The sequence below is a fragment of the Lissotriton vulgaris genome, chromosome 11 (assembly GCF_964263255.1).
Source record: "Lissotriton vulgaris chromosome 11, aLisVul1.2, whole genome shotgun sequence".
Classification (NCBI taxonomy): domain Eukaryota; kingdom Metazoa; phylum Chordata; class Amphibia; order Caudata; family Salamandridae; genus Lissotriton; species Lissotriton vulgaris.
In genome coordinates, this window is record NC_141699.1 from 195,681,717 (window position 1) to 195,825,895 (window position 144,179).

At 46.5% G+C, this 144,179-nt stretch overlaps 1 protein-coding gene across 2 annotated transcripts; it reads right to left on the reverse strand.

Annotated features, from left to right (window-relative positions):
• Window positions 1-9,459: 9,459 nt before the first annotated feature.
• ALKBH2 (alkB homolog 2, alpha-ketoglutarate dependent dioxygenase) lies at window positions 9,460-114,056 on the reverse strand. Of its 2 annotated transcripts, none has more exons than XM_086943097.1 (4): window positions 114,036-114,056; window positions 88,935-89,264; window positions 35,155-35,353; window positions 9,460-10,319 (listed from the first exon to the last, which is right to left on the reverse strand). In XM_086943097.1, exons 2-4 carry the CDS (start codon window positions 89,194-89,196, stop codon window positions 10,016-10,018), a joined length of 765 nt encoding a protein of 254 aa, XP_086799223.1. In that variant the 5' UTR covers window positions 89,197-89,264; window positions 114,036-114,056; the 3' UTR covers window positions 9,460-10,015. The 2 variants fall into 2 exon arrangements, with proteins under 2 accessions (XP_086799223.1, XP_086799222.1); XM_086943096.1 differs by lacking the exon at window positions 114,036-114,056 and adding an exon at window positions 113,739-113,867.
• Window positions 114,057-144,179: the final 30,123 nt, after the last annotated feature.

A 144,179-nucleotide genomic window follows, 5' to 3' on the forward strand; every position in this document is an offset into this window, starting at 1 on the left:
GAAAATCAGTAAAACCTTAACCAACAAGCCCACCAAATCCATTGTTTACTCCAGTGAGGCGTGATCGCCCTTCCGCGCTACTATGGTGGGGGTTTGTGATATCAGCAAGCTCCTCCAGCCCTGCCCCTGGAACCGAAAATGAAGCCACCGGTGCAAGCACAGGCAGTTCCTTTTCAACCCTACCCAGCGTCGACCGCCAGTTAATGAAGAACCCCACTGCACCACAGTTCGAATTTTCCCTGTAGTCTGAGAAACTGGGAATAATTTTAATAACTAGGTTTTTTTTTATCCCTAATCTGTAAATTTGTTGAGTCTAACATGCCTGCTTGCAGTACACACAAGATAGCTTTATATGTTTCTGTCTGTCCAGTGTTCTTCAGAAAATGTGAGAGGGGGGGAAATCCTATACTGGCTTCACTCGATCAGTATAATGTATGAAGTAAGCTCTCCCGAAGTTAAGAAATCCCTTCCTACATGGAGGTTCTAAAGTGGCATATTCCTGTAGGAAGTCAGGTATCAAACCTGGATAACTCATATCCCAGAAAAATCTTATTTAAATTAGCAATTTTGGATTTGTAAAGTTAATTTTGTTCCTTGTGTGGCTAGCAACTTTTCTATCCTTTACTGCACCTGTGCAGACTACAGTTCTGCCAAGAAGAACCAAGATAAATGTAGGAAAACTACATTGACCGAGATCCTTCCATGCAGCTGTAAATACCCTCCAAGATCATGAGGGATGGGTACCTTCTTTGTTTGGGTGGTGGGTTTTGTGTCTGGTCTGAGGAAGAGACAAAGTCACAAAACACAGATTTCACTGCAGCCTCCTCGACTGATACTGCCTCTGGTTACCTGGTGCCAGTTGCATGAGGTGCTGATGGTGCACTAAACAGCAGTACATGGGCAGAGTCACTGCCACTAGCACTCCGATGGCCAAGCAAGGAATGCCACCTTGCGCTGCATAGCCAAGCTGATGATCCAACGCAAGGCCATCTTCAGAAAATAACTATTTCAGATGACAAAAACGGTACTGTTCAAAACGAGGAGAGCTGAGGAAAGTGGGCAGAAGCACAGCTTAGTGAGCCCCCACAGCTGCAGTCATCATATGGGGGAGGAGCACTCAGGAATTCTGCATTGGAAAAGAAGGACCGCTCTGTTAAGGACATGCTCACACGTGCCTCAGGGCCTCAGGGGTCCCAGCCAGGGATGGACTGCAGTCTCAGCTGTGATCAATGGCATCCAAGGCTGGAGACGGGGAGGCCGGACTAACAAGGTAATTTATGGAGGTCTACTTTGCTACCCTCCGTGAGGACATCCAATCAGTGAAAAGCAAACTCTCACAAGACCTCAAAGATATCAAGCACGATCGAGCGGAGATGGGCGATAGGGTGTCCACACTTGAGGACAATGAGACAGTGCAAGGAGAGGAGGCTGAACATCTATGACAAGAAGTCCTGCACCTACAGGAACAACAAGCAATGCTACAGGCCCCACATTTAAGACCTTGAAGATCGATCTTGCAGGAATAACATTTGCATTAGAGGAGTGCTGTAGGGGGTTGAGGGCTTGGACATAAAGGACTACGTAAAGGCCCTCTTTCTTCATATTATGGACATACAGTTGGACAGGGTTCATAAAGCTGGGCACCCTAATGCTGGAGGGGGCTGTCCCCCAGACATCCTTGTGTGTGTCCACAACTTCCAACTCAAGGAAATTATCCTACGCAAAGTAAGGGCTACCCACCCAGTGCAGTTCCCCGGCCACAAAATAGCACTGTAGCAAGACCTTCCCGCCCTGACCTTACAGCACCGGTCACTGAGGTTCTCAGAATTGAAGGGTCTCGTACAACTTGGGTCACCCAATCCACTGTGACGAAGCCCTACACTAGCTTAAAACCCTGTCAGAGGCCTGCCAACTGTTAGACATGCCGGAGGAAACTGATGGAGAATCTCTCCCAGGGTCTCATTCATCTTGGGGGAGGCGCCCACCGTAGTTGCTCTGGGTTGGGAGGTCGCCTGTGGGCCTTCGCCTGGCAAGTGATACAGAAAGCCCCAATACTAGCTAAATAGGGAAGCCTACTGAACACTGGCAATGAGATACCCGCTGCATAATTGCGGCATGCTCTTTGTGCCACCTACAGCAGTTGGTGAGGGGGGCCAGAGCTGCATCTTCGGCACATCAGATGCAGAGCATTATGACCCCAGTCTCTGGATCATCTATGAGACCACCTGGAAGGATGACAGCGTTTACTGCACCATATTTATGTTGTTATTGGGGGTTTACCTAAGGATAATACTCACTCAGGAAAGGAATCCCAACTGCATACACAGGCCACTCCATCCCACACTCCCTGCACCATAAAGCTGCGCCACGCCCCGCTTCCATCCCGCGCTTATCACCTGGCAACAAACATCAGCGCACAATCACTCTCCACCCAGTGCATGATAACTTGAAGGTGGTTTTCCTCAAAGATAGCCCATAAAGCGGCAAACTGTGCTATCCTACCTTAAGTAAAAAGGGGGTGACATCTGCCTCCTCCGGGACACACACCGTATGCCCCGAGATTGCCATAGGATGAAATCATCCCACTATACGTGCCTATACTTCTTCTCCAATCCCACGAAGACAGGGGGAGCGGCTATACTGTTCTGTTCTTTTAGGGGATTTGAAGGGCACAAAATTGCAGACATCTGGGGGAGACTTCTGCTATATCACATACTAGCATAGGGGCTCTTCTTCACCATCTATTCTATCGATGCCCTAACTGGCAACAAGGAACGATTCCTGAAACAAGCAATACTGGAGACATCAGATTAACCCAACCACTGGGTCTTGCTTGGAGGGAACCTTAACCTGGTATTTAACAATGAGTGGCTCAGATCTAGCCAACGCTATGGACAGACAGGTGCTCTCTCCGAGGGGGGCATGCAGTGGTTACAGGAGTTGGGGTTGAGGGATTTATGGAGATCAGCCCACACTTGGGACTACATCCACTACTATTACCTGGCCCACAAAACATATGCTAAGAGATTATTTTCTGGGAACACCGACACCTCAGACAGAGCTCAGCTAGATCACGCCAAGAACTCTGTCAGATCACTCTGCCATTGTTCTAAACCTACAGGTCAACATGCCCCAGCGGCTGGCCGTCCCTTGGAGAATGTAAGACCACTTATTCATTGGGCAGGACATGGTCCGGAAATTTACACATGTTGTGACCGACTTAGAGATTAATGACATTCCGGGTACTAATATTGCTACACTATGGGAGATGTTGAATAAGGTGGTGAGAGGCCTCCTCTGTTTCCGATAACAGGCTGCATAAGAATAAAAAGGAGAGACATAGAGGAACGGAAAATTGAGGCCTATCAAAAGATGAAGGGAGCCTAGGGGATCTGGCAGAAGCTGGAAGCCTTTCAGCCCCAGCTGTATAGCTTAGACATGGACAGAGCAGAATACAAACTGCTTTGCTTTGCTTCTATACAGGGGGGACAAGTGTGGCACACTGCTTGCTCATAAACTTCGAGCTAAGCACCAGGCAGAGAGGGTGGGTGCGATTTTGACCCAGGATGAACCCAAAGCCACTGACAAAGGAATAGAGTATACTTTCAGGGACTACTATGGTTGCGCTTTATGAAGCCCAGGACCTCCAGGAGGTCGATGTGAATGAGTATCTTCAGGACTCGACTACACCTCACCTGACCTCGCAGCAGGTGGAGTCACTGGAGGTGCCCATTCGAATAGAAGAGTTGGTCTCTGCTATAGGTCACTACTACTTAAGTCCCCTGGCCCAGATGGTTTCACAGCCCTAATCAATAACACTTTCTGCAGGCAATAGCACCAACTCCTACCACACTCTTAAATTCCTTTGTGGACATGCGGACCCTACCCCGCACCATGCTGGAGGCCTCAATCTCTGTGATTCTCAAACCTGAGAAGGACAGGAGGAGCTGTGGCTCTTACCACCTTAACTTGTTCATAAATATAGATGCCAAGCTCTTCACCGGCCTCCTGGATGTGCAATTAAACTCTCATGCCAGGCCTGGTGGATCCAGACCAGTCTGGGTTTATCTCCCACTGACAGTGTGGGAACAGCACCAAAAGGATCCTACACAAAGTCGCCAAGGCGAAGCGCTCACAGCAAAAGGTGATGCTCCTGGCTATAGATGCTGAGAAAGCATTTGACAGAGTTCATTGGCCCAATCTGGAGTCTACCCTAGCCTACTTTGGCTTCAGAACCAGGTTTGGAAACTGGGTGCTCAGTTGCTATAGCGATCCTAGAGTGGTAGTATGGGTTAATGGTGTACTCTTGGCCCCCTTCCTCATATGCAGAGGGACCAGCCAGATGTGCCCATTGTCCCCTCTTTCATTTGCTCAACACTTGGGGACCACGGCACACAAAATCAAAGATGATCTCCTGATTACGGGAGTGCGGTTCAGAGGGAAGGTACACACCATCAGCCTTCACACTGACGAGTTCTGATCACACTAGATTACCTCTTGGTCTCCCTGCCGGCATTTCTAGACGAGTTGGGATGGTGCAGGAGGACGTCCGGTTTCATCATTAACTTTCAGAAGTCACAGGAGGCCCTCAACATGTCACCAATACCCGCCCTGCAGGAGCAGCTGGCTGTCCTATATCCTTTAACATGGGCTGCATCCTCAATACTGTACTTCGGCATACAGATCACTTCTACAATTCAAGACACAATCCTTTATAATTACAATACTTTATCTTGCTGAGTCAAAACTGATACCACCCAGTAAAGGAACTACCATCTCTCCTGTTTGGGAAGAATATCAGCATTGAAAATGACAATTTTCCCCAGGGCTCTATTCTTATTACAGGTCCGTTCACTGACCCCACCGGCAGGCATTCTCAAATCAATGCTGGCGAATCTCAACCGCTTTGTACTGCAATCACTCTTGTCCCGTCACGGTCTCTAGCCTTCTGCACTACTCCCAAGCTTTGCAATTATGCTTCTTGGTGGAATGGAGCCGCCCGGAGACCAAACAGCACTGGTGCTTTATGGAGAACGCTGTGGCGAGCAAGCACCTCTGGAAAATTCTCTGGATGCTGGGGAAACATAGAGTCTGGGGCTTATGTTCCTCCCCAGTAACTAGAGCCACGCTGACGGTCTGGTATAGAGTGGCCACTCAGAATGGACTGATCTCCTTCCCCTCACAACTTATGCCAATATTGAGAAACCTAGACTTTGCTCCGGGCCTACACCCCACAGCATTTTCAGAATGACAGCAAATCGGAGACAGGTCCATAGAACACTTGTTTGATGCGGATGGACCTACCCCTATAGAGCAATTGAAAACAGACCATGGGGTACCTGAGAAGGAGCGCCTCCATTTTCTACAGATCAGAGACTGAGTCACTCACCTAGACTTGCACAGAGGGTCTCCCCTTTTGGGACGACCACTTACTCGCAAAGAATGGTGGGCATTAACCACAGTGTGCACCACATGGCCTGTAACACAGCAAGCACAGAAACTGCCACTAAGACAGCTACTTACTGGTATCTTGCCCCTGTCAGACTCTACAGAGGAAATCCCAATGGCAAGGAGGAGTTGTGGTGCACCTGGAACGCTCCTTCCTCTACTGTTGGATTGTCCGAAACTGACAATTCTGGGACATAGTCCTGTCGGAAATAGACACCCATCTAGATATGCAACTTCCGTGCTACCCAGCTACTGTTAATTTGGGTCATCCCGATTCTCTATCCCTTCCTTTGAAATATAGACAGGTACTTGCTGCTGCGCCCCAGTTGATACTTTCCCGATTGGGTTCAGCTAAAGTACCTAAGCCCACAGCTTGGCTTCAAAGGCTATGATACATCCTGGGTATGGAAAAGAGAAAAACATTCGACAAACCATTAACCAGAGGCATATTGGGAGTTGTAGGCCCCATGCATTACAATGCTCTCTGCAGAGTTTTGGGAAATGACATGCCCAAAATATCTGACTGCTGCGTTTGATGCCCTCCCCTCCACCCCTGGGATGCCCTACAGGCAGCTACCGCTGACACATTGGCAGGGACTAGTGGTTTACAAGAGTAGGAAATATCTGGGGTAAATTTTTAGAGTGAGTATGAGGGAGGAGTTTGGAGGGAGACTGTTGGTGTATTGTTTTTCTTTTTCACTGTCATAATTATTTCTTAAGTGCTTCTCAATTCACAGATAATCTCTGTGGGACATCACCTTTATCACAGGCATCCTATTGTATTAATGTATTCTGTAATCTCAATAAAACAGAATTGAACCATAAAAGCCAAAAATTCGGGGGAATTCAATTAATAATTACAAATGTTCTATTGTTCTATAGTGGTCAGCTCATGCCAGAGCACTATCTCACATAATTCCAAGCACTCTGCATCCAGGATTGTTAAGGCCTGCCATAGGAGTGACTTATAGGAGTATATGTGTCCATTTTATGTTTAGATATAGGTATACTATATCTAAAGCAAAGGGTGATTACACCACCTTGCCCCAGCTGATTGATCAGCCAGTTGTGTCAGATTTGGATGGCCAGCCAGGGGTGGCATAATACATGTTACAGCCCCTGGTAGGCCTTGGGTGCACCTATGCCCTGGGTACCTAAGGTACACTGTATAGGGGCTGATAAGGTGACTTAGTATCCAATTAGATATATACCTAGAGTACATGGAATCCATTTTACAGAGAGAGCAGTGTGCCTGGGGTCCTGAATAGCAGTCAACTAAGTCGAAAAACCAGCTAAACACCAGGCAAAAAGTTGGGGGCAACCATAGTTAGAAATCCACCTTCCTACACCGGTCACCCGCAGCAAGAAGGCCCCAAAACGTAACATTGAGACCTCTAATTTTCGCTTTGTAAATTGACCCATATTGGAGATGTGAGGTTCTGCAGTATTTAGACCAGGGCTGTTCCGGCACCGAGGGAAACCTTCTAAACCAAGACATTTCTGAAATCTTAACACCCAGGAAGTCCAGGGTGGTCTTACTTGCATGGCTCTCACTACGGTTTCTTACCCAGAATGCTTACCAACCTCAAACGTTGGTTAAAATCCCACATTTTACTCACAATTAATCCAGCATTCCCATTTTTCTCCTGATGAACATGGCACTCTACTTAAGTGGCAAGGCCTATTGCCCGTAACAGGAATCAATGAAAATGGTAACCAAATTAGGTCAAGATGGTCTTCGTACTGTCCCTTGTTTCGTCCGTCGTTATCTCAGATAATGGCACCTGCCACAAAAGCTGGGTGCCATTTTTATCAGGAGAAATTTGGGAATGGTGGTTGGTTGTAGCTATGTGGCTCCCCTGGAGATTTCAGAACTTTCTCTCACATAAATGTGAGGAAAATGCATGATTTTAATGGACCTTTGAGGCTTACATAGTATTGTGGTAAGAAAACAGTGAGATCCAGGCAAACCACACCACCCTGGATTCAGCTGGGTCTATAGGTTTCAGACCTACCTCAACCCCCAACTGCAACATCAAGGGAGGGCGGAAAGAATATATATATTTTGTTTAATTGGTGGAGCACTTACCCATGCCTGTGGGTGGCATATGCCACCCCCCTTCCTGGTGTCCAGTGGGTGGATCAGTCCCTGGGGATTGCCCTCCTGCAACGATCCCCAAGAAATAATACACTAGGGAAAGGGACGACCCAAACGGGGAGGCTGCAGTGTTTTGCTTCAGTGGTCCCCATAAAGCAGAAATTGTAAACTTACTACAAGGGGGACATGAACATATGGTGTGCACTTCAATAATCTTCAATGACAAATAAAGAAGAAGTTATTTGGATGGTAGGCATTATTTCACACCAGTGTAGTGATTTATCTGGCTCCTCCTGTTTTCCAAAACTGTCTCGCTGGCCAACAATCAGCAACCACACTGTTTGCATAAAAACTGGCCCCTAACACAACCTGAAATGAAGCATTTGGTTGGTGCTCGAGGAGGTGGGCGCCATTCCAAATATAGGATCACATCAGCTGCCGATACCTTTGCAATACGTAAATGATGCAAGCAGTCTTCTGGAGGAGAAAAGAAACTTGCAACGGAAGGATATGGCTTCTTACTACATGCTTTGAGTTTGAGTTTGAGTTGGGATTTATAAAGCGCGTAGCTACCCTAGGGCACCCCAGCGCTGGCTTGACCTTGGTTCCAGAGGGGAGGGTAGAGAGTTACAGGTTTATGGGAATAGCCAAGTTTTTAGTTGTCTCCGAAAGGCCAGGTGGTTGTGTTCTCTCTGCATGGCGAGTGGGAGGGCGTTCCATAGTTTTGGGGCGTTGTAAGAGAACAAGCGTCCCCCGGATCGGGACTTTTTTATTCTCGGAACGCTGGCAAGGGAGAGGGAGTCTGATCTTAGATGTTTGTTAGAGTGGTGGGGTTTAAAGAGGGGTCTCAGAATCGGGGGGCCCCTGCCTTGCATTATTTTGTGCGAGATGCATAAGGTCTTAAAGGTAATCCTTTCTTTTACCGGGAGCCAGTGTAGGCTTTTAAGAGCTGGTTTAGCCGAGCATCTCGATTTAGTTCCGGTTAGGAGTCTGGCAGCCGCGTTCTGGGCGCATTGTAGTCTGTGAGTGACTGATGCTGGTGCCCCCAGGTACAGGACGTTACCGTAGTCCAGTCGGGAGTTCACCAACCCCTGCATCAGCAGTTTCCTTGATTGGAAGGGGATCAGGTGGAGAATTTTTCGCGCCATTCGGATGAGGCCGAGACAGGTGCCCGATGTTTTTCTGGCTTGAGTCTTGAAGTTGAGGTCTTGATCCAGCCAGATGCCGAGACTCTTGACTTCGGGTTTGGGGGTGGGAGGTGTTCCCAAGCATGGGGGCCAGGAGAGGGCTGGATGGAGTTTGTGAGGGTTTCCCAGGAGAAGTATCTCAGATTTTTCTCCGTTCAATTTTAATCGGGATTCACATATCCAGTGGAAGACACTCTCGAGACAATTTGCCAGATTGTCTAGGCTGTTGCTCTGCTGATTGATAGAAACCACCAACTGGGTGTCATCGGCATACATGACTGTTTTAATGCCAAAAGGGACAATGATGTCCTCTAGAGGGGACATGTAGATGTTAAAAAGTGTGGGGCTCAGGGAGGAGCCCTGTGGGACCCCACACTGAAGTGGCAGGGTTTTGGACACAGCGGAGCTTTACGCTCCCTTTTCTTGATGCCCCACTAAAAGACTGCCTTCTAATGGCACCTTAGCCAAATTTGAAAAGGGAGTAAAGACATGAGTCTAAGGTGAGCAGATACATTACATCAAGAAAAACAGGACTGTTGAGAAGCAGAGTTTGGGAGCACACCAAGAGTCTGGCACTGGATCACAGAAGCGGTCAGAGACCAAATCATCAAGACTCACACAAAAGAGGGAGCCGAGGAGGATCCTGGCATCAGGACACCAAGAACCATGAAGGGAGCGGAGCCTTAAATATGACATATATAGTTTAACTTATTAATACCGAAGAACTAAAACACAGCAAGTGTCTTTTAATGAGCTACATTACTTTACTTTTCCATCAAATTTATAACTGTCATTGTACAATTTAGTCACATTGTTTTTACGTTTTACTCACACACTAGTTATTTCAGTTGTTGTGAATGCTCATATTTCCTGATTCGGACTGCCTTTCCTGATCGTTGTTTTTTGTTGAGTCATTAGAACAACAATCGTCTAGCTGTAATTAAGCATTACCAGTTAGAACATCTTTTCAGCCTTAGCAAATGTGCTATTTAAATAGTTACACGACTAATCATTATTTTAAAATGGGTTTTCAGCCTAGGGCTGCTACGTAGAAGAGGACTTCATTTGAACCCACTTGAATGGAGGAGCATAACATGGGATTCCACAACCTACATGGTCCACGTAGTCCCCTACCTCCCAGAAGACTCCAATGTCTTATCTCTGAGGGACCAGACAAAATTACATTTTAGGAGGCTTCAGCCACTTTTGCGAGGTTTCATAGAATTTTGCATTACGCCACAGCTTGTAACCTACCCACCAAAAGACAGGTTTCAACACACATTCACTTCACACAAATAATTTTGCGAAACGTCAGGTTAATTCTTGGTGCCAGTATCTTCTTTCGGGCGGGCAGGCTGTGGTACCAATGGACATTAGTGGGATAGTTCATCATCAGTAAGCTGCCATGTTCCAGCTGCAGTTTCACGGGCTCAATGTGCATGGAGGACTTTTTACGACGAGAAGCTCCATGCCGGAAGAAGAAGTCTCTGCATGCACCAAGGGATACAGATGCAATGGGGCTCCGTGGTACCAACTCCTTCTCGTCATCTCTATGTTCACCCATGTGATCGTTTCCGTCCTTGTACCTTTAGATGGAAGGAAATGAACGAAGAACACCCTGTTAAGATGCTGCACACTCAAATATACAGTAACTGCTGTGATTGTGACGAACATGTTTTGATTCTTCTGAAATGTGTCAATAATGTGTTGGAATAAGTAAAATATCTTAGAAATTACTACTTTTTTCATCGATGTACATATGTTCAGTGTCTTTTTCCAATTCTTTGAATGTGTGTTGTCTCTTCTTAAATAGTATATACATGGTTTTACCCAGAATTGACTAGTTGATCACACTGTTTTTATGTTCTCCGAAAAATCATGATTTATCTATGTTCACGAAACCTTGTTTTCAATAATCTGAGAAGAGTAAAAAGGCTACACTTCGAGGCACTTGCATACTTTCTCTCAGACAAATTTGTACCAGTTCCGAATGATATCAAAGTTATTAAAAGAGAAAGAAAGATATCTGTTCTCATTTGATACGAGTGAACGAAACTAATTAGCCAAGACAACCTACTGAGGCGCAGTAAGTTAAAAATGTAAAACTTTCACCGACTCAGAACAATGTGTTTTATCACAGGCTCTGCTTCAGCCATAGCTGGATTTTTAGTTTGACGGCTTGCTCCTAGTACAGCAGTAAGTGCTACCTTGAGAAGGTGTAAGATCTTCTTGGAACAATTTATTGGCGTCATGAGACTCCAGTATTGTGTGTGATGGAATGCACATAAATTGCCCTCAGAAAAACAAATTCTACTTTGAAAAGGATATCTACCACCAAATACGAGGAACTTGTATTTTTAGGTCCCTACTTTCAAATCTGATTGCATGAACAACATTATCCTAATCCTTTTGCCAGCAACAGAAGACAATGGCATCAATACTTTGGCGACATCCTGATGATAGGCAATGAAGAAAGAGTGACCCAACCAACATGATTCATATTTATACTTTAAGAACACTATGATTGGATAGTAATTAGCTTTCCTTGACCACTTAATAACAGTCACCAACAGGGCACTGACAAGACAGATGTTTAGAAAACCCACATACAGATATTCACACATAAGAATCCACAGTCAGCACTTAATGTCATTATATTAGAACCTACAATAATAATAATACGTCTTCTAAAGCGCAATTCAGACAGCACTTATGCACGGTGCTTTTAAACAGCCATAATCCAATTTGGTGAGGAAGCAGAGACTTTGACAAGTAAACTTCGATAATGATTGAGAACAAATCCTTTGAAGAGCAGAAGAAAACGGCACTTAATCACAGGTTATTAGGATGGATACCCTTCACGTTGTTTCCCCAATGATCATGTGTTTAAATAGGTAATATATCTTAGCTATTATTACTTTTTCATCGATTTACATATTTTCAGTGTCTTTCTCAAAATCCTTGAATGTGTTTTGTCTCTGCTTCAACAGTATTTAAGTTATTTTTCCCCAGAATTCACTTTTTGATCACACACCTGCTTATTTCTCAACTTAGTTTTGATTGCCTTGATTACAATCTCTTTATTCACCATTACAAGCTTCCCTTGGCATTACCCTAAATATTTACTCATTTTAAATGAATATCAAGCATTTCAATTTTATTAAAGGGTAAACACTCAGTAATTAATGTTGGGATTGAAGGGCTGTCTCACCCACAAAGCTTTTCATATGGATGAGTCAAATATACACACATACTAAGTGGAATCTCTACTTGCAAATTCCTAATTATGAACCACAAAATCAAGATCTTTGGGATTTCACCAATAGAGCCATTTGTTACAATTGGAGATTTTCTACCAAATACTCAAACACAATTTTAGTCAAGTAACACCTACATGTGTGTTTCGACTGGACTCTTCTTCATAATGTGGTAGACAACCACAGAGTTTCAACTGTGAGAGTTTTCATAAATATTTGCTATAATATCTTTTCCCTAATATTCTGCACTTCTGAACTGACTGGACGGTAATCTGTCAGAACAGCGTTGAAAAAACACCCAGTTAACAGCCATCATGACAGATAAACATGGGTAAAAACCCCTTTGCACTTAACACCAAGGCCAAAAATATGCTTTTAATGTGGAACCATTAACAATGCACAATGGCTCAATTATCTGTGTGAGGTGATGGAACCAATACATGGTTTTAAAAGAAGCATTTTAATGGTGCTTACTTCAGTAAATCAGTATAAATTTACAAAGCAGGAGGATGGTAAGAATGGGAAACGTGGTGTGTGGTCTTTTCCTGGAAAGAGATTTGGGGATGGGTTGCCCCCTTCTCGATAGTGTAGAAGTGGGATGCCACTAAGCAAATCTTGTTGCACTTAATTTTTTTAAATGTGTTCTTGTAATGTTTCCCCCTCCCCCATCAGTTATTCCTTCAATATTACAGTACCACCCTTTCTACTTATACCATATTTAATGTTCTCAAATGTCATTTTGCTAACCTTTTAACAATGGCTGTTTATGTGTTTCGGTTGGTTAAAGGTTTCTGATTCTTTTTTATCTTATTCAGCACAAGCTTTCTAGGTAGCTATTTTCAACCCTGTCGTTTATTGGTCTTTCAAAAGTACTTTTCACTGACATATTCAGGATAACTTCTAACATAGTTAGGAGCACATTTGTTCTTAATTGTGAGCACCACAAAAAAAAACTAAGAAGAAAGAATAACGTTAACATAAGTTCAGACGTTTATTACTACCAAGTAGAATACTTTTTAAAGTAATTTAGCTTATAACAGTGTTATTCAAACACTACTTATTACACTTTTGTTTTCCCATACATTGATAAGACATCGATTCCACTTCAATTAATCAGGTGTAAGTGCTGTAAAATGTCTTGAATAGTAAATCAACATTTTCCACAGAGAGGAAAGCATTTTCGTGCAAATTAGTTTTCAATGAAACCAAACTCAGATTTGGAAAAGATGGCGGCTCAATAGTAGACAGATGCCGTGAGGCGCTTCATGACTCGTTCTAGCCCCACGCCCGGCGCCCTGTGAAGAAGCTAAATGAAGAAGATTGCAAATATTCACATCAGGTCTGATGTCTGGTATTCTTTCAACTCTAATCGGATTTACATTCTACTCAGAGCTACATAACGTTCTAGAATATATGTATTTCTGCATCAAAGTGCTTCAACTCCTGAGCTATGTTACAGAAGCATCATCTGGCGGCCTCTGACTATAATCCATTATTGCCTTGCTTCACACTATACTACTTTTCTTGTTTTTCACACAGGTGCTCCCAAATAGTCATACTTGCTATCACACAATGGCCACAAAGTGATTTATACCATAATCTCAACATGTTCCCAAGGTTTTTTTGATCCCTCATATGTAAATTAACTTGATTTAAAACACTGGCAGTCTATTCGCATATATGGTGCTATCCTTCAAAAATACTACAGATTCCCACCCTTTATAAATACACTTCTTTATGACATAATCTATCTCTACCCTCTTTTTCTAATGGCTTGTTCATACAAATCTGATCACGCACCAGAGTGTGGTGTCTTATTTGATGGGTCCATTTTCCATCCCTTTAATACACTGGCGTATACATATTCAATGTGTTTTTTTTTTTACAAATCTGCAGATGCATGAGTATTCTAAATAATTTCTTAAGTTATATATACATTGACCCCAATTCTCTTAATAGACCTACTTACCTCCTCAAACCGCAAATCTATTATCGGTTGTGTTTATCAAGTTTTGCAGAAGAGGTAGGCTGATAACCTACAGCAACTAACTGACCAGTATCAGTAAGACTCTCAGGACTACTATCTTGAAAGGAGATTATGCCTAATATTGCCTATAGGTATAGAATTCCGAATATATCTTGTTTAAAAAGTTAGTATTATAAATTTACCCTGTATGTATATTTGACTCTAAAAAGATTATATGCCTAGGACAGTCTGAAAGATGTGCATTGTTTTTATTGTTTTAATTAATACATTCTATTAACTAATACAGGCCATACTTATCATAATTGTATTAAAATTCAAAATTAATGGGAACATGTTTTAATTAAATTACCAATCTCCACAGTAACACTATGCTCCATTTGCAAAACTGATTTTCCTACCTTATTCTCAAGATGTTCGAATTTATTTTAGCCTTATTTTGTATGTAGTTTCTAGCCCTAATGAACTTCAGGAGATGATAGCAGATGAAACATGTGCTGGCTAGTTTTTTTTTTGTTTAAATCATTTTATTGTATGGCTAGTTGTTTTGAAGAAGAAAATAAAAAACTGTAACTTAAGATAGATCAGACACTATTCTATGCATGTTCTTACAACTCTAGTGAAATAATATGAGACCTTTAGCAACTAAAAAGCTTTAGGATAAGGCACAGCCACATTTTCTATATCTGGCATGGTCCCCAATATTGGCATGCCTGGAGACTCTATACAATTTCGAATTTGCTTAAGATGAGAAACACGGTTGAAAACAGAGGACTACTCAAAAAAGAGATATTTCAGCAGAACTAACTCATAATTCCTGTATGGCAGATCACACTCCTTATTGCATGCCCTTTAGATTGTGTTAGGATATGGAAGTTATACATGGCATAAACTGAATGCATCCACTATAAGGATACTCATGTTTGTAAATTGAAGTTTGACAAAGAGGTGGTCCTACTAGCCACTAATGAGATTAGCTTACATCTTCAAATGTATACCTTTGTAGACAACTGAGGTTTTCTTGATATTATATTCAATACAGAGAAGTCTAAGACCATGGTCACATGGCATCCCTGGCTACCAACGTGTTCCTTTTCTCTTGTCTATTTTGGAAAATGGGGTGGTGATGGACAGAGTTTCTGAATGATGCAGAATACTCCTACCCAGTCAGGAGATCAGGGCTTGATCCATCACCGTTTTTTAGCTCACTGCACCATCCCAGCTCAGAACCTGGCTACATGCAAATTAGTCTGTTCCTGTCCCAGTGCATGATGGGAACAGGGCAAACCAAACTACCAAGCCAATTCTTATACGTGGGAAGGAGACAAGCTTCCGGGGACCGGTTTCTGGCATTTCAGCCGTCGTCGGCCCGGCTTGCTTGAATCCTGATGGTGCAATGAGCAAGGGACTCACGTCTGAGTATACCCTCCCACACTTAGTGTGGACAAAATCGATTTTGGAAAATGGGGTGGTGATGGACAGAGTTTCTGAATGATGCAGAATACTCCTACCCAGTCAAGAGATCAGGGCTTGATCCATCACCGTTTTTTAGCTCACTGCACCATCCCAGCTCAGAACCTGGCTACATGCAAATTAGTCTGTTCCTGTCCCAGTTCATGATGGGAACAGGGCAAACCAAACTACCAAGCCAATTCTTATACTGGGAAGGAGACAAGCTTCCGGGGACCGGTTTCTGGCATTTCAGCCGTCGTCGGCCCGGCTTGCTTGAATCCTGATGGTGTAATGAGCAAGGGACTCACATCTGAGTATACCCTCCCACACTTAGTGTGGACAAAATCGATTTTGGAAAATGGGGTGGTGATGGACAGAGTTTCTCGGACAGGAACAGACTAATTTGCATGTAGCCAGGTTCTGAGCTGGGATGGTGCAGTGAGCTGAAAAACGGTGATGGATCAAGCCCTGATCTCTTAACTGGGTAGGAGTATTCTGCATCATTCAGAAACTCTGTCCATCACCACCCCCTTTTCCAAAATCGATTTTGTCAACACCATGTGTGGGAGGGTATACTCAGACGCGAGTCCCTTGCTCATTGCACCATCAGGGTTCAAGCAAGCCGGGCTGACGACGGCTGAAATGCCAGAAACCGGTCCCCGGAAGCTTGTTTCCTTCCCAGTATAAGAATTGGCTTGGTAGTTTGGTTTGCCCTGTTCCCATCATGTACTGGGACAGGAACAGACTAATTTGCATGTAGCCAGGTTCTGAGCTGGGATGGTGCAGTGAGCTAAAAAACGGTGATGGATCAAGCCCTGATCTCTTGACTGGGTAAGAGTATTCTGCATCATTCAGAAACTCTGTCCATCACCACCCCCTTTTCCAAAATCCTTTTCTCTTGTCTTACAGAATTTGGAGTGAGTAACCTAACTTCTTGGCCTGCATTTTAGTCATGCTTTAGCAGGGGCAAGATGTATTAAAAAAAAAACTGTCTGCTCCAGTCAGCATCACATTCTTTATTTTAGCAGACAGTATGTAAAAGAATGATAATCCAACCCTTTCAGGGCTGGATATGGGGCATCTAATCACAAAGAGTACAGTGTATTGAGAGAGTGGGGAAGAACACTATATTCAGTATTAAATATCCCTAGATGAAAATATCAGATCCAGTTTTTCTACATGAAGAAGCCTCAACCATGTGATGTGACATGCTTCCTCATAGACTTCCTCACCCCATCCTGGTGAGATGGTATTACCAGGGTGGCCTCAACCTCATAAATATGAGTGAGTTCTTAATAACGAATTACTGGATAATTACAGGGTTCCAGATCAAAATACCTTAGGATAACCCTATAGGAATTCCCTATCTTCTTGGGTACCCTAGGTATGGGTAAAGGAAATGAAGAATAGGTTTCTGGGCACTAGGACCCTCACATCTATGATTTACTACTGAGAGGCATTGTGACCCTCACAACTATTATCCTACCAAGATGTTTCTGTCCATAAACTAGCTTATTACACGGTCTCAGGCATTCATCAGGGCTAACAAAGGTAGATATAGTAAATTTCTCCTAACTAACGTAACACCTCCACATGCAGGTGACAAAAGGAATTCACCCCTTGCCTGCGAAGAGATGACCACCTGGGGAATAATTTCATAATAAATATTGGTTGATACAATTGAAAAAGTGATATAAATCAGCACACATCCTTTTTTTTTTTAAACATATTTTATTGCCTTTTGTATTCAACATTGCTCATAGAATTTCAACAGTACATTCACATATTACAACTCATGTTCCTTTGCCTTGCAATATAAATCAGCACACATGATCCTTTATGTGACACTGCAAAGCAAAACGAGCTACATACGTAAAACTGTGGTCTTATGGAGACAAAAACACACATGCATTCAATCATGCATCCTAATTTACCCAGCTTGGGTGGCTGCTTTACAACATAGTCAGACACCAGAGATGTACTCAAGCTATTGAACGACCTGTAGTTTGATCATAATAAAGATTTGCTGATAAGTTTGGATGTTGAATCCCTCTACACCAGTATGCTTATAGAATATACCTTGTTTGTGGTCAAATACCATCTGAATAACACAAACTCGGATTAAATTACTCCACATGACTTTATATTAGACTGTGCGCACCTGGCCCTAAGCAGGAACTATTTCAAAATTGAGGGGAATACTTTTTTAGAGACACATTGTACTTCAATAGGAAATACTTTTATTTCAAGTCTGACTTGTATGTATGCGCACTCCTTCGAAGTCTAATTTATTTGCAATAATGAACCCTTCAAAGAACACATCGTGTTATGGAAAATATATATTGACATCTTGCTAATTTACAGAGGTACAGTTCAGGTAGTAAGAGTGCTTGGGGAATGGATAAATGCACTTGACACAGATTAAAAGTTCACCATGTTTGTGGGCCAACGAGATGTGGCCTTCCTGGATCTAATAATCTATCTGGACAATGGAATGTTGAAAACAGAGGGTTTTAATAAGGCCACTGACAGGAACAGCCTTTTAAGATTTGATAGTTTTCGTCCTCCCTCGTTCAGAGAAAACCTTCCAGTAGGACAGTTCTTGCGCTTACAACTGAATTGTACAGATAAGAGCACGTTTAAGATACATCCTGAGAAGTTTACCAAGATATTGATTGATAAGAAATATTCACACCCAGTCATCAAAAAAGCGAAGAGAAGGGCGCTTAGCAATAACATAGAAAGCTGCTTATCCCATGTCAAAAAGAACACAGAGCAATTCAAGTTCTCTTTAATTAAAATAGGCAGCAAATTAACACTGGAGAACACTAAATTCAGGTACCCTTGAGTTTGAGAAACCTATGTGTGCCTTTGGAGGTTTGTGCAGCACTTTGGTGCACACACGGCCAAACAAAAAAGATCGGATGATAACAGCTTTAACCCTTTGGAACAAGGCCTCGTTTCATGGTCATATCCTGTGTGGAAATTGCAGCGTTTGTCCTTTCACGAAAAAGACAGAAAATTTTGATTTAGGCCTTACAACATCTTGGAAACTGAAGGGGTTTACCAGTAGGAACTTCACCAATGCCATCCACAAAATTAAATGTCCCTATAATGTTCTATATATTGGGATGACGACCTGTAAAATAAGAACAAAGATCCAACTATCCGATAAGAAAGATAACACCAAGCTCACTAAACATTTTGTGGAGAAGAATCATTTCTGCTAGTTATAATGAATAGTATGTTATTTAAAAAAAGCTATCAAAACACCCAGCTAGGACTACTCCATTATTACGGTATGTACAAAGTTGGATTTATAGATTGTAAACTGACAGGAAGGGCCTGAATGTGGATATTCCATGGGGTCAAATGAATAGAGCGGTCTTGTAACCTCGCACACTCTTGGTCTTTTCCCATCTTTGCAAACCTTATATGGCCAGTGATACATGAAAGACTAAAATAATTAATATCTGCTCTAATTACACCAGGGAGGATTTGTGACTATGGTGTGGAATTGTACAATGATGTAATTCGGTCTGGGTGAGATTAAAAAATATAGTGTTTTGATACCAAATAACCAGGAATCATGTATCTTTATTTCTCCTTTGATCAAATAATTCCCTTGTGAAGGAGTTAATATCCGCTATGTGGAATTAAACTACGTGCCTTCTCCAGTGTACACTGGGGAGGTTACTCCATCTACCTTGGATTCCTCGGACTCTTTACTCTTGACTCTAAGTACTACTTTTTCCATGAGACCTTTGTATTAATAGATCCTTCATTTTTATATAGAAAGACTCATCTTCATCTTGGCCCCTTTCTTGATGCTGAATTTCATTTCGTTTATCACGAGTAACCTTATGAGAAAAAACATGTTGCATTTGAATTTAACTACTCACCCCATGATCCTTTCTTTGGCTGAATTGGCACGACATTCAGTAGTTTCCCAATTAGGCCGCGCCCCAAAGGAACTATATCTACCATTAATATCGTAATGTGCCATAATACGTTATACAATAGTGTGCCACCGGCTTTTGGTAGCGTCTTTCAAGGCCACTGTTGGACTTGGCCCTTTTGGCAGGTTCACCTCAAAACTTTTTGCATTCTCCTAGCCTTTTACTGTAACCTGGTGTTGGTGGTTCTAGGCCTCTGGGCACTTTAGCACTGTGGTCCAGTGTAGTGTGTGAGCTCTCTGTGTTACATTGGTGAGATTGGCCTGCCCTCCCATAGGAATGCATTGGGGATTCCCTGATCAGTGTGTGTCAGTGGTAATTCATGGTATGGGAGGTGCAGCGTGGTCAAATTTGGTATGTATGAAATTGTGAGAATAAATGCTGTGCAATGGTGTGCGCAGATTTATTATGACTATGGGGAAAATGCAACTTTTAGAAGTTGGCATTTCTGTGTGCAACGTGTATGCCTGCCTGATGTGAATTGCATGTCTGGCTTGTGAGTGACAGGGGCTGGAAGGTGTGTGTGGCTCCAGGAGAGGCTGGGTGAGTCAGCGTTGGGCTGAATAGGACATCTGTGCTGGGAGGAGTAATCCCCTGACTCTGAATAGGAGTGTGCCTGCCCTGTACATTGCTGGCTCTGCCCTGTGGTGTGTCTGATCACCTAGACCCCACCTGGCAAAGGGGAAGAGGAGCTTGCAAAACAAAGTGCTCCAAATCCCCCCTGAGCCAGTTGCATCTGGTTCCCCCAAGCCCTGTACTACAAAGAGAATCTGTGGTATAAATATAGGGGCTGTGACCCCATGAAAATGTTCTTATGCTTGTTCCTGAACCTGTGGGGCGTGCTGCTGCTGGGGCCCAGGAGGAACTGCCATGAGGGCTTGCCTCCCTGGGCCCAGCATGGCCCCCTTGATCCATGAGAACCTTCAGGACTTTGGCTGCATCTATTCATCTCATTCTCATGGACTAAAGGGTTCCTAGCGCCTGTGGAGCTCTGTGCTTCATTTCTTTATTGGCCCCAAGGAAAAGGAAGAGCGTGGGCTGCGCATTGCTGAACTGCCGCCGTGATGCTGCTGGAAGCGGGAGCCTACCCCGCATTGTGACTGCCTAGCGGGAGTCTACCCCGCTTTATATATTTTGAAAACGGCGGGTGCCCACCCCGCATTATGGTGCCTCTTGGCGGATGCCCACTCGCATGTGTCTTTTTAAACTGGAGCCTACCCCGTATTGCAGCTGCCGAGGAAATGTGCAGCCGAAGCGTGAGCCAGAAGTCAGGCGAGCTGACTGACTCTGGGCTGAGCGGCGACCGGAAAGAGGAAGGGCCAGCCAGAGACTCGCAGGCTCCACAGCGAAGTCCCGGGTCCCAGGAGGAGGCCCAGGTGAAGAGGAGAGGCGGCCGAGGTCGCCGATGGCAGCGTGGGGGCTCCCGTGAGTGAAGAGAAGCCCTGTGTGCAGGAGAAAGAAGTTCCGGGTCCCAGGATGAGGAGAGGAGAGCCTGCCCTGCAGTCCGGTCAGTGGAGCCTGGTGGGGAGGGGGTGTGTGTCGAGGCACGCTATCGGTGCCTGCCCCCAGAGCTATTTCTCCGAGGCACAGAGGTGCCAGTGCCTATTTTCCATGAGCAGACCCGCCGTTGCGGGCCGCTTCAAAGTTGGGGCACATTTGTTTAAAGCGCCCCAGTGGGGCCCGAGGGCAAAGAGGTGCCCGGGCCCCTTCCCTTTGGTTATCTCCACTACCCCGCTTGCAGAGGGCAGCTGCACTGAGGGGCTAATTTCATTTAGAGAGGCCCAGTGGGGCTGAAGAGGCACAGAGGTGCCAGGGCCCCTTTACCTGATTCCCAGCTGCGCCGCACCAGCACGGGCAGATGCAACGTTCTGGGCATACTTTTCAGAGGGCACAGCGAGTGTCAGGCCTTATTGGATTCACAGCTACACGGCAATTAGCGTCAGATGCTACGTTTAGGCCAACAGTTCTTTGGGGGCATTTTAAAGGAGACAGGAGTGAGATACACTCCCACGCCCCAACGCAATGGCGCACTTTGGATTCCGCTGCCTTTGCAGCAGCCCTGACATTTTGGACATAGGGCATTTGAGCCCCATTGAGAAGGCCAGTTTGCTAGGGGGACGGTTATGTTTGTAGGGCGCCAGGTCCTAATGTGATTTATGTGGTGCTAGGAAATGTGATTCATGTACTAGGATTTACGCACCCGGTTTTATGCCTCTAACTGTTGTTTATGGATGAGGTTATTTGCATGCTGTGGTTTATGCGGGTGAGATTATTCTCTACTGTGAGTTATACCCCTAATGTGAGTTATGCTTAGGAGGGGATTCCCTAATCTAAGAGTTCTGTTTATGTGCTACTGCATAATGTAGTTATGCTGGTGAGGGTATTGTCTAATGCGTTTAGACTTATGAGATGATTGCATAATGTGTTTATGCTGGTGAGGTTGGCGCAGAATGTATTTCACGCCTAAATGTGATACTGTGCATAATATGGTTCATGTTACAGGATGAAGCCGAGTACAGTGTTTGCCAGTGATTACGGGTTGTACGTTTATGATATGTCCTACATTTACTTTGTGATGGTTCTGACGGTGGTCCAGTTGGCCATGTCAGGTGTACATAATCCCTTCTAGAAATTACTTAGTGCCAGGTGGCACAATGTATATTATGTGACTACTATTCTAATGTGTTATGAGAATACAAAGGCTATTTTTGATATGACCTTGTGTGGAGTTCCTTTTGTGGTGTGCCTAGTATGTTGTTCCTGTGTGCGTGTTGCGCAAACGCTTTACACATTGCCTCCGGGATAAGCCTGACTGCTCGTGCCAAGCTACCAAGGGGGTGAGTAGGGTTTATATTTGGCATGTAACTCCCTTGTCCTGACTAGAGTGGTGGTCTCTGCCTGGCTTTGGCGCAAGCCTTAGCCAACCAGAGATCCCATTTCTAACAGCCACTAACCTGTGTTTGGCAGACCGGGGAGGAAATGTAAGCAATAGGACGGACACCGCCTCTTGACGGTATAAGTGTATTTATCAGCCCTCAGTTGGGAAAACCATTACACAACAATGGGGAAACCCAGTAGCCTGTAGAACCTGGGTGCAGTTTGATACAGAGCAAAATTGCCAGAACAGAAATTATTTATGTGAGACCGTAAGAGGTATCCAAGAGAAACACAACTCCTTAAATAACACACGTTCAGTCGAAATTAATCATTACAATCAGTAGGATAGCTTTAAAGTGGGCCAGACAGCTCCTATTTGGAGGAAATCACAAGGGCCCCTTCAGTGCTCTTGACAGAGCATTGTTGTGCCGAGGGACTTCTTAGATTGGAAAAACGATTCCCATTTATGTCTGTACTTGCTTGATAATTTTTAGTATGAACCTTAATTCAATCAAGGTCCAAATTCTGTGACAACTATGTGTCCCCAAAAGAGTCTCCAGGAGTTGGATCAGACAACTGAAGGGGCCCTTGTGGTTTCCTCTGAATAGGAGCCGGCTGGCCCACTTTGAAACTACCCCTCTGATTGTAATACAGAGGTACTCAGGTTTCTTTCTTTTGTCCTGATGAAGACCCTACCTTGAGGTTTAAATAGGCCTTTCCACTATCCTGGGGTCGAAACGTCAACAGTTCTATTTCTTTTGACGAGTACTGAAATTGTTTTCCACATCAAGATAACATGGAATCGTTACACTGTATCTTACAACTGTGGATTACAAATATGTAAGTCTTCAGTCTATTTGTTTGTAAATATTGCTATTTTGTTCCTTTACTCTCTCTTTACTAATTCACAAGTACTTTCTTAAGCACTAACTATCCACCAACCTTGGAGCAACTGTTTTATACAGAATAATAAATGTATAGCGTTGAAAGTCATTCCAAATTTAGAATTTATTTCAACTAAACATGTGCTTTTTAAGGTGTTGTGTTTCTCTTGGGGACTCCGTACTGTCTAACATAAATACTTTCTAGTCAGGCAGACAAGCACGACAAGCTATTTTCTGGTCCTTGAGACCTAAAATAAAATTTGACTACCGAAACAGAGAGGATTAACGTACCAATACTTCACATACCGGATGGCCCCACTTTCTAACGGTGGGACGCATTTTATTAACAGGCTCAGCCAGCCTTTTCATTTCATTGTTATGATATACGTTTAATAGAGATTTAGCCTTAGATTTGAGATGCTAACAACATCTAACAATTAGCAACATACTATTCTATTAATATTTGACTACAGGAGCCGGCCTTCCTGACATCTGGCCATGTAAAGCACCCACCCAAGTTGGGTAAGTTAGGTTGCATGATTGAGTACATGTGTTTTTTTGTCTCCCCAGGACGACAATTTCACATGTGTAGCGTGTTTTGCTTTGCAGTGTTACTTAAAGGATCACGTGTGCTAACTTTATATCACTATTTCTATTGTATCAACCAAGATTTATTATATTATTGCCTAGGTGGTGATCTCCTTGCAGACAAGGTAGGAATTCCTTGTGCCACCTGCATGTGACGGTGTTACGTTAGTTAGGAGGGATTTACTATCTCTACCTCTGTTAGCCCTGATGAGTGTATTAGGCTAGTTTATGGAAAGAAACATGTGGGTTGGATAATAGTTGTGAGTGACACAATGTCTCTCAGCAAAAAATTCTAGATGTGAGGGTCATAGTGCCCAGAAACATCTTTTTCAGTTCTACCTAGGGTACCTAGGAATAAAGGGAATTCCCATTGGGTTAACCTAAGGTATTTTTATCTGTAACCCTGTAATTATCCTGGAATTCTTTTATCAAGAACTCCCTCATGCTCATAAGGTTGAGTCTGCCCTGGTACTACCATCTTACCAGGTTGGGGGTGAGGAAGCCTATTATGAAGCAAGCCTCATAGTGGGGGAGGTTCCCTTCTCCCGAAAATCTGTATCTGGTCTTTCCACCTAGAGATATTTAATGAGGGATACAGAGTTCTTTTGCATTCTCTCTTGATATAACAAACTGTGATTAGATGCATTAACATTTTGGAAGACGTACAGTGTCTTTCGCCTCTTCATCTCCCCTTGTGTTTGCATAGTTCTGGATATGAGGAAAATTGGGGCCACAGACCTTCAAGGCCCATTTATGTTAAGTAGACTCTTTAATTTCCACATAACCATCTTCAATTGATTTCCATTGCCTCAAACTGTTACTGCCCCATTCCATCATTCTAATGCGGATTCTATGCTTGAAGCAAGAGACCAGAATGCAGTGGTTTAGGAATGTAAAAAGTAATTGCAGCAGATCAAACTAGGCACATATGGTAAACCACTAATTCTATGTCAGGACCGGAGGCTTTAGATTATGCTTTTCTTTCTCCGTTCTTTATTTCAGTACAACACTCACAGCAGCCTAAAAAAGCTCAAACAAATGCTTATATCCCAGAACAAAGGGGAAAGAGCATTAAACAAGGAAAAAATAGGAAGTTTTTGAATAATCCAATTACAAATTCCATCAGTCCATTAGGGTAGTGCACAACATTAGTACTTTGATAGTGTCCATGACAGCTAGATAGGACATCCATCTTGTGCCATCTTCCTCTTCTTCGCTGCTTCGCAGCCAATTAAGTTATTTGTCCCCTTTTCTATGCTATTGAGATATACATTGTATTTTGTTTAAATCGGTGGTATTGTGCTGTGGGGGCGTTATGGTGTTTGATGTGGCCAGTATTCTTGTGTTTTATTTCACAGAGCCCCATTCAATTCCGGGAACATTCTTCGTTCCTTACGCGATCGCCCACATTTTCATTGTGGTGCTTAGCTAACCGTTAGGGGGAGCTGTGGCGTCTCGTTGCTCCTCAGGGCAGATTCTCCTCACAGAGTGGAGCTGCGCTGAGGAGCTGGACACGCCGGAGCCTTGCCCATGCCACCTCACCTGAATGCCCAGGCTGAGTCTGTAAATGTCCCCACATTGTTTGAACGTCCCACGCGGGGTCAGTACAGCGTTTTAACCGCGTTAAACGCCTCCGGTCAGATTGTGCACTGGTAGAGCTTTGTGTGGCAGCGCACTGGGAGGCGGTCGAGACCCGGTCTTTTGAAGAGGGTCAGCGCGCTCTGAGGCTGGTGCTGCCTTAATCTCCAGTTTTTAACCATCCCTAAAAGCTTAGCTGGCCTGAGGCCTGCCCCCAATCAGTGCTGTTCTCCACAGCCTTCCCTGAACCGTCCCATACATATTTTGTTAGTGCCTGAGGCTACAGTTTTTTCACTGTTACTCCCTAGATATGGAGCTGGACCGCTATTATTGTATTGTAATTGCATTTATATAGCGCTTACTACCCCTGACGAGGCGTCAAAGCACTTTTTCGGCGAGTAGCATGCTACTCTGGGACCCGTAGAGGATTAGTGTTGAATTAGTATAGTGAAACATGCAAGTACATTTTAAGTGGTGGATAGGTTAGTCAGTTATTTGAATTTGGAATGATAGCAGAAGGATAGAGGAATGCATTTATATAGCGCTTGTTGATGCACGCTATTCAGGTAGCCTATAAAGGATTAGTGGTGAATTAATAAGGTGAAATCTGAAGTAATTTCAGTGGTGGATATTAGTCAGTTACTTGGAGTGAGAAGAATAGCAGAGGGATAAAAGAGGAAGAAAGATTTGCATTCATATAGCACTTGTTCCCCTGATGGGTGTTGAAGCGCTTTTCTGGCGAGTAGCACGCCACTCCGGAACCCATAAAGGATTAGTGTTGAAAATTAGTATAGTATAAATATGAAGTAATTTGAGTAGAGGATATGTTATTCAGTTATTTGGATAGTATATTAGTATAGTTGAATATGGAATTTGAGAAGTGAACATGTTCGTCTGTTAATTTGGATTGAAAAGGATAGTGGAGGGATTAAAGAGTGAAGAATTTTTTTGGGGGTTTTAGCAGCAGGAGGAGGCTATTTGATGAGTAAAAAGGAGTTATGAAGGGGAGGAGTCAGAGGGAAGAGTTTAGAAAGGTTTGTTTTAGGGGATCGGTATAGTAAAAAGAGGTGACAGATTATGCAAGGAGGGGTAGAGTAGGAGAGAGTTTAGAAAGGGTTATTTTGGCGATCATAGTAGTGGTATGGGATTTGGGATAAATGAGAGAGTGGATGTAGAGGATGTACTGATAGATGTATAGGATGAGAGAAAGGGTAGTGCATTGGAAGGAGTAGTAGAAAGAAGTTTGAGATGAGTCAGAAGGTTGGGCTAGAAGATATATTGATCAAAGTATAAGCTGAGTAATAGGGTAGTGCATTGGAAATGCTAAATTAGAAGAAAGTGATAAATATATAGATCCATAAGTACATTGAAAGTATATAGATACATAAAGGAGGTAAGTATATGTAGATTAAAGATATTGATAGAGGCACGGGATGAGAAATAGGGTAGTGCGTTGGATATGCTTTTTCAGGAGAAAAGTAACAGACACACAGATCCAAGTACATGGAAGGTACATAGATGCACAATGGAAGTATGTACATGTAGACCAAAGATGATTTTTATTTATTTATTATTATTTTTTCTCTTAACATAATATTATTTGACATGTTTATACAAAGTAATACACAAAGATAGGTACATATCTATAGTGAAAACAATTTCTTATATATTGTGGTGCATGCTGGTACATTTGGTGTGAGTGTGTTGCTCTGTTTGTGGATGTGGATGGTGTAGGCTGGGTATTGCTAAATGAGAAAAAGGGCATCATTTCTGGCCCTAGTCCCGACCAGTCTCGAGCAGGATCAAACAGGCAACTGCCATTGTCCTCTCCGCCGCTTAACAGGATCAAACAGGCAACTGCCCTTGTCCTCTCCGCCCTTAACAGGATCAAACAGGCAACTGCCCTTGTCCTCTCCACCCTTAGCCTTGACGCCCGGGCTGAGACGCCCTAAGCCTGGCCTCCTATAGCCCTAGTAATCAGGTAACCCCTTCAGCCATTGGGAACCCTAGCCCTAACACTATCCAATCACAACACTAGCCCTAAAATCTAGAACCAATAGGAGACCAGGACCGTACAGCCAATGTTAGCCCTAGTCCAAGCACCCAATCAGTTCAAAAACCCTGCTCTCTACGTCCAATAAAGGCCAGAGCCCTACCAGTAGTCGAAACCAAAGTTCAAACAACCAATGGCACAGGTAGCCCTAGTCCCTACTTCCAATAGAAAGCCTAACCCTGCTCTTAGTCCCAAAATTAGTAGAGCGACCAATCACACCAGAAGACCTAGTCGCTACTTCCAATTAAAGGTCTAACCCTAGCCCTAGTCCCACCGTACTCCCAACAACCAATAACATAGTTATGTTATGTTATGTTAACTTTATTTTTGTATAGCGCACGGCTACTCCAACGGAGCGTCCCGGCGCTTTATAGTGGCAGCTCATGAAAACATAACAAACACAAAGATCCAGAAAACAGCTAGACAGCACAACTAAAGAGTAAAAAGCCAAGTTTTTAGGCCTTTCCTAAAAGACAACAGATTGGAGGTGCATCGTAAGACCAATGGCAGAGTGTTCCAGAGCTGGGGCGCTCTCAAACCAAAGGAACGCCCCCCAATCCGAGCCTTCCTGACTCGAGGCACCACAGCAAGAGACAGAGAGTTAGAACGCAGTGCTCTGGTAGGAAGATAAAAAGCAAGCCTACGTTGGAGATATTTAGCTCCCAAACCGAAGAGCGCTTTATGGGCCAGGGTCAGTGCCTTAAAAATTATCCGCTTACGGATAGGCAGCCAGTGGAGTGACTGTAAAAGTCCGGCCGCTCTGGCTCGCCTGTGAAGGCCAAAAATGGCACGCGCCGCGGAATTCTGCACGACCTGTAATCGCTGCAGTAAATAATCAGGAAGACCCAAATAAAGCACATTGGCATAATCCAATCTGGAGCCAACCAGAGCTTGCACCGTTATCTTCCTGTGCTCTTCAGAGAGCAGAGGAAGAAACTTCTGATGCATCCTAAGGATGCCAAAACATGAGCCCGTGAGGCCGAGAATCTGAGATCTCATAGTCAGATTGTTGTCGATCTTAACTCCCAGGTTTTTGGCCACCTGGGAGGCCTGGGCTGGGGGAAACATGTCTGCCGACCAAAATGCCTGCCAATCAGGATCCGCGGCACAGCCAAAGAATAGCACCTCCGACTTGTCAGAGTTACATTTAAGGCCGCACCGCTGGAACCAGTTGAACACCGCCTGAGACAATCCCGAATGCTCTCCTCATCCAAATCCTTGCCTTTCCTACATGTGAAGAGAAGCTGGGTGTCATCGGCGTAAGAAACGATCTGGGCCCCGTAAGACTCTGCCAGTGCTGCCACGGGGGTCATAAAGATGTTAAAAAGAGTCGGGCTCAACACAGAACCCTGCGGAACTCCGACTCCCAGTGGCGGCATCTCCGCAGAACCCGGGGGGACCCAGACCGTTTGTCGACGTCCAGCTAAGAATGATGTAAACCAGCTGAGCACTGTCCCCCTCAGACCGATGTTATATAGTCTGGCGAGGAGCCCCTCATGGGGGACGGTGTCGAAAGCCGCTGACAGATCAAGCATGACAAGCATGGCTTTGCCTCCAGAATCAAGAGCCTCCCTAATAGCCTCAGACACTTCTAACAACGCCGTCTCTGTACTCAAATTGGGCCGGAAGCCAGATTGAGACGGGTGCAGCAAATTGTTGGACTCCAAAAAAACGGAGAGCACACTATGAACGTGCTTTTCCGTAATTTTTGCCAACGCTGGAAGCAGCGATATAGGCCTATAATTGGCCGGCGCCTCAGGGTCTAAACCCGGCTTTTTGAGAAGGGGGATCACCATAGCCCGCTTCCAGGCCTGCGGAACCATCCCTTCCCTCAAAGAGCGATTCAGAAGTGGGTTGATCAGTGGGTTAACCACATCGGCCATCCTCGCCAAAAATTTGGCCGGACAAGGGTCTAACGGTAACCCTGATTTAAGGTTCACTAAGAGTGCCAGAGATGTAGAGAGAGAAATGGACGGAAAGACTGACAAGACCGAGTCAGGAGTAGGTACAGAATCTAACCCAACCCCACTGCCGAGATGAGCTTCCACTGACTTCCCCAGGAAGGAGTCCTGGATCGATTTGATCTTATTAGTAAAAAACTGAGCAAGGTCATACGCCCAAGACTCAGAAGGAGAGGCTTGAGAGAGATTGGATCTAGGGGTTATGAACTCCCTTACCACAGTAAAGATCTCCTTGCAGGAGTTAGAGGCTGCCTCAATCCTCCTAGCAAAAAAGTCCTTTTTCTCGCGAAGGATATCACGGTGATAGGCTTTAATAGCAGTCCTATAGGCAAGTCTCGCCACCGGGTCATACTGGGAGCGCCAAACTCTCTCAGCCACCTTACACTGGTGGCGGGCAGACAATAGCGCTTCCGTGAACCACGGAGCAGAGACCCGTTTAGAAATGGCCCTAGGCGCCCGCACCGGGGCAATGTCGTTCAGCCTATCAGTCAGCCACAACTGCAGCCTATCAGTCAGCCACAACTGCAAAGAGTCCACATCCTGGTCTAAGTCACCTGTGAAGGGACACGGATGCTCAAGAAAAGCCTGGGCCAAGGTCTCGGGAGTCACAAGATGGAGAGCCCTAGAGGCAGACCCCTGAAGTCTGGATGAAGTACTAGACAACTTCTCTCTACCATGAATACAGAACCTGGCAAGCATGTGGTCGGACCAGAGCACCGGAACAAGCTCTATATCCTCCAGCGACACAGTGGAGAAGACCTGATCCAGAGTGTGACCCTTGTCATGTGTGGGGCCGGATAGAAAAGGCACCAGACCAAGGGGAGCCATGATGTCAAATAGCTTAGTCACATCTGGATCCTCGCCCTCATCCATATGGAAATTAAAATCTCCTGCCAACACACAATGCTCCACCCTCAAAGCTAACCCTGTCACGGCGGCTTGGAGATCGTCGAAAAAAGATCCCGCCAGGCCAGGGGGTCTGTAGACCAACAGCCCACTAACAGCCTGATGGGGGGCAAGAGTAATGGAAAATGCCAGGGACTCAGAACCTGTAATCGGTTCTATCGGAATGATGGAACAGGTAGCCCGCTTGTTTACAACAAGAGCCACCCCAGCTCCCCTCCCCTTCAGTCTATCTTGACGGAAGATGTTATACTGAGATGGAATGGCCGTCAGGATATCCGGATTAGATGATTCACTCAAACATGTTTCCGTTAGCATCATACATAATGGTTGTTCCGTCGCAAGGAGTTCATAGATATCCAAAGCGTGTCTGCACACAGATCTGGTGTTGAGAAGTAGGCAGAGATGTTGGATTCCAGATCCTCCCTCTGTGACGGCGCGGCCGGCGCACCAGCGGGTGTCCAGCCGCATCCAGGGCAGGACCTCTTACCCCTGTGACGTCCAGGAAAGACTGAACGACAGGTACCAGACATATTTTGCAGGGAGCGAAGGTCCTGCGAAGAGTAATGAACCATCCTTCCAACCCCTGCGGAGAACCCTGGGAGACCCAACCCGTCCGCCACTCCGCCGCCTCCGAGACGCTGACGGGCGCAGACGGGCAGGACTCTGACAAGGCTCAGGCAAAGCGAAGGCCGACTCGCTGCGCGATCTCGCTGCGCTCGGAGGACTGGTTTAAGTAGTGCCTCCAGATGAGGAGCAAAGCGCACCACCAGGACACTCAAAATGGCGCTGAAAGAGCGTCAATGCCCTTCCCAAGATGGCGCCCGATTGGCAAACTCAAGAGACCCTCAACCACCCCGGAACCGGGCCCGCTCAAGCAGCAGTGCTCAACCTATTATGGTGCAAGAAAGGAGAGAGCCCAGAAAACACTTCCAATTAAAATCAGGGGGAAAGTACACAAAACGAACAAAAATACAAAACAGGCTTTTAAAAGCGAAGCGCGCTCACCACGCTGCGCAAGAAGCTATAATGAGCTGCCAGCACCTGGCAGATGATTCCTATCAAGGTGCAAACACTAAGAGAACCGCCTTAAGTAGTGCCTCCAGATGAGGAGCAAAGCGCACCACCAGGACACTCAAAATGGCGCTAAAAGAGCGTCAATACCCTTCCCAAGATGGCGCCCGATTGGCAAACTCGAGAGACCCTCAACCACCCCGGAACCGGGCCCGCTCAAGCAGCGGTGCTCAACCTATGATGGTGCAAGTAAGGGGAGAGCCCAGAAAACACTTCCAATTAAAATCAGGGGAAAAGTACACAAAACGAACAAAAATACAAAACGGGCTTTTAAAAGCGAAGCGCGCTCACCACGCTGCGCAAGAAGCTATAATGAGCTGCCAGCACCTGGCAGATGATTCCTATCAAGGTGCAAACACTAAGAGAACCGCCTTAAGTAGTGCCTCCAGATGAGGAGCAAAGCGCACCACCAGGACACTCAAAATGGCGCTGAAAGATCGTCAATGCCCTTCCCAAGATGGCGCCCGATTGGCAAACTCGAGAGACCCTCAACCACCCCGGAACCGGGCCCGCTCAAGCAGAGGTGCTCAACCTATTATGGTGCAAGTAAGGGGAGAGCCCAGAAAGGAAGCCCTAGTCCCTACTTCCAATAGAAATCCTAACCCTAGCCCTAGTCCCAACCCTACAATGATTGAATCACAGACCCAGAAACCAATAAGAACCCTCAAATACCCAACCAATGAGGACATCAACCCTAATCCAATAGAAACACCAGAAACAACAACCAATCAGTGTACACATGTACCAACCACTAGCAGAGCGTATAATGTCCCAGACACCTCAGACAAGGTTTGCTAGCCAGGGAGTTGGAAGCTGCTTTTCCTGTTCAGAATCTCCTAGGAGACAGACAGGATCAATCCACACTTTGGACTACTGCAGGTAAATGCCTCACTAACTTGAAATCTAACAATGCTGTTTGAATAACACTTTACTCCCTCAGCTGGCCACAAATTGAAGTGCACAGGCCCTAGTAAACACAGTTTAAACAGCTCACAGAGGGAGGGGGCGGGAGGCAGGGGGGCTGGTTTCACTGGCTTGTGAACACAAAATGGTGGCTGGGGGTGCACTATTTTAACATACAGGTCTAAGCACAGAGCAAAGGATACATTTGGAGGGGAAACTGATTTGTCACCAAGGAATGAGAGGGATAAACTACAGAGGTTGGACTTCAAATCCCACAATTCAACACGTTAAATGGGAGCTATCATGGGCAGGGAAAAACCATAAGTTTAAAACACAAAAACAGGTGATAAAATAGGCAATCGCAGGCAGGTCAAAACTACAATTTTAAACTGTAACAACCACAGGCAAAGACAGTAATCACAGTAAGGGAAAATCGTTTTTTAAACAACTTTGTTTTGGGAAGAGACAGCACTAGTCTGTCTCCTTACCACTTCCTGGACTCTGCTCACTGCAGTCTGGGGCACAGGTAGGTGGACTGCTCGATCTACCACTGCGTCACGGAGATAGTAGGCCCCATGGAGCAGCGCCTGTCCACCCGTATTGTGGAGGAGTAGGCAAAGTTGGCACAAGCCCATTTAGGAGCACCGGTCAATGCCCCAACTCCCATAGAAGGGGACCTCCCTGCCCCTAAGAAGCCCTGAAGGAAGAGGGGGATTCCGTAGGAACACAGGGTGTGGACAGGGACGCCTCTGAGCGTCTGCGTGATGCCTTTTTGGCTAAGGCGACTGCCCCCACCCCTGCGCCACTGCCAGTCCCCGATCCCTCCGTGTCTATGGGTACGGCTCCCTCATCCCCTGGGGGTGTGTAACCGGCAGACACCGACGATGACAACGGGTCGGTGCGCTCTTGGCGCCCGTCCGGCACCACCGCCGAGTTACCGCAGGACAGTTCGGGCATGCGGAACCCGAAGAGATAATCCATTCGCGGTCCGCAGCTTGGACCCCTGGGGACAAGGTGGCGAAGTTTGTGGCGAGACATCTCCGCAAACCCTTGGAGAAGGAGGCGAGAAGTTGCCTGCGAGGGGAGTGACCACGGCTCACGTTGGAAGGGAAGGTGGCTTTGACACCAGAGTTGACCTCGAAAATGGCCATCTTCCTTGCGAAATTCGTGAAAGATCCTCGCAAGGGCATTGACCATTCCTGGCGCTCCCGTCAGGATAAATTGGTGGATGCGATAAGGCCTATCACAAAAATCCTTGACATGGCGGAAAAAGCGAAAGTGACAGGTTCCGCCATCTCCCCCGACGTTCTGTTGAATTGGGCGCAAAGGGTGGTCATCTTCCAAGGGAACGCCAATTGCGCCCTGTCGACCGAACGTCGACAATCACTCCTGATCAAGTTGGACCCGAAGTTGGGAGACTTGGTCTCCTCGGAGGCAGGTGCTGTGGCCCAAGGGGGTCTCTTCGGAGACCCCTTCATTAGAGCAGAGAAAGAAAAGCATAATCTAAAGCCTCCGGCATTGGGTTATTTAAGCGTGAAGATTTATCTTACAACGCTTCCGCTGTTGTGTTTCTTCCGAAAGGGAATGAAGGACGAGTAGGATGTTGGCATAACTCGCACGAAGAAAGAGGAAGATGGCACAAGATGGACGCCCTATCTAGCTGTCATGGACACTATCAAAGGACTAATGTTGTGCACTACCCTAATGGACTGATGGGATTTGTAGTTGGATTATTCGAAAACTGCATATTTTTTCCTTGTTGGATGCTCCTTTCCCTTTGTTCTGGGATATAAGCATTTGTTTGAGCTTTTCTAGGCTGCTGTGAGTTTTGTACTGAAATAAAGAGGGGGGGAAAGAAAAGCATACTCCTCGCCTCCGAGTCCTTAATAGAATTGAAACTTACCGTTACTAAGCTAGGCAAATTTCGATTCACTCTCAAAACAGTCCTCCCCTGAACCAGAGTGATTTAGGATTCAAAAAATGTCAGTTCACTATAGGAGAGCAGGAGGCATTAATACCTCCTCTGTAAACTAAGGACAGCCTAGCCATGGTGTCTTGCCTAAGTGTCATTATTTTCCCAGGGCTCTGCCCGCATCACTAATTTTTGCATTAACATACTCACATTTGTTAGACTAACTGGCTCTATAGGCTGACAACAAATGTGTATGCATGTACACTAAAATCTGTCATTTTCTGGCATTGAAAATTTCATTCAAATTTGCAAAGACTCCTTTTGCCCTTAAGCGTCATTACTCAGATAGACAGTGAACTCCAAGCTTTCTCTTAAAGTTATTATTATTGGGGGAAGGGATCTGTGCGGTGCAACATAAAGATTTTTTACCCTTGACCAGCTGATCGTATTTCGGTGTCAATTACACATTATTGTCCGAGGGCATGCTTGTTCTTAGCTACTCCACAATCAAGGACATGTACCTAGTCTGTAAGCACTTTACAGGTACACCGGCTATCCAGATATTCAACATATTGGCCTGTCCTTGTGACTTTTATTTTTATTTTTTATTAGCTGTGGTTGGCACATCAGCTTGTAGCACACAGATCCTTGTCTCCTTTATCCGAGTGTGAAGGTTTCTGTCATACTGAAGCCAAAAGGACATTTCCTTGTTTCTAGTGTAGGAAATATCGATGGAGGTGGGTGTTATTATGATGCATACATAGACTGTAAGTCGACTTCGTAATATAATCAAATACACACTCCATTGTACTCTTACTGAGGATCGACTTCTGTTATTTACCTGTACCTTCTGTTATTCTAGAGATGATCCACAGTGTGAATTTTTTTTCTATTTATTATGGACCCTCGGTGTTACATTGTTTATTGGTTTTATTGCATTGGTTTTAAATAAGAGATCTGGTACACATCTGAATATTACAACATATGTCTGTGATGTGTAGAACTGTAAACGGATTGTAAAACATATTTACCTATTTACCTGTTTATTAGAACAAAATTAAAGCGGTGGCCTGTAGCTTCGGTTATACGGTTCCTGATGCAATCCAGTATGGGTATCCATGGTTTAGGCGGCAATGTAACCCCCGAATACGTATAGGTTAATCCAGCATCCCCGTAGGTTACCTGTTTTCTTGGAATGTTATGCCATTTTCCAAAAACTTGTACCTTGGTAAGATCACCTGTTGGAAGAGAACATTTATGATATAGATCTGTTTGATATTTACATATGGAGTTTTGCTTCTCACTGTTACATTTAAACATCCTTTATTCCAATGAATTACACTTTTGCCAACTAAAAACCAGCAGATTCATCCATAAATGCGGTATTATGCACTCTTAAATAAACTATTCAACAAAGTTTCAATTAAATGAAGTGGATATTCACTTTATTTCCAAACACAGAAGTCATAAAACAAATGTTCTCCACTGATTTACCCTGGAAAGACTAATAAATGTATTCAAGACATTAAGTCATGGGTCATACGGTGAGAAAAAAGCAGTATCATGACAAGTTATATGATATTTCATTTTTTGCAACAAAGAAAAAGTTTTTGTCCTATAACCACATGCATTCCCCACATTCCAGAATTACATAATGGTCCTTTTCAAACAGAAATACGGGTGGTATACAGAATTTATAGTACTGTTCCAAAATTATATATATGTTTTAAGGCATATGCCATGCAATAACTAGTACAAAACTGTCCGTAATTTACTCCGGTATGTTGAGAGGGGTTCATATGCAAAATTTTCTTTGTACAGTACAATGCAACTCAGACGCTAGGTTAAGGCGCCACAGGATGATTAGATCACAAAAGGAAATTTCACATTACTTGGTTGGCATGGGCACGACTGGAACCAAACCTAGCAGGAGTAAACACGGTCATGGAAATGTTGACAATGAAATCTGAAAATATGGTGTGTAATAGAAAATATGTGGTGCCACGTATCACCATGCTGGACTGCGGCCACTGGGAAGAGAGAGGAGCATAGACCTGTCCAATTATTGGGTACACCTCTTCTGCTCCCTCCCTGAGATGGTTGAATAAGACTCTTGTCTTCCGGACTGCTATATTGAATTGCTTTCAGTCAGCCAAAATCAGCCATTCTGGTTCTCAAAACAGACCCATGTGCCTCTACCAGGGGATCTGCAAGAAATAAGTCCATTGACTGGAGCCAGAGGACCTCATGCTCCACAATACGTTTATCAACGTATCACTGACAATCCTGGGCTACATTGGACAACCCCTGCCCAGTGCAAACTCCACAACATGTCTGATATTGGGTAGTCATGCAACCGCAACAGCGCCTAGAGCGCAGGTGAGATAGTCTTCAGCCTGGGGGCTGAATAGCTAACACGGACAGGTAAGGATTAGACCAACCCTTAAGATATCTTATAAAGGTGCAGAGAATATTGGGATTTCACTAAATGCATATCCGGGTCTCCTCGAAAGGGCCATCTATTGCCACCTAGACTCAGTAGCCACTTAACTTTACTGACTCTTACTTATGGAAGTCCACCTTAGATAAGGCAAGGTGGTGAGGAATAAGATAGAGTCCAAAGCAGTGTTCTTAGCAATATGAACAGACATTATCGGATGCCTCCGTATAGAATATAGACTTATATAAAGGGTCTGACTCTTTACGGACTGCTGAAAGTGGGCCGTCAATAAACTGCTACAATAAACTTCCTACAGTTAGTAATCAATTACTTTTTTAAATGACCAAGCACCTTGACTTTTTTCTGTTGCTGCTTATGCTTTATTTACAGTAATTAATATTAGTTTCCCACAACACATCCCTAGTTATATTTTTTACTCTACATTTTCATCATTGCTCACAACCTTTATCCATGCGCCTTTATACATGTGACCATGACAAGTTTATGCACTTGTGTGATAGAAAAACATTATTAAAAGTAACTTGACTTCACAATCGCATTGTTTCTTTCCTTCCAATGAGATTTTAGATCATGGCATTTGTTTACTGCATTCTGATTCAACAATATAGCCAAGTGTGCCTTTGAGAACAGGGTAAAAGAAACAATTGATGGATGGAATGCTGGACAATGCAAACATTCACCCCCAGTCACAAGGATCTGGGTCTAATCCATCATTATTTTGCTCACCACACCACCCCAGTTTGAACCCAGCCATATGCAAATCAGTCTTGACCCTGTTCCTTGTGGGAACAGTCCAACCCGAACTGCCAAGCCAGGTCCTCCCTGGACCGGAAACAAGCATCCTGGGACCGGTTTCAGGGCGTCACCCTTCATCAGCCAGGCTAGCTTGAATCCAGTGGTGTAGAGATCATGTGATCCACATCTGGACATATAGGGCAACATATGCAAAAGAAAAAATTGATGGACGGAAAGCTGGACAATGCAAACATCCACCTCCAGTCACAAGGATCTGTCCATCAATTGCCCAGACGTGTCTCCCGTGCTCTCCATGCCACTGGAGACAAGCTATCCTGGCCGATGAGGGCTGAAAGCCTGATATCGGTTCTAGGATGCTTGTCTCCAGCCCAGGGAGGACCTGGCCTGGCAGTTCGGACTGGACTTTTCCCATTGGGCACAGGGTCAAGACTGATTTGCGTATGGCTGGGTCCAAACTGGAATGGCGAGCAAAAAAACTATGGATTTAGGCCCAGATCTCTGTCCTGGGGGGAATGTATGACATTGTTCTGCATTCTGTCTATCAATTGTTCTTTCTGCATTTTTGAGAACAGGGTAACAAACTCCCCTCATCGTAAACATCTGGAAAAGGTTAATTATGTGGTCCCTTTATATAGCAAAGTCCAAGTTTCTGTTTGCGTTCTCAGTAATTGATGTTGATGCTGAGCGTTTCTGCCTCCTTAGTGGGACAGGACTTCATGAAAAGAGGGCCCAGTTTCTTATAGTTGTCTGACTGTATATGCACGGTCCTTATCCACTGTCAGGATCCATACACCTCGCCAAAGGCTATTAGTGAGGAAGAATCCATGCTGGAAAACATCTTTGCGGTGTCTGCTAAGGTCCTGCAGCGTCCCGCCATGTTGCAAAGGTAGCTCCCAGGCCCATCGAGCAAAACATCCTTCAGCGGTCTAGTTTCTGGGAGCAGTGGCGAGCATAGTCGTTAATGCGCATGGGCGAGCCTCGCGCTGCGCACTTCAACCGACTTTCATCGCCTGACAGGAGCTTCCGTGGCTCGCTGTCTTCTCTCTGAGGAAAACTTTGGCGCACTTCTTCAAGAACATTTCCCCTTGCCCTTCACAGTGATTGCGTGTCTTTAAGGGACTTTTGACACGCTGTTCGAGTGTTTCGTTTTGCCCTTGTTTCTTCTTGAAGCGACCCGAGTTCTGACAGAGCAAAGACGCTACCTCATAGCGTTCCGAGAGTAGTGGAGCTGAGACTTCAGAGTGTCTTCTGTGAAGAGAAGACCTCGAATACCAAGTAAGAGTGTGGTTCTGGTGCTTCAGTCTCCAGGCAATGACTGAGGTGATGATATCTTCAAGCTAGCAGTGTTTGGAGCAAGAGGATCCTAGAGCCTGAGAGATTAGCACTTCAGAGTACAGAGAACATTATTTCTATTAAAGACTTCAGAGAGTGCTTGTTAATAGACTGTATTCTCCTGCAACCTTCTACATGAAAACTTCAAGACTGTATGTTTGCTAGCCGCCTTGGACTGTATTGGTGGCCATTCCTTATGCAGTTTCCCATTGGGTCGTCAGCCAGTTTCTTGCAGTGAATCAGATATACAGTACCAGACAAACATTAATAGGGAGGAGCTAGCTTCTGTTTAAACACTGGTAAGAATTAGCCTTGGTCAGGAAAGAATAGATAATAAGATGTAACATTTCCTTGTGAGTCAGAAATCTAATAAGTGTTTTACCTTACAGCGCAGACCAGACCAGACCAGGTTGGAAGCCAGTGTCCGAAGCGTGTCTCTCTTTGTTTGTCATCCACTTCCCCTTTCCCCCACGGGGTTAATTCTGTGGACAGCGAAATTCTCAGTAGTCCCTGAGTTACCCCTGGGGTGGATTTGGGGTAAGAGCTTCTGTTCCCGAGGGGGCCGAACCAGTGTATCCTTTGAACGTGACATCCACTCATGCCAATATCAGCAATGTTCAAATTCCACTCATGCCAATATCAGCAATATTCAAATTCTATTTATGCCAAATGTACCTTTTTTTGTGTTTGTCGATGTTCAGAATAATAAGACCAAGCCAACTTCTATGCTTCTGCCTCTTTGGTTCCAGTCTCTTCTAGAGCTATCTGCACATGGGCTTGCTGAGCAGTGTACTTGGATCCTTGCTATCTTTGTGTTTCTTCTGCAATATTGATCCAATCATTACCAATAGTTTGGTGTGATTAGGAATGATTTATATTTCCCCAGGCTTTTCCGCAGTTTTATTTATGCGTTCTAACCGTGGACTCATTCATGGTCTCAAGTTTATGAAGGGTGATGTAGAGGGTCATAGCGTGGAATTGTGTATATGAGGTTTGTGTTGGGCCTAAACCTTTGTAGACAATCCCTGTCAATAAACATATGGAATGTGTTCCCTTGGATGAGTTTTCTATTCCTTTAGGCTCTCCTCCAGATGTCTCACATGAGTATGTATGCCAGTTAGAACTGCATGTTCATGGAGGTAGATCTCTTCTTCCAAGACTTGTCAATGGCATGCCCTAGAACCTTCCTCTTTATAGGCACAATTGGGTCGGGTTAGGTGTTGCTGGTGTTTAAATTGGTTCTTTTTTGTTTTTTATATATACTTTCCTCATAATTGTTTTTAAAAAATCTTTTTATTGAACATAATACAAGCTCAGCTCAATATCAATTAAAAAATGACATATTAAGAAAGACATATGATACAGGTTTCGCAATGCTCGATATGCACTCCGTCATAAGCACCTACTATTAGATAACCTCATTCTCATGTCGTAAACCATAGCATCATGTCTCCCACGTCAATGCACAACCCTCCCGATGGCTTTTATCAAAGGCCTTTATACTTGGTCCAGAACTTTCCTCATAATTAAGTATTTTTCTTCCCACAGTTTTCTGAGCCTGTTCTCCTTTTCCTGAAGTGAACCATGGAATGAATCTTTGTTTCTTGGTAGATGAGTTCACAAAACATTTTTCCATGCCATTAACTTTTTTCAAGTGAGACAATCCAAGAATGGCTCTGCAAAGGGCTTTTTATATTGCTGGTTTCATACAGTGGACAACAATTATAACCCTGTCTGAGGATTAGGTTACTTTAAACATTCAAAACCAGCATAACTTGACTGTGCTAATCATATGTTTATGATACTAATATGACTTCTCCTTCCTGCGGTATACTCTTATTGTGTTTAAGCTTGCATGAGCACCAAGTTCTTCCTGAGCATGTATTGAACCTAGGCTATGGATGAAGGGAACTTAACCTGAGCCGGAAGGGTAGAGGTATTTCTAGGAAGGATACGCCCTCCCAAATCTAGATCATCAACCGAAAAAGTATCCCACCTGATATATGGGGACAGTCGGGCACTATTCTCAGCTAGTGGGGCACCATCCGCTCAAACCCAGGGAAGGAAGCAGGTGTTTTTTGTTAAATAATCCACACACTGTAGCAGTGTCATCCTTAATCATCGGGTATACCCTAACTCCTAAAGATCAGGGTGGGCTCAACATTCTTTTAGGGAGCACTTAGGAGAAATAGGCCAGGGAGTTTTAGAGATTAAAATTCCTACTCTGACTACCCCTTTTTATTCTCATTTTTAATATACCGACAACTCCGCTAATAAAGGGATAGCTGGAGTCAGAGGAGGACACCTGGATATAATAACAACAATAAAACAATCTCATACAATTCTCACAAAAGATTCCCACCTGCTCCTCTATCCTATGTATTGCTCTTAAATATAATTCTCCAGCATGCTCAGAGAGGCAATCAACTTTTATTCATTTCAGGTTGGCTTGGGTGGCATTTTACCAATCTAAAGCTGTAATTCTGTGCCTAGAGTGGTAAAGGCTTTAATCATTTTTCAGCTCTGTGTGGATGGTAGTAGCTAATCCTAAATTTAAAGATTTTGCAGTAAAAATGGCAAAAGACTTTGGCACTATTCTAGCTCGGCATGGAAGGCATTCTGCTGATTTGAAGCTTTAAAAAAAAAATGATAGATAAGCAGACATTTGAGGTGAGCAGTTTTGGAGTGCCCATAGTGTTTTGGGGTGCTCCATTTAAAGGATCTGCTCTCCACCTAAAACTTGGGAACGACTTAGATTTCCCTACTTCCTTTTTTTCCATAATGTAAGTGTCACTCTAAGCCTGAAAGGGTATTGCTTTGATATAGGTCAGCATGTCTCCTCCTGGTGCCGCAAATGTCACGTTACCGCTGCAGGAGTGGCGCATGATGCTGGGTGCGCCGCCCAGTAACAAAATACACCATACTCCAGTAAAGTCCAGTAAAGACAATCCACATGCAATTGAAGCTTTCAGAAATACATTATTGGACAAAATCCAGCTCCTACTATGCATTTCGGCCCTACGGCCTTGTTCACGTGTGAACAAGGCTGTGTGGCAAGCGACTTGGCATGTGTGTGCCACACGGCTTCATGCAACTGAAAAAAGAAAGGTTAAAGGAACATTATAGTTAAATAAAAAAAGGGTTTTAAACAAAACCATTGAAATTCACCAGTTATAGTTTTCTCAATTAACTCGAGTCACTGACATGCACAATCTTGTCATCAATTATATAATTTCAGATGTTACAGTCACATTATCAGTGATGTCATAGATTGGTTTATGAGTAAAGTAATCTGTATGGTAATTAGAAGTGCATGGCGAGGGCCTGAGACCAACCCCTCGCAGACCGTCAACCCCATGCCACACACAACCAAAGGTTGGCCGCAGGGCCTGGCCTGCAGCCAAGCCCTTGTGGACAGCCTCCGCCATGCTGCACACAGCCCACATTTCGATGCTGGGCCTGGCCTGTGCCCTGGCCCTTACATCCAACTCCCTGCAGGCAGCCAAACCTATGCCTCGAACGGCTACAGGTCAGGCCCTGAGCTATGCATGACTTGTGTGTAGAAGGGGGTCGGGTACAGGGCCTGGTGCATAAACTCCCACAGGCCTCAATATAACCGGTGTAATTTTTCGTAAAACATAGCTACTAATTTTGTCAAAGAGTCAGAACACCAAAATATAAAATGTGAAGGGGTCAGAATATCTCAAAAACAAAAAGAGAGAGTAAGGGTTTCTCCTCGATGTGGAGGGAGGTACTCCTGGTCCCCCAGACCAAATATGTATAAACAAAAAGGAGGAGTATCACCAAAGGACCAGGTAGTGGTCCTAATGGAGAAGGGGGAGGGATGAAGTCACAAGGAAGATGTTTCTTCTTTAGAAGACCACTCACTCACCAACCTGGTTGGTGACATGCTTCATCATCGGGGTCCCACCCGGATAGCCGAGTGCCATCCGCGTGTGCTGCGACACCTGAATTACAGTGGAGCGGGTAATTTTTGTGAGTGAAGTGCAAAAAGTGATTTAAAAATTGGCGCAGTATACCTTCAATAAAACTTTTATCTGAAGGTACTGGACAATAATAAAAACAAATGAAGATATAAGAGTGGGCTAGATTGACCGACTATATCTATGTGAGAAGTGCTTGGGTCTACATGTTTCATCCTGTGTTGGAGATATCCAGGTTTTCGTCAGGACCAAAAAAGGGATCAGAGAACCTGGGCGGTATGTACACGCTAAGGTGCATCCAACCCTCGGCCCTCAGGACCCAACTGTTAGTCACAGTCAGGCGGATAAACTTCCAGATTCTGAAGTCAGGAAAAAAATATAACCTGTGGAAGGAAACAACAAGAAACAAACATTCAAGTGCATGCCTTTAACGTGGTTTTCCTAGGTGTCTGGTGCTTCATGCTAGCCCCTGAAGTTGATATGGTTATGGTGAAATGGGAATTCAATCACTAATGTAGGTTGCTTGATCACAACGATCCGTGAGGTGCGCAATGGTGTGCAACTACAATATTATATGTGGTGCCCACTGCTGTCACCTTATCAAACAACTGGTTGTATGCAATTCATAAACACATTGTGCCACATATTAACATGTGCCAAATGCACACTATCAATAGCACCTGTGTGATTATATTAAACATGCCACTGACACACATTCACATGCAGTGGAATAACAATGCTCACAAATCAATGGTGAGCTTCATGTATGTGATTAATCTGATCAGAGCATAGGCTTTTCAATAAAAATAGCGATCACTATAGGAAAATCAAGGAAAAACGCTTACTCGAAACACGAGTAGATTGTGCCTCATAGGAAACGAGGACAGGCTGGGGATTCCAGGTCTGTCTGGATAAAGAAAGAGAGCGCAGGTCGTGAGCTAAAATGCAATGGCCCGCTTAGTGAAGCAATATTGTGGCAAATAACGGCAGGAATTCGAGGTTTGCCAGCATAACCTCAGCGCGTCTACTGACTGCGACCGGAATGCGGAAAAGACCGTTGTGCCTAACCGCTGTCCTCAGGATGCTCGAGGGTAGCCCGATCGGCAAGCTCCGGGGCATTAAGTGGAGACTTCCGGGTATGGGCGTGGCCGGGATGTCACAAGGGAACGTGACACGCGGGAGCACGCCACGTAGTTGCTATAGAGACAGGGGGCGGATGTATAAACTAGGCGTCCTGGGTTCCCAGAGTTTCAAAGGGAAGGGCAGTGAGTCTATAAAGTGAAAATACCGCAATAAATACACATGCTATGGTTAGGAAGGAAAAAAAATAGTAAGATGAAGAGCCCACATGTGTATGGGTTCGTGACACCAATAATTATCACACTAAGGTCTATTAACAAAAATAGCGATAAATTACATGGAAAAGTTACAATTAGAATTATACGTGCCATATAGAAAAGGGGGGGGGCAGTGCGTCGGTTAGATGCATTGGGTGCCGCCAGGAAAGAAAACTAGTTTAGGACCAGATAAGTCACAGTAAGTTCAGTGGGGGGATGCCAATCCAAGAATATTTCTGATGGAAGGATACTACAAAGAGATTAACATGCATCCCTTAGCGTTGGAGGACTGTGTTTCACGGGATGTTATCGTTAAGCCCAATTCTGTTGGTCGAAAGTCTATAAATCCAACGCTGTTCCTTTTCGAACAAGCTCTGTTGGATTTTAAGTCCAGACCTGATCTGCTCAATCACTGTCCATTTTAGATCATTGGTAGAGTGGTTTTTCTCTAGGAAGTGTTCTGTTAATTTTGTCATGGATTTTCTGCATCTCATGGCGCTGCGATGTTTGCAGATTCTCATTTTAATTTTCCTGCAGGTCATTCCCACATACGACAGGTTGCAGGGGCACTTTATGAAATACACCACGTTCTCACTATTGCAGTTTGTGTGCGTCCGTTGGTTCCATACTGTGCCAGGTTCTAGATCCAATATTTTAGTGTTGTTTGTGAGGTGGCACACGCTACAATTCCCACATTTGAAATGGCCCACCACACTGGGCATGCCCCAGGCCATAGTGATAGTTTGTATGGGCTCTTGGGTAGTGATCCGAGGGCGTGTTCTCACAAGGGAATCTTTTAAACTACGGGACCTTTTGAAGGAAAAAAGGGGTTTCTCCCAATGTAGGTTTCCTGTGTTCAGGATGGATCAATGTCTGTTGACTGACTTAGTCATTACGTTAGATGCGGTGTAAGTGGTAACACACATCAGAGGAATGTCATCTACTGTATGTGTGTTTTCTTCAAGTAGTGCTTCTCTGGGCTGATTACGTGCTCTTTTTTGACATTTTTTCAGGATCTGGTCTGGATAACCTCCAAAGGACAGTTTTTGAGTTAGACTGGCTGCCTGAGTGCGGTAGTTGCTGATTTTACTGCAATTACGACGTAGTCTTAGGTACTGCCCATAGGGTAAATTTTCCCGCAGTGGTCTAGGATGGAAGCTATCAAACCTCAATAGATTGTTTTTTTGCAGTGGGTTTATGATGTGTGTTGGTTTCCAGATGGCCATTTTCCTTTGTTATGGAGATGTCCAAGAAGATCATTTTGTCACGGTCGATTGTGTTCGTGAACCTGAGGTTTTGGTCACAAGTGTTGATTCAGTGGTAAAGTCTACCAGAGTTGCGAGTGGTCCCTGCCTAATGGCAGGGACGTCGTCTATGTACCTTCTCCAAAACACGATATTCGAGGAGGAAGGATTGTTGTCATTCAATATGAATTTTCTCTCAAAATCGTACACGTAGAGTCCTGCCACACTAGGGGCAAAAATACTGCCCATAGAGGTCCTTCCTGTCTGGAGGTACAAGGTATCTTTGAACTAAAAGTAGTTTTTCTTGAGTGCTAATCTAGCACATTCCAAGATGAAGTTCTTTGGTGTGTTATGTTCCCAGGTTGTTTCGTTCAGGGTTTTTTCAAGGACCTTCAGGGTGTCATCTTGTGGGATGCTGGTATACAGGCTCTCAATGTCAAAAATGACTAGGATGGTATTGTCGTCTGTAGTAAGATCTTTCAGCATTCTCAGTAGGCTCTTAGTATCCTGGAGATACGTGGAGGTTTTTTGGACCAGTGTTTTGAAAAAGAAATCGCAGAAGCTAGACAAGGGTTTCAGGAGGGAATTGATCCCGGATACGATAGGTCTCCCAGGTGGTAGAGTCTTTCCCTTGTGCATCTTTGGTAAGATGTAAAAGTAGGGGATCTTGCCTTCACTTTTACAGAGGTACTCTGCTTCTTGTTTTGAAATATACCCTCTTGATTCTGCTTGGTCGACTAGGCTTTTTATCTCAGATCTGAGGTCGTTGGTGGGGTCGGACGGAAGGGGCCTGTAGTTTCTATTGTCCGACAGCAATCGTAGGCATTCAGTTTGGTATGCTTCCTTGTCTAGGATTACCACACCACCTCCTTAGTCTGCTGGCTTTATAAAGATGGTTTCACAGGATTTTAAATTTGCCAGTGCAACATTTTCCTCCTTGCTCATATTTTGGAAGGTTGAGGTGGCAGGCAGGTTTTCAATGTCGTTATAGACAGCTTGTTCAAAAGTTTGAATTTCTACAGGGATTGTATGGGGTGGCGGTGTGAAAGTAGATTTTACACGTAAACCTGTTCCATTCTGATTTTCAGTAAGAGATGAATCCCCCTGTTTCTCAAAAAAAGCCTTGAGACGTAGTTTCCTGAAAAAGGAAGCCAATTCGCAATGAAGTTGGAATTTATCCAGTCGGGCAGTAGGTACGAAACCAAGGCCTTTGTTTAGAACTCTCTCTTCAACTTGGGAGAGTGGTCTTTTTGACAAATTCGTCACTAAGTTCTGCTGTTGCTTGTCTCGCCTGGGCTTTGCTCCGGGTGTAACTGCCCACTCGATCTTCTTCTTCCCAATGGACTTGGTTGATCGTTTTTTTTCTTCCCCTACCTTTCCTGCCCCGTCCTAAAAAAGGAGGCCTGAAACCCGGTGGTTGAAAAAGAGGCGGAGGTGCAAATGGCGGTTGCCATCCATACATAGGGTAATGTTGATGCTGGTTGAAGGGAGGTTGTAATCCAGGGGGCTGATGTGGATTATACGTGGACCAGTTGTTCTGTGGCCTATTTCTTCCTCTCGGTTACTCCCTGTGCTTGAACTGCTACTCGCTGGTGAGGAGTTGCTTGATGCGTCTGCGTCGTCATCAGGTTTAGTTTGAGGGGTATAATCTGGATCAGAGTAAGGATATGCTTTCACAAAGGTAAATCTTTTTAGGTCCTTATGAAATTTTTGTACTTTTTGTTGTGTAAGGTTGTCCCTATATTCGTTTATTTCCTTGTGCAGTTCGTCCAACTTCTTTTTGTAACCAGTCAGTGTGGTTTTTATATGGTTTTCAGTCACTTGAATATCTACCATGATCGCCTCAGATAGGCGCAGTGCTGTTTTTAGAATCAGTAGTATCCAGTCATGGGTGCAATGCCAAGCGATGAGCGCCCAGTCTTTTCTAAAGACTGGGTCATCTAGGAAAATCCGTGGAGCATTAGTCCTTTAGGTGCCATATTGTTGGTAATGTATTCCTTCATGATGGTTCCATGAAGGATGGTCCTGATCCGGTTCCTTTTCATTTCTGATAGTTTCTCCCAGTCAGATGTCTGTGAGATGGGTTGAGCGATGTTTGCATCCGCAAATAGAGACAGGTTTCCCATGATGGCGTCTACCTCCTCGCTAGAGTAGGATAATCCTTGGTGTTCTCCCACGTTTGTGAAAATAGCCTGTTTAATGATGATCAGAAAAGCTTTTGTGCTCTCGCAGCTGTGCGCTGCCAAATATGTCAAAAACAAAAAGAGAGAGTAAGGGTTTCTCCTCGATGTGGAGGGAGGTACTCCTGGTCCCCCAGACCAAATATGTATAAACAAAAAGGAGGAGTATCACCAAAGGACCAGGTAGTGGTCCTAATGGAGAAGGGGGAGGGATGAAGTCACAAGGAAGATCTTCCTTTTTTAGAAGACCCCTCACTCACCAACCTGGTTGGTGACATGCTTCATCATCGGGGTCCCACCTAGATAGCCGAGTGCCATACGGGTGTGCTGCGACTCCTGAATTACAGTGAAGCGGGTAATTTTTGTGAGTGTAGTGCAAAAAGTGATTTAAAAATTGGTGCAGTATACCTTCAATAAAACTTTAATCTGAAGGTACTGGACAATAATAAAAACAAATGAAGATATCAGAGTGGGTTAGATTCGCCGACTATATCTATGTGAGAAGTGCTTGGGTCTACATGTTTCAACCTGTGTTGGAGATTTCCAGGTGTTTGTCAGGACCAAAAAAGTGATAAGAGAACCTGGGCGGTATGCACACGCTAAGGTGCATCCAACCCTCGGCCCTCAGGACCTAACTGTTAGTCACAGTCAGGCAGATAAACTTCCAGATTCTGAAGTCAGGAAAAAAATATAACCTGTGGAAGGAAACAACAAGAAACAAACATTCAAGTACATGCCTGTAACGTGGTTTTTCTAGGTGTCTGGTGCTTCATGCTAGCCCCCGAAGTTGATATGGTTATGGTGAAATGGGAATTCAATCACTAATGTAGGTTGCTTGATTCGTGAGGTGTGCAATGGTGTGCAACTACGATAATATACGTGGTGCCCACTGCTGTCACCTTATCAAACAACCGGTTGTATGGAATTCATCAACACATTGTGCCATATATAAACACGTGCCAAATGTACACTATTAATAGCACCTGTGTGATTATATTAAACATGGCACTAACACGCATTCACATGCAGTGGAATAACAATGCTCACAAATCAATGGTGAGCTTCATGTATGTGATTAATCTGATCAGAGCATAGGCTTTTCAATAAAAATAGCGATCACTATAGGGAAATCAAGGAAAAACGCTTACTCGAAACACGAGTAGATTGTGCCTCATAGGAAACTAGGACAGGCAGGGGATTCCATGTTTGTCTGGATAAAGAAAGAGCGCAGGTCGTGAGCTAAAATGCAATGGCGCGCTTAGTGAAGCGATATTGTGGCATATAACGGCAGGAATTCGAGGTTTGCCAGCATAACCTCAGCACGTCTACTCACTGCGAACGGAATGCGGAAAAGACCCTTGTGCCTAACCGCTGTCCTCAGGATCCTGGAGTGTAGCCCAATCGGTCAGAATATCAACATATAAATCACGTGTATTGTCTTTGACAGAAAATGACAAATAATTATAATGAAATGTATCTTTAATGAATTCACGGTTTATTAAAAGTGATATTCATTAAAAAAATTTAGTAAAGCTTTATTAAAAAGAAAAATATTAACATGTCTTTGATTCTTTTTAGGTCTCGCATAGGCAGCACATGCGCTGCCTCTAAGAGGCATCAAGTAATCAGTATGTTGGGGTGAAGCTCCGCCTATTGGCTGTCATTTCTGTTGCTGCGTCCCATTCGTTTAACTTAGTCATTGCTCTTGCTAGCTGTTTTTTAATTGGCTGTTGATGCGATACTTACTTCCGTTTAGACCGGGAGCAGCAGCGCCTAACTACTGTGTTCGTCCGCGCTCTAAGCGCAATTAAACATCGTCTGCTTTTCGGTGTGCACTATATTCTTCTAGGCGGTCACGCGCGCTTTCACTTTCGATGCTGGCAGGATACTTGCGACTTCTCGCAGAGCACAGTGCCAGGCTCTCTCGCAGCTGCCGTTTCCCACACAACCCCCTAATTTTGTGGAGTTTCCCTCTGCTCGTGCACCCAGTGACAGAACTTAGCACTCAAATCGAGTATGTTTACACGCGCTTGCAAGCTCGCACTGAAAACAGTCCACACCCCACCCCCCCCTTCTGGAGAATTCGCTTTCCAAGGTTTCCCTGAGCCCGGATGGACGTTGCAACCCCTCATTTCTCACAACAACCTAAAAGAGGCACATAAGTTACGCCTTTCTTGAGAAACCCCTTCTGTGGAGTTCTGCTTGTGCCTATTTTCGAGAAGTGTGGGAAAGTAACATTTGGCAAGTACATATGATGGAAAGTTCACAGGTAATCATTACCTGTTAATTTTCCGCCATATTGACCAAATTGGGCTTTTTTGTCGGAACGTCCCACATTACTGGTATTGCGGGACTTTCTGACAAAAAAAGCTGAGTTTGGTGATTGCTGGTGCCACGTCCTTTTTACTTTTACTTTTCACTGATAGGAACGTACAAAAATAGACTTTAAAGGAAGGGGTGCTTTAAGAAGGAAGGGACACTTTATAAATTCCATTCCAGCACCATCTCAATGTAAGCACAGCTGGCGCAGAGCGCACCGTGGTCTCTTGGGTACCCCAGCACCAGTGTAAAGCAGCACTCACCAGTACACGTTGCAGGAAGCCGAACATGGTCTCAAGTATCCACCGGCCGCCCTCCAGCTGGGCACGCGGTGGGTCGAGGGACGCCCCCTTCACCCCGAGCGAGGCTCCGCAGCCTGCTCCCGGCAGCTTGCCTCCCACATGGATCCAGACGCATGTGCCTGCTGCACCTGCTGTTAATGTTTCTCTAAGGTGAGACATTGCTGAAGCCACGCAGTCACCGCAGGAGTTAAAAGGGCTGGGTCAGCCGGCAAGAAACAGATTGTGCAGGATCTAAGTTTTAGGATTACAGAGCAGGCAAAAAAAAAAAAAAAAAGAAAACGGAACACACTGCCATTGAGCCGGCACCTGGATCAAAGTCAAGGCCTGTCTGTGAAGTCATCACGGGTGCTTTGATTTAACCAGATACCTCAAAACTTCTCAGACTTGTGGCCCTGTGTCCTCTCAGCAGGACTAAGCTAGGCCCAAATCATGGGACCCAGATGTAAGCAGCATGAAACCTTACATCGAGGACCACACCATTAGTTAGTTGGGCACGCTGCGAATGCACAAAAAAATTGTACATCTGCAGTAGCGCCCTCAGTGTTCTTTGGAATTTAATATTGATGAGATAAGTGCAATAATAAATGCTTGTTTTTTATAGGAAATTATGACGCGGTTTCAAAGCGATATAATTACCCAAATTAATGGTACTCAATATACTGATTTCAGAAGGAAGGGAGGCAAAGGTGGGATTGGCTAGCATTCTAACTTGATATCTTCACTGACGCTAATGATTAGCAGTTAACTTGCCGAGGCACCTCCCTTCTTAGGCCTGGGTCACCTGTGGGGGTGAGGCATTTATTGCACCTGGGAAATTACGACACTTCGGTTTTCAGCGTTTAACAGGTGTAGAGAATTCTGAGGTGTACTCGTGAAAATGAAGTATTATGTGTGGAATTCAGTGAGCCCCAGGACACCCTTTCTTGGGCATTTTCACGCTCCATAAATGTCACTTCTTCCATCACATTGGAACTTACTGTAATTTTTGACCTGAAACATTTGACAGGTTTCACTTGGCAAAAGTCACCAGATGGAAATGACTGCAGTGTTCACCGCCACACACATTATAACTGCAATCCCTGTGCAAAAATAGGTAGGAGGAGGGATCAGAGTTTAGCAGCTCACTCCGAATGTGGCCCTTACTCGCGTGCAAATATTGAAACATGGTGAATGTTGGGTTACATAAAAGATGTCCTAGAGGTTCTGGTCTCGTCACACCTAGGAATATTTTACTTTGTGACATTGCTGGGTGGGCCCTGTCAAGGAACTAGTTGGAATTCCTCAGTCATGGTCAGAGTAGGAGACACTGATCCCAACCCAGCACTGACAACCCCTAGAAAAGTGCACCTGATGCCGCCCATTTCCAGCTGTAGGGTGACTTCCTTCTCCTACATCCTTCATAAAGTGTGGGACAACAGCCCCTGCACATCAGAGCCTCCTCGTCACTCCTGGAATTCTACAAGAAGCTAAATGACTGGCTGTCGAGTGGTCCCACTAGGCACCTGGTGTGACTACACTCTGACCGGCTTAGCGCTAGGATACCTCCCTTGGTGATAGTGTTATGTTATAACATTTGTGGAGTGCTTGGCTACCTCAGCAACAGGGCATCCCAGCGCTACCACGACAGAGAGCCAACTGTAGGGAGAGATAGGATGACTGAGCCAGCAGAGCACCAGATAAACTGAATGTTACCGTTGTATATAGTGTGACCAATTCAGATCAATGCCTCTTGCCTTTGTGGAACAGAAATCATAGCATCTAGTACAGAGCTGTGCATAAAAGAAATCATTCAGGCATGCTTTTGTTACCATGGTGGTTGTTCTGACAAAGCCTGGCACAACCAGTATTATCTTTTGAAATGTAACACTTTCCCTTTACTCAATTACTTGTGGAAAACTCCAGCATGGACAGAAACCAGCAGCCAAGTACTCATGACCAGTATTCAGGTGAGGCCAAGCATTTGCAATGCAATAGGTCTTGCATTTGCGATAGTTTAAGCTACTGGCCTCATAAATGACAATACCCTTTATTTATATGTTTTCAAAACCAATACATAAATAAAAGTGCCGAAAACTCTAAAAAAACTGGATCCGCGAACAAACACCGGAAAGCTACACAGCCCACAAGACCGCCACCCGCAGACACCACCACCTCATCAGATCCGCCAAAAAGACCTTCAAAGACCGCCTAGACAACAACGCACACAACAGCAAAGAGCTCTTCAACATCGTGAAGAAACTCTCCAACCCCAGCTCCAACACCAACACCAACGACATCCCCCCTTCACAAGACCTGTGCGACTCGCTGGCCATCTTCTTTCATCGCAAGATCGCAGACATCCACGACAGCTTCAATGCATTCACCATCCCAGCAACCACTGAGACTCCCGCCCCCACGACTACCACCCGCACCAACCGCCTGATCACCTGGCCCAACATCAACGACGACGATACCATCAAGATCATGAACACCCTCCACTCCGGAAGACCCTGCCCATACCACATCTTCAACAAAGCCAGCAGCATCTTCGCACCCCATCTCCGGAAAACCATCAACATCTCCTTTGAGACAGCGACCTTCCCGGAGAGCTGGAAGCACGCAGAGATCAACGCCTTACTCAAGAAACCCAAGGCGGACCCCAAGGACCTCAAGAACTTCCGACCCATCACTCGGCTCCAGTTCCCGGCAAAGATCATCAAAAAGGCGTCAAACAACTGACCTGCTTCCTAGAGGATAACAGTATCCTGGACCCGTCCCAGTCCAGGTTCCGCAGCAACCACAGCACCGAAACTGCCCTCATCGCCGCCACAGATGATATCAGGACCCTGCTAGACACGGAGAAACCGCGGCCCTCATCCTCCTGGACCTGTCAGCAGCCTTCTACACGGTCTTCCACCACACACTACGAACACGCCTCTACAACGCCGGAATCCAAGAGAGGACCCTGAACTGGACCTCCTCCTTCCTCTCCGGCAGAACACGGAGCGTCCTCCTCCCCCCCTTCCGCTATGAAGCCACCGAGATCATCTGCGGCGTACCCCAAGGCTCATCCCTCAGCCCAACGTTGTTCAGCGTCTCCATGGCACCACTCACTCACATCGCACGACGGCACGACCTCAACATCATCTCCTACGCCGACGACACCCAGCTGATCCTCTCCATCATCAAGGATCCCCACACAGCCAAAACCAACCTCCACTAAGGAATGAAGGCCGTCGCCGACTGGTTGAGGAGCAGCCGACTGAAGCTGAACTCGGACAAGACAGAGGTCCTCATCCTCGGATCCACCCCCTTGGTCTGGGACGACTCCTGGTGGCCGACTGCACTAGGAACACCCCCAACACCCACTGACCACGCACGCAACCTATGGGTCATCCTCTACTCTACCCACTCCATGACAAAACAGGTCAACGCAGTCTCCTCCTCCAACACCCTCTGCATGCTTCGCAGGATCTTCAAGTGGATCTCCACCGAAACAAGAAGGACAGTCGCCTGGGCCCTTGTCAGCAGTAGACTGGACTACGGAAAAGCACTCTACGCAGGAGCCCCGGCCAAACTCCTGAAACAGCTTCAACGCATCTAGAACTCCTCCGCATGCCTAATCCTCAACATCCCTCGCTGCAGCCACATCACACCCCACCTGAGAAACCTACACTGGCTCCCTGTCAACAAGAGGATAACCTTCAAACTCCTCACCCACGCACACAAGGCACTCCACAACACTGGACCAATGTACCTCAACAGCCGACTCAGCCTCTACACCCCCACCTGCCAGCTCCGCTCCGCAGACCGCGCCCTCGCCACCGTCCCCCGCATCCAAAGAATGACCGCCGGCGGCAGATCATTCTCCCACCTCGCTGCCAAGACATGGAACTTCCTCCCCATTCGCCTGCGGTGGACCGAAGACGTGCAGATCTTCAGAAGACTCCTCAAGACCTTCGAACAGTAGCAGCTCCTTCCCCCAGCGCCTTGAGACCCTCGCGGGTATGTAGTGTGCTTTAAAAATGCCATGATTGACTGATTGATTGATTGCAAATGCTTGTTTAAACAGATTTAAATCTACAAAGTGCAGCAACAGAACTGACCACAAGGGGGCTCTGCACTCCAGTTGAACAAAATAGAGTTCCATCTAGGACTTTGTTAAAGACATATGATAAGCTCTCTTGGAGTCATGGATTCAATAACCCAGGAGAATTACTGGTTTTTTTTTAGGTCTCGCCTAGCGTTGCAGCGTTGCACGCTCTGCAAGGCATATTGTAGTACGGTATGTTTTAGAAGTGGAGTGGAAGCCCCGCCCATCTTTTTCATTTGGCTGGTGTCATCATCCATGGTAAATGCTGGCTTCCAATTGAAAATTAGGCTTCTTAGTCCCTCCTTGTTACCGCCCAGTCTCCTTTTGGGACCGCCCATCAGGACTGGATCGTTTGCTTGGGGCATTATACTGTCTCCTGCAATTAGTCGGTAAGCACTATATTTTATTGTTATTTGTAGCGCCGTCCGCTTTCACTTTGGGGACCGCGCTTGTTTATTTAATTAGTTGCCACACGATTTGCTTTCACTTTTGCTGCCATTCTTGTTATAAGTGTTTTAATAAAGTATACTTTGAACTAAGTTTTACTGCGGCAGCTCTCTTTATTGTGTTATTTGTGTTGCAAGGGAGGGTGCATGTTCGGGAGCGAGGCAAGAGTCCCAAGAGGCTATAAATAAATTACATTTATTTATAGTGCCTTTGCTGAGGCTCAAACCCGGGTCCCCAGGAGCAAAGTCGACAGCTCTGTTAATTGAGCCACATCCTTACTCAAGTTACTATTGTTGCTATGTAGGGCGATGTTCCATGAGCCCCCCTCCCGCTTCCCGTTGTTTGGCAATATTAGGCACTACAAAGACCGGCGTCATTGCCTATTTATACACACAATGGTGCTCCAAGGTGACACAGCCTCTCCTCTGTTTCTTTTTAACTATTGTGACGGTTTCTCCTATGGTGATCTCTACATTGGAACCGGATGCAAGCTGTGTTTAAGTGAGACACAGAAATCAGGGTTTTCAGACTTTTCACCAGTGGGCCGAGAAGACTTTCAGTACAGCACCCATTGAGGAAGTGACGTGGAGCATTTATTGTTAAGCGCCGTAAACTGACCACTTTGCAGCACTGTAAGTGTTTGCTCAATTACTACACTTAATAGCACCCATTTGAAATCCAGCAATAAACACCAGTGAAAGGACTGTGTGTAGTGTGCGCACCGTCAAACTGGGCTGTGTTTAACGGTGTATGCATATTCCATTCATGTTGGAAGGATAAAAGGTCGAGCCTTCCCTGCAGAGATAAAAACCTTTGATCTGCTGGTTACCCGCAGAGGCACCGTGTGCTCACCCAGCAGAGTTATTTTCAACGTAGAATATAAATTATCTGAAGTATGTCCCATCTGCAGTTTATTGCAGTAAAAATCCCATTTTGCCGGTCCCTGCTCCACTCAGTGGTTCCTTTGTGTTCTGCCCTAATGAGCGCAGTTTTGGTCTGGGGTCCTTAAAAGTTCTTGCTGACTTGATCACCTAGTCCAGACTCTGACCTGCTTGCAGACAGGCAGCGGGAGACGAATGAGGCCCAAACACACCACACATGGGCCTGCAATGAAGAGACAGAAAACACAAGAGAGCCCGTTAGGGGCTCGCAGAAAGAGCATTCATCAACGAAAGGTCTAGAGTGCTGTTGTGAGGGCTTCCTTGTTGTGACAATATTAAAGGACAGACCGCACTGGAGATGACTGCCCCAACTCCGCCCCAGAACACTCTCATTCCCTTCTTTGTCTACTCTGTATCAGAGGTGTCCGTGAGGGGTGAGCACCCCCCTTCAAAGGACCCCTGCTGGGTGATGTGCATGATGTGGGTGTATATGCACGAACATGTGAAACGCAGAAGAGCCCCCCACGCCCCCAAACACTGAAACCTGTCCAAGTGTCTTATTGGGCTTGCGGGAGGGGCAAACAGTGGGCCAGGCTCAGGGCTGGATTGGCCGTATCGGTTAGCGGGCACCGGGCGTTTCCCCGGTGGGCGGCCAGGGTGGAGGCCGGTTCTGGGCCCCTGAGCGTCCGTTTTTGTTACTGGGGGCCGGCAATTTTGGCCACCTGTAACAAAATCAGCCGAAACTGGCCCTGGGGGGTGGGGGCAGGCGACAGAGCAGTTTACCAGGGCCGATTTCGGTTCCCCGTCCGGCCCTAACCAGGCTGGAAGAATGAGCAGAAAAAGTTGCCACATGGACTCAGTGATTCATTTCTAGAGCTCACGCTGAGACTGTGTGTGTGGGGAAGGGGGTGAGGGAGGGAGTGTCAACGGGGAGAGGAGTCCTTTGTTACAGATAGTGCATGGAAGACCCGGAGAGGCTGATGTGCAAAGGGGTTTCTTCCACCACAATAGAAGTCATTGGTTTGACCCACATCCGCGCATTGCATCCAGTGCTGACGCCACATATTCCTGCCCTTAGAGTTTGATGGCCTAGACGGAATATTGTGCCACTCTGGAGCTGAAACCTCTAGTTGTGTCCAGTTTTAGAGGCATTTTCCGAGTGTACTGTACTCTGATTAGTGGGTTACTTCTGGGGCATTGCAACCTGCCCATGAGGCCACGGCTGAGGTATTATAGCCTGTCCAGGAGACTACGCCTGAGGTATTGCAGCCTACCCAGGAGGCCACATCGGAGGTATTAGCTCAAGTATTGCAGCCTGTCCAGACGGCCACATCTGAGGTATTTCAGCCTGTCTAGGCGGCCACATCTGAGGTATTGCAGCCTGTCCGGGAGGCCACGTCTGAAGTATTGTGGCCTGTCCAGTATGCTCTATCTGGAGTTGTGTATCCTTTCCCTGGAGACGTTGTCTGGTATTACTTTGTCAGGGTGCCATGCCTGGGTTGATGTCCTGTCCCACGAGTCTTTATTTGGTATATCGTGTCCTGTCCCAGGACACCATGTGGACCACATTGTGTCCAGTGCAGGCTGACTCCTCCCATGAAAGGTGTATCCTGGTCAAACCCAGTGCAATTACTTAATTATGTATAAATGATCAACAAGACATTGGGGTTGTAGAAGAGAGATGCCTCAGTGGGTAATGCCCATGATGCCATCTGCCTACAAGTCACAGGTTCGAATCTGGGCTTGGCAAGCTCAGCCTTTCATCATTTGATATTGGTATGACGAAAGCTCATCGCTCTCGAATAAGTGGCTGTATTACAGTAATATGAAATTCTCAAGCCCAGATCTGTGTTAAAAAGAATGCATTTGTAAATATCATGGCCTTATTGGCCCAGACTTCAGTCGTAAGAGATACAAGCTTGGTCTCGCAGTCCGAAAAGAACAAACATAACGATCAGCCCTCCTTTGCTGGCTGTATGAGCCCAAGGTATCCCCAAGAACGCTGAATTTATGGCAACGCCCGCTCCCCCTTTCCATAACTTTGACAGCTCACTGCTAGTCTGACAGTTTGAAGTACATTATTTACTGTATTTTAATCCTTCTAGCCTAGGTTTCGCTGCTTGACATTTTATAATTCTAGTTTACAGCTCAGCTCAGCTCAGCTGCTGCATAGGTATAGGTATATATTTATGTAGCCACCATTTAGGGATTTCATCCATTTTGCCAGCCAGCCAACTTACTACTCTGCAGAGCAATGGGTGGACTTGAGGCCCACAAAGTGTAATATTTGTTTTTGTTAACAGCGAGTGGGTATTCTGTAATATACAGTTTCATATCCGTTTTACCAGTAATATAAATATTTGTGTGTCTTTTTCCGTGTTTTTAAACTTAACATCCAAAACGTGCAAAAGGCCTGCAAATATTCTGCAGTACAAGCAAACAACGGAAAGCTTGGGAAGTAGCGTTGTTGCCTCGGTGTGAAGCTCAGCATCTGTACATTTCAGCCACATCACTCAGTGTCTCTGAGAAAAAACACATTCACAGATGCTGTTCACAACAACGATACAAATCTTTAGGATTTTGTAAATGCTCTCTTTGTTCAAGAATAGGTGTCTCCTAGCGAAACACATTTACAGACTTTTTAACTCTTTCACAGACACCACTCCAGACTTCCTAGTGTTGTTCCGTGGTCCGTTTCAATCCTAAAACAGAGTGAGCCACAAATAAATATATTATAAACAAGGCTACACAACCTTTTCAATGCCAATGAAACACGTTTTACAACTTATAAACATATCAAAAACTAAAGACTGTCCATTATCCTGCAAGTAATCTTTTAATGTTTTCAAAAAGAAAACAATTAGAAACATAAACGTGACGTTGCCATTTACAAAGCGAATGCTTTATTTGGGGGGGAATAAGAAATCAAAATCCCTTTATTTTGCAGCGGGTCAAAATAGCGTTTTTCTCACCCATGGCTTATTTTTAGCTTCACTCTTGCCTGTTTTTAGCGGAAAAAGAGACCTATTTGTTTTGAAGTTTTGTTACCTGCTTCATTAGGCTTTGAAGTCACCAAATGGCCCATCATAAAGCAAAATAATCCTCGCTAAATTTGCGATTCGTTAAAATAGGCACTTAGCGAGTGCAAAACAACATATTCCAATGTACGAACCCCAATAGCGAAAAAACTACACAATCGCAAAAAAAGCTCCCGGTATGTTACCGAATCGCAGGTTAGCGATTCGTAAATAGCGAAATCACCAATTGCGCGTGCCAATAGCGATTAGCAAATAAAGAATCGCAAAGGAATGCATCAAAATTCGCAAATACCGAATTTCATCTAAATCGCTATTTAGCATGAGCAGAATAAGGGGAATCTCAACCAGGAGGTAAAATTGATGAAACACAAATACCGTCTGAATCGTGCCATGATAATGCGCCTAATTGCTGACCTGGAACCACTTCTGCAGCAACAGACCCGTAGGACCAATGCCATTCCTGCGCACGTCCAGGTCCTATGCAGCCTGCACCTGCTGGCGTCCAGAAGTTTCCAGGGGGTCGTAGAGGTAGCTGGAGGAGTCTCACAAAGCACACGTTCACGCTTCTTCAGTAAATTCATTGATGCCATGCTGACAATGATACATACCCACATCACCTTCCCCACAACCCCACAGCAGTTGAACCAGACTGGGGTTCTACCAGGTGGCCCAATACCTCCATGTCATGTCCCCCCTCAGCCAATGAGTACATATTCCGTAACTGGAAGTCCTATCACTCGATCAACGTCCAGGTTGTGTGCAATGCCAAGCACATAATTACGGACATAGTGGCACAATTTGCAGGAAGCGCACACAACTCGTATATATTCCGGCACAGTGGCATCCACAGGCGTCTGCTCAATCGGTGAATTTGGAGAGGGACACCTACTTGGTACCTACATATACCTATTTGTTACATCATTATCCCATATGTAATGGCATTACTGCGGCTAACCCTTTGCATCCCACCCTGTAGGTGACAGCGCATATGCCTTGCGGGAATATAGCCTGACCCCCTACCTCAACCCAGCAACACCACAGGAACAGCGCTACATCCAAGCACATATTAGCTCAAGAAATGTGGTCGAGAGAACATTCGGGATCCTGAAAAGTCGCTTCCGGGTCCTACATAAGACTGGTGGTGCATCGCAATACAACCCCGAGACCTGCTGCAGGATTGTAGCAGCATGTGTCATGCTGCACAACATTGCAACCAGAAGGGGATACCCATTGAGATGGAAGGAAATGACAGCGATCAGGATGACCAACCACCCGCACAACACCGACAGTCACACGTGCCAAACACAGCTGAAGGTCAGAGGAGGTGGACATACATCACACAACATCACTTCTGAGCCTGGTAAGAATGAGCCATCACAAAATATCTATGAATGCAAATGTTTTATTCACATTAGCACAGGTCAAAGTAAATATTCATGATTAGGAAACATGGTGGTGATTGCATTGGTTGATTAAATTAAATAGAATTGTTAACACCATCATGGACAAAGAGGCAGAAATGCATGTCTATCGCCTCTTGCCACGTACCCCCAGCCTCCTGTTGCATGGCTCCTCGACATCACCCTGATGTGCAAACTGCACTTCTGCTAGTGGTCTCCGGCACAGACACGCTACTCATGCTCGATGTCTCCTCACTACCCTCCTCCCTTTCCAAAGTTGCTGGCACTCACTGTCCCAGACTGTAGATGTTCCACAGCAGTGGTCATTTGGCCTAAGGCCTTAGCAACAACCCACCAGAAATGTCCTAGGTCAATTTGCAGTGACACGGAGTGGCGTGACAAGACAGCAGTCTGGTGGTGGCCCTAGTATTCGCAGAAAAACGAAGCAAGCCCTGTCGATGCCTCCTGCGCTTAGTGAGTTGTCCTGCTCTTACGGCACGGGTGAGCTCCTGTAGGCTCTTGTTTATTTCCTGATTCCGGAGGATGGGTGCCCCAGGACCCTTTGAAGTTCAGATAGGGAGGGCCACGTGCTCCCTTCCCTTTTTTACGCAAGCTGGCCCCCAAGGGCTGGGGCCCTCAGGGCCCTACGAAACTGGGGAAGGGAACGATGCATCCGCCACCCCTTTGCAACATTTGGTGTGCCCCAGGGCATTGGGTCCCCCAGGCCGAAAATTGGCTCAGGGTGAAGGGTTCCACACATGCCCCTCTCCCTGAATTAAATATATTTTGGCCGAAGTTATTTTTTTGGCTGCAAGGACTACGGCAGGATCGGGCAAGGAAAATATATTTTGGCCCCTGTGGGGCACCCCCTCTCAATGGCTAGAGGGGAAGTGTAATATATATATATATATATATATATATATATATAGGGAATCAATACTGATTGAGAAGAAAGACGAGAAAGAGGGAGAAGGAGTAGACAAACCAGATTTATAACCACATATAGTAACCAGGCCTTTTTGATTAAAAAGAGCTTAGGTAAATTTTGGCCGATATTAGAAACGAATCCAGACATTGCGGAATATTTTGAAACTTTCCCCCAAATAACCTTCAAGAGGGCAAGATCCTTGAAAGATCAGCTTTGCAAAGCAGTTGAGCCGAAAAAAAAGTAAGATCGTAGGGATACAAGGCTTTTACACCTGCAGAAATTGCAAAGCATGCAATAACAGCCGCAACTGCAAGGAAGTTACATTGTCAGCAGACACACAACCCTTTAAGATAAAAGAACACACATCATGTAACACAGACTTTGCAGTCTATGCATTGTTCTGTCCATGTAAGAAAAGTTACATAGGCAGCACAATTCACAAAGCAAAAATCAGAATTCTGGAGCACCTCCGTTCAATAAAAAACGGAGATAAAGCTTATGCAAATGCCAGACATTTATATGTCTGGCCTTATATATAACTATATAAGGCCTGAAACCTATGGCGTGCAAGTCCTGGCGCGCATTGGAGAGACCCGTCTCAGCGAATGGAAAAGAGCCAACCGGACAGCTTCGGCAATTTTTCTTTCTTCACGGTAGTGAATAGCTCTGTCCCACCACACCCGTCCTCGTACCTGGCCACTGCAGATAGCGGACTGTGACTTCACAGAGGATTCTCACTCATTGTAATGAGTTTTCCAGGCCACCGGCAGGAGTGGACAAGTGTTGGTTTGAGGCGTTTTGGGGACTTGAGAGGGAATCTCTGTTTCAATTACCCTGCCAGCTGCAGCCCCGATCAGCGCTCCTGCAAAAACCTGATTACAACGGACTACACCGTGGTTGGAAGGATCACATACCTCGCATGCAGTGGCAGTGCATGCTGGGATCTGTGGTTTACCACTAAAACTACAGGTCTGTACGTGACTCCGGCTGACCAATCAGGATGACCATTGAAGGCGGAGCGAATGGGGGTACTTCTGTGGACTGCTGCTAGTGTCGGGGTGAGAGCTGGCATTTGAAACGCGTCATGCCCTTGCTCGAGAAATAAAGCTCCCTTTGATAGTACCCCATGGTGTCTCTCCGTTCTTTTCGTAACAAAAGGACCTTCCCTTATATATATAGAAGCTCACTGCCCGTCTGCTGCCCTTCCCTTCCCTTCACTCGCGGCCAGGTGCTGTGATGGCGGGTGACGGAACCACGCGTGTCACATTAAGACCTATGCTCCTCTTGCACAGAAAGAACAAAGCACTCACGGGGACAGGTCCAATACGTTTATTGGCAAAATACTCTCTTACAGACGCGTTTCGGCAACCGCCTTTCTCAATTAGGAGATATATATATATATATATATATATATATATATATATATAAAATTGCTCCAAGTCCCACTGAAAGTCGAGGCACTCACGGGTGGGTGCGGTATGCGGTGCCCGCAAAAACACAGCGCTCAGCTTCCAAGAATCCCCCTCAGAAGAACTGCACTCGTAGATCCAAATTTCGTGCTCACACCATCATTATTTTATTTACAGAGCCAACAGACGCGTTTCAGCATCAAGCCTTCGTCAGTGTTAGTCACGCTTCGCAGGTTAGCCTGGGTATTAGTTCAATCATACATTGACTAAACATAGTGGATGGACAGAATACATTGCAACTGAGTGTCGCGCCATCTTTAAACATGCAAAAACATAATAGAATCTGCATTTCGGGTACATATTTCCCTCTTTACCCCGCGTTTACTCAGTGTAGCATGAACGGAAATACAATAAAATAAATGTCGCCGTGTATCGGCATCGCTCACCACATTGTAACCTTACGGGGAGATTAAAGGAGCGCAAAACCTCGCAACTCCCTTTTCGAATTTCCGACAGTCCATTAAGCCATGAATTGGCAAATTTCTCTATCTTAACATACAGGTAAGGCATCTTGTGCATTATACCACATAGATCTACTGTACAGCTAACTTAATCAGTACAACACATTTTTCTTGTTTTTGTCGGAAGTGTTTGTTCTTTTCATTTATGAATTACAATCTAAATTCTCAACCCTCAAACTCTCCTCATGCCTGTATCATCGCATTTCTTCTAGTTCTGTAAGACTATACCGATTAGTCAAAATCACTAAAAGTTCAATTATGTAGATAAGGGAGAGGGGGGGGGGAGAGCAGAAAAAGAAGGGTCTGGAGGAAAGAAACAGATAAACATTACAGAGGGAATGGTTATTTGAGGTCCAAATAATATTCCTATTTATATTCATATTTACAAGGGTCTTTGGAAGAACATCATGCAAGTCAGGGTTCTATACAGTTCAGTTGACACCACTGTCCCATCATCTACTCATTTTCCTAGATGGACAGCAAGTTCTTCTCATCTGTTCAGTCCTAATGGTGCCTTTGTCATCAGGTCTATAATATACCTGGATTCCAGGCGTCTCAGCTTTTTCAGCCTATCTCCTCCTCTCACACTTTCCGGCACATAGTCAAGGCCGAAATATTGCAATTTATTCCGGTCTCTTTTGTGTATCTGATCAAAATGTCTTGCGACAGGATAAGATGGGTCTGCTTTGTCAATCGCCCTAAGGTGTTCCAGGACTCTGACCTTCAATTGATGGATCGTGCTCCCTATATATCTTAGGCCGCACGGGCAGACAAGGCAATATACAGCGTAGTTAGTGCTGCATGTCATGAATTTTTCAATAGATTTGGAGATGCTTGCACCTGGAATCTCATACACTCGAACCCTTTTACTACCTGAGCAGGCTTTGCATTTACCGCAGGGGTAAAACCCCCCCATCTATGCTATTTTGCCTGTCTTAAGAGTAGCTTTTTTGAAATGGCTCCTCACTAGTGAGTCTTTCAGCGATCTTGCCTTTCGATATGTAACTAAAGGTTTAGGTGGGATATCATCCTTTAGTACTGAATCAGTTTTTAGAATATGCCAGTTTTTATGCAATATTCTTTTTAAGTTATTGGATTTGCTGGTGTATGGTGTGATCATCCGAAATTTCCCATCATTGCTGAGTTGTTTATTTACAGGACTCTGCATGAGTAGGTCAGCCCTTTTGATCTTCCTCACCTTTTTCAGTGTTTTGGATAGAGAGATAGGTTCATATCCTCTTTTACAAAATCTCTCTACACAGCCCTCGGCTGCCAGTTCAAAATCCTCCTCCCTGCTACTGTTCCTTTTCAGCCTCAGTAGTTCCCCATAGGGGATACTTTGTATCAATCTAGTGGGGTGGTTGCTATCTACCTGCCGTAGGTTTGCGGTATAGTGAGGTGTGTAGCCTGTCTTGTTCCACAAACACCCCCAGGTCCAGATAGTCAGCTGTTACCGGACTAACTGTCCCAGAGAAGTGCAGGTTACAATTGTTGTCATTCAGGACCTCGATGTACTGATGAGCTGTCTTCATCGTCCCCTGCCACACTATGAAGAGGTCATGAATGTATCGGTACCACCTCACCACCCTTCCTGCCTCTTGCTCTCCGACCTGGAGCGCCATGGGTACCCGCTCCTCCCACCAGCCTACGAACAAGTTCGCGTAGCTGGGGGCAAAGCAGGTGCCCATTGCGGTCCCAGATACCGGTGTAGAGTTGATCATCGAACAGGAAAATGTTGCTTGTTAAACCAAATTCGATGAATTCAAGCAGCATGCAATTATGTAGTGCAAATCTAGCAGGCCTTTTGTTCAAGAAGTGTTCTACTGCAACTAGTCCCAGTTCGTGCCTTATGTTAGTGTAAAGGCTCGTTATGTCCAATACCATTATGAGGTAAGTGGGGTCCCATACAATGTCTGCAATTTTCTCCAGGAAATCTTTGGTGTCTTTAACATGGGATTTTAGCTGGGTTACCAGGGGAAATAGAAAGCTGTCTATGAACCTAGACATATTCTCCGTCAACCCATTGATCGATGAAACAATTGGCCGGCCCGGTGGTTCGGTGGCGTTCTTATGTAGCTTGGGCAAGTGGTAGAAAGTGGGTATTGTTGGATTGTTACTGCGCAGATAAAGATTCTCTTCACTTCCCAGCATTAACTTTTTATACCATTTGTTGACCAAGTCATCGTATCTGTGTATGCCGTCTTTATACTTTCTCTCATCTGTTTTTTCATAGTATTGGGTGTCAGAGAGTTGTCTTAAGGCTTCTTTGTGGTAATATTCCCTGGTAAGTAACAACACATTTCCTCCCTTATCTGAGGGCTTAATTATGATGCATTCATCTTTTTGTAGATTTTGCAGAGCACATCTTTCTTGTGTATTGATATTGTCTCTCCCCTTCGTTGTTCTCCGTTTACCTCTCAGGGCTACTAGATCTTTAAGGACAGTCTCAGAAAATGCATCTATAGCATCCCATGGCATCATGGGACAGAACGTGGAGATCGGTTTTAATCCACTTTCTTCTCTATCTTGTTCGATTTCATTGATTGTTGCTCTGTCAATCATTGTGTTACCCTGTGATATTTGTGTGTTCCGTTCAGTCCTGAGAGTTTCTAGGTTTTCTACTCCCCTTAGATCTTCACAGGATAGCATATCAGTAGCAGTTAGTCTTTTGTTTATGAGTTTCATTCCTTTAGTTGACGCTCTTAGTTTGTGATATTTATGTAATTTGAGTTTCCTTACAAAAGCGTGTAGGTCAATTCTAGTTTGCGTGAACTCAATTTTATTATTTGGGCAGAAACTTAAGCCCCGACTGAGTAGATTTTCTTCTGCCTTCGTCAAAGTCCTCTCAGACAGGTTAACCACCGTGAGATCGTCTGTCGTCCTTGTGGTTATTGTTTGTTGGTTTTTTTCCTGTTCCTCCAGGTTTGGGCCCTTCCTCTTCCTACCGCCACCTGCCCTCCGAGTCCTCCTCCTGGGTGGCTTTCGGGTGGTTTGTTCTTGCCGCCTCGTAGCCATGCCTGGCGAATTACTGTACACTCGTTGTGAAAAGGATGAGGGATCTGGGCTTGTCCTCCCTTTGATCTTCCAGCTATGGTTTTCTTCCTCTGTTCTTCCACAGTCTCACTGTCGGTAACTTCGGATTCCCATGTGATTACTGGCGACTGCAGGCCCTGAGCCCTTTTGCATTCTACCTCTTTTCTGGGAGCGTCGTACTTTTTGGCAAAGGTCAGTGCTCGTCCACACAGGTAGTAGTTCTCGTCCCTTGTGTATTTCTCCTGTTTCCGTGTCTTAATCTTTTCTTCGTATTTTGCCAATCTGATCTCCATTTGATCTTTCAATGCTGCTAGCTTGCCGGTATATATATATATATATATATATATATATATATATATATATATATACACATTTTTTTTAAATGCTAATTCCTAACTATATAAGGCCTGAAACCTATGTATTTTTCAGTGAATATACATATATATATTAAAAAGGCTGTCACTGCAGTAACCGGATTCAAACAGAGCGGCACACCTTTGAAAAAGTCGAGTGATTCGACGAAACGCGCCAGGACTGCCAAACCTGCAAAATCAATAAAACAAATTACCTCAGCCCAGTGAAGTGCGACTCCATTTTCCTTAAGCAGAGGAGGAAGTGGTATGCAATTTAATACGGCGTGGTTCAGCCGTGGGAGCGCCGCACAGTCAGCCAGAGCGCCAACCATTTCCCTGACAAGGACCAAAGCTGAACTTCCGTGGTAGCGGAACAAAAGGGAAATTGGCTGCCGCTGGAGACCGGCTCCAGCATGACTCCTGTTTCGCCTGAAGAGGGGCAGAAGCGGGGCACTAGGCGATTTGACCACCGGAGGAACTGAGTAATCACGGAAGAACTACAGTGACTAGCATGCCCACCTGAGGGATGAAAAAAATGCAGCGAAGCATCACCAATTAAAAAGGCTGTCACTGCAGTAACCGGATTCAAACAGAGCGGCACACCTTTGAAAAAGTCGAGTGATTCGACGAAACGCGTCAGGACTGCCAAACCTGCAAAATCAATAAAACAAATTACCTCAGCCCAGTGAAGTGCGACTCCATTTTCCTTAAGCAGAGGAGGAAGTGGTATGCAATATATATATATATATATATATATATATATATATATATATATATATATATATATATGTGTATGTATATATATTCACTGAAAAAAACATAGGTTTCAGGCCTTATATAGTTAGGAATTAGCATTTAAAAAAAATGTGTATATATATATATATATATATATATATATATATATATATCAAGCGTTCAAAGTACTGCAAGTGTTTATAAAGTCTCAGTTCCGCCCCCTTGGGCTGGTAAGTTCGCAATGTATCCTGGAATCAGTAGTTCAGGACAGTATTGTTTCCTTAATGGGTGCTGCTTAGCCTCCTTCCCTCCTTCGCAACACTTCCATCGGGGCACCTCATCGGCGTAGCACGATCCCAGCTTTCCTCACGCCTCACAAACAGGTACACTGCTCCATTTTCCGCGCCCCTCTGGTGGAGCGCATGGAACCGCAAAAGCAGTGGGGTGGTCCCCGTGACCAGTGTGCGGCCACTTAATATCTAAAACAAACTGCTCGCAGTTAGGGACACCCACGCAGCAATCACTTTCACCTTCTTTTATTTGTGCTGCAGCCAGGTTCGGGAAACGCTTCAGGATGGTGCAAACGTGTGCCACATACGCCATACGCGTTTCGGAGAGTCCTTCATTAGTGGCATGGCATTCTGGGGGAATAGTTGAGGGAAAGCGTTCAAAGTACTGCAAGTGTTTATAAAGTCTAAGTTCCGCCTCCTTGGGCTGGTAAGTTTGCAATGTATCCTGGAATCAGTAGTTCAGGACAGTATTGTTTCCCTAATGGGTGCCGCTTAGCCACCTTCCCTCCTTCGTAACACTTCCATCGGGGCACCTCATCGGCGTAGCACGATCCCAGCTTTCCTCACGCCTCATAAACAGGTACACATATATATATATATATATATATCTCAAGATGGCCGGAGACATCTGAAAGAGCTCTCGGTTTGGGGATTACCTCTGGGTAGTTTATCCCTGCCATCCGAAAGAGCTCTCGGTTTGGGGATTACCTCTGGGTAGTTTATCCCTGCTAAACCCGCTCCAACTGACCTCCAACCACCCTACCGGAGGAACTGACTGTTCACCTCTCTGGGAATTGACTCTGAAATACTTTGCATCGATCGACTCACCCGACAGATCGACCGAAGCTGCTGCCTTGATCCAACCCTCGATGCACGGAGGCCAACTGGACTGAATTCCTGGCCCCAGGACTGCTCAGCTGTTGAGAGGTCCACATCCACGGAAGCAAGGTCTTCCACGGGGTTACCTGCTGCGTCTGAATCCTCTTGCGCCTGCCCTGGGACACGGTCGGAGTCCTGCTGCTGGCGCTGTTGCAGGGATGGCGATGAGTCCCGCCTGACTGCCGACGCTCCCGGTCCAACCCCTATTGCCCGAGGTTGGGCACTGCAGGGTCAATCCTTGCCCCAGGACTGTTCTGCTGCGGAGAGTCTGTCAGCTCGTTTCACCCACAGTCGCTGGCTCGTCAAATCGCGCCTGGGCCTGCCTGATGACCGAGTCGGGCTATCGCTGTGCTGGCTCCATCTGCCCCTGACTGTCTGCGAACCTGAGGCATTGCCTGGAGGCCGGCAATTGGCAGCTCCTTCCTTTCCGCCCAGAGGTCAGGCCACCAGCTGTTGATTGAGCAGAGTGGCGCTGCAGGAATCGGGTCCGCCGTCATCTGCTTTTAGTTCTCGCCTGAGTTTGCACTGCTGTGCCGGCCGTTGGAGCTCTGTGCCATTTAAAATTCGTTATTGCTATTAGAGTTTGCTCAGCTATGCCGGTCGTTGAAGCTCGGCGGCCATTTTAAAATTCATTCCTGCTAATAACGCCTGCCTCTGCCCGCAGTCAGTCAGCTGAAACTTTTCCTGCCTGAGTGTCCTGAGGCATTACCTAGCCTCAAAGCCTTAACGGGACCTGCGAATGGCTCCCTGCTGTGGGCCCCACTGATTTGATGCCTAATGACCGGCTCCCAAAGAATCAAGGCTCCCTATCTCAGCGGAGGTACGATCGTGCCACCATATGCTGCCTCACCTCAGTGCTGGACCCGCTGATCTGCCCTCAGGGAATTCGTGGCACCTGTTTTTAGGGGCCATTGCCCTGCCTGAAGTGCCTGAAGAGCAGCAGCTGGGGTGAAACAATCCTCCTTACACCCGGTGAGTCTTGTTCCCCCCCCCTGCACTATGACAGACAGCCCCTGAGTCGGCTAGACTGGTGGCCTTCGGATGGGCTCCATGGATACATATACGGCGTGCTCTAGGATGGGCTAAATTCTACTGGTACCCCTGTGCCTCAGCTGAAACCCCTAAGCTCTTCCTTGTCTCCCTCCATCTTAAGACTCTGATGATATCGCTAGACCTTATGGCATCACTCTTCTGCAGTTGAATCACGAGTTTCACCCGAGTTGCTGCTCCACTTTGACTGAGGAGAGCACAAAAAGCCTGTTTCTGCTAACCTAAAAATTGGTTGTTATCACTGGGCTCCATAGAGACACCTTTACTGCTGGCGTGGCATGGTAGATGGCCGGGCTTCCTAGTCTTCCTAGTCTCTGCGACAGCCTATCCCTGTAGACACCCACGTCGACAATCGCCAGTACACTTAAGCCCCTGCCCTAATGCTCTGACAAGCCTGCTCCCTCAAGAAATCTCACCATTGGATACACCTGGATCAACCCCTGCTTCTCCACATCGCTTCTGGGAACTAGTAGTGCCCCACCCGAGCCAGCATGGCCTGCCCTGGTCTAACCGCTACTGGGGAAAACTCGTATACTCTCGTTTACCCCCTAATCTCTCTAACTCCGCTGCAAAATCCTTCAAGCACGACAGCCTAAAAAGGCACCCCGAGTCATTGATATCTGACCTGCGATACAGTACAGACATTGGCACAATCATTAATGACCTGATCGTCTATTCCAGAAGAACCTCCTCTTGGCACAAAACACTTGCGCACCTCCTCTATGTACGTGCAACCAGGAACATTCCATACGGCACTAAGCTCACTATAGCACCCTCCACAATCCTGCAAGCTGACCTCACATCACCCTCTATAAAAAGCGGCATAGTCTTGATCCAAGCAACTACTAAAAACCTTAACATATAAATAATAAACACAGAGCATCTATAACTCCATTCTTGACCTAAAGAACCTCCTTCACCTCGCTGCACTCTCCTTCGCTAAGTTCAAGCCCCGCGGGACTCCGCCCCCACCTATACCACCAAGCACTCTCAACTGCTACCCCCGAGACACCTTCACCCCCGCAAGCAACTATGCCCCCTCTCGGAGGCGGAAATCCTAGCTCTCGTCCTCTTCTACAACACTACTACCCTGGCCACCCCATGTCCACCAGACCTCACTAAAGAAGACAGTTTAGCCATCCCCCTTGATTACAACCCTGCCAACCCATGCCCACCAGACCTCACTGAAGAAGACAATCTAGCCATCCCCCTTGATTACAACCCTGCCCCAGTTTCCTCCTGTCCACCGGACGTGAAGGCCGACCTTGCCATCTGCACGGTCGCCTCCAACCCCAACAGATCAGGTACCCTCAGTAACAGAAGCGTAGTCAATAGCAATCTAGCGCCCGTACTCCTGTCCGCCCGACTCCCATCTCTTCCTCTGACTCCCCTCTCTCTGGCCTTTTAATCAACTGCCGTCCGGCTGTCAGGCATGCTGCTGATATCGCTGATCTCATCCTGAACAAAAACCTTGACTTAGCGATCCTAACCGAATCGTGGCTTAACAAATCCTCATCTCCATGCCTGGACCTCCTAGTCCCTCCCCACTATACCGCTGCTAGGCTGGATAGGCAATCCAGCAAAAAAGGAGGAGGCATCGCCTGCATGTACTGCTCTACCCTCATTATCACTGAACTTCTAGTGGACACCCCCTCGTATATCACAACGGCCAGTGATCTTAATGACCACTACTCTGCAACTATAACTAACATTCTAGATGACCTAGCCTCGCTAAAACTAACAAGCATTGGAAATGCAATAGGGCTCGCATTAGGAAAGTTTGAGCTATTGGTCTTATAAATTACATTTTTTTTATTTATGTGTTATTTTTTAAAATAGCTAAATTAATAGCTTTGTCATTTACAATGCCAATAGTTATAACTTTCGCAAATGTGACACCTATAGCATTTGTAATGCAACATGTTTTGCATTTACGTGACTTAGATGTATTGATATTACAAATAACTATGGCTTTTAATTTTTTTAAATAATTAATACTTAAATCATGTATTTAATTTGTAATGGCAATAGCTTAAACTTTTGTAAATAACTTTTGTGAAGATTATGTTCAGTGTTTTTTATTGTGAAGAAAATCCAAGAACAGAAGTGAAATATTAACATCTTTTTGTGATTTGTAATAAAGCGTGAAAACTTGAAACAGCTTGAAACATTGAAAGAACATATTTGAACCAGTGATGCTGTGGTTGCGCTGAGTGATGCTGTGGTTACGCTGAGTGATGCTGTGATGTTGCTGGGTGGTGCTGTGGTGGTGCTGAGTGGTGCTGCTGAGTGATGCTGTGGTGATGCTGTGGTGGTGCTGAGTGATGCTGTGGTGGTGCTGTGGTGGCGCTGAGTGATGCTGTGGTTGCGCTGAGTGATGCTGTGGTTGCGCTGAGTGATGCTGTGGTTGCGCTGAGTGATGCTGTGGTTGCGCTGAGTGATGCTGTGGTTGCGCTGAGTGATGCTGTGGTTGCGCTGAGTGATGCTGTGGTTGCGCTGAGTGATGCTGTGGTTGCGCTGAGTGATGCTGTGGTTGCGCTGAGTGATGCTGTGGTGGTGCTGAGTGGTGCTGTAGTGGTGCTGAGTGGTGCTGTGGTGGTGCTGAGTGGTGCTGTGGTGGTGCTGAGTGATACTAGGGTGGTGCTGAGTGATACTGGGGTGGTGCTGAGTGATACTGGGGTGGTGCGGAGTGGTGCTGTGGTGGAGAGGTGGAAGAGAGCAGCATAACAGCACATCAGAACAGAACAGGGAGTTAAAGAAGGAGGCGGGTGGAAGAGAGCAGCAGATCAGCACAGGAGAAGAGAACAGGGAGTTAGAGAAAGAGGAGGTGGAAGAGAACAGCAGATTTGCACAGGAGAAGAAAACAGTGAGTTAAAGAAGGAGGCGGGGTGGAAGAGCAGCAGATCAGCACAGGAGAAGAGAAGATAACGGAGTTAGAGAAGGAGGCAGGGTGGAGGAGAGCAGCAGCTCAGCACGGGAGAAGAGAAGAGAACAGGGAGTTAGAGAATGAGGTGGGTGGAATAGAGGGAGGGCGATAGATAGAGGGAGGGAGGGTGATAGAGGGACGGAGGGCATTAGATAGAGGGAGGGCGATAGATAGAGGGAGGGCGATAGATAGAGGGAGGGCGATAAATAGAGTGAGGGCAATAGATAGAGTGAGTGAGGGCGATAGAGTGAGTGAGGGCAATAGATAGAGTGAGTGAGGGCGATAGAGTGAGTGAGTGAGGGCGATAGAGTGAGTGAATGAGGGCGATAGAGTGAGTGAGGGCGATAGAGTGAGTGAGGGCGATAGAGTGAGTGAGGGCGATAGAGTGAGTGAGGGCGATAGAGTGAGTGAGGGCGATAGAGTGAGTGAGGGCGATAGAGTGAGTGAGGGCGATAGAGTGAGTGAGGGCGATAGAGTGAGTGAGGGCGATAGAGTGAGTGAGGGCGATAGAGTGAGTGAGGGCGGTAGAGTGAGTGAGGGCGGTAGAGTGTGTGACGGCGGTAGAGTGAGTGAGGGCGATAGAGTGAGTGAGGGCGATAGAGTGAGTGAGGGCGATAGAGTGAGTGAGGACGGTAGAGTGAGTGAGGGCGGTAGAGTGAGTGAGGGCGGTAGAGTGAGTGAGGGCGGTAGAGTGAGTGAGGGCGATAGAGTGAGTGAGGGCGATAGATAGAGTGAGTGAGGGCGATAGATAGAGTGAGTGAGGGCGATAGAGTGAGTGAGTGAGGGCGATAGAGTGAGTGAGGGCGGTAGAGTGAGTGAGGGCGGTAGAGTGAGTGAGGGCGGTAGAGTGAGTGAGGGCGATAGATAGAGTGAGTGAGGGCGATAGAGTGAGTGAGTGAGGGCGATAGAGTGAGTGAGGGCAATAGATAGAGTGAGTGAGGGCGATAGAGTGAGTGAGGGCGGTAGAGTGAGTGAGGGCGGTAGAGTGAGTGAGGGCGATAGAGTGAGTGAGGGCGATAGATAGAGTGAGTGAGGGCGATAGAGTGAGTGAGTGAGGGCGATAGAGTGAGTGAGTGAGGGCGATAGAGTGAGTGAGTGAGGGCGGTAGAGTGAGTGAGGGCAATAGATAGAGTGAGTGAGGGCGATAGAGTGAGTGAGTGAGGGCGATAGAGTGAGTGAGTGAGGGCGATAGAGTGAGTGAGTGAGGGCGATAGAGTGAGTGAGTGAGGGCGATAGAGTGAGTGAGTGAGGGCGATAGAGTGAGTGAGGGCGATAGAGTGAGTGAGGGCGATAGAGTGAGTGAGGGCGATAGAGTGAGTGAGGGCGATAGAGTGAGTGAGGGCGATAGAGTGAGTGAGGGCGGTAGAGTGAGTGAGGGCGGTAGAGTGAGTGAGGGCGGTAGAGTGAGTGAGGGCGGTAGAGTGAATGAGGGCGGTAGAGTGAGTGAGGGCGGTAGAGTGAGTGAGGGCGGTAGAGTGAGTGAGGGCGGTAGAGTGAGTGAGGGCGGTAGAGTGAGTGAGGGCAATAGATAGAGTGAGTGAGGGCGATAGAGTGAGTGAGGGCGATAGAGTGAGTGAGGTAGAGTGAGTGAGGGCGGTAGAGTGAGTGAGGGCGGTAGAGTGAATGAGGGCGGTAGAGTGAGTGAGGGCGGTAGAGTGAGTGAGGGCGGTAGAGTGAGTGAGGGCGGTAGAGTGAGTGAGGGCGATAGATAGAGTGAGTGAGGGCGATAGAGTGAGTGAGTGAGGGCGATAGAGTGAGTGAGGGCGATAGAGTGAGTGAGGGCGATAGAGTGAGTGAGGGCGATAGAGTGAGTGAGGGCGATAGAGTGAGTGAGGGCGATAGAGTGAGTGAGGGCGATAGAGTGAGTGAGGGCGATAGAGTGAGTGAGGGCGATAGAGTGAGTGAGGGCGGTAGAGTGAGTGAGGGCGGTAGAGTGAGTGAGGGCGGTAGAGTGAGTGAGGGCGGTAGAGTGAGTGAGGGCGGTAGAGTGAGTGAGGGCAATAGATAGAGTGAGTGAGGGCAATAGATAGAGTGAGTGAGGGCGATAGAGTGAGTGAGGGCGATAGAGTGAGTGAGGGCGATAGAGTGAGTGAGGGCGGTAGAGTGAGTGAGGGCGGTAGAGTGAGTGAGGGCGGTAGAGTGAATGAGGGCGGTAGAGTGAGTGAGGGCGGTAGAGTGAGTGAGGGCGGTAGAGTGAGTGAGGGCGGTAGAGTGAGTGAGGGCGGTAGAGTGAGGGCGTGAGGGCGGTAGAGTGAGGGCGTGAGGGCGGTAGAGTGAGGGCGGTAGAGTGAAGGCAGTAGAGTGAGGGCATGTGGGTGGTAGAGTGAGGGCAGTAGAGGCGGTAGAGGGAGGGCGGTAGAGTGAGGGCGGTAGAGTGGTAGTGTGAGGGTGGTAGAGTGAGGGCGTGATGGCAGTAGAGTGGTATATTGAGGGTGGTAGAGTGAGGATGTGAGGGCGGTAGAGTGAGGGCCTGAGGTCAGTAGAGTGGTATATTGAGGGCGGTAGAGTGAGGGTGGTAGAGTGGTAGAGTGAGGACGGTAGAGTGAGGGCATGAGGGCGGGAGAGCGGTAGAGTGAGGGCGGTAGAGTGGTAGAGTGAGGGCGGTAGAGTGGTAGAGTGACGCAGGTAGAGTGGTAGAGTGAGGGCGGTAGAGTGAGGGCGGTAGAGTGGTAGAGTGCGGGCGGTAGAGTGGTAGAGTGACGCAGGTAGACTGGTAGAGTGAGGGCGGTAGAGTGAAAGCGTGAGGGCGGTAGAGTGGTAGAGTGAAGGTGGTAGAGTGAGGGCAGTAGAGTGAGGCCGGTAGAGTGATAGTGTGAGGGCGGTAGAGTGAGAGCAGTAGAGTGGTAGAGTGAGGGTGGTAGACTGATGGTGGTAGAGTGGTAGTGTGAGGGCGGTAGAGTGAGGGCCTGAGGGCAGTAGAGTGGTATATTGAGGGTGGTAGAGTGAGGGTGTGAGGGCGGTAGAGTGAGGACGGTAGAGTGAGGGCATGAGGGCGGTAGAGTGGTAGAGTGAGGGCGGTAGAGTGGTAGAGTGAGGGCGGCAGAGTGGTAGAGTGAGGGCGGCAGAGTGGTAGAGTGAGGGCGGTAGGGTGAGGGCGGTAGAGTGAAGGCGGTAGAGTGGTAAAGTGAGGGCGGTAGGGTGAGGGCGGTAGAGTGGTAGGGTGCGGGCGGTAGAGCGGTAGAGTGAGGGCGGTAGAGTGTTAGAGTGAGAGTGGTAGAGTGAGGGCTGTAGAGTGAGGGTGGTAGAGTGGTAGTGTGAGGGCGGTAGAGTTAGGGCCTGAGGGCAGCAGAGGAGTATATTGAGGGTGGTAGAGTGAGGGTGTGAGGGCGGTAGAGTGGTAGAGTGAAGATGGTAGAGTGGTAGAGTGAGGGTGGTAGAGTGAGGGCATGAGGGTAGTAGAGTGAGGGCATTAGAGTGGTAGAATGGGGCGGTAGAGTGAGGGTGGTAGTGTGTGGGCATGAGGGCAGTAGAGTGGTAGAGTGAGGGTGGTAGAGTGGTAGAGTGAGGGCAGTAGAGTGAGGGCGGTAGAGTGGTAGTGTGAGGGCGGTAGAGTGAGGGCGGTAGAGTGGTAGAGTGAGGGTGGTAGAGTGAGGGCTGTAGAGTGAGGGCTGTAGAGTGGTAGTGTGAGGGCGGTAGAGTGAGGGCCTGAGGGCAGTAGAGTGGTATATTGAGGGCGGTAGAGTTAGGGTGTGAGGGCGGTAGAGTGAGGACGGTAGAGTGAGGGCATGAGGGCAGTAGAGTGGTAGAGTGAGGGCGGTAGAGTGATGGAAGTTATACAGCACTGAAAAATAACATGCACTATATATAGATATTATACATATACATACATATATATATTTATTTACAAATACAATCATTTATATTCATAACTGAATCTAGCTCATCTTATGTACAGTATAATGTTAATATTGTACAGCATTTCTTCTCTAAATGTCTTATTTTCTCAAATAACCAGCTGGCTGTGTGTCACCCTATAATCATGCTATAAAGGAAGTGGCAAACTAAAGTCAGTCTGAAGTGTAGTCCAAACAAACCTTAGCAAAGTCAGAAGGTGTGACAGGCTTTTGGCTCTTCCAGTGTATGTTTTTATGGTTTTTGCAAAACTTTACTGCTGGGTAAGCTTCCTGTCCGTCATGAATCTAAAACATTAAACAATGGTCAAAAGCAAAGTATTTTTGGAGCTTGGCACACAAGGGAGCTACTTTCTATGCAGATGTGCTGATTACGAAAAGGTGAAATGAAGTTGTTCACAATGAAGTTAGCCAGTAACATAAGTGGGCAGACCGAAGCCCCATGCTTTATACAATATAATGTACAGGGTAGGAGGTATGAGACAATAACGAACCAATTGAAGAGTGCATGCTGAAATGCGTATAAGTAAGCACATTAAAATATCAGTGCAATCAAAAGATTTTGACTTAAGCCAGACCTAAAAACTACCCATCACACGCTGCCATTGCACTGCATTGCACAATTCCTGTACTCACAGTTTGTATTAACACAGATCACCTTTGGCCTTCTTCTGACATTTACTCCAGCTTATGCATTTCTGCTATGACGTCACCCTCACTTGCATGTATTGCATGATGTTCCTACACAAACAGCACCAGCAATAGAGCCCGTGAACTCTCACCTTGACATCGAGGAAAACAACTGATCTTTCCCTGCAAAATTGTCCTGGTTTATCGATCAGTCACCTAATAAAACAACAGCAGCTCTCATCCAGCAAATGAGCAAGTCTCCCACCCATAAAGATCTCCAGTCCTGTCATTAAAAGTCACGCCCGCATTGAGCCCGGCAGTGTTCGGTGCAAATAGTCTCCCAGTGGACCCTGCACTTCTCCTCTCCCCATTATGGACCAGCTCAGTATTAATCTTGATGACTCCCGAAGCTCGTCAACACGACAAAAAGAGGGGTCAAGGGACACTTGGGATGTTTTGCTACACTCGTTCCAAGCAGAAGACAATGCACAAACATACCGGTGTAACAAACTTGATCCACGAGTGGACCTTGTTAACATCATAGCAATCTATGTCACGGCTCAAAATCAACTCCAAACGAGGTGCCCTAAACTTGATCACAATCTGAAACAGTCCAACTCGCCTCCGTTTGCACATGTGGCCCGGTGATGGACAACTTGTGTGCCTCCCTGCCACCTTAGCATCAGTGCTGACAGAAATAAAGCTCCAATTAAATCAATACTTTCAGCAACACATGAATCAATTGCTCAAAACGCTATGGACAGAGCTTCTAAGTCTAACAGAAGCAACAAACCGATGCATCAAATAACGCTTGCCACCAGAGCAACGCACGTGTTCAGTCTCCTCTCAGGATGGGCACACATAGCGCTGGGCCAGTTACCTCTCATCTCACTGGAAAAATGCTACCATAAAGAAACAGCGCAAAAGGCTCTGAAAAGCTCAGAATCAACAGCTCATTGAATGAGTTTCAACTACACAGCATGAGCAAATATTCTAAATATACCAGCCACTAAGTTTACAGCCAACAAACCGTAAGAGGAACCCCATCTAGTGGAAAAAAACGTTAATGCAGATACCGGCAACATGGAGATCCCTAAAACACCTCTGGCACTTACAAAATCATCCACTATACAAAACACTCAACTAGCAAAGTAGGCATTCAGGAGGCCTCGATCAACCCTGCTAGATTTAAAACCCGGCTACAGGCAAGGGATCACGCCCCTTGCCACATGTAGATAAACATCTAGGCATCCAATCTGCACAAGTAGCCCTACGGTTTTCCCAAATCGAAGACATTTGTGCCAAATAAACAAAAGCGAATGTCAGCAGACCAATTTGTTGCCATTGAACATCCCCTCTGCTCCAAAGGGGTCGATAGAGCTGATCAACACCACACGAACTGATCCTTCGATGACTGTAATTATTACAAGGGAGGAAGGGTGAAGAGACGGGGAGCAGCAGGCCGTGTAGTGAATAATATGGGGAGGGGAAATGCCGGCCTGAGGCAGAGCACACGCTGATAAGCTTGTGGGAGGGGGGCTGGGCTGCCTTTGATGTGGTAATGCGAGGCAGGCAGGCAGGCGGCTGGTGGCATAGTGCACGCGCTTTTTAGGGCTTGCGCTTGCGCAATGACCTAAAAAGCACATGCACTCAAAGGAATCGCCAGTAGTTAAATTCTAGATAAGCCATAATAGAGCTTCGCCAGCTGTGCACATGCGCACAGCAGGCGAGCCCTAAAAAGAACCCAAATCATAGACAGGAATCCCTGGTTCTCTGGCTCCCTCAGTAACGAGAGGAGATCCTTCCGATAATCCGAAAGGACATGGAGACAGCACCCCTCAGCAGCACATTTAAAACTTCTCCGCCAGGCCAGAAACGCCTACAACAGGCACGTTCTCAATGCAAAAAAATTATTTTTCAGCTCAGAGCTGAAGAACACCAAGAACAGACCACGCAAGCTCTTCAAACTGGTCAAACACCAATCTAATAAACTGGCCAAAACATCGGAAAAAAAAACCTTAAGTCGCTAATATCATCTGAGGATTTCTCCTTTTTCTCCGACAAAATCACAGCCTTAGGAAACAAACTCAGCGTCACCACAAACTCTCAACCCTTTCTGGATCTGCCCCCTCCTTCGGCGTTGCCCCCACAGGCTTCACCCAAAAACCAAGCACGCTGGTCAAATTTCAAGCTCTATGATGAAGACTGTCTCAAAAATCCTATCTACCTTAAACCCGAACAACCACTTCAATGACCCGCTCCCCTCAAACTGCCTAGCTGCCACCGCCCAATCCATCATTCCTAGCTGGACTGCAATAATCAACGCCTCTCTCAGGCAGGGATCGATACTCGACTCTCTGAAAGCCGGCCAAGTTCTCCCCATCTTGAAAAAGCAGTCTCTGGATCCAGCCTCCCTTGACAACTTCAGACCTATCTCCAATATCCCTCTCTTAGCCAAAGTGTTGGAGAAGTGTGTGCAACAGCAGCGAAGCCATCACATCAACAACTTTCATCTACTTGATGACTTCCAATCAAGTTTCAGACCCGGGCACAGTACTGAAACCACCATGCTACACATCGTAGACGACGCCCTCCAAGCCCTCGACCAAGGCAAAACTTGTCTCCTAATCCTCCTGGACCTATCCTCAGCGTTCAACACAGTCAAACATGGAAAATTTCTCGAACGCCTCAAATTTAGGATGGGATTGGATGGGTCTGTTCTAGACTGGTTTAGCTCATTCCTCCAAAATCGATCACAAAGATTCCTAATTAACAGTAACCTGTCTGCCCCTCCCCAGTCACGTTCAAACCTGTCCCCCACCCTCTTCAACCTTTACCTGGAACCGCTTGCCGAAGTACTACGCTCCGCGAACATCTCTTACCACATGTATGCTGACGACACCCAGATCTACATCAAAACCTCATCCCTCGAGGAGATTTTAACCCTGAATGAGGCCTTGAAAATGACCAATGGCTCGCCTCCAATCAACGCAAACTCAACGCAAAGAATACTGAATTTCTCCTAATTTCCCCATCAAAAACTAACCCTGAGATTCAGACATGGAGTAAGGCTATCACAGCTCTAAACTGCCCACCAACCATTGTTGACTCGGGCAAATCTTTGGGCATAACCCTGACTGCAACTTGAACATGCGAGAGCACATCAACTCAATGGCCAAAGCAGCCAGATTCCACCTGAGCTACCTCTGGAAACTAAAACCCTTCCTCGATGCTCCTGACCTAAAAATGGCAGTCCAGGCACTAGTCATCTCTAGACTGGAATATGGCTGTTCTACCCTCTCGGGGCTACCTAGGATCTCCATGGCAACGTTAAAAGCCTGCCTCAACACCGCCGCCAGACTGCTTACTGGTACAAGGAAATTCGATCACATTTCACCTCATCTGAAAGCTCTGAATTGGCTTCCTCTCAAGGTCAGAATTCAACTCAAATTGGCATGCATCACGCACAAGGCACTATACTCAAACTCCCCTGCATATCTTGCACAGAAACTCTTGTTATCTGCAGGAACCAGAAACTCCAGGTTCGCCAGAGACCTCTTGCTCCAACCTGCACGCTGGCGGGGAAAAAAAACCCTACAATCGTGCCTTTTCTGGGGCGCACCAAGAGTATTGAACTCTCAAACGCCCGCCATCAGAAGAATCCCCTCACTGGCACGATTCAAAAAGGATGCCAAAACCTTCCTTATGAGCAAATTCCTCGCCTCAACCCCCCAGACATCTGAGATGATCGCCATGAGTAAATGTATAATGCAAGATGTACCTACGTACCCTCTCTCCCTTATGTACCCAGCACCCTGCCACCTCCTACCCTATTGTACACCTTTGAGACTATTGCCTTGAGTAATATGTATAATGTACATACGTACCCTCTATCCCTTAAGTACCCAGCACCCCGCCCCTTCCTATATTATTGGGTACTTTTGTGACTTCAAAACTATTGTATACTATTTTGTTCCTGTAGGGCGCTCTGATACCCTAACGGGTCAAGTTCGTGCTCTATAAAACACTAAAATAAATGAATAAATAAAATAAATATATCTATATATTTTTTTTAAAAACATTTTCAGGGCAGGAGACTAATTTGCAGAGTCCTGTAATAGACGACGCAACATCTGTTGTGGCCAGTCAATCAGAGAGGTTGCTCCTGCGGGACCCGAACTCCTGTGGCAGTGAGGTAGAAGAAGGGGAAAAAGAGCCCCTTCTCCCAATCGGAATGCTCTACGTTTTGAGGCTGTGCTCACCTGACTCACATCCAGATATTCAAATATTTTTATTTATTAGACTACTGAATGAATTCACAGTAAATCACAAAAAGCATGTTTTCTGGACCAAGGTCTAGCTTCAAGCCAAACTTGGTGTTTTTCCGTCCAGTAGTTTTGGCTGGAAATGTATGTAAGCTGCATGGGATGTTGCGTTTTGGGACAATCTCTTTTTATCAGCCTCCACGGGACGGATCACCCCGAAACGTTCAAGGAAGGAGCTGAAGGTTTCCTGAAGATTCTTCAAAATGGCACTAGAGTTATTAGCTAACTAAAACTGCCACATATGCCAAAAGGATATTTGGCTTTCTGACGTACCTGATTTTTTACCTGAACCTCCATTTCTCACCTGTCTGAGACACAAGACATGATCTTACCTACAATTACCTTTCCTGGAATGAGCAAGCACTGTCCAAAAATAGGGGTGGAAGGGGGCAGTAGGGCACCAGTCATGAGTTCACACTTCTTTTGAAAGAGGTGGTACAAAATAATTTCTATTGTCTCTCCTGCTATGTGAGATTTTTCTATAGGCATTAACCCTGTGAGGTTTAAATTTCTTCTTGAAGTTACCAAAAATGTTGTACCAATGTCCTGTCTCTTTGAGGGGGCAAATCTCTGACTTTTAACAGATAGTTTATTTTTGATGATGTCCAACACCAACTTGACTGGTGCTTTGAGAGTGAGGCTAAAGATGAACATTTTCCTCTTGATGGCTTGGACTACTGTCATAATACTCTGTCATAAATGCCACTGAAACATGGAACGGGCAAATATAGATGGCTGAATAGAAGTGAAATATTTGTTAAACATGTACTGTAACGTACTAACTGTGATGTGACATATTGTGACTGATATGTTTTCAAACTAATAAAAACATCTTTAAAAAAAATGCCACTGAAACAAACTTTAGAGTCTTTATTGTCGTCAAAACATCTTGATGGCATCCCTTTCCACTGTTCCACTGTCTTCATCAACATGGACTCTAAAGAGTGTTTCCTGTGAACGGAAAATCAACACTTCTCTGTTGAACATAAGTATAACTGACTTTCCTCCTGAAACAGTTATTGGGTCTTGTAATATGCTGCCCAGAGAGCCACATGAGCGAGTATGTGCCAAAGTGATCTGTTGAAACAACTCAAAAGAACAGATTATTGTAAAGTTAATCTAAAAATGACCTCTTACAAAATGCTGCTACTGTTCGAAGAGCCAGGTCTTGAGGAGTCTCTTGAAGGTTAGGAGGTCTTCGGCCTGCCATAGTTGGATGGGGAGGGTGTTCCACGTCTTGGCATCGAGGTGGGAGAATGATCTGCAGCCGCCAGTCACTCTTCGGATGCGGGGGACGGTGGGGAGGGCGCAGTCTGCGGAGCGGAGCTGGCGTGTGGGGGTGTAGAGGCTGAGTCAGCTGCTGAGGTACGCTGGTCCGGTGTCGTGGAGTGCCTGGTGTGCGTGGGTGGGGGAGCCAATGTAGGTCTCTCAGGTGGGGTGTGATGTGGCTGCGGCGGGGGATGTCGAGGATCAGGCGTGCAGAGGCGTTCTGGATGCGTTAAAGCGTTTCAGGAGTTTGGCCGGGGCTCCTGCGTACAGTGCGTTGCCGTAGTCCAGTCTACTGCTGATGAGGGCCTGGGTGACCGTCCTTCTGGTTTCGGTGGGGATCCACTTGAAGATCTTGCGAAGCATGCGGAGGGTGTTGAAGCAGGAGTAGGAGACGGTGTTGACCTGCTTCGTCATAGAGAGGGTGGAGTCGAGGATGACCCCTAGGTTTTATGCGTGGTCGATGGGTGTGGGGGATGCTCCTAGTGTCGTCGGCCACCAGGAGTCGTCCCAGGCAGAGGGGGTGGGGCTGAGGATGAGGACCTCCGTCTTGTCCGAGTTCAGCTTCAGTCTGCTGTTTCTCATCCAATCGGTGACGGCCTTCATTCCTTGGTGGAGGTTGGTTTTGGCGGTGTGGGGGTCATTGGTGAGGGAGAGGATCAGCTGGGTGTCGTCGGCGTAGGAGAGGATGTTGAGGTCGTGCCGTTGGGGAACGTGGGTGAGCTGTGCCATGTAGTCGTTGAACAGGGTTGGGCTGAGGGATGAGCCTTGATGATTTTGGTGGCTTCGGAGCGGAAGGGGGGGGGGGGGGGGGGGAGGCGGATGCTCCGAGTTCTACCGGAAAGAAAGGAGGTGGTCCAGTCCAGGGCCTCCTCTTGGATTCCGGCGTCGTGGAGGCGTCTGGCAGGTCGAGGAGGATGAGGAATGTGGTTTCTCCGTTGTCAAGCAGGGTCCTGATGTCGTCGGAGGCGGTGATGAGGGCAGTTTAGGTGCTGTGGTTGCTGCGGAACCCGACTGGGATGGGTCCAGGATGTTGTTCTCTTCGAGGAAGCTGGTCAGTTGTTTGTTAACGGCCTTTTCGATGACCTTCCCCGGGAACGGGAGCAGGGAGATGGGGTAGAAGTTCTTGAGGTACTGGGTCCGCCTTGGGTTTCATGAGTAAGGCGTTGATCTCTGTGTGCTTCCAGCTCTCCGGGAAGATCGCTGTCTCAAAGGAGATGTTGATGGTTTTCCAGAGGTGTGGTGTGATGGTGCTGCTGGCTTTGTTGAAGATGTGGTGTGAGCAGGGGTCTTCTGGGGATCCGGAGTGGACGGTGTTCACGATCCTGATGGTGTCGTTGTCTTTGGTCCAATGCAAGCAGGCGGTTGGTGCGGGTGGTGGTCGTGGGAGGGGGGGTATCAGCGGTTGCTGGGGTGGTGGCGGCGTCAAAGCTGCTGTGGATGCCTGCGATCTTGCGATAGAAGAAGGTGGCCAGCGAGTCGCATATGTCTTGTGACGGTGAAATGTCGTTGGTGTTGGAGAGTTCCTTCACGATGCTGAAGAGCTCTTTGCTGTTGTGTGGGTTGTTGTCTAGGCGGGCTCTGAAGGCGGTCCTTTTGGCGGATCTGATGAGGTGGGTGTGTCGGCGGGTGGCGTTCCTGTGGGCTGTGTAGCTGTCTGGTGTTCTTTCGAGGGCCCAGTTTTTTTCTAGTTTTCGGCAGGTCCGCTTGGAGGCCTAGAGGTCTTCGGTGAGCCATCTGGCTCTTTTGCTGGTGTGGGTGTTGGGGGGCTTCTTGAGCGGGGCGAGGGTGTTGGCGCAGTCATCGATCCATTGTCTGAGTCTGCCGGCGTCAGTCGGGTCTGCGGGTGAGCTCTGGGCGAGGGCGGTGGTTAGCTGGTCCTACGTGATCTTGCTCCAGCTGCGGCGGGCATCTGCTGGGTGCGGTGGGTTTCCAGAAGGTAAAGTGGATGCAGCGGTGGTCAGTCCAGTGGAATGCGGTGATGCGTTCGAAGAAGACGTGGGTGCTTGCTGAGAAGAAGGGGTCAAGCGTGTGGCCGGCAGAGTGGGTGTGTGTTGCAACGAGTTGCTTGAGTCCGAGGTTGTCGATCAGGGTGGAGGAGTTGGGGTCGTTGTTGTTCTCAAGGTGGAAATTCAGGTCCCCGAGGAGGATGTAGTCCGTGGAGGCGAGGGCGTGTGTGCTGATGAAGTTGGCGATGGAGTCGCTGAACTGCTGTCGGGGGGTGGGTAGATGAGGGTGCCTCTGAGGGTGATGTTGGGGTCGGTGTGGATCTGGGAGCATAGGTGTTCGGCGGTACTGAGGGGGTCGTTGGTGTCTGTTGAGATTTTGAGAGTGTTTCTGTGGACGATGGCAATTCCCCCTCCTACTCCATTGGTGCGGTCCTTGCGGGTGATCTTGTAGCCTTCCGGGATGGCTATGGCGATGACAGGTGCTGAGGAGGAGGTCAGCCAGGTCTCCGTCAGGAAGGAGACGTCTGGGGCGTTGGTGTCGAGTAGGTTCCAGAGTTCGACGGCGGGTTTGTGGGTGGAGCGGGTGTTGAGCAGGATACATCTGAGAAAGTTGGGTCCTTGGGTGGGTGGGTTGGTTGGCCGGATGCTGTTGAAGCTGCAATTGTGGCAGGAGAAGGGTCCTTGGGTGCGCTTCGGGGTGGCCAGGCAGTAGGTGCGTGATCGTCCGGTGTTGAGTGCGTGGAGGTTGCTGGAGTCGTAGCAGAGGCGGGCGTTGTGGTGTGTGTTGGGGCCAGGGGTCCTGGCGCTGGGCGAAGTTCAGGCACGGACGGGCGCAGCCGGGCTTGCCTTAGGCGTGCCAGTGGCGCAGCCACTGCGCGGCCTCCATAAAAGGGCATGTGGGAGGGAGGAGCAGCTGGGAGGCGGGAGCGGGGTGGTGAATGAGAATGCATGGGGCGGGCCGCAGGGGACACAGCAGCGTGAAACACGGAGGGGGAAGCAGGCGGGGGTCACAGAAGCAAATGGGGACACAGGCAAAACGGGGGCACAAGGGAGACACAGGCAAAATGGGGCACAAGGGAGACAGAAGGCAAAATGTGGGCAAGACAGCAGAAAAGCAGACAATAAACAGTAATAGCAGTGGATCAGAAAAGCAAAAAAGCGGGTACAGGCCAATTCCAAGCTGCAGCAGCAGCGAGTACAGGGCACACAGGGGGGCCGTGTGGCGGTGAGGGGAGCGACCTGCCTGGCAACAGGGTCATGGGTTGCTCTCTCTACCGCTGCGCGGCCTCCATAAGAGGGGATGTGGGAGGGAGGAACAGCTGGGATGCAGGAGCGGGGTGGCGAATGGGAATGCAGGGGGGCGGGCTGCAGGGAACGCATCGGCGGGAAACACGGAGGGGGGAGCGGGCGGGGGTCACAGAAGGCAAATGGGGACACAGGCAAAACGGGAGCACAAGGGAGACGCAGGCAAAATGGGGCACAAGGGAGACAGAAGGCAAAATGTGGGCAAGACAGCAGAAAAGCAGACAATACACAGTAATAGCAGTGGATCAGAAAAGCAAAAAAGCGGGTACAGGCCAATTCTGAGCTACAGCAGCAGCGAGTACAGGTCACACAGGGGGGCTGTGTGGCGGTGAGGGGAGCGACCTGCCTGGCAACAGGGTCATGGGTCGCTGTCTCTACCGCTGCGCGGCCTCCATAAGAGGGGATGTGGGAGGGAGGAACAGCTGGGATGCAGGAGCGGGGTGGCGAATTGGAATGCAGGGGGGCGGGCCGCAGGGAACGCATCGGCGGGAAACACGGAGGGGGGAGCGGGCGGGGGTCACAGAAGGCAAATGGGGACACAGGCAAAACGGGAGCACAAGGGAGACACAGGCAAAATGGGGCACAAGGGAGACAGAAGGCAAAATGTGGGCAAGACAGCAGAAAAGCAGACAATACACAGTAATAGCAGTGGATCAGAAAAGCAAAAAAGCAGGTACAGACCAATTCCGAGCTACAGCAGCAGCGGGTACAGGGCACACATGGGGGCTGTGTGGCAGTGAGGGGAGCGACCTGCCTGGTGACAGGAAAGGTTGTGATGCTTACATCTCTCGACAAAACATTAAAAAAGGTTAATGTCTTGTTGAGATGTTTTAGCCATGGACTTGAGACTACTTAGGACACACTGGAAATGGGTCTGAAGTCATTTACCAAATCATCTCAGTGCATGAGGTTATTCTTCCTCCAAAATTCTGAATAGCTCAATTTGAGCATGAGCAACAGACATAGAAGTGGATTGACAACAAGCGTGCCTTCAATTTCAAGGGTGGTGCCGACATCAAAATACCATTTTCCATATTGTTTACCTAGTCCTCAACTTGACCTTGAGACCAACCTGGAGAACCAGGCTAATGTTAAAAAACTGAAGAACCTGGCGTAGCGGAAGCCACGTGATGAGCTTAGTAAACTATTAGATCCTCAAGATGAGATGGTTTAAGTTTTGCTACTCCAAATTATGAGATCTCTGCGAAAAACCTTTTGCAGAGTTCCAAGCATGAGTCATTGTCTCAAGACTCTCTATTGCTAACACACAGGAAGCCCTAAACTGGCACCAAATGTGTGGACACGAAGACAGGGCTTTGATATTTGGCAGCATTGTCCAACAAGACATCTTCTGTGCTCTCTGTGCACATCTAAGCTGGCGGTGAGAGGACGCTTCTGGAGTACGCCGGCGACCTGCCTGGGGATCACACCTGGCAGAGACCCTGCATCACGCCTCTTAGGGTGACGAATCCACACTGAAGCAGAGCGGATACGAGGGGCCTGCACCACACCACACTGGGGCGATCGATTCTGGGACCTGTTGGACCCTCCGAATGGCGGTGAGTGCCCCCTCGGGGTGTGAGCGGGCCTCCGGGTAATTGGGGAGGGGGGGGCGGACCCAAGAGACTGTGCCCAGCGAGTGTGGCCCTAAGAGACTAGACCCGCTAGGCCTCCTCGGGCCTGCGACATGCAGAGACATTGTACAGCGGCATGGGAGTGGACACTTCATCCCTGGGGTGCTGCGTTTCTCCTTCCGCCGTTCTCACGTCCAGGTCTTGCTGCGAGAACCTTCCCAGCAACGAACCCGGGGATGGCCTTAATTGAATCCACTGTGGCCCTTCTCTGGGCGGCGGGAGCTGGGGACCCCTGACTCGTGTCTCCCGCAACACTTCCACGGCCTTGGCCTCCTCCCACTGGGGTGCCCGAGACTAGAGTCCTTGGGCACCCGCTGGAGGGCCAATAGGATGAGGATGGCTATTATGGTGGCCAATCGTGATATTGTCATGGCCTGGACGCAACCCGATTCCCCTACAATAGCTAAATGGTGCAGAGGTGTGGACTGCTGTGCCACTCAAGAGAAACCCTTGTTTGAAATCAAGGGCTGCCCAGCCAAACCAAAAGGACGGACTAATTGGGGTAATGGGGTCCATGGGGTTAGCCCCTTACTTTCGACAGACTGCTTGTTTTACCATGTGATGTGCTTGATTGCTGTGCATATTGTATAACATTATTATCAATCTACTTGCAATGCCATATATGTGGACTTGTGTACTGTGCTGTTGCTGCTAACCTTTTCTTTGTTCTCTCAAAATCAATAAAGTGGATTATCAAAACAAATGTGCCAAGAGCAGAGCTACTATGAACCCCTAAAATGATCATACCCACACCAGGTTGACAATACCAATAGGTTGCCTGTGGTGTAAACAGACAGGTGAGACTCCAGGCTATTAGCTCTATTGCTCAACCCGAGTTGATCAGCAAGGGCCTCACAGAGAAGCTAATGGAGTGGGGGCATGGTTGCATTTTCAATCTATCACCTTGCCTAGTAGAGTGGGTGACCAAGCAAGTAGGCAGCCCCCAACCAGACTGCAGGCAGAGTTGAGCCTTCTGCCGATTGATGAGGGGGGATTGCTGTCCCTGAACTGGAGGTCAGCTCACTGACCCAAGGACAGCATGAAGTAAAAGTCCCTACAAAGTAGAACTTGTTTACACTAAGGCCAAACGTGCAATCAGTTTTCTGCTAGGCAAGGATAATACCCAAACCAATTAGGTATCAGATACAGTATGCCTGCAAAAACATTCAGATGGAAACCACAATCTAGGAGCCGCTGTAGCTGCCTGTGGTGGTACTTGTGGAGTAGTGCTGTCAGGCTCATTACAGACTGAAAGCATATTTAAGGGTCGTGAAAAGAGAAAGACTAGTAGAGTGTACCTATAAACATTAGATTAGTAGAGACACACCGGACCAGGAAAACCAGTCATATTGGGTATAACTATCCTCAGAAACAAAACCGAGAAAGGAACAAAAACAGTTAAAGGAAAAATAAACTGTTGAAGCCTTATTACCTTATTCACAGAGACACAAATAAAAAGAGGGAAATATAATGCAATGTGATATATGCAAAACTCATATGTGGTATATATAAATCCACCTACAAGGAATTACTTGAAGGAAACTAGAAGCAGCGCCTATGCTCATCAGATACATGATGAAGAAGCTGACCTGAGGGAAGAGGACTTAACTTTTTGTCAAGTAAAGCTAAAACACACCAGGAATGAGATTTACAATTGCACCGCTGATCACGAGAAACACTCTTCAGGAAATATTGTCAAGTATCATCTTACTAGCCCCAAGCAGATGTAATTTTTTTATATATCTTGAAGATAAACAACCAAGAGAGAACAAAGCATAGATTTGAGGACATGACTATCTCCTTTGGACTCCAGCAGCTCCCGCTCTCGGCTGATTTTCTTCTTCACACTAGCTTGTTCATCAAGATACTCTGATCTGAAGATGTTAACACTTCTTCAGCTACTGCCTGCGACTTCCTCCTGCTCTACGATAACCTTCAAATAACTTTATCAGAACAAAACTAACTTTTAAAGTAGACTGAACCTTTGCTGCGTTCAATGGAGCCTTGAGACACTGGTTTTACCTGAAAAGTATGTTATATTATTTTCCAGCTCCTTGAAAATCTCATCCGCATCAGCCTTAGCAAAGAGCAAAGTATAATCACAATCGAGGCCCTCTGATTGAAGTTTTCTCCAAGTGTGGGCTTTTTCACTCAGGACCAGCCCTCTGACAGTTTCATCTTCAAGTTTTGAATTTCCAATTTCTTCTGTCTTTCTGGCCAACTCTTCTCGTTTCCTTTTTCCTGGAGCACTACCATTAGGCATTTTTATTACAAATGTATCCATTTCTATCTTTGCGTTTTTGAATGTCCAAAGAAGCCATCGAACTTAGCAATTCCCCTCAGCAACGCCACCTGCAGAGAAAAGATACAATTTAAGTTTGTGGCCTAGCATACTTATTTTTTTTTTTTTTAACTTCAATATGCAACGGACCATTTTTTCTAACTGTAGAGGCATCTCATTTTCTATACGTTAAATCTTCAATCAAGAGCAAGTGGTACCCTTCTGCACTCCAAAGACAGGACGAAGTCCTATACTCTATTCTGTACTTCACTTCACAGTCAAGGCCGGAGTCCACGGGGTGCACAACAAATTAAAACATCAATAGTTTCCACTTCCTATGAGAAGAATATGTTTCCGTATAAACAGAAATCTGCCCTTTAAAACAGCAAACATTCCACTCCCATTGCTGGCTGTACAATGGTTCCTTCACCTTTGCAGTAAGAACTTTTGAGTGTTAGCCTGAAAAATGCAGATTTTACTAATGAGGTGGTGTCGAAAAATACTTATTTTGTCAACAAAACTGTGGTAAGAATTACGTTCTGTCATTTGCTTTAATAAAGATAGCAGCGCAGTTAAACAAACAAGCATTGGCAAAGCCAACTAGTCTCACCTAAGCATACTATCGGTTTTTGTCAATGTTTTTAGCCATGTTGCACAGCAACACGGCTACTGTTCTGCATGCCTATAAGATTTTTTTAAAGCGTTGCAAAGTTTTCTGTGTAACTGTCTTTTTTTCTTTTAATTTTCACTCATGCTGCACAGCAGACTCGCTACTGTGCAACATGGCGAAGAACATTGACAAAGTCGGTTGGTCACATAGGCAAGACCTAAGTACTTTATCAACGCTTGCTTTTTACTGGTGAGATGGGATGGCTGGATGGGGAGGGAGGAGCAAGCAACAATGCAGAATGGGGTGGGAGAGTAGGAAGGCCCAAGCAACAGTGCACTATGGGACGGGAGGGGGACAAGCTACAATACGTGATGGGGAGGGTGGTGCGGGGCAGGGCTGGAAGGGGCAAGCACCAACACGGGACAGGGTGGAGAGAGGAATCAACAACATGGAACATTGTGGGACGGGGTAAGGAGAGGGATGGGAGGTGGCAAACAAATGGATGGAGCAGGTTAGGAGGGGGCAAGCAACAACACAGAGAGAGGCAGGGGGATGGTTGGTGACGAGCAACAACACGGAAAGGGTGGGAGGCGGCAAGCGACTACATGACGAGTGATGCAAGCAATAACACAGTGAGGGGGAAAGCAACAACATAAAGAGGGACTGGTGAATAGGAGGAGGCAAGCAACAACACTGGGAGGGAAAGCAAGAACAAGGAGAGGAATGGGTTAGAAACAAATGAGAGACAGCTTGCAAACACATGCACTCTTATGAAGTGCTTCGACTAAAAGAGAAAAAGTAGCTTGAAACGCATACCCAGTGCAAGGACATAAGTACTTGGGCCAAGCCTCAGGGAGGGACAACCACATGAAGAGGAAGTGTAGCTGGCACTCGTTGACCCAAGACAAAGACATGAGTGTGACGGTAAGCAATGGGTGGCCTCTAAGCACACTGTAATCTAACAAAATACTTTGCATGCAGCACAGCATGAGCTGTCTCAGACAAGACCTAAAACCAAGAGTTCCCAAAAACACCAGTGACATGAAGAATCAGTTAACAGAATCAAGACAGTCACTCACTCCTCCAAGTAGCACTTCTTACCTTGAATGTCTGCAGTCGAGGTAAACAACTGGTAACAAAAACATTATACAAAATACCCCAAGAAAACCAGTTGAGGAATACTACGTCTAATTGACTCACCTCTCAGACTGTAGTATTCACTCACTAGATAGGAGCTAGAAAAAAACGAGAAAAGCCAAAAGGAACAACATTATTGGGCACAACCAACAAAAAACGTTAGCATAGGCCTAATATGTTTTCTCTGTACCCTTAGGGTACTCCGGCCACTACCACGTGACTACCACGTGACTCAACAACAAGCATTGGCAAAGCCAACTAGTCTCAATCTAATCTAGGGATTAGATTTGACAGTGCCCTATCTTTCAAACAGCAAGCAGGGGCAGTGGCAGGGTCTTGTTTCAACATCATCAGAGGGCTTAGAAAGTTTTTTGATTTCCTTCCTCTGACAGCCAGGAAGACGGTGACAGTAGCACTTGTAACATCTCGTTTGGACTACTGCAACAGCTTATATGCAGGATTAAATCGATCTGTCCTGCATAGGTTGCAGGTTGTCCAAAATGCTGCTGCCCGTCTGGTCCTGAAATGGCCGAGGAGGTCATCTGCCTCAGCCGCCCTCAAGGCCCTACACTGGTTAACTATTCACAAACGCATACTTTTCAAAATCCTACTGATTACCTTTAGGGCATATCACCAAAAAGGTCCCAAATACTTCTTCCCCTGGTTCAAACAGTATGCACCAACACGCTCCCTAAGATCAGCCAACATGAATTTACTACAGACCCCTAAATTCAGACTCAACTAGAGGAGGGAAATCTCTCGCAACACTAGGCGCAAAAGCGTGGAATAAACTTCCTCCCAATTTGCGCTTGATCTCTGCTGAGAAGAATTTCCGTAAGGCCCTGAAAACTTGGATTTTCAACCTTCCAGACTCGATCTGTATGACTCTGGTTTAGACATAGTGTTTCTGTTTAGAGGAGATAGATGTGTGAGCTGACTTTTCCGGCCTTCCATCTAGGCTACGGGCTACAAGCGCCAGGATGCTCCTTGGAGCGACAGTCGCGCGATAGAAGTGCATATTTACATTACATTACATATGAATGCCACTGTAATCCTGAAATGGCCAGTGGCTGAAGCTACCAGCTCCATCAGGACTGCAAGATATTTGGAAACGTGTGGTTTTGAAAACAAGCAAAATCTCAGAGTGAATCGTCACACAAAAATAGCAAAAAACATGCAGGATTTAGGTCATTAGTGCACACGTAATCAGGAGTATTTCGGTAGCTCTACCCTTAAATCACTGATGCCCACTGTATCGAAAACTTGAGAGGGCATGCATTGAAACCGATTGACTTGCTAGTAACTACCTGGACCCCAAGGCATATGCACAACTGCCAAATGGGCATCAGCCTCCATGCTGATAGAATTACCAATTCATACTTTATTCGACAGTTGTGTCATCAAAGCACATTTTAAAAAACACATTAAATCAGTTATTCAATCAAAATAACACCATCTGATATGGTACAAAAATAGTTAAGAAGAGCTTAAACATCACTTCAACTCTCGAATACAAAAAGGTTAAAAAAGTTATAAAACATACATAGTATTCTTCAAAATTACGATGCCATAATTATACATTTACTCTTTCATATATTAGTCAGTTATACGCGAGATGAAGACAGCAACAGTTTATGACGAATTATCCAGGCCCACTGCAAGAACTTCGCCACAGCTATCGCTATGGGTGGGTTAGGATCGGCGCATAAAATTCTCAGGCCCTCAGCATACCTTCGAGTACCCATTAGTCGACAAATGGGTTTAATCCACTTGCGATGAGGCAGAATATATTCCGGGCACACAAACAAGATATGACTTATGGTTTCTTGTTGATCTTGACACCTAGGGCATCTATTGGTAACTGACCCCTCCCATTTCTCAGTAAACAACTTAGTAGGGAGGGTACCAACCCTGAATTGAAAATATATTTTGCGATCTTGTGGCTTTTCAATTTGATCCCAATAATTCTCATATGCTGGCCAAGTCTTAAATTCTAAAAAACGACTGGAGAGATTTGAAGATAAGGTTTTCGACAATGTTAGATCATTAACCATTGCCCAATATCTTCCTTTAAGGTATTTTTCGTTGGGAAAATGGCATTTTGCGGATTGTCCCATCGAGAGTTGACACTGCCATTGACTATGGGGTCTGTAAAGTATTGCCATTTTTAAGTTGCCACAGAATCGATTCTGATTTTGTAATTAATGTAGTCAAGCACTACCTGTGTGCGTCTCCCTCCACCCCTACCCTTTTATGTGCATGATCAATTGTGTATTTATATCTTACAGGTACACTGTGACCATTTTGAAAAGAAACAGGTTGAAAATTTCCCTTTTTCTCACTCTGTTTACAATAGGACAAAGTTTGTTGTAAACTTTCACTGTTTTCACTATTCACTGTTGGTCCTGAAGAAAGCCCACAAGTCCTAACCTGGCATATTGGGCTGAAACATGTCGGCCATTTTATTCACCAACTTCTAGTGCGTTAGAACTCCTAACTTCTTCGCAGAACGCACATTTATTAGCATTCCCTGATGGGATACCCGAATCCAGAGCTAATAAAGTAAAACATCTGGCTGTCCGGGTATTTTAATCTAGCACTGTTCACATCACTAGATCACTACTGTTTTAACCATGGGTAAGAACCTCCTGGTGGAGGCTGTATAACCAAACAGACCCTATGATTATGCACACACGTGTATGAAGAGCGGAGAATCAACATATACCGCTACTACGACTTCCCAAACACGTGCATGAGGGTTTTTTTATCTGAGACACCCCACATTCCTTCTGCATACCCTAGGTTATGCAGGACAAGTGATCCTTCCCCTATGATAAATTGTGTCCCATAATTCAGACATGCCCATCCTCCCCAGAAGACTCCTAATCTCTCCAAGCCATTTAATTCTTTGAAAGGAGTCATTCTTAATGATGTCCCTAAGACCCTGGGCATAATGAGACAATTCATCAGTACACCATATCCTACGCCAATACAGTAACGGCCGCAGGCTTGCCAAATCTTTAACAGTTTTTGTTGCCCAAATCCCAAAATAATGGGATTAGCGGGGTGCTTTGTGGGGCACTTGTCATTTTGCGCACAAACTCATTCTCCACCTTGGTTAATTGTGTAATCTTTTCAAAGCCCCACAGTTCGGCTCCATAAAAGGGCCGAACTCAATACCTTTGTCCCGTAAATCTCAAGAACTGGGCTAATTGGCTTAGTCATGGAGGATTTGAATTTTTGCAGAAGAACAACTGCTTGTTGTTTGAGTTTTAGGACAGCCAAATCAATTTGGCTGTTCCAGCGCATGTCCCTCTGCAAGGTAACGTCTAAATAAGTAAATGTGTCTACCTGCTCTAGAGGAGATTCACTCAAATATATGACCTCTAAAGGATCTGTGCTCATTAAATGACATGAACTTTGTTTTAGCAGCATTTATTTCCAGACCGTTCTGTAGGCAGAAATCCCCAAACCGTTGAAGGGCTTTCTGAAGGCCACTAGGTGTTTTAGACACTATTAAAGTGTTGTCCGCAAACATGAGGACCGGAATGCGGGTGCCTGCCAAAGCTGGTGCGTCCGTGGGGTCAGGGAGAGGTAATCCGCCACCCCATTGACGAAGAGAGAGAACAGGGTTGGTGCCATAAAGCACCCCTGCCGCACTCCCCGCTCAACAGGGAAGCTTTCAGTAACCTCCCCTGCACCCCCCAACGGACACAAGCAAAATTGTGTTCATGCATGCGTATGATCAATGTAAGCAATTCAGGGGCCATCCCTAGCCCCTCCAAAACCTGCCATAACTTGCCACCCGGAACTAAATCAAAAGCCGCTCTCAAGTCGACGAACACAGCATACAAAGCCCATTTGCCCAAAACCACAGTTCGCCAATATAACATAATAAAACGAAAAACGTGATCTATTGTGCTCGTTTTCGGACGAAACCCAGCTTGCAGTGAGCTCAAAATATTATTTTCCTCCATCCAAGCCTGTGTTTTAAATAACACTAGCCTACCTATAATTTTTTGAACTGAATCAATCAGGCTAATAGGCCTGTAGTTGCCTGCAGTCGACTTGTCGCCTTTCTTATATACCGGAAGGATTTCTGCCCCTTCCAAGAAAGGGGGATAGTCGCTCCTTGGGGCGATAGCATTTGCCAGATGTACAATATATACCCAACAGGTTTAAAATATTCTACCCACAAATGTTGAGCAACGTTATTTTGTGGGCGGTCAGGACGCCCACCTCTATCCCATTTAAACGTGTCCCAAAAAAAATGTGGGTTCCTTGCCATACATGCATCCTTAAGCTCCTGCCATTTGCCCTCATCCCATAGCCTTTTCGCTTCCTTCTGCACTTTTCTATACCAGGCCGGAGCCTCTCTTACACGGTTTGGATCTCGCGTTTTTAATGCTATGCCCAGTTCCAATCTGGCTTGAATACAAGCTTCATTGTACCAACTCTCAGGTTTCATAGAGGACAGTCCTCTACCAGACCCCATCCTACAAAAACAAGCATTTGCAATGCAATAGGTCTCGCATTAGGAAAATTTGAGCTATTGGTATTGTAAATTACACATTTTTTATTTATGTGTTGGTTTTGAAAATAGTCAAATTAATAGCTGTCATTTACAATGCCAATACTGTTAACTTTTGCAAATGTGACACCTATAGCATTTGTAATGCAACATGTTTTGTATTTGTGACTTACATGTATTGATATTACAAATAACAATGACTTTGAATTTTTTTAAATTAATACTTAAATAAAATGTATTGTAATTTATAATGGCAATAGCTTAAACTTTTGTTAATACCTTTTGTGAAGATTATGTTCAGTGTATTTTATTGTGACGAAAATCCAAGAACAGAAGTGAAATATTAACATCTTTTTATGACATTTGTAATAAAGCTTGAAACATTGAGAGAACATATTTGAACCAGTGGTTGTTGAATGGTTGCACGGATTGATGCTGTGGTAGCGCATAGTGATGTTGTGGTGCCCCTGAGTGATGCTGTGGTGGTGCTGAGTGATAGATAGTGAGTGCGATAGATAGTGTGAGGGCGGATGTCGCGGTGGACGTGGTGGTGGGTGTGGTGGTGGTGGACATGGTGGTGGTGGACATGGTGGTGGTGGACGTGGTGGTTGTGGACATGGTGAAGGACGTGGTGGTGGAGGAGGTGGTGGAGGTGGACATGGTGGTGGATGTGGTGGTGGGTGTGGTGGTGGTGGACGTGGTGGTGAACATGATGGTGGTGGATGTGGTGGTGGTAATGGAGGTGGACGTGGTGGTGGATGTGGTTGTGGATGTGGTTGTGATGGACGTGGTGGTAGTGGATGTGGTTGTGATGGACGTGGTGGTAGTGGACGTGGTGGTGGAGGAGGTGTTGGTGGTGGACATGATGGTGGTGGACGTGGTGGTGGTGGACGTGGTGGATGTGGTGGTGGTGGACGTGGTGGTGGTGGACGTGGTGGTGGTGGACGTGGTGGACATGGTGGTGGATGTGGTGTTGGTGGATGTGGTGGTGGTGGACGTGGTGGACATGGTGGTGGTGGTGGACGTGGTGGACATGGTGGTGGTTGGTGTGGGAGGGTTAAAATCTGAAGCACTCCAGAGGCGATGAGAATCGCTTTTACAGAAATTCAATGAGACAGGTATAATCTTTCAAAGATATCCGTAGTTTAGTCGTGGATTTATTTTTCCGTATTACTTCATATGAAACGTAAATGTTCAATCCTTGTAAATACAGTCCGATTAAATCATAGGACAGTTCATCGCATGTGTTGTTGCTAATTACACTTTGAAACGAGCAAAAGCTCTTCATCAGGGGGGATTTTCTGGGAAATAAAACAAATGAAATACGTGTCTGAATCCAAGAAGACAGATTGCGAGCAAGACAAAAACATTCAACTGTAGCAAAATGCTAAATCTGGGGTGAAGGAAACAAAACTACAGCAGTAAAAGACTCTAGGAGAAGGTGCAGAGTATGGCGCCCCGTTTTGCGCGAAGCGTGTGGGTGAAAATACTGGATCTAAAAATACCCGAGTGAATTCACATGTTCCGAGGCATTTATGTGCAGAAAACAGGAGAAAAAGAAATGTGCTTAGGACACACAAACGTGAGGGTTAAGAACTTGAATGAATCTGTGACATTAATCAGTGAGTGAGCTCTCAAAACAAAGAGAAGGAATCTTTCTGAAAAAAGCAAATGTGTCTTTAGATGTGTGACACAGACAAAAAAAATGACCTATGGACGTGGAAACAAGCATTAGTAAAATGTAACCTAGTCTAACAAGAAACAGCGCGGCAACCAGTGCAAGTGATGCCGCACATTAAACCTGCTGGTTACCGAGTTAAATATGGGTGAACGAAAGTGATTGGTGAAAACACAGTGCTCTGAACAAGTGAATATGTAAGAGTTAGCGCGGTTAACAAGTTTTGAAAAGGGCCTTCCACCACGCAGCTGCATTTTTAGTATTGTTGGAACCGTTTGAGCTAGAAACAAAAAATATTGTTGTTAAAATATGCAGACGATGTTGTAAATGCTGAAAATCTATAATTATGAGAAAATCACGCGACCGCACAGTGGTATAATTCCCGTAGCCTTGCTTTTAGCCTACATGTATCATTCGGGCAAGTTCAGCAGACTTTGGGACACATACTTCCCCAGAAAGATACTACGACTCGTGCTAGAAACAAAAACTTAACAGAAATATTGAAAGTATACTCAGTATATTATACTACAGTATACTAATTATAATGGTATACCACATGAACAGGAGAACAGTAATGTAATTAGTAATACGAATAATGACCATAATAAAACAGTACGCAGCACAGCTCTGCGATGCACACTCATGACGGCACGGCGCTGTAAACATCTCAACATAGAACTCAATTGTAACTTTGAAAGTAACTCGCATCACGGTGACAGTGACAACAGGAATAACGTCGACACTCACAATAATCACATTAATAGGTATCATACAGTGTGTAGTGATGCAGTGCTTATATTCAATAACCAGTTTAGGCCGAGCCGTGGTGATATGTTATGTGCAAGGGAGTTATTGGGAGGGGGAGGGGGAGGGGGGGGGCGGGAGTGTGTGCAGGAGGAAAGGGACAACCTGAGAGGAGAGAGGCAAGATAACGGACAGAGCCCGACTGTTGTGCTCAATAATAACACGGAACATCATCGGAGGAACATGGCGGCGGCAGGCTAACGGCTGCTGCGAGGCTCTGATCCTGAAACGCCCTAGGATGAGCTCCAACACGGTCTCTACGCCTCTCGAATATGGATTGCTGCAGCTTATTAACTGGTGAGATGGAAAGTTATGTTGAATAGCTGTTTCAAGCAATTTTCATTGATTTTCCCCCGTTTTCTTCTCCTTTCTGGATCGCGAGCTTGCAGAACGCGGAGCGCGGAACCCGGAGGCACTAGGACCCACGCGGTGTACTGAGTGTGATGCGAGAGCAAGAGCGAGAGCGGTGGTATGCCGAGGAGCCGAACACCGGGCAGCTGCATCGGATTACGAGTGAGGTGGTCAGTGAGGTTTCGAAGCTGGGGAGAATAGGTAACGGCAGAAATACCATATGAACTGTGAAAGATACCGGGCTGCGGGTAAGCTGTTATAATATATGGCTGCGCTCGAGAGCAGCCTTCTGGTATCGAGCAGCTGCATTCACGTACCGAGTTTCTCTCTCAGTGACCTCCACCAGCGGCGATTTGGTTGATTGTATGGAGGCAGATAAGGATTTGACTGAGACACAGAATGTTATCCCCGGTTTAGGAGGTACTAGTAGAGGTGAAATAATAGTCGAGGCGCCCTCACTTGCCTGCTCTCCAGAACTTGTCTCTAAAGAGGCTGTTGTTGATAGCGATTTTTTACTACACTTCTTTTTTCACTATCAGTTACGTTCCAAACAGGAGCTTAAGAAGAAAGGTGCTCTTAACCCTATTGACCTGGTTGAAGGAGGAAGCAGTGGGCCGGTGCCTAGTTCACCCCACAAGCAAAGTAGGAAGGGGGGGGCAAAAAGAGGAAAATCTAAAGGGTCAAAACAAACGCAACTACTTAGAGGGACCCCTTCACTAAAAAGCTACTTTAAAATTATGGAGCAAGCAGTGTCCTCTAAAGTGAATAATACAGAAATAAACGCAGAGGATGGAGAAATAAATAAAGATTTACATGGAAAAGAGAATCCCACAAGAAACATAACTGATAAGTTAAACATGATAATGGACTCCCTTCCCCTAGTCACTTTCCCTCTGAGCAATAAGTATGCAGTTTTGGATTCAGCCACTTTCGCAGAGACATCTGGGGTAGTTGTACAATCTCCCTCTAATTAGAACAGTAAACAAACTGGTGAAAGTTTTACCGAACAGTGAACAAGTGACTCAAGCTGCGGAATCTCAATCTAATAGTTCTTTCACTTTGCCTATACCAAGTCTGGAAAGTAATGGTTCACCTTCTCACTTGAATGGGGTAGCTGGGGCAAGTGGAGGAGGTGAAACTGCCGAGGAAAGGTTGGGCTCCCTATTACATACTTTGAGAGAAGACTTGTTGGGCAGATTTGAAATCTCTGAAAAAAATCAGAGGGGGCTACACGACAGATTCGACCTTTTGGAGGCCAAAATTGAGGGCATTAATGCTAGGACTAGTGTCTTAGAAGGAAAAGTGACATCTCTTACGGAGTCTTCTAAAATGAATTCTAAAGATATAGTAGCCTTAAAAGCTCAGAATTGTACCCTAACAATGGACCTGGAAAGGTTGGAAACCCAGACTCGACGTAACAACTTGAGGATTTTAAAAATTCCGGAAGGGGTCGAAGTAGAGGACATAAAGGGATTTGTATGTAGACTGTTACATGAAGACATCCTAAAGGACCGCCCAGATATTAATTTGGAAGCGGAGATCCAGCGGGTTCATAGAGATCCATTTAGGTTGCACCCTGACCGAAAGGCACCCAGGAAGATTTTGGTATATTTTCAAACCTACAGTGTAAAAGAACTGATTCTCACTAGATGTCTGTCTTGCACCTCTCTACATTTTCGAGCTAATCCCTATTATATCAGATCAGATATAGGCAGTAAGACAGCCCAAAGACAATGGGAGCTTGGCTCCAGAATGCCAGAACTGCGCTCCATGAGGGCACAAGTGCAAATGAAATTTCCAGCGCTCCTCAATATAATGTGGAATTATAAAATGTATACGTGCCATTTCCCTGAGGAAGCTGATGCAGTGTTAGCTAGGATGAAGGATCAGACGGATTAATATGTATTAGGACTGTATCATTATTTAGCCTAATTCTAACTAAGAAATGTGAAGGGGAGAGGGGAAAGAAAAAAAGAAAAAAAAAGTGTGCCGTGGTGTGCTTAAATGAGAAAAATGGGGAATAAATTAAAAGAAAAAGGGAGAAAAAAGAATATATATATATATATATATATATATATAAACAAACAAATAAATATGCATAAGGGGAATAAGGGGAATAAGAGACCTGCAGTTTCATATAGGCGGGGCACCAGGGGTCTAGGGCCTCCTAGGGCGTAATTTCGCCAATCAGGAGGGTAGGGTTCCTCGGGGGGAGGGAGGGGTGGGTTCTCAGGGGTGGGGGAAAAAAATCAGATAAAAAAGTCCTCATGTGCCATAAAATTGTATTTTTCTTTTGAATTTAAATGTTTTCATAGATTATTTTGCTCTTTGTTGGCCACAAATGGAAGGAGAGTAAGATTATACGATGCCTCAATCTAGATATACTAAAATCCTTTCCTGGAACTTGAATGGTTAAGGGAGCCGTAAGAAACAATTAAATGTTTCTCATTTTCTGAAAAATACCGGAGCTACTATAATCCTCTTACAAGAAACCCACCTGGAAGCAGAGGAATGTAGGAAGGTTTTTATTAGGAACAAGTGGGTTCAGGATATTTTTTGTTCAAAACAAACTGGCACCACGAGAGGGGTTGCAATGGTAATTAGTGCTAATAAAGGAATTGATGTTCACGATTGGGCTACAGATCAGTCAGGAAGGTGGTTGGCTGCAATAGTCTCAATAAGCACAGTTACGTTTTTATGTGGGGTTTATTATGGTCCGAACTAGAAAAGTACATGCTTCAATATACAATCCCTATCGTGTTAGGAGGTGATTTTAATTTACTATTAGATACTGAAGCAGATCGCACCTCAAAGCTAAATATAACTGTCCAAAAAGATCCCTCTCAACTTTGAAGAACATTATGAAAGAATATATGTTGTGTGATGTGTGGAGAGTTAAACATGGCACCCAAAGAGAATATTCTTTTTATAGTAAGAAATACCATCAGTTCTCTAGAATAGATTTTTTCCTGCTTGATCGATCGTTATTAGTGAATACTCATTCTATTTCTTACATTCCGATTGGGTTGTCAGATCATTCAGTGGTTGAGTTAAATATCAATATCCAAAAGAATTTTTCAGAATATAGGTGGACATTGGACAGGACTATCTTGCTAAATGAAGAGTTTAATATTAAAATCAAGGAAAATTTATTAGAATTTTTTGAGTTCAATTATGAATCAGCTCCGGATCATATCATATGGGATGCACTTAAATTTTGTTTAAGAGGAATATATGGCTCTCAAATGACCCTAATCAGGAAGCTAAACAAAGAAAAGGATAACAAGGATCTCAGTTTGATTAAAATAAAAGAACAGCAGCTCCTTTCTGCCATTTCTGATGATCGAATCAATGTATTAAGACTGGAAAAGGAATTATTAGACTTACAAACAAATTTCAGACTAAGAACTGAAAAATACTTAAAGATAAATGGGAAGTAAGTAAACTACGTAACTTTGAATATGGTGAGAAATGTGGATCTCTTTTAGCATGGAAAGCTAGGACGGAGAGAACTAGAAATAATATCAAATCCCTGATACAACGTGGGACTGGTGTAGTCTTGTCAGAAGACGGAGAGATTAAGAAGGAAGCTTGATCTTTCTACGAAGAACTTTACCTAGAAAAAATTAATCGGCCAGCTGAGGAACTAGAAAACTTGTCGATTTTGAGAGACCTACCAGGAAGGGGCTGTAACTTTTTGCATTTCATGAACATCACCCGCTTAGCAAAATACAAAAAGAGCATAGCATAAAAATAAAATGTAATCCAAAATAATAATACCAAGCGGACCAAAACTAGGCAAAGACTGTTCCAACTATAACTGCTGTTCTTATAGTAAAATACCGCACTAGCAGGGTTCAAGGTGCCCGGTGCCACTGCACATACTGCACCAATGGTAGGTACGCGCTTGCTCTGCAGTCCGGGCATCCATCTCTTCGGTACCGTAAATGGCGTCTATTTTAAGAGAACATGGGAATCTTCAGGTCACGCACTTTCAGTAAAACGCAGTCGGTTCTCGAGCTGCTCTGGGCCCGTGGCGGGGTGAGGTGCGCCTGGGGCCTACTCGAGGACGGACCTTGCCCTGGCGCTAAAGGAATGCAGCCGGCCTTGAGAGGCACTTCGCAGTGAGATTTTTTTCCATTTCTCGCAGAGAACAGGCTGGGCTGGGCAAAGTCTGCAAATAAAGCGCCCTCTCGCATCCCTGTGAATTTCGCCTTCCCTGTGTGAGTGGGCTGGGAGCCAAGAGGCGCTCCCCGCTGTCCTCTTTACGCTTTTACTTCCCGAGGCAGGAGGCAACTGCAGGGCTTTCTGTTCCCGCTGTTCAGGTCCACCTTCGGCGCGGCCATGAGTGATTTGCCGACCTCAGTAGAGGAGAGCAGCGTGCCCCCAGGAGGTGAGTGTGTGCGCGTGCCCGTGCGCTAGTCCCATTGAAGGGTCCGTCAGTGAATGCCGTGACGTCACTACCATTCTCAAAGCCCACACTCTGACAGTGTGGAGATCTGTCTGATGTCAGTGGGCGTCGGCTGATGAGGATGTATTGATTGAGTGAAGAACTTAAATGAAGAGGTAAGGGGATTGTGGTCGCTCTCAATACGCACCAGTACTGCCATGTCCACAAGACTCTGCCACAGTTTTAAATGGACAAGCAGATAATCAATACAGCTAGACCTGGAACCATTATCGTACGTTTTGCTACCATGTCTGTCCGATAGTGTACGGCCGTTAGCAGCCCTTAGCTGGTTCCCCAGACAGAGGCCGTTCATTTGTATTGTTGCCTCGGTCAATTTTTTTATGGGGGCCAGCTCCAGTTGAGGTATGCCCCATCTAGAGTCTTCCACCTCCGTTAGACATTGGTCATCATACCCAAGCAACAAGAGGCAGGGTGTTAAGAGGTAGAGCTTCAATTAGAACATCCAGCACGGATACTACCTCAGACCTTTTGCCCCCTGGTTGCCCTCTAGCATAAACATTAAAAATTTCAAAGCTAAGACCAGATGGAAAACAAAGTCTCACTGACAGGATATCATTATTTGGGACAGGCTGTTGTTGGATATCACAGCTTAAGGCAAGCTTAACCCAAATAACTAATCCTCCTATTGGGCGTCCCTTTTCCTTCTTTTCAGCAGGGACAAAAAATTCAAATATCCCTCCCGAAAAACAGGGTCCACCAACCAGGTCTCTTGGAAGAAAGAAATATCAAATTTATCAATGAAGGTGGTCCAATCAGGCGAGATCAGTTTTGCACCCAGTCCCGCCACGTTCCAGGATAACAGAGACAGCAAGCAATTCCCAGTACGTAAACATTCAACATCATCATCCCCCCCCATTTTCTATGTTCAACGTGTTTGGAAGGGGAGGATCTGTTATTCTCAGACAATGAGACATTAATACTTCACAACCCTCCTGTTGATGTGGGGCATCACTACTAACTTCCCATTTGGTCCCTCCCTGCGAATCAATGACATCATAAGCATCAATAAAGGAATTTAGGCCCTTTTTTGGTGTACCTTCACATGGGGCTTCGTTCATTCCATCGACTTCGAGGGGTCGACGTCAATCGCAGTTATCCAGCCCGACAATACTTCAAACCTGTTAAACAACGTTTGTCCCCCTACAATACTCCTAATCTGAGCCCCTCCATCTAACAACATATGCCTAGGGGCTTGATATACTGGTGGGTGGAAAAAGGTCAAGGGCAGTGACTGGATTACAGTATTTAAGCCTTTATACGGCCAATTGCAGATGTGATTAACGGCCCTCCTGTCCTTGAAATGGATAATGACACAATCCCCATCAATTGTCTTTTTCCGTACCCCCACCCAATCCACTTTTCTTGCAAACAAAATTTCGGCAGATACATGGGGGGGTAATGGGCGATTGGTACTAAGCCAAAAAATACATTTGTTTTTAAGCTCCAAATATGTTTCGCCTTTGTTCTGGCTCAATTGAGGAACACCCGCCAGTACCACTACATAAGGAATAGAATCGGGAGGGAGATCAATACGTACTAAATTTTTTGATGAAGGTACAATTGTAGAATTATTCACAGTATGTGGTTGAGTTACAGGCCCGTGCGAATCAATAGTCTCTACTTCTTCGCTCTCTACAGTTTGGCTAGGTACTGCTGTCGATTCACTATGGGTGTGTTGTGAGGCTGGATTTAAGATGCCACCTGAGACTTTAGCTTTTTCAGAATCATTTCCAAACTGAGGAGTAATAAGATTAACATCAACTACTTTACTCCCAAGCGATTTCGTATGCTTACCAGATGCCCCATTAGCCCGAACACCGCCCCGTGAGTGCCCCGAAGCAAAAGACAATTCCAAACACACAAGTCTACTTTCAATAATGTCCAATCTATCATAAATTGGTTGACATGTCTTTTTAAAAATAGATTCCAGGTTGCCCCAGAAGTCAGGCCCCAGTTCATCAGGTTGAATATCCACTGCTAAACTTGGGGTATGAGGAGTTTTTTCATCGCTGGGTAGACAAGTGGAAATACTTTGTGTGGTGATTGGGACCAAAGCTCAATTCAGTTTCATAGTTTTTGCTCTTCTTCCCTTCGACTGTGCCTCAGTCCGCTTCCTCTTATGCGCCGAACTCTCCACTGGTTGAACAGCCCCAGTTTTATCACTACTGCTCGCTGAGCGAGTCTGGACGCTAGATATCAACGGTTTACAAGAAACATTACTGGGTATGACGTTCATGTTGCCCCTTGGAGAGATATCAATTGTCAAAGGTAACGGCGAGTGACCTGAAGATTGCAATAACTGATCCTGCTTTTCACTTTCAGGAGTTGCTGATATAGTAATAACTGGCAGCAATGGAGGAGTTGGAAAACAGACCTTAGCTAGGCTTCCCATCGATGATCTTTTACTGAAAGCAATGTCTAAGGACAATCTTTATTCCGTCTGTTCAATCTCGCGAGCTAAGACCGTCGAGGCTCTAACGGAAACTGATCCAGAGTGCCGATAATTGACCCTCCCGGTCCTGCTTTCTTAGCGGCTCCGCCACCCATAAGGGACATTATAATAGTTAATGTAAAACCAACACCCTTTATAATCAAGTAGTAAAATTAATCCACAATATTTACAACAGCCACACACTAACCTTGCAGGTAAAGACTTAGGGGGGTGGCCCTTCCCGTCCTCAACGTTCTCGAACGGGCTCAAACGGGCCCGCCCTTGGCCCGTGCTTCGCCCGGCACGCGCGTCCCGCGATGCGGGTGTCAGGTGTGGTTAAATATGGGAGGCAGGAGTGGGCGGGAAGAGGACCCAGCTGTGTTGACTGCTGAGGCTGCTGGTCTTCGCAGTCCCGCAGCAATATCACGAACAGCAGGGCATCCACTAAAAGGCAATGAGCTCCAGGTCAGCAGGGCATACAATGAGGGGCTTCAAACTGCTGCGAGCGGCTCCCGCGGAGCGGGGGCTGCGAGCAGTTAAGTGCAGCAGGCAGGAGTGGGCGGGAAGAGGACCCAGCTGTGTGGAATGCTAAGGCTGCTGGTCCTCGCAGTCCCGCAGCAGTATCACGAACAGCAGGGCATCCACTAAAAGGCAACGAGCTCCTGGTCAGCAGGGCATACAATGAGGTCCTTCAAACTGCTGCGAGCAGCAGGGCATCCATTAAAAGTCAACGCAAACATAAACCCTTGATGGAGTGAATTCATTGGCAGAAACAAAGGGCCCCAACATCTGAAACCAATATAAAAAAGATTAGCAAAGCTGCATGATCAGCAAGGGACATGGAGTTTTGAGGGGGAAGTGACTCATTATGTAACTACATAGAGAACTAATTTAGGGCAATATTCACATCTCAAATATTACAATGCTGTTGCGGCAAGTGTGGGACTGGGTGATCTGAAGCATGGGTACTCACATACATTTCCCCGGGTGCCACAAAGTACAGTCTGTGGTTTCCCAAGGGCTGCACAGATGCCAGCAGTGCAGGGTCGGGTGTTGGAAGGTGGGCATAGGGGGACGCAAAGCAGATGCATACTAAAGATAAGTTGTCTAGAAAACATTCTTTGTTTATTTACCTTTAGTTAACCTGCAAGTAAAGTACACCAGTTTCACAGCTTCCCAAATGTTTCTGCTCTGTCAAGTGAACAGCCAAGGTCAGGAGAGCCGCATGCGGCCCCCCCGGGCCATACTTTGAGTATACCTGATTTAAAGGATACTTAGGTGCCTCCGTTTGAGCTGGGTATGAGTAACTGGAGCATAGTCCCGTTTGCACGCATAACTCAGGACTGCAGAAAGATGGAGGCAGGGAAGATACCTAATGCTGGCAAATCTTTACTGGGAGAGCAGGTTCCCAATATCGGAAGAAGTGCAAGAAATATATAGCATAAAAATGGGCCCGTTAATGCAATACGTTAAAATAGCTGCCATTTCATGGAGGATATTGCCCACGTTTCCATATGCCCCAGCTCCTCTGCAAAAAATGATGCCATTTTTGACACGCTCTGGCTGCATAACACGGATTACACATTCACATAGAACACTATGTGCCGATAAGCCATGCGTACTGCTAAAAGCACAGACTAAATGACAGGAAGTGCTTGAATAACCTTTGTTTTTTTTTTATATATTTTTATTGTTCTTAGCGCAGCAAACTGCAAACAATATCTCAAATTGATGTACAACAGGTTCATCATCAAATAACAATGTCCATATATTAGCTTTCAGGAGAGATAAGCTCATGATTCATAGTAGTCTCGAAAGGCACTCCAAATTTTAATACCCAGTCTCTTTTTCCTTGATCCTTTAATTGAAAATCAACTACACTCCAAATTATATAAACTCAGCATTTTAGCACGCCATTGATGAAAGTCCGGTGGTTTTTCCTGTAACCATTCCCTAGCGGTGCATAGACGTGCAACTGTCATTGCAAAGAAAATAAAATGCCGATATTGAAAAAGTGTTTCCACATTATTGTCTTTTTGAATTTTTCCTAACAAGAAAATACCATCTGGGCAGTGAATATTCATCCTTAATCTCTTCGAAAGATTTACACATCCCATTCTTATTAACAATATGTCCTAAAGTCTTAATGCCTTTCTGCTGCCACTTATTAGACATTACATCAGAAAAAATGCCTGGTAAGATCCTATGCGCATTAAGCGGAGTATAATATGACACTCTTGATAAATCCATATTTTTCATGAACCATTTCCAGACCTTAAAAGCCCCCATGGTTACCTTGAACCTTGTTCGCTTGAAATAGCTCCCATCAATTTCTTTAACAAAAATATGCTTGAATAACCTTTGACAGACAAAAAGTAGGGTCTCAGCCACATTTCGGTTTTAGGACGTCAGTTAACGCCCGCTTCAGACTGTTACAATACACATGACATATCTCACCCCACTTAAACTATCTAAAATCCTATCCCCAAGTATTGCTTCTTTTTAGTTAGAAGTAATAGAAACAATAGGGAAATCTGATGGCAAGACAGCAACACCTAGCATGAAACAGTGTTTGTTGGGCTAATACCCAAGACAAGCATTTGCAATGTAATCGGTCTCGCCTTTGGGACCAAGTATTACTGTGGGTGGCCGGCTAAACTGACATGCACACTTTCAGTTCCCACTACTCCTCCTCTCCCTGCTGGTGATGCTGCAAGTTGGCCCTGTACGAGACTCGGTGGACGCAGCAAACTCAGCCTAGTCAATGACAAATAAAATGATAAGAGTGTTTTATTATCAATTTATTTTTCATGTTCTGCCTTTAAGCAGTGGGGTGACGCTCCGTCGGCATGGCGGAGAAGCCGCCCCAGCCCATGTACTGTTCCTGAAATCAGTTTCCCAAGCCTGAGCATTTTGACTTTAAAAGTGTTCCTAATTTCTTGACTTAAGAATTACTTTATTGCAATCAATGTATCGATCTCACAGAGAAGAGTTGTGAGAACTATATGAAAGTAAATATAAAAATACACACACCCGAACTTCGTCATATTATTTATTTTTTTATTTTTTTTAATTTTTGAAAACCTTTATTGTGCTCAAAAGACAATACACATACGGGCCTACAACCATCCGGCCGGCCACGACACCTCATGTAGCACTAGTGCATGCAATACGGCGACAAGGTAATGCGGCATGACAATGATTACGGTGAAAGAACAACTTGAAAAGCGCCGCAATACCCAGGCACAGGACCAATGTAGGTTAAGTTTAAAATTCTTTTTTTTGTGCGAACATTAAGAACAGGTCATACTACTCCGTACTTAAATTACAATAAGAAATAGAGCAAGGTCCACGTAGGTGGGACTTGACAAGAAACATCAGTACCTGGCAAAGCACTTCACAACATGTAAGTCCCGACCAGAGGATGGCCACAAGATAGTCAATCATCCAGAAGGTGCCTAAACAACCCATCTCCATATGCACCGCCACCCATCCCCCAGTATACCTAGCACGGGCCCAAGAAAGAAGAGAAAAATCATAAAAGAGCAAAGAAAGGCACCATAGAAATAAAAACCTCGAACTAAAATAACCCCCCACCCTACACACATGCAGAGGCTATGGCCTGCCCCCCCCCTAGCAGAGTGTCTGTCGCCCCATAAACCCGAAATATAGCGAGTGAAGAGAAGAGAAGAGAAGAGAGGAAGAAGAGAAAGCAATAGGGAAAGCAAAAAGAAAAAGTATAATCCAATGACTCAGGGAGTAGGAACAGAAACCCGTCCCTGGGCTCCCATATGAGAAGGTCCGGGAGGAGGGTCAATTAAACATACATGCGAACTCCGCCGGCCCAATAAGCATTTCCCGCCCCAATAGCAACATCAGATAGAGCGACAGCAAGCAATCATGTGGGGAGAGTCAATGCGCAGTCAGCGACAAAACAGGCCAAATTCGAGGTCCACCCTACCTCCACCCACCCGCCCGGATGTTAAACAAAGAAAGTCTCCTATCCCTGGCCCGATCTGGGACTCAGTCTCTCACCCCCTCCGCTCGGCAGTCCAGTGAATTGCAGGAGAAGAAGAGAAAATGGCCGCCCGGGGGAGGGGGGAGGTGCACAGACAAAGAACGAGTGGCGTCCGGTCCCAAAAAAAGATTCCCCCTCAATCACAGTTCCCTCTGGCATGGTCCAGCCGTTAAAGACACAGAGCGAAGCGGTCGAAATCCAAGGCGAGCATGCTGGCAATGAAACAGGGGGGCAAAGCTCTGATAGCCAGTTCCTCGACTCCTCAAGTGGCTGTACGCAAGCGAGCACGGAGCAAGGGAGAAACAATGTATCGGTGACTGCATTATTAAATGGCAACAGACCGCTACCAGCCATGACGAAGGTTACAGTATCGTCCACTGCGTCTCCTCGAGACAATGTTGCGGCGGCAGGCTGCGACAACTCCTGTCCAGAATGTTGTAGGAGACAATTCCCCTGCTCCTGACTGGGAGCTCGGGCACAGGCATCTAGTCGTGCCCCCAGCGCGCTACAGCTGTTCTGCATCACCGTTCGTAACTCACCCAGGGCTGCCAACACATCTGCAAGCGTAAATTTAGGCTGTAGGGTCCCCATTGTCACAGTCCCTTGGGGAGAAGTTGCTCCGATCTCCTTCACTCCGAGGTACTCGCCGCTCCGTCGGATCGCCTTTCAATGGCCAGCCGCTGGTGTCGCCATCTTGTCTTCTACCCAACGCGGTAGTGCGGGGGGAGACAGGGGGAAGTAGCGGGACGCGACCAGGCAGCTGTTGATAATCCCTGGCCAGTAGTATTCCGCCCGACTCTAATGGCTGCTTAGAGCCCGACAATTGCGTGGTGAGGCATACAGATCCGGGCAGAGTTCGCCGTCCTAGTCCAGAGGGACTCGTGGAACAAAGCAAAAGTATGGCGGCCAAAACACAAAGGACTCGCTGGTCAGGCGCCTCTGCCCTCCGTCACCGTGTAGTCCATGGAGTGTACAACGGTACACGTCGGCAGGCAGCGCTCAAGTCGTGTCCCCACAAGAAAGCGCCGTCTAGTCGCACCACTCCGGCAGCAGGGCAACTGCGGGAGGGGACGCGAGGTCCGCAGAGCGTCGTGGAGCAAGCTGGGTCCCGGGCCAGGGCGCGTCTGCCCACAACTTCGGAATCCGGGCGGGTGGAGAGGCCGGCGGAACGCCGGTGGCATCAGCTCCGTTGCCCGCACCTTTCGGGATAAAAACTGGCGAACGAAGCAAGCAGGATCTAGGTGCGGGATTCCGGGGCCGGCGGAGCCGAAGGCTGCGCGTCCGCTCAGGTCGCCATCTTGGCTCCTCCCTTCGTCATATTATTGAATGAATGTGGTGGTGTGAATTTTTTACCTGATCCATTAATTGCTTGGAAAGTGTGCAACTGTCTGCAGAATCAGTGTTTATTGCATTGAATTTTGCAGTTTTATCCACTTGATTTCTCCTGTAAATTTCAGCTGGTTTGAACTGCCGAAATTTCATAGAAAAATTGTGGCGGTGTGGTGATTACTGCAAAATGTGGAATTCTGTTTGTACAGCGATCAAATTTACCTTTCAACATGCAGGCAGAGCATGCATGTAGCCTATGTCTTGTTCAGCTAGGCCTCGCTTTTTTTTTAGCTAGCAGCAGATTGCATTCTGGGATTTTCTGTCATGTTGTCAATATTAAAAGTGACAATATAAATCCAGGAATAGAACATCACATACTGTAAGCTAAAGGGGTGACACTACCTAAAGGAGTCGCACATGACGTGGTGCCACTTGGCAGCTAAGCCTGAGCTGGGACTTGTATTTAAAGTGCTAGCAAAGGGAATTTCTTATTTATGTTTCCAGTTGTGCAGTAGCTTAACTGCAGGGATGTCCCACACCGGCATTCAAATTCAGACCACGAATAAAACATGCAGGGCCATTATTTCATTTGACCCTCAAGCATGAAACAACCTCAAAATATGATGTTAACTTTGATAACTATAAATACCCGCACTCTCCCTAGAACACCTCATCTTCAGCTGCTCCAAAGTAAAAAAAATTGGGAAACAGGTGCTAGATTTCACTAACAAAACACTAGGCTGCACCCTTAAGGAGTCATTCGCCACTATAGTTACAGCACATATCTCACAGGAAATTACGAGCCCAGAAGATAAGAACCTCCTTGACTTTCTCCTCACGTCAGCAACAAAAACAATTTTGCCAAACTGGAAGGACACCTCCAAGGCCAACTTCAAAAGCTGGCTCAACTGGGTGATCTTCCTAAGAGGTGCAGACATGACCACCCTCAGAAACACACCGGGTAGAAGCCACTGCAGAGCGATGTGGTCCAAACTGGACAACCACATGGACACCTTCAAACCACCATAGGCAAAGGGCATCTCTACATCCCACCATGGAAGAAGTGATCAACATATCAGGAGGACTCCACACCAAACAAGGACACAATCGCTGTACATTAACCAGGCACCACTCATCCACCTTTTTTTTCTGTCTAAAGCAACCGTCACCACCAGACGCTTTCTGTTTTATGTCATATGTTTGTTTTGTGTTATTAAGACAACGCGAGAAGTTAACCAAGAATATGCAATTATATGTCTGTCAGTAGTTGTAATGTGTACCCTGTAAATAACAATAAAAATATATTTTAAAAAAACAACAACAAATGTACAGAAGTTGAACTTTGATTTAACGTGACCGATGTGTCTTTTGCAATCATGGAGATCAAAGAATTCCAAAGACCTGCTTCTTCTCAGAAAGTATGCTTTTTTATGGCCCTTTTCTTAAATTAAACACGATCCGGAAAAATGCCTGACAGGCTGTCAGAAAAATAATTCAATAAAAGGAGGTCTGGTCACTGTATGCGAATTTAAATTCCAAGTGAAAGCATGGTGTAATGGTTCTTTGTGCATGAAAAGTGCTGATTGTTAGAATGAGGTATTGTTTTGTAGTTGCATTTATATAGTGCTTTGTAGCTGATGAGGTGCAGAAGCGCATTTGCGAGCATGTGGCACCCCATTCCTTCAGTGTTTGTTTGGCAGTGTGTGTTTTCACAGACCACGTATATCCGTGGTATTTTCGGGTGAGGACATGAGATGTGCTTCTATCGTGTTTTTATCACTCCATCTTAATTTGAAGTGAAGCTAAACATGTGAGAGATGGGATTTAAAGGCTTCTAAATCGCTAGTGTGAGGAAGGAGAAAATGCGTGACCGCTGGAGGTATGGAAGGAGAAAATTCATGAACGTTGGAGGTATGGGGTGGGGGAGAATCAGAGCATTTCTTACCCAAGGAGGGTGTATTATTATAACCAGCTCCCACTTCAGGCATCGGCATATTTGTGGTTGTTGCAGTCCGGCCCTTTAGTGTTGCAACATCGGAGCACTGGTAATCGAAGGAGTGGGATGACACGAGGCATCACTGGGAATGCAGGATCAGGGGCGGCCTTATGCATGTGCAAGCTGTGCACCTGCACAGGGCCGCCAAACCCATTTGTCGCTACGCCAATATAGATCATTAATATAATAATCCTCTGAGGATGGATACATATTTGCGTGGCGGCCCCTGGCAGGGATTTGGCAGCCTCCAGCTCTGTTTCACTTCCAAACAACCTGACCCGCCTCTTCACTGGTATCCGCGCCAGCGTTCCTCCGGGGCCCCCACCTACGCCGCCTGCCCAGGGCCGCCATGAGCCTAGAACCGTCTCTAGCAGGATTGTTACTGCCCGGTTCTTAGAGCATGCGGGGTAGTGGGTTGTCAGGCCAGAACTCAAACATGGGGTGGAGGGTTTGTTGCTGTCGATCACTACAGATCTGGTCTTTACCACTGGCGGGACCCGGCTAGTGCGACCAATGCACTGGTACTATGACATCGCTCTTGTTACCACAGTACGAGAGCTGTTACTACAGCCCAAATGGCTGAGGATGACCGTTGCCAGCACGACAGCCGTCTGCTTCGCCACTGACGAATGTCCCTATAAGTATAACCCCACATTGAATCCAATATTCTATGCTGCCCCCTTAAACAGAGGCCTCCTCACCCCATCAACACTCTCAACAGCCCCCACAAAAAAATATTAGCACCCCACATTTAACTTTAAAACCCACCCTTCCAAGATTCACCAATCACTCAAAGAATTAGCTGCAGGCCTACAAGCAGCCACGGAGGGCAGTACTTGAGGCACCCCACATTCCAACGAGCTGAGCACCGCTGCACCCTTTTAAGAAAGACATTCACCTAAGGATAGAAAAAACCCTGCCACCACCCCCTTTCCAAAGGAATAACCACAAAATCTCACGGGAATCTACAATAAAACCAGTAAACTGTAAGGTGAACTACTTAAGCATGTGCTTCCAAGTGCCGGTGGTCCAAAATCCACTATGCCCTTTAAAACAACACACACTATATGTCCAGCCACCGAAATGACAGGGTCCCAACAACTGTCCACAGTCAAAAGAAATCTGAAATAATTATATACAATGGAAAAAAACAAAATCCCACACTGCAGCCCTGACTTAATTCTCTTACCTTCATGCCGAATGGGTGTTCCTCCCTCTTATTGTGTAAACTAAACCTTCCCGCCCCTTCTGTAAATATACGGGGCTCCCCCTCAACCACTTAGCAGCATCCAATCTGCAACGTCATTCTCGGATGTGGGAATTCTCCCACATAGGTATCGAGAAAATGGGGGAGAGTGCAGGCGCCATTTCTAAGAGGTATAATTCGCCCATTAAAATGGGAGGCCACCATATTTACAATGTCTGACCCCTCCTCGAAATGAATACTAACTGTACAATTGCCGAAATTGAAAAAACAAAGACTCACATAATGTTTAGAGAGTGTAATCTGTCCCAAAATTAATCAATATACATGCACACATTCGAGACTCTAAAAGCAAAGAGGCAGAGATGATGCTGGGATGGAGCGGCTGTGGCTGAGGGGCGGGTGCAGATGATGCGGGCAAACGCCACAAAGAGTGCGAATCCTTCCACCAATCACACACTAAACAAGCACTGAAAATGCAATAAGACTCTTATTTAAAAGAGACTTATTGCCTTTTCAACAGAAGTGCGGGTGTGAAAGAAGGCAGGGAGGGGTGCTGCTGGCCTGAGAAGTCACGGACTGCAGGAGGGAACAGGAGGAGGCAGGGAAACGAACCGTTTTTACAGGTAAAGGGGCCGATAGCAGTGAAAGGACAATAATGACGACATGGCCGTCAGGAGGCGGGATCAAGTTTACAAAAAACAATCAACATGCAGCATTTACGATTGCAGCCAATGACAAAGATAGGCAAAAAGTGGGCGGAGCTTCCCCCACTATTCTGTAAACAGAATCTCTCGATGAGACCACGCATGCGCTGCCTAGCCAAGACCTAAACAAGCATTTACAATGCAATAGGTCTCGCAGCATTAAAGTTTGAGTTATTGGCATTGTGAATGACAATGCGTTGCATAACATTTTTAGCAAACTTTGAATTGGTGAGCAGTGAGAGTGTGTGCAAGAGTATGCTGTTTGTGAAAGCAGTGTGGTAGAGAGTGCAGGAATTTGGTGACCTGAGCAATGTGGATGATGCACCTCATGCACGGGGCTGACGCAGTTATTATTCACACAGCTCTGATGATGCACCTTAGGGACGGGCTCACAGCTGTTATTATTCACACAGCTCTGATGATGCACCTCACGCACGGGGCTGACGCAGTTATTATTCACACAGCTCTTATGATGCACCTCAGGCATGGGGCTGACACAGTTATTATTCAAGCATGACACCGACTAGGTCGTGATGATAGAACCTCTCCTCCAGTAATCCCTTCACAAGCACTTTGCAACTCCTTGAATGATTTCTTCAGTGAAAAGATTTTACTGATTAAACAAAATATATCCACACGTCCAGCTTGCGCCCCTGTGGATGATATTTTTTTTAACCCTTCAACATTACACTCTTTCCCTCCCATCGACTTGAAAGTTTTTTTAGAGTTACTGTCTAGAGTCAAATCAGGCTCCCCCATGGATGTCTGTCCCCCTCAAATTATGAGGGAAATTGGTCGGGCCATCCCCAACAGTGTAATACCCTTGCTTAATAATTCCCTTATATCAGGGACAGTCCCCTGCAGTTTCAAGCAAGCCTTATTGATACCCCTCACTAAGAAACCTGGCATTGACCCTTCGGACCTTACGAACTATCGGCCTATATCCCTGCTGCCCTTCTTATCCAAAGTTTTGGAGGCTCATGTCACCAACTGCCTCTCAAACTTTGTGGAAGAATCGGGCTATTTACAACCTAACCAAGCGGGATTTCGGCCTGGTCATTCTACCGAGGCAGTAATACTGGCAGTTCAGAACACCCTGAGGTCCAATGCCGATAAAAATCTTCACCAAGCATTGGTGCTTCTTAACCTGTCCGCAGCATTCGACACGGTTGACTATTCTATTCTGGTCAACCGTGTCGAACAGGCTGGCCTCAGAGATTCTGCCTTGGCTTGGCTGAAATCGTTCATATTTGAACGCACTCAGTCCGTCTGCCTAGGATCCTTTTCAGCTCCTAAAATCAATTCCTTTTGTGGGGTCCCTCAAGGCTCGTCGTTATCTCCCTTATTATTTAATTTGTATATGCGGCCCCTTCTCTTTGCTTTAAGAGAGCACAAAGTCACTGTATATAATTATGCAGATGACTTGCAGCTAGTCTTTGTACTTAATACACCTAATGCTGTGGAGGATTTTCAGGCAACCATGACTTTAATTCAGAGCGGATTGTCTTTAAATCACCTCAAATTAAATCCGGGGAAAACAGAGCCGATTCTGCCCGGCAAGAGCGAAATCAGCTGGAGCCCTAATTTTTGGCATTCTGATATGGGTCTTCCCCCTAAAAAATCACAAACAGTAAAAAGCCTGGGAGTGACCCTCAATGAGGACCTTACTTTAAAATCCCAGATTGGAACTGTGGTATCCTCTGGATTTTTTCAACTAAAGAAAATCAGGAAAATCGCACATCTCCTTACCCATACTGCCCTAATTCAGGTGGTCATGGCTCTAGTCCTCTCCCATATTGATTTCTCAAACAGCCTCTACCTTGGCCTACCTGCAGGTCAACTTAGAAGATTGCAGTACCTGCAGAATCAAGCTGCCAGACTGATCTGTAGGGTGCCCAAATGGGAATCAATAAAACCAGGTTTAGAGACTTTGCACTGGCTACCTGTGGCTCAAAGAGCCGAATTCAAAGCCGGCTGTATCATTTTTAAGGCATTGCAAGGTAAGGGCCCCCTGTTCATCAGGCAGCTAATTGGAAGATACATCCCCTTAAGCAGCTTGAGATCAGCCCATAAAGACTTACTTGAGGTACCACGCTTTAAGAAGAAACGACAGGGAGGCAGCTGTTTTCACTTCTTAGCAGCCACCTTGTGGAATTCATTGCCTTTGGCCCTCAGACAGAGCAAGGATCTCCTTGCTTTTAGGAAGGCATTCAAGACTCACCTTTTCACACAGGCCTATCCGAAATAGAGACTCTTACTGGTATATCTTTTGTTATGTTTTTTTATCTCTCTTCAGCGCCAAGAAGCTTTTGGGCGTATGCGCGCTTTATAAATTTTAATTAACGTGTGTGAGGGCTTTCTTACCTATCTGAGTTGGGTTAGGTAATATCTATTTTCCTATTTTCTGCTCCTTCATGTGGTTGCTGTCATACCACTGACCTCTCTTCTTTTGTTGGCATACTATAACCGGGGACTAAGAGGGTGTCCTGACTCTCCCTGCCTCTCTTTTTGTTGGTACATAGTTATTATTCACACAGCTCTGATGATGCACCTCACGCACGGGCTCACAGCTGTGTTATTATTCACACACCTCTGATGATGCACCTCCGGCACTGGCTCACAGCTGTTATTATTCACACAGCTCTGATGATGCACCTCACGCACGGGCTCACAGCTGTTATTATTCACACAGCTGTGATGATGCACCTCACGCACGGGCTCACAGCTGTTATTATTCACACAGCTGTGATGATGCACCTCACACATGGGGCTGACGCAGTTATTATTCACACAGCTCTGATGATGCACCTCACGCATGGGGCTGACGCCTCCTGAAAGTGCCTGTATTTCTGAGCCTCCCTTAAAACTCGGAAGAGAGGCAAATAAGTGATGCACCTCACCCACAGGCTCACAGCTGTTATTATTCACACAGCTCTGATGATGCACCTCAGGCACGGGTCTGACACAGCTATTATTCACACAGCTCTGATGATGCACCTCATGCACGGGCTCACAGCTGTTATTATTCACACAGCTCTGATGATGCACCTCACGCACGGGGCTGACGCAGTTATTATTCACACAGCTCTGATGATGCACCTCACGCACGGGCTCACAGCTGTTATTATTCACACAGCTCTGATGATGCACCTCACGCACGGGCTCTACCACAGTCGTATCAAGAAATTACCTTGTGACTTTTATACTAACAAAATTCAGTCTACCCACAATCCTCTCTTGAAAGGCTCACCATTGTTAAGTCCGTCTCTTCGCTATCTCTAGTCCCAGCCTCTATATTCACAGATCTTTAAAAGATGGAGTAAAAATAGCTCTCTAAGTGCAGTCGTTTTCACAGTGTGACTGATGCATTAGTCATAGCAGCTTTGTATTACAAATCGCATGAAAACTGCCTTTTTTTGCACCTGGAGGACACAGACCCTTTAAATAGTTTACTGCATGCCATCTCTACGGAGGTCAGGTTTACCACGAGAGGCTTGCTTTTCCAGAGAGCCGTTATCCTCCATACCTAATTATAGGAAGGTAAACACAGCGACGTACCGTGTCCACACTGCTGGCTATGAACATGTATGCGCTGCGCAAGAGAGACATTATCCTAAAGCAATTAAAGAAGGTCCCACGAACGTGCTTGTTCCACGCGCAGTAGAGCTTACAAATTAAACTCCAGTTGTGGTTAATCATGCACTCCAGGATCCTGAGCTGGGCCATGCCTGCCTATAGTGCAGTGAGCTTCCCTGTGACTCAGCTCCCCTGTACCCGCGCGCAGCCCAGGAGCTTTGGAACATCTACTCAGTGACGAGCGCGAGAACAGGAGACAGGAGATGGCCACAGCGAACACGTTCGCGTGCGCGCGGGCAAACAAAACCTATCGTGGGGCGGGACTTCCGTCTTCTGAAGCCCATGGAGTGCTTGGCCAGAAGAGCAGTGGTGACGCAGGGCTCCCATGCCCGAGGGAGAGCCCCGCGGAGGCTGCAAAAGTCCGGAATGGCGGTAAGTGGGCCTTAGTTGCAGGGGGGTGGCGGGGGCGGGGAGGGTGGCGTGGGGCGGGGTGGGGGGGTGGCTGGGGCGGGGTGGGGGGATGGTGGCGGGGGCAGGGTGGCGGGGCGGGGCTGGCTGGCGGGGGGGTGGGTTGGTGGCAGGCGGGTCTCGGTGCATTCGTGTGTGTGTGTTAGCAGAACATTTAAAATGTGTTTACTTCGGGCTTCACTCCTTCCACCTCACCCAGAGCCACTCCTTAAGCCATGCACTTATGCCAGCAGACACTTTCTGAAATGCCCTTGTGCTAGGGAGGTTACCCTGCCTTTCCTTAAAACTATTCCCAAAGATGGCAATTCAATCTATTTTAAACATGCTCTTCCTCAGCATTAAAATGCAAATAAAAGACACAATATTCACAGATCTTTAAAAGATGGAGTAAAAATAGCTCTCTAAGTGCAGTCGTTTTCACAGTGTGACTGATGCTTTAGTTATAGCAGCTTTGTATTACAAATCGCATAAAAACTGCCTTTTTTTGCACCTGGAGGACACAGACCCTTTAAATAGTTTACTGCATGCCATCACTACGGAGGTCAGGTTTACCACGAGAGGCTTGCTTTTCCAGAGAGCCGATATCCTCCATACCTAATTATAGGAAGGTAAATACAGCTATGTACCGTGTCCACGACTGCTGCCTATGAACATGTATGCGCTGTGCAAGAGAGACATTATCCTAAAGCAATTAAAGAAGGTCCCACGAACCTGCTTGTTTCACGCGCAGTAGAAGTTACAGATTAAACTCCAGTTCTAGTTAATCATGCAGTCCAAGATCCTGAGCAGGGCCATGCCTGCATATAGCGCAGTGAGCTTCCCTGTGACTCAGCTACCCTGTACCCGCGCGCAGCCCAGGAGCCTTGGAAAATCTACGCAGTGACGAGTGCGAGAACAGGAGACAGGAGATGGCCACAGCGAGCGCGTTCGCGTGCGCGTGGCCCGCTCCGATCCGGTTCTTGGAGATGCGCGCGGCCAGGTCTTGTCTCCTAGAAAGCTGAGTCGCTCACAATAGGTCTCTGGCGAGACCACGCTTTCGCGCGGATAACGCCACGAGACCTAAAAAGAGAGCCCGGATTGGCAGGATATTTGCAGTGCTCTGGTTCCGCCGGGCTGAAAGTCGAATCTGGATCTACTTGCTAAATCCACAACAGTCATTTTTTTGACAAAGGATATGATAGCATATGAAAGACAATAAAATAGTAGATGATTTAATGACATGGGCAGACATGATTAGAGAATTGATTGACCCTCTGAGTAGCAGACCACCCAAAGAATACTGAATATTATAAGTAGTACTGGAACTCAAATATACGGCAATGCAGGAAAAAGCCCTTAGAGTTCCCCAGGATACTTGGAAGGAGAACAAGTGTGGTAAAAATGATGATGTGTTGTTCATCCTAATAAATGATAAAAGGGGGAAATGGGCCCTCCATAGAAACTACTGAGGGTGTTGCAGAATCCCTGGGGTAATAATGGATAGGAAGACGAACAGGGATGGAACTAAGGTGTGGATGTTGCCCAATGATATAGTTTCAAGTGATTAAAATGTGTGGAAATTTTTATAATAATGTGTTGCTCAATATACATCACAATCAGTGTCATGGATATTGTTTATTTAAGATCAGTGAGGTGTATTATGTACAATCTACCTCTGAAAAACTTCTTAAAACAAATAAAAATCGACTAAAATGTTTGAAAGATGGGAGGATTGGAAAGGCTTACTCCGGTTACTGCCACTCCACAGGAATAGGTGTTTGGCTCATCTATCTATCCAGCTGGTGCTTACAACCAGCTGAGCAGAGGAATGATGCATGCAAGAAATGTGACTCACCACCTTTTGTTAAAAACTCAGACTTCTTAAAGGGATGCAATGATACAATGGGAAACACCCACAGTGTTAGCAATATATTTCTGTACTGAGACAGAATGTGAGTCCTCAAGGGAAACCCAAACTCAAGGACAATATCAGAGGTTAGAAACCAGATTTATAACAAACTTCACTCTTATTACTGAATTATTGTGTCTAGGACTTTGGCAGTCAAAGTCAAAGAGTTTTATTTGCATAATTAATTAAAATTGTTACACAATTCCCCTAATAAAATAACAGTGCAAAATTTATTAAAAATACTAAAATTATTGTCTCTCAGCCGCGGTTTTGTTGGAAACAGATGCATGAAGATCTAAAAGTTAGGGTGTCCCTAATAGTCCACCAACGGGTGGACCTCCTGTTCAGTTAGTTCTAGGCGTTTTCTTGCTTCTGCCATAAATTTAACTCCGCTGCAAGCCAGAATTATGGAGGAGCCTCCGAGCCAGCTTGTAACTGCATGTCTGCAAGAACGGATGTTTAATGCGTTAAGAATGGGTTTCAATATGAGTTGTCTCTGAATTATCAGGGTCGGACATATACAGAAAAGGTGGACGAGGGTTTCATTTTTGTACCCGCAGAGGCGACATTCTTTCGTCTGGTGGGACTGTTTCCAGGACGGTGAGAGGTCCTTTGAGACGTGCATCCCCATCCGATAGGCTATAAAGAATTTTTTGAGATGGTCACTGAAGTGGGCTACTAGATATGCTAGTGGTTTTGGAGTTGTAAACGAGTTCATAACAGTCCAGCCATGCCGACGTTTTGCCAATGACTCTTTGTCATCCAAAAAGGATTTACCTTTTGCTGCTGAGTTGGCTAGTTTGCTTAGACTTGCTTTGTCTGTCCCAGATTTCCAGACTGATTCCAGCTCCAACTTTTCCACACAGAGTTTAAGATACTTTCCCCAGATGTTCGGGGTGTCAGATTCCCCCCCATTTTTTAATTTGGTCCCAGCATAGCCAGTCCAATGTATCAGGGTCTGCAGAGCGAAGTTTATTGCAGAGTTTCACGAAGCCGCTCATTCTCCGGATCTTCTGATTTTGCAGACCAAATTCCAGCCTGACTTGTGAGGCAGAGGCGGATTTTGGCAAGTTGAAGACCGCTTTGTAGATTCTAATTTGTAGCTCGTTTAAGAGGTCGGCCTCCTTGCCACACCATGTATCTAGGCCATAAGATTGAGTGGGCATAATCTGCGCTGCCATTACTTTTAATAGATGGTTGTGGTTAGGGCAATCCATTTTTTCTTTTAACGATCGGTTCGCAAAAATTAAAGATTGTGCTTTTGCTTTTAGTGCTGTTTTGTGATCCTTGTAGTTTGCACCTTTCGATATTGTTATTCCCAAGTACTTATAGTACTCTTGTTTTTTCACTGTTGTCCCTTGGGCCATCCATTTGTACTTTAACTTTTGCGGGTCTACTAGACGGACCTCTTTAGTTTTTTCTTTGTTTAATTCCAGGCTTTCCCTTTCTAAGTACGATATTAATTTGTTGATGGCTCTTTGTAGTCGGATTGGCGTTTTACTCAACAGTACAATATCGTCGGCGTATTGTAGTTATTTGCCAAAGATGGAGGGTGGCTATCTGCTGATTGGATCGCGCTTGTGAGGTCAGAGAGGAAAAGATTAAAGAGGGTGGGGGCTAATATGCAGCCTTGTTTTAGGCCTTGGTGCGTTTGGATGTTCCTGGTTGTATTGCCTCTATTTCCCAGTTTCACTCTTGCAAGGCAGACTTGATATCTATAAAAGAGGCATATAAGTGGATGTCCTTTGCTACCGCTATGTCCGTTAGGATGGACAGGCAAGTGAGGTTTGTTATTGTTTCCATTCCTTGCCTGAATCCAGTTTGAAATTTTGGCATGATCTTTGTTTCTAATATCCAGGCTTGTTGTTCCCTTAAAATGCAGGAGGCGTAGAGTTTGGCCTCTACGTCGATTAAGGATATCAGTCTGAAATTTGTGGGGTTGCGGTGATCGCCATGCTTAAATATGGGATGGTTAATGCTGCCTTTCCAGGAGGCGGGTAACTCGGCTTGTTTGTATATTCGGTTGAACATGGGCGTTAGGGTCTCTGACCACAAGTCCGGGTCATGCTTAAAAATCGAGTTTGGCCACCCATTTGGTCCTGCTGCGCCCTCTAACTTTAATCTTAAAATTATCGTCATAAGTTCATCTTTGGTGGTTAGGTCATCTGGCTCTGTTGGCCCCTTTGGAGTTTTTCCCACTCGGATTCCCCGTATTCCTTGTAGTTCACATATTTCAGTTCCTCCGTGTTATTCTTGACTGCTCCTGAGCCGTTGACGTGGCCTGTCACTGTCTTGCTGTATAAAGATTGCACGTGTCTGGTCCAGGTTTCTGCATCAACCCCGGCTTCTTGTTCGAGTTTTGCCCCTTGGTTAAGCTCATTTATAATGCCCCAGAAGTCCCGGCTGTTAGGGTGTTTGCCTGCAGTTAGAAGTTTGTTCCAGATGGTTTCTTTGTATAGATGCTTTGCGGCCCTCAGTGCCTTCCTGTAGATGCACCTGGCTTCTCTCAGATTGGATTTGTTTGCCACTGACCCCGATGTTTTTTGTCTTGCGACGGCGCGGGCCTCCTTTGCGACCTTTCTTTTTTTTGCTCTTAGGTCCATGTTGAACCAAGGCTCCTTCTTGTTGTTGAGATTTCTGTGAATCCCTGGCCTTGCTTGAAACTTTTGCTGCAGGACCTGAATCATTTGCTTCCAGTTGGATACTCAGTCTTCCTCCTTTTGTGTTCTTAAGTTGTCCATATGGGCTTTAACTGCGTCCGTAATTTTTCCCAGCCCCTCTCCACGCCATTTTAGTTTCCTCAAGTTGAAGTTTGATGCGTGAGGCAACAGGGAGATCGTTATAGGTGCTGTGCTTGGTACAAAGTTCAGACTTATTATTTGGGGAAAGTGGTCACTTTCTACTCGATGTTCTATAGCAAATGTTTCGATACTGGGGATTAACTTGTCACTTACTATGGAGTAGTCGATTCTTGAATGGATCCTGCCGCTCAAATATGTGACGGCTGCCGGCGTATCCCCCTTTGTGTTCCCATTCAAGATTGACAGTCCATATTCTTTTAGGCTGGATGCTAACTTTTTTCCACCGCCGTTTGCGTTAGTCTTCCCCTTCGCCTTATTTTGGTCTATGAGGGCGTTGTTAAAATCCCTGGAGATAACCAGTGGGTATTGCGAGTAGGTCTTTGGCATGACATTAATAAGCGACAGCAAGGTCGCGTGTTTTTCTTTTTGTGACTTTCTGTCAGGTTGGATATAAACATTGAATATCAATATCTTCCACGGTTCATTCCCCGGTAAGGGTGCTTCAGTGATTCTGGTCACTTGGGCCCACTTCAGGCCCACGTCTATCTCCTCAGATGCCCAGTTGTATTTATGGGTTATGTATGTTGATAATCCACCGCGGGGATGGCCATACTTGGATAGGCTTTCTGCATAAATTTGGTGTTCTTTAAACCCTGGAATCGAGCTCGGTTGTAGTTTCCATGACTCCTGGATCAAAATTATGCCCTGTCGACGGAAAAAGGCTTGTGTTTCTTGATCTTGGGCCATTTCTCGAAAGCCGTGCACATTCCACGAGCAGATTGAAACTGTGGATTTCTTTGTTAGATTAGGCAGGATCATCTCGTTTCACGGTGTGAAGAGGGAGTTTGGGTCTGGGTTAGGTAGCTTTATTGCTCAGGATGTTAGGTATCCAGGACCAATCCGTTCTGTCGGCGTGATGGAGGCCGATTGATTGTGGTTTGCCACTTGCGCTTAGCGGCCTTGGCGTGGAAGCCCGGGCTACGCGTAGACAGGAGGTAGGTTGCCCTCTGCTCTCTTGCCCCTTGGTTTGATCACGTATGTTAAATTGTAGTGGATAGGGGTACCTTGGGCGCTTGTGTCACGTTATAGAGATTCCCCATGATTCAAACTGGGATCTTGCAAGGTATATCCTTTCTACCAATCATTTGATGCCCAAGTTGTAACTGTGTCTTCAATAGCCGCATTATGCACGTTTTGTTGAAATTCGACGGAATAAAGTCCTGGGTAGTGATTTCTTTTAAGGCCGATATTTCCTTAAACAGTTTCAGCAGATTGCCTCTATTAAGAATATCCTGAGCCCTTGTTGGATATTCGGGGAGAAAGGTTAGTTTTGAGTCATACGCCTCTGGATGTTTGCCATTCTCCTTTTGTGTTGAGCCTGCTTTGCAAAATGACAGGTTATGAGCTTGTGTATTGGCGCAAACTTGGAGGATCGTTTCTTGTTATTTCTGTACTACCTTGGTTGAGGTTGCTGTTTTCTGAGTTAGGGCTATGTTCATTATCTTCATTTGGGCCGTGCTTTGCTCCCTTCGCAGTAGTGAACATTTGCGATCCTTTTCCAGGACAGTAATTCGCATAGGGGTTGGCACAGATTTAATTTCAGGTGCTGCTACTGGTCCATTAGGTTCGTGTGCGTTCCTTTCAGGTGTTGTAATTAGTTGTTGCTCAATAATGATTTTTGAGCCAGGGTTAGAACACTCTTTATGAGTGTATTTTGAGCCCGAACTGTTTTTTGCCTCGGCTGATGTCAGTTTGTGTTGCTCACTTTCTCCATATTCGGCCACTTGTGTTGGATTCGTGTTTACTCTTCCCAGCTCTTGCACTTTTAATTTCTGTTTCAATCTTATGTCCATTCGACTATTGTCGCCTATGGGTGGTGATGGACTCGAGTTGGCTCCTGTCCTCAGGCCTTCGTCTCTTAATGTGTTTAATGGATTTAGTTTGACGAATGGGTCTGCAAGAATATCCTCACCCACTGGTGACCCATTCAGAAGTTTAGATTTGTCTTCAGAACGAATGTTGATTTTAAATATGGGGAAGATTTTGCCGGGATCTGCTTTTAGTTGCTTCTTGTACTTGAGCCTGGCCTTCCTTGCCCTTTTCCTTTGTCTCTTTGTTGGTTTGTCCTCAGTTAAGGATTGTTGGGTAAGTTGAGTTTCTTCAATATCTGAGGCTGTTTTACCTAGACCACATTCCTTTGATGATTGTTATTGGTCCATTCTTTGATTGCTTTTTATAGGGCCATTAATCGGCTTTCTCTTAAATATGGGTGGTATCTCCGGAGTGGGCCTGGTTTCTAGCGCCTGACTTTGACTACATGATTGTTTTACCTCCCCTAGGATATCCATTAGTATGAACGGGATGCTTGCTAGCTTTTCAATAATACTTCCACATCCACAGTTTTGTTGTTGGTTACTCGAGCTGGGATTCGTCTCTAATTTCCCCTGAGTTGTTAGAAGCAATGATAGAGAGTCCAGTTTTGCGTTTATGCCCGAGATATGCCCGGCCACTAGTGTAATAAGGTCGATCTGGACTTCCATTTTATTAGATTGGTAATTCAGCACCCTTATTGCTTGCTCTAGGGTGCTTAACAGGGATTGGGTCCATGATGTGGAGGGCTCGTCTTTTGGGATTTTGCTCAGATCCTTGAGCTCTAAGACCAACGTGCTCCCCGATGAAATTGTAATTGGCCCAGGCTGAGTGGAATGTAGTTGATTTGCCTGCATAATGATGCTATCGTTTGTGCTTGCTTTTTGTTGGTCTCTTTTTTGCTCCGGGCCGCGGGGGGTTGAGACCAGCATACCCGGACTCAGGTGTTGATCATCAAAACCGTAATCTGCTCGAGGTGCTCTCCCTTGTGAGTCAATATACTTTGTAATTCTCTCAGTAAGTTCCTCAAGATGAGAATCATTTGGTAGGAAGAGGGGCTTTAACCATGAGTCCCCTTCTTGCCCAGATACGGTGGATGGGTGTTTATGACCTGTGTTTCCCTCCTGAATGCCCTTATTTGCTGCTGCGAGGTCACTGGCTTCGACTGGCTCCTCAATTGGTGCGCTTTTACTCTGGCTCAACCTGTTATCCTGTGCGGGGCGACTTTCTGTGATGTAATTTGCAGCTCTTACTCCCTTGGTTTCGTTTGTGGCTACAGCAGTGTTGGGATGGTGTACCTGGGCGATTACTAACGCCAGTTTGCCTTGGAGTGGGTGCCCGAACACGAATGAAGGGATAGACACTCAATTGTGGCGCATGACTTTGGCTCTCTTCAGCTGGGACTGCCACCGCCACGGTCCCAGGAAGACCACCAAGGCTGTGGTGAGCCTACTCGCCGAATTACGAGTACAATCCTGAGCGGGTGGTGGTGGTCTCACTGCAGTGGTATGTTAGGCTCATAGGAGAGCCTATACAGCATATTGCTTCTGTGACAGCGCAGAATGCTCGTCTGTGCACGGTGTGGCACGCACCATGTCGTACATACCAAACTGTCCACGCATGACTGTGCACTTGTGGGGGGACACATAATGTGCCGCCTGCACCCAACCACATGGGCAGACTTGCCCGAGACCCTGGTGGGGGCCCCCTCCTTGCCTTTCTGCCAGCTTTTTTTATGGCAGGAGCACCACCCTGAAAAGGCTTGCAGAAGGGCAAGTCGTAATATGTTCAGTGGTGCCGGGATCGACACTGCCTTTATTCCTCCTCAGTTCCAACACCGCCAGCACTGGGGGATGCAGTATCCTGGCGGTGCCAGCGGGGTTGGAGCGGGCTGCTGGCGGTCCGACCACTAAACTCCTATTATGGCAGGAAGACGGCGTCGGTTGGACTGCCACCGTGAGTACTGCAGTCCCAGGACTGCCATACTCGTAATAAGGCCCATAGTACTGATCGCGAGGCTACATTGCCTAGACCATTGATCCTTTTTCAACATGTATTATCAAAAAGAGAGAAATTAAGTAGATTGTTGGCTTGATGGCTCCGCATCACTACAGGGAGGGCAGAAGTGTCTGCCTTGAAAGCTGCAGACTAATTTATCACACTCTTAGGAAGAAATAAGTCCAGTATTATTGACTTTAGTACAGACCAGTTGGATGGTGCTTTACTAGTAGTCCAACTACCACGAGTGACTGCCGTCCGAGACAATGTTTTGAGAAGTGCATCAATTTGTTTGCATATGGCAGTGCCATAAATGTGTTGAGCAGGAAGAAAGCCCTATGCTCAGATTTTAGTCAAGCCAATGAGAGACTTTTTAGATAGATTCTCCTATTTCCCCACTATCAGTGTTGAACCAACATTACAAGATGTCATGAAAGGTGTTGGATACCAACTATGAACATCATAGTACATGGGTTTGTCCCTAGCCATAACACAACTTTCAATCTTAAATTTATGTTTCAGAAACATCCAGACTGTTTAATAACCGGTAGTAGGGTTCGCACTGATGGGTCTTCCAAGTAAACTGGGGAAAATCCAGCACAGCAACGAGCCAGAGGATCAATTATGTGAATCCATCATCCTTGATTAGGGCACCTCAATCTGTGGAAGTGAAGATGCGTTGTACAATAGTGCTGCTCAAACAGGAAAATATAGACAAGACCATAAGGGCCATCTAGAGCTCTGCAGTTTTCTGCCCTATCCATTATCAGTAATGGATAGGGCAGTACTCACAAAGATAATGGTTCTGCCTCATTTGGTTTATTTTGTCAAAATATTACAACCCATCCAGAAGCCATCTTTCTTTAAGGAGTTAAACACTGCACACTGAGACTTGATCTTGAACTAAGTTAGGCAGAAAGTGTCACTTAAACTGAAATGCATGACTCTCAACAGTGATTTAGAGCCATCACTGTGACTGTATAATCACTGAAGATTCCATTGTATGTAATTCCAATCTTTGTTAAAATTACTCATGGAAGAGATGTATCCCTGAGGTGTCAGATGGGCTTCTCACACATATAAGCAACTTATCTAATTTGGAAGGAAATACACACTTTTTCTTATAAAAAAGGATTTTCTGATTTCAATTGGCAATTTTTTGCTATACAACTGCAAGCAAGTAGGCTATAAGATTTGGGGAATGAATATGCAGGAGCCTGATCACTTTGTGAGGTGAAGAAAAACTAATTACAGACTTATACCGGGTGCTATAGTAGAGGTGAGGACCTCAGCTGAAATACTTGAGAGGCAGATGGGCTGGGAACCCAGGTAGAGATATGAGTACTGGCATGCCAAAGACCAATTTCAAGCAAGGTTGCTTCAGACTCGTATAATTTAACTGGCTGCACCAAACTTACCCTACACCAGGTCAGCCCACAGAATCTAGAGGACTTTATCAGATATACATCTCATACACAAGACTGAGCTAGATGACTGGTCATATATGTACGATTTGCATACAGTCAGTAATTTGGTCCTTGTGGGTGAAAGTAATGGTCAAGTTAACAGAGCTGATTGGGATGGATGTTAAAAATAGCCCTCAGTCATTTTTATTGGGTATAATATCAAAACTTTAAAGGATGAAAACAGTTATACAAGTACACTGATTTAACCTTGCTGCTAACTATGAATATCTGTGTCATGGAAATTTGCATTTGCCCATTTGTTGTGGGCAAAATAAGAAAAGTGGATACATGATCTGCCATAGAGAATAAACCGCTGTAAAAAACTGTCTACATGGTCAAGTCAGTAAACCTTGTAAAAACGTGACATGCCTTGCTGATAAAGCTTACCAGGAATGCAATTTGTACAACACAGTCTGGACAGTGGACCACTCTTATGTACTCAAAGCACCAACCCACATATCACCAATAATTGTATATGATTTCCATTAGAATAGCGTGCAAATTTTCAAATACTCCCTGTCCTGAGAGTATATCCCAAAACCTTGGGAAAAATCAATACTAATATCAAACTTGAAAAAGCACCGCTTAAGAGTTTTCAGTCTCCACGGTTCGTGGGTGACAAAGTTCGTAATCAAAGACTGTCCAAAATAAATGAACGCTGAATCGTAATTGCAAAAGAAGTTCAAAGTTGTTTTAATTGTCCGTTTAAGAGATCAGCCAACGCTTACCAGGAATGCATATGAGAAGCTACAGGAGGCAGTTAGCAGAACATTGACATGATAGTGGTCAGTGAATCTTACTACAAATAATTTTTTTTTCAAAAGATAAACTTTTATTACCGGAAGAAGTTGGTACACCAGAAGGATGCTACCATACTGGTTTACCAGCAACAGTAGAATGTTCCACATAGATGACTGATCTGTAGCCACTGCCAATCGTCTAAGATTTGCCAGGATCAAACAGGTTACCTAGACAACTGAAAAAGTAAATTTTTTTTTTAAATAGGATCAAGATTCTGTTCCAAGCACTAATCACATCAAGTGGACTAGACAGACTACCTACTTTGGTGATGCCACTACATGGAACCTTCAGATGAATTGAGTAGCCACCTGTCTCACTAACCCAACGTCTTACAGGCAATGGGTTTTAGATTACATTTGAGAATAAAGCAATTAGGAGACCTCACCGGATCGATCAGAAGTTGAAGCAGGAAAGGAAAGATATGAGAATCTACAATTCCAAAATAGACGAAAACCAGACCTGGGAGCACGAAAACAGGGAAATTAGCACTAATTACGCATTTTTGTCTACAGGCATGGCAATACACCAATGTATAATTAACAATGGGGGAAAGGGTGAAGGAAAACAATAGACATGAAGAAAAGGAATCACAATCAAACCTTACAGATAAAGGGCCCGATGTAGGTAGGCCGTTACCGATCGGTAACGGCCGAAAATACCGATTTTGGGCCCTTACCGATCGGTATACTGCCATCGAGATGTAGGAAAAAGAAAAAAGTCAAAATCGGACCGAAAACCGATTCGGAATGAGTACCGAATGGAAAATAATCCGATACGTACATACCAAAAATCGGATATGTAACGATTCGGTAACACACCGAATCAGATGAAAATACCGATTCGGTCCATGTACCGAATCGGTAGTGACACCGAATCGGAAAATATCCGAATTGGTCCATGTACCGAATCGGTAGTGACACCGAATCGGAAAATATCCGATTCGGTCCATGTACCGAATCGGTAGTGACACCGATTCGGAAAATATCCGATTCGGTCCATGTACCGAATCGGTAGAGACACCGAATCGGACATAAGCCGAATCGGAGAACCTACCGATTCGGTAGAATCACTGATCGGGAAAGTCCCCGATTCGGACAGATGGGGAGATGTAGGGAAGTACAGAAACACCGATTGCGGCTCAAAATCGGTAGTATTCACTCGGTTTTTACCATGGATTACAATCAGGTGGTAACCAACTCCAACCCATAAAAACAGCCCCAAAATGCATTGCAACTTGCAGGATGGCAGCCTTTTATGTCATTGCGAGGCGGCTACGGCTACAGCAGGAAGGACAGAGGGAATGGCAAAGAGATGAACAGGTCTACAGACAGAGGATAACCCTGTTCATGCTCACAGAGGCAGAGATCCTACAGAGATACAGGCTGGACTCTGACACCATTCTAGAGCTCATCAGGGACCTCAAACCATTGTTGGACCACCCCACCCCAAGGGCACACGCCATCCCAGCACACGTCCAGGTGCTATGCAGCCTACACCTGCTTGCGTCTGGCAGCTATCAAAGTGGAGTTGCAGCGGTAGGAGGGGTGACCCAGAGCAGCCTGTCAAGGTTCTTCCACACATTCCTTGACGCCATGATACACAGGATGGACCAATACATCTCTTTCCCTGCAACCCACGCAGAACTGCTACAAACTAAAGCTGACTTCTACCAGATGGCACAATTTCCCCAAATCATTGGCTGCATAGATGGCACGCACATTCCGATTTGCCCCCCAGCTGACACAGAATACATATACCGCAATCGGAAGTCTACGCACACCATCAACGTACAGGTGATCTGCAATGCGAAGTGCACCATCACAGACCTGGTAGCAAAATTCCCAGGGAGTACCCACGACTCCTACATTTTTCAACAGAGCGGCATCTATGCACGGCTGATGGCTGGCGAATTTGGTGAAGGATACCTCCTAGGTGAGACACATCATCAGACCCCCAAAACACAAAGTAGCTAGGTATAATACATGTATGCATGTGTGTAATGTTACCCCTTTTCCTTCCAGTTGACAGTGCATATGCCCTCCGCTCTTTCATACTCACCCCCTACCTCAACCCTTCCACACCCAGCCAAAGGAGGTATAACCGGGCCCACAAAAGCACAAGGAATGTCGTCGAACGGACCTTTGGCATCTGGAAAATGATTCAGATGCTTGCACAAGGGTGGAGGTGCAAGGCAGTATACCCCCATCACCTGCTGCAAGATCATAGCTGTCTGTGCAATGTTACACAACCTTGCGGTGAAGAAGGGCACTGAGGTGGAGTTGTCTGACTACGAGGACCATGACGACGACGATGCTGCGCCACTAACACAGCCAGCTGGGGTGTCTACGCCAAGTGATGGCAGATACAGACGTGAGGAGATTACAGAAAACTATTTCTGAGTGAGTACAGATGCACAGACAGGTAAATGGTTGTGGGAAAAAGCAAATTTTAATACTGTTGCAACACCGTTACTGCACTGATGTGCAACAAAATAAAATGTACAAGCAAAGAAAACAAAAGTCTAAGGTCCGGGTTGCCTCACCCGCCCTGGCAAGCCTACTTCTTGGAGCGCTTGGCAGCCCCACTGGGGTGTCCCTCACCCCCTTCAGAATGTCCTGCGGCTTCTGCGGAGCGCCTGGTGCTCCTGCGCGGCTCTGACGCAGCGCTGGCCGGGCTGCTGCGGCTGCTGCTGTCCCCAGCATCCCCTAGGTCCAGGGCTGGATTGGCGGCAGTGTTGGAGATTATCATAGCCTCCATTGCTGTAGTGATGCGGGCCATTCCCCTGGTTATCTCGGCGGTGTTTTGGGTTAAACTTGCCTCCATATTGGCACCGCGCTGACACAGTTGCGCCGTTGCTGCAGCAAGGCGGCTAATGGAGCGGTTTTGCACGCGGGCATCCCGCCTGCGCGAGAGCTCATGCTCCTCAAGTCTGCCGCATAACTGTGTAATGGCTGTGGTCAGCCTGCCAAGACCTGCAGCTACCTCCTTGTTGGTGTCTACAAACGCCTTGAAACCTTTCACCATCTCGCCCATCTGCAGGTTGTGCTGGCGGAGCTGGCGCTGGCAGGCCATGATGGACTTCGCCTGCTGCCGTTGGATTTTCATCATGCTCCCTTCAAGGCCCTGGAAGACACTGCCCTCCGGTGCCGGCGCTGCAGTGCTGGGAATGGCACGCCTCCGGGTACTGCTGCTGCCGCCCTGCTGTGTGGGCTGGGGTGCCACTGGTGTGGGTGTGGTGGTGGCCGAGGCCTGACCCCCTGCTCCCAGGATAGGGATTACTGGAGCCACAGCCATAATCGTGGCAGGAGGTGGTGTAGGTGCAGGGTGGGCCCTTGTCGGAGAGTTCTCTGGGGAGAACAGCAAGGGGGGTGTGCCTGACATTTGTGGGGAGTGAAGTAAGTCATAGTCAATTGCCGGGTCTCCATCAATACCCAGCCCAATGGTGTTGTCCTCCTCCTCCTCGGCAGCCTGACTCGTGCTAGGCCCTGCAACTGCACTGGTAGTTGGTGCTGGTGCCTCTGTTGCCTGTGGTCCTCCGCCTGATGGTGCCCCTAGGTATAAAGAAGCATTTGTAAATTGAGTGCCGATGTATTACAGTCAGTACAATTAAAGCATTGCACATGTCCTTGCATCTCCTTTGAATGTGTTCCACTGTTTCCTATCTTGTGATTCTGCACTGCCATATTTTGCTACCTTCTGCTGACTACATATACCATGATGCTTTTCTCTTGTATGTTGGTTACAGTACTGGGCTGGGGTTTGGCTGTGCATTGTGTCTAAAGGGGAGGTGTCTGGTAGGGTGTGTCATGATGCGCATGCTTCTTACCTGTAGCTGTAGCTCTGGCTGAGCTGTCCAGGGTCCCGATTCCTGTCACGCACTCCCTCTCGATGGTGCTGGACACCAGTTCCTCCAGCTCAGTGAGGGGTGGCGCCGGGTTCCTGCCTCCACCTGTCCCTCCAGCTTGCCTCTGGATCTCAGCCATCTTTCGTTTGGTCAGGCTGCGGATATCGTAGAAGCGTTTTTTAAGGTCATCAAGGGACCTGGGGGTGACACCTACAGCGTTGACCTTTTCTGATATCTCACTCCAGAGCCTCCTCTTAGTGCTGTCCGGCACAGTGAGGGACAGCCTCCCGAATAGCTGCCTGTGCACCCTCACCACCTCCTCCACCAACACCTGCAGCTCCATGCAACTGAACTTTGGCTTTCTCTTCTGGCCAGCCTTCTGGCTCTCACTGGTGTTTGCCATCTTGCTCTCAACAGTTCTCTGCCTCCTGCTCCCACTGCTGCTCACTGTGAGTGCTCAGCTCAGGCAGGCTCTCCAGAAAGTTCTTAATTAGCTGCACCTGCCAGGGTTGCCACTCCCTGCTTGGGTGGGGGAGGGGGGATCCACCTCATTGGCTGTATCGGATTTTACCGAATCGGATTTTACCGAATCGGATTTTACCGAATCGGATTTTACCGAATCGGTTCGTTCAATGCATTCCTATGGGCTTTTTGGCCATGGGTGTGTTTTCAGACCTCCGAATCGGTAATTGCCGAATCGGATTTTACCGATTCGGCTATTTCCGATTCAGTGGTAGCCGATTCGGTACTTTCCGAATCGGTCCGTGCCGATTCGGAACGTAGCGATTCACAATACCGATGCCTACCGATTCGGTATTATTTCGCTGATTTTTTCCTACATGTCTTTTTCCGATTTCAGAACACCGATTCGGCCCGCCTCGGTATTTTGAAATCGGAAAATCCCTTTTACCTACATCGGGCCCCTAGTCTCCAAATGTAAGAAATGAGGACACAGAGTTTAAGCGACATATAAATAGATCTATGGAGCAAGGTCCTCAGAAAGCACTTCAATGCTGAGAAATGCATTGGAGAAGCTGAGAGTTGCTGTAGCTCCTGAGATGTCCGGAATGGCAGTGAGGACACTAGGAGATATGTTTGACAGGGATGACATTTGGTGTTGTAGGCAAATTTCAAGAAAGCAGAACATTGGATCAGGTAACACCCAAATCACATATGTATCCATTGGTAGACTGTGCATGCAAACGATGACTGAAATATTAAATGGCACAAGAACAAACCAGTGAACTATTTTTTTGAGTGTTAAATCAATCTCAATTATTTTATGATGTTTTTTATGATGTCCTTTAAATAATTTAATTTGAAGACATTATAATCTTATTTGACTTTTGAATTATTTACAATGTTGTTGTTTTATCAAGTACAAAATCAATATAAAAACATATATACATTTCATGTCTCTTTTCGATATCAATGTGTTAGAAGGTGATTCTGACACTATGGACCGCCCGGATTTTTCGCTTTTTGAGCACCTAATTGTTGAGCTTTTACTGTGGGGAAGCCTCATAATCTGGGACTCACCCACAGTGAACTCATAATGAAGGAGACTACATGGAGATTTTACTGGTGTACCCCTGGCTTGACAAGGCCCCTGCGCAGCAGCTGTAGTATGGGACACCGTGCTGTTTACATGCAGACACGGGTGTACATCCGTGTGCACTCGTGTAGGGGCTGCACAGGGGAGATTCCTAGCGTGTGCAGTCCAGGAGCAGCTACAAAGTGAATGGTGTGGCAGGACTTATGCAGAACTGGGTGGTGACATGGAATAGGTTTATACACTGGAAGGGAACATGCCAGGGAAAGTCAGTGTGTTTTACACTTCAGTATTCCCTTATGGGAATGTGGGGCCCATGGCTAAAATGACTTCCACAAAGCCTACAGAATCCAGACACGCACGAAAGGGCAGTGTAGCGGATGTGAAAATGAGTATTCTGCCGAGTATTCTGCCGCCAGTCATATTTGTACTGCTTTTGGGTCGTCCAGAAATGTCATATTTCTCTGAGTCCCTGGCTGGGGTCTGGCCATGGCAGGTTAGATTAATGACCTTTCTTCCCAGAGCGAAGATCTTCCCTCCAAGGAGAAAAGATAGGTGGAGCTACAAGCCAATCCATCAACTGCTGTCGCTGGGTGCCAGGCACCAGGCGGCACCACGTGAAGGCAGTGAGGGGGGAAAGAGTTGGGTTTCAGAGCCCATGTGGCCAGAGACACTAGACGACTCCATTTTGAACAAACCCAGAGGCTGGACAAGAAGGAGGGAGCAGGGGCAGGGAAGTGACGTGTCGCTGTTTGATAGGACACACAGACGCTTCCTGCCAGCCCCCTACTCAACTTTTTAAAAGCACTTGCACAGGAAGAGAAGCTCTCTCTGGGCTGTGGTCTGCGGAGGCGAAAGGTGCTGGAGCCTGGCAATGGGCAGTTGGTAGGAGGTACCCTCTGACTGCCCCCCAGGGCCCTAACAGCGCCAGAAGAAGATCCCAGGACCGGTGCGCAGAAGCAGTGGCCTCTGCGAAAGGAGAAGAGAGGCGCAGGATGGGAGCCAGGCGAAAGGCTGGCGCAGGGAGCCAGAGAAGACTGCTTCCTGCAGAATGCACCCTCTTGGAGGCCCGGAGGGCGAAGGAGAGTGCTCCCAGTGGCTGAAGAGCCAGAAGACGTGAAAATGGGTTATATCGGACCCCCAGGGGCTGAGATATGGCCCCCGAAAGGTAGACGACCTTTGACCCAGAAGAAGACTGACGACGAAGCGCGTGGGGCTCCGCCGCCGGTCACAGAGATGCCCTCGGGGTGGGTCAGGTCAAGGGGGCTGCCCCCCAAAGAAGTAAAGCCGCCGGGTGCCAGGAGCCCACCCTGGCCCCCGTTGAATCCTGAGCAGGGGAGCGTCGCGCTCCCAGTGAAGAGATGCAGGAGGAGGGGCCCAGGAGCCCAACTCCGGGCCCCGTGTGAGTAGGCAGGGGCGGGAGGCGCCATCGCGCCTCCCGCAAAGAAGACGGGAGGAGGGGCCCGGGATCCCATCTCCGGGCCCCACAGTGTCCAGGATGGGGGGAGCGCCATCGCGCCCCCCCAGAAGATGTCCGGGGGCCCTGGACCCCATTGCCGGGCCCCAGCAAAGAGGAGGAGGCCGAGGGAGTGCCGCTGCACTCCCTCAAGGTCCCGCGATCGGCCGGCTAGGATAGGGATCGGCCGGCTCCTGCGGCAGCACGGAAGAGGGCTGGCCGCGCGGGAGCCGGCGGACACAGCTGGGGCAGCTGGGGGTGGGCTCCCCAGGCTGCCCTCCAACCAATGAGGACAGCGGGGGTCCCGGGTGGGACGGGGGCCCCCCCTGGGAAGACCTGCAACGGTGCGAGGGGCCCGGGTGGGACCGGGCCCCAGAAAAGAGGAGGAACGGCCGGGGGTGGGCTCCCCGAGCCGTCTGTGCTCAGCTGGGGGTCCAGGTGGGACCGGACCCCCCACGAGGCCCCAGAAAGCGGCGAAGCACCAGCGCAGCTCTCCCCGGAGCAGCGGGAGAGCCGCTCATCTAATATGTGGCAACACCCATAATGCCTTGCAGGCCAGGACCGGCCTGCAAGGGCAACACAGCGTTTTCATTACGTGAGGTGGCCCCAGAAGAATGGGGTCACCACTCTACATGTGCAAAGGTGCTGGGGGAGCTGCTGGAGCAGCGCAGTCTCCTCCCAGCATGAAGAGCAAAGTCCCACCCCAAGTGTCCTGGGGACGTGAAAAGAATAACACCGCCAGGGCTCAAACTGCATTTAACACCTTCTGGGCTGGAACTTTTGTTTTTCAGCTGAGGGTGTTTTGATAATTTAATCAAGGAGGAAAGGGCTGAGTTGGGGATGTCTGGAAAAGGGCATCACCTGGAGGTGAAGAGAGTAATTGCACTGAAATGCATTTATTAATGGTTACTTCTTTTCAAGGGATTGATGATCAATATGAAGTACTGGTTTTAAGGTGATGTCATAAACAAAGTGGATTTAAGTGGCTAGTCACTCCTGCTAGGATGTCTGACCGTATTTACGTAATCCTGCGATCAGCTGTGATGCCTTTAGGGGTTGTAATTGTAATGCACTTTTAATGATAAACAAATGTGCTGAGTACTGTCATTCTAAAGTGTGCATAAACATGTATTCTTGCTGCTGCACTTAGGTGAAGACCCCGGACTATTAGCCCTAAAGATGCAGAGGTGCATACTATATGGTCAGTAGGAGATGCTCAGTCAGGGTCATGGGTCACCCAGGCAGGTGTAGCCTGTTTAATGATTGCTAAGGTACTGTGGAGGGTCGCCACTGAGATGGTGCCAGTGCCCAGGGCCCTCGCTCCAGGTTAAGACCAATTCACTGCATTGGGGGCAAGATGATGTGCATACATGGGAGTGGTGGTACTAGACCCTACTCCCCCCCGTGGGAGTGGTGGAGATGTTATGCAATGTCACAAAGTAATTCCACCAGCTTATGTATATTTGTAAATTGGTGTATAGTATTGAGTGGTGTGTGTGTTTAATAAATGTACTCTTACTTTTTATAAAGCAAAGTACAGACCGGACAATCAATTGAGTGTTATTTTTGTGCACCTTCAAATGGCGATTACTAGCCCACACCACCTCCCTTGAGTAAGCCTCAGACTGCTCTGCAACGCTACCCTCTGAGAGTCAGGCGCTGCCCTAGGGTGCTTAATTCCCAGTGAAGGAAAATCTGTCATGTTATTTGTGCAGGCCTCACAGATGCTGCCTCGTTTTCCAACATTGGTGTCTAGCGGCGGGATACATAGTATCCCATTCTGGTGTGTATTTATAGCATTTGATAAGTCCAGTTTAGCCACACATTACCTATGCAGTAATGAGCAAATGGAAGAGAGCAAGGTTCTGAGAAGGGTTCAAAGTTTTGGTTATGTGAACTAAAGGTATGGAAAAGGAAAGCCCCGTGCCCATAGGTGTCATGTGAAGATATTATGGTTTAAATGTAAACTGTATTGATATGACTGCGTTATGTTGATTATCATGTGCTAGCGGGATGGTGCTTTCCAGGAAATGATTACAAACAAATGTTCTAAACCATATTGTACACCTTTGAACCCTAACACTACACCTGCATGAGGAGGGTGTCTCCTCAAGAGATAGGGACAGCAACTGATACCTACATCACAGAGGGGGGTTTAGGGGTGGATGGACCTTTATGGGGGTCAGGATAAAAAGGGATCCTGGTAGGCTCCCACGCTTTTTAAGAGCAGGGAGGGTTTCCACAGAAGGGGCCCCAGATATCCTTCCCCCGCGGAAAGTTTCTTGCTATTGGTGCAGGCCAAAACCACTGGAAGGGTGGGGCAGTAGGTTTCTTCACCCTAGGTGGTAACACCCATGGGGTTCCCATGGTGGGGGACCCCAACAAACTTTGCCCACGGTGGGAGGAGGGTGTGGTAGAGTTGAGTGTCCAGCAGGCCCTCCAGGTTAACTGGTGGGGAGGTGAGAAACCGAGTGGTGGCCCCTGGTAGTGGGTGGCCCCAAAGGAGGGTAGTTCTTGAGAGATGGTGTGGAGTAGTAGCACCTAGGTACCCTAGGTGGGCAAGGTAACTGACCCAGTGGAGATATGAGTGGGGGTGATGTGCTCCCTAGTTTCCAGTTGAAGGGTTAGGGGTGGACGGTGACCAGTCCGGTAGTTACTGTGGGACTTGAACCCCAGGACCAGGAGCTGGTGGAGGGAACGTGAAGTGGTGGCTGGGGCGATGCCTAGCCGGTAACTAGTAAGGACCAGGGGCATGGGGATGTTCCCCTAGCTCGAGGCAGGAGGTGGACTTCTGCAAGGTAGTACTACCCTGAACACAGGTGGGGCCTATCTTCAGTGAAGGGACCCTGTGTTTTGCGAAGGGGTGGTGCAGGCCTAGCCGGGACCTTCAGGGGCCCTGGCTGAGAGTAGTAGTACTATCCTGAAGGCAAGTGAGACCTATCTTAAGTGAAGGGACTCTGCTCTTCAGAAGGGGTAATGCAGGCCATCCAGGGACCCTGTAGGTCCCTGGACGGGTTGTATGTTGAAACAACTACCACTTGAACAACTACAGTCTAAACAAGTACTCCTTAACCACTACTTAGTCTAAACCACTACAGTTTTAACTATCTTTTACAACTACTATGCCTTTACCTCGCCTGCCTTTACCCCATTAATGTATTTATTTTACTGGTAAGTATAAACGTGTGTGTGTATATGTATATATGTTTTTATATATATATATATATATATATATATATATATATATATATATATATATATATATATATGTATGTATGTATGTGAATGGGATTGTATGTACCTGTAAAACACTTGCATTTTGTGGTAAAGGCATGCATGCTAAAGACATATGCGTTGTAAAGTTAATATTGGTGAATATTTTATATATATATATATATATATATTTACCTACACACACACATGCACCCCTTTACTCCCTATTAATGTTATAAAATCCCTTTCCAACCAAAAAACCTACAACCACCCCAAACCTTTAAAATCCCCTGTCCATCCAAAAACATATATACCCACCCTAAACCCTACAAATTCCCTATCCACTCAAAACCCACACCCACCCTAAACCCTAAACATTCTCTTGCAATCCCAAAAACCCACACCAACCTTAAAATTACCCTTTCCACCCTAAAACCCATACCACCCTAAAATGACCCTTTTCACCCAAAAACCCATACCCACTCTTAACCCTAAAAATATACTTACCACCCAAAAACCTATACCCACCCAAAACCCTAAAATGACCCTTGTACCCAAAACCCCACACCCACCCTAATTCCTAAAAAATCACTTTCCACCCAAAAACCCATCCATACCCTAAACCCTAAAAATGCCTTTGAAATCTCAACAACCCATACCCACCCTAAATCCTAAAATTTCCCTTGCAATCCCAAACCTTAAATCCCCAAATTTCCTGTGCCACCCAAAAACTCATACTTATCCGAAACCATTATAAATACCCTTGCAACCATTTAGATATATAAACATTTATATATATATATATTCCGGTAACTCTTTATGCTCAGTGGCCGCTGAGCAGCGCCATGTCACAGCCTCTTTCCAGCAGCGGTTCGTGCGAGGCGGCGACCCTTGTAACATAAAGTCGAAAATTCTTCGTTTCTTTGACGGAAGAAAGCACACGAACACAGTGATCTCCAAGTAGCCTTTTAATGAAGCAGATCAAAGGCAATCATCACTCTACGCGTTTTGGGTCAGAAACCCTTGCTCACGAGTAATTTTCATTTTTCTAAGTACAACTTTAAATAGTCATGTGACAATTGTGTTAACAATAAACAAGAAAAACAGACTATAACTGTTGTTATCAAAATTAAATCATAAATGTGAATAATACATTTCTTACACACATGTTTTTAGCGGGTAATTTCGTATGAATCATGCTACTTCTTTTTAAATGCACACACTATTGTGAGTCTTTGGCTGTTTGGTTCTGAGGGTTTTAAATTAATCAAAGATGGTTTGTACTGAAATCTCTCGATGAGACTACTGTTTAGCTGTCTGTTAATGTCCCTATGGGACATCTGCCTAGTAGTCCTAATTAAGGACATAGTCAGGCAAAGACGACTTTGGTTTTTAAGAATGAGTGGGATGAGAGAGCGATCACAAAAGGGTATGTCACCAAGCTCCTATGGAAAATTCTGTTATTTATTTTCGGAGTAAGGCTAGTGGTCAGAGGAGCTTTTCTGTGTGGGAAAAGCATGAGTGGCTGTGCTTTCTTTAGGGAAGCCAGTCATCCCGAAAGGGTGGTGGCAGCAAAATGACCTCAGCGGCAGGCTGAGTGTGAGGGTCCAGAGAGGTTGCATCTTTAGGGTGCAAGGACCAAAAAACGGAGAGAGGGTCCTGGTTGGAACAAACTCTTGAAGGGAGACCAGCTAGTGACCCGGGGATGGGATGTAGACCTATCCCAGGAGACCGCATCAGTGCTGAGGCACTGTACCCTTGTCCAGAGAAGAGGTAGGCATAGTGTTGCATGCCCACGGCAAAGGTGGGCCTAGTTAGGCTGAGTCCATGTAGACAATGAGCGACCTGGAGGTATCTAACCTAGAGCCTGGAGAGTTCTTAGGGTAATCTGGTATCCCCGTCATGAGAGGAGATTTCATGGATGGGAGAAGCAGGTGGTCTGAGCGGATAACTGGTGAGTAAGGGGGGTCTGGTCAGAACCCCTTATAACTAGTTATCGCTGACTACGGGAAGTGTACCCATGTAAAGTGGCTACTTCTTCCTGTAGGAATCAGCTGGGTGCTGCGTGTGTTAGAAGGTGGTCTGACACTATGGGCCGCCCGGATTTTTCGCTTTTTGAGCACCTAATTGTTGAGCTTTTACTGTGGGGGAGCCTCATAATCTGGGACTCACCCACAGTGAACTCATAATAAAGGAGACTGCATGGAGATTTTACTGGTGTACCCCTGGCTTGACTAAGCAGCTGCGCATCAGCTGGAGTATGGGACACCGTGCTGGTTACATGCAGACACAGGTGTACATGTGTGTGCACACATGTAGGGGCTGCGCAGGGGAGATTCCTAGCGTGCGCAGTCCCGGAGCAGCTACAGAATGAATGGTGTGGCAGGACTTATGCAGAACTGGATGGTGACATGGAATAGGCTTTATACACTGGAAGGGAACATGCCAGGGAAAGTCAGTGTGTGTTGTACTGTGTTTTACACTACAGTATTCCTTTATGGGAATGTGGGTCCAATGGCTAAAATGACTTTCACAAAGCCTACGGATTCCAGACACGCACGACAGTCCAGTGTAGCGGATGTGAAAATGAGTATTCTGGGGGGGGCGTGGCCAGGCGACAGCGAAGATGGCCGCCTAAACCGAGAGCTCCGCCGGAACTGAGCCTTCAACCCCTATTATCCGCCTAAAAACTGGCATGTTAGGTGTTCCCTAGAGTTGGGAACTCTGGTCTGACCCGGCGACATCCAGCGATGCTGCGTGTGGGGGCCGACATTCAGCCCCGGAGCTGGTTGTGCGGTGTAGACCTACTTGGCCGGCGGCTGTCTGGAGACGAGGAGACAGGAATCCGGCCTTCCCCTCACGCGAGTACCCGGCTTTGCGGCCTGTGCTGAGGTCCTAAGAGGGGGTGCCGCGGTAGGAGTCGGGGCCCCTGAACTCCTGCGAAACCTGATGGAGGAGGTAATACCTGCCACCGGCGGGCCCACGGAGGAGGCGAGCCTGGGATCTGGACTGTTATGTGCACGGAGACTCGGCCTGAGTGAGAGGAGCGTAGCAGGCGCCGCGATCGGCGGTAGGCCCAACATAACGTCGCGCAAACTTGCACAGAGGCGTGCGGCTGCCCAAGAGTACTCACAAGGCATTGAATTGGCTGCGGGCCTGCCACGGAGGTGGAATTACACAGGCCGACCCTGGCTGGGGCCCATTCTTGGCCATATTGAGAGTCTTCGCCGCAAGGACTCTGGAGGTGAGCGTGACTGATTGCGGCCTCTGGACTTGGGAGGGAGGTGTATCGTCAGGGGCCTGCTGCAGCATTCATGATTGAAGGAGGCATTGAGAGCACGACTGGGGATGCAATTATTGGGAGCGCTCCCGCATCGGGCAGGGCGCATATACAGCTGGAGCACCCGGCCTGGAGGCCTGCCCTGGGGGCCTGCAGGTGACAACATGGGAAACCTACAATAGGGAACAGGGAGCCATTTATCATTGCTTGCTCTCAACCGAGGGGGGGCTTTGGTGGAGTAGCTGCAGTGGATCCTGAGGCTACTTCCAGCCAGTGCTGCAATAACGTGACAAGGCGACCCGCCAGGTCCTTGACAACCCCGTGGCGAGACAGTGGACATCTGTAGAGCTCACCGGGTGGGCGTTCACATGGGGAGGCCCTGATTGACGCTGAGGAAGAGGTGCAGTGGAAGGTGTGCTGTGCATTGCGGACATTGGAGGGGGCGGAAGGCCAAAGCGCTCTCTACTGAGTTGCTCCTTACAGTGCCTAATGATCCAGTGAGGCCTGATTTTGGGGGTGCAAGCCGCCGTCATGAAGCCGAAGGTCGGAGCGGCAGCACAAACTAACAAGCTTGATAAGTATGCGGTCCCAATGAGTGGCCCCCAGACGGGGGGGTACACTGGGAGACCAGACTGCATCCAAGGAACCATCTCTGGCCTCGATTATGTCGGCAATACAAACGCTGGGTGAATGGAGGGACGCGCGGATTGCCTCACCAGGGTCCCTGAATGAAAGATCGGATGGGGACAGAATGAGTCAGTGGTCCTGTCGGTCGAGATCGGCTATTGAAGGAGGAGACATTGTCTGATTCGGACTTCCCTGCACTGTAAAGTAATGTATGCTTTGCTTTTTGATGTTGAAGTCCAGATATCCGAGTGTAACCTTGAGATGTGGGATGTGGTGACTTGGCTCTGTGTTGTGGGTGGCTGGGGTAGGCCGGGAAGAGACTATGAACGCTTTCCCTGTATACCTCCTCCCCCTACTACAGACTTGTGACCAGCGCTGATCCGAATAGAACCGGAGCAACACCTTCCAGGGGGTGCAATTGTATTGTTTGGGACATTACATTGATTTCGAAGGAACGTATGCATGTTTGAAAAAGTACCATGGTAATTTGTGGAGAAGTGTGGCTCACTGGTTAGAAGCGGCAGACTCTGAAGCAGAGATCAGGCCCGGGACCAGAGTTCAATTCCCGACGCGGCAGGGTCTTGGGCTCAATGTCCGCAGATTCGATAATTCTCGCCTCAGCGCCTACTCTAAGCATGGGTGCCACACTGCAACTCTGGGCAATAGCTTGCTTAATCTCCACAACGGCCCCAACAACACTGGGATGCCTGGCTTCACCTTGGGGGTGCCCAGGAGGGGCATTTCACAGGGAGAGCCAGGAGGGTTCCACAGCTTTATACAGCGCCGGGACGCCCCGTTGCGGGGGCAGCTGTGTGCTTTACAAGTGTACTACATTTACATTTGGGGTTGGGAGCGTGGCGACTGGAGGTGGTGTCGGCGC

What these genes read in the sequence shown, in the direction of transcription:
- ALKBH2 (XM_086943097.1), bottom strand. Translation starts at nt 89,196, where the DNA reads ATGGATACATTTGTAATAAAAATGCCTAATGGTAGTGCTCCAGGAAAA. An exon ending in TAATATAACATACTTTTCAG is followed by an intron (nt 35,354 to 88,934) that starts GTAAAACCAGTG and finishes CTCTTCCAACAG; the next exon opens with GTGATCTTACCAAGGTACAA. An exon ending in AATTTTGTTCTAATAAACAG is followed by an intron (nt 10,320 to 35,154) that starts GTAAATAGGTAA and finishes TTCCATCTAAAG; the next exon opens with GTACAAGGACGGAAACGATC.